Source organism: Colius striatus, chromosome 4, assembly GCF_028858725.1.
Source record: "Colius striatus isolate bColStr4 chromosome 4, bColStr4.1.hap1, whole genome shotgun sequence".
NCBI lineage: Eukaryota > Metazoa > Chordata > Aves > Coliiformes > Coliidae > Colius > Colius striatus.
This window is the reverse complement of record NC_084762.1, coordinates 21,880,351-22,024,529: the sequence shown is the minus strand read 5'-3', so window position 1 is coordinate 22,024,529 and position 144,179 is coordinate 21,880,351. Positions and strand designations below refer to the sequence as shown.

The following is a 144,179-nucleotide window of genomic DNA, read 5'->3' as shown; positions in this document are numbered from 1 at the left end:
ACTGGTGCATGGGGTTGTTCCTCCCCAGATGCAGGACTCTGCACTTGTCCTTGTTGAACTTCATGAGATTCCTCTCTGTCCAACTCTCAAGCCGATCAAGGTCCCACTGAATGGCAGCACAGCCTTCCGGGGAATCAGCCAGTCCTCCCAGTTTGGTGTTATCAGCCAACTTGCTGAGGGTACACTCTGTCCCCTCATCCAAGTCCTGATGAAGATGTTGAACAAGACTGGCCCCAGAACTGATCCCTGTGGAACTCCACTGGCCACAGGCCTCCAACTCGGTTTTGTGCCATTGATCACCACCCTCTGGGCTCTGTCATTCAGCCAGCTCTCGATCCACCTCACTCTCCACTCATCCAAGCCACACTGCCTGAGCTTTCTGATGAGGATGTTATGGGAGACAGGGTCAAAAGCCTTGCTGAAGTCAAGGTAGATGACATCCACTGCTCTCCCCTCATCTAGCCAACCGGTTATGCACTCATAGAAGGGTATCAGGTTGGTCAAACAGGATTTCCCCTTGGTGAAGCCATGTTGACTCCCCCTGATAACCATCTTATCCTTCATATGTTCAGTGATAACATTCAGGATGAGTTGTTTCATCATCTTTCCAGGGACAGAGGTGAGGCTGACCGGCCTGTAGTTTCCTGGGTCATCCTTCCTACCCTTTTTGAAGACTGGAGTGACATTGGCCTTTCTCCAGTCCTCAGGCACCTCACCTGTCCTCCATGATTGTTCAAAAATGATGGAGAGAGGCTTAGCAATCACATCAGCCAGCTCTCTCAGCGCTCTAGGATGGATCCCATCAGGACCCATTGACTTATGAGCCTTAAGCTTGGCCAAAAAGCCTTTAACCTCTTCCACCCAGGGCAAGTCCTCTTCTGTCCTGGCCATCCTATTATCCTTGCTGGACTGGTTGAATGAAATTATCCATCATGTACATCTAAGAGAGAGTAAAGTGTTACTATTTGTGAAAAAAAAAAAAAAAACAACCCAATGCTCCCAAACTCAAAGTTGAGACAAGATAATCCAGGTTTTGATATGCTGTCTTCTATGCAAAATGTTTAAAAAAGAAGTAGTATCTGGGATAGAGGAACCTCCACCTTCCTATTTTCTCATCAAATGGTCAGGATCATACCACTGCTGTACTGTTAGCAGGGAAACAAAAAAGTTTTGTGGGGTGTTCAGAATCAGTCTTTTTTTCTGCTTGTACGTTAAGGACAAATTTTAGTGTGAAGAAAAAGGAAGAGATATGATAGTGGAATTTATATATTTATTTATTTTACCTGGAAGAAAACACAGATAATTGCTTTCGTCTGATCTCAAAATAAGCCTTTCTCTCTGGAGAATGCAGGAAGAATTTCCTGTATTTTTCCACTAGTGCTGCCCGGCTCTGCTCAGTGCTTTTCTGTGGTGCTCCATTTAGCCCTGAGCCAAAGCCCTGCCTGTCTCTCTTCCAAGCCTTCTCAATGTAGAAATTAGGTGGCATAATTGAGAAAGAAGGCTTGTAAAGTTTTCTTTTATCAAGTTGATTATCTTTCATACTGAAGAGATGAGGTGAAATGGTTATCTTAAATTTAGATGATGTCTCCTGAAATATATCACTCCATCTGTGCTCCTCATCCATCTCTTTTACCCCTTGTCCTTCTCCCTGACAGTTCAGTCCTGATGTGAGCATAGTAATAACTTCAGTTTGAATTAACGAATAACTGTTCTTTCTGTTACCTGTCCAGACTCTCTGTTGATTTCTAACTTTTACTGAGCCTGGAAGTTCTTAAATTACAGAAAAGAGAAACATGAGGAGAACATGAAAACTGCAGTTCTCTGTTCTAAACAATGCCCAAATGCATGTTTTTCATTTCTTTATAGCACCATAGTGATAATAATAAAACTATTGCCAAAGTATAACTTGATACTGAAGAATGGTCATTATTGGCAGTACCCCACTGTGGTTTTTTGGGCATGGGAGGTATGAACATCCTTCATAAAAACATAAAATGTGAATAATGAAGGTATTTGCAGGTATGCACTCTCAAAAGAAAAGCATGGGTCCAAAAGCCCTGCCCATAACTTTTTTCCCTGAAAGTGATTAAATGCAGATGGCTACCACAAAACTGGGTTTCACAATAGCAATCATATAGAACCCTTCAGACAATTTGGGAAAGCTATTCACAGAATGTGACCTCTGGAATGTAGTTTTTCCAGGAAGATGTAACATATTATCAGGGAGTAAATTCCAGACTGAGTTATTTCTGGTAACAACTGAACAATGACAAAAATATTTACAACTAAGTTATAAAACAAAAACTCTCACATATTTGTCAAGGAGCTTATTTACAATTAATAATTTCTACAGACCTCATTAATTTCTACTTAGGAGAGAAATATAGACTTTGGAAATGATCCTTTACGTTCACTTACAAGACACATACAACTCCCATTAATTTTAAACAATGGGGTAGTAAACAGCAAAGACTAGCAAGACATGTAAACCCACAGAACTGCTGCCAGTGCCCTTGCACATACTTCAGCCTTTCACAAAAGTTCTCCATTTCTTCAGTTGGTCTCCATATGAACCAATAGCTCAGTCTCAGTGTAGATTTTTACCCTTGCCCAAAAAACTATAAAGCAAAGGTAAGTCAACAGTGTCACTCTACATCTCTTTATACAGGAGCACAAAACTCTGCAAGAGAAACATGAGAGAAAATTGTCAATACTTCACATGTTAAACTGTTCACTAAGAAAAAAGCTTCTGTTCTTGTCACTATATATTGTAAACCCTGTTGCAAATGGGAACATAAGGTTGAAAAGGACTTCCCTGTCCCAGGCCATACACCACCTTTCCATCTGCACCTTCAAATAAGGTTTTGCTTTTCCAAAGGGTACAGGTATCCTTTCTGGGCTGGCATGACCACTTGAGGTTAATTTGTTCTTGTGTCAGAGCTCTCCATTAGTTTAAACAAGCTCTCTTCTTTTTCTGGTGTGTATTTGCTAAATTGTCTACAAACAGCAATTGAATACTCTTGAAGCTTTTGTTTTGCTAAGCTAAACAAACCAGTAGGCTTTTAATACTTTTCCCAACACAAAAACAACACCACATCTTTTACTTAATGAACTTAATGACCTGTCCCTGCACCTGTTCCAGTATGAATTGATTCTTCTTGGAGGTAGATGACTAAACTACTAAATAACATCTCGTTGGTGCTTTACATAACAGCATTGATATGTCTATGCCCCTCCGGGCAGTTTGTGTTGAGATCACATTTCCCTTTCTTTAAAAGCAGGTCATGCTAGTGACTCAGAGTAATCTTGTGATTAACTAGCACACAACTAGCATACTTCCTTTCCTTTCTCTGTGTACGAAAACCAAGCATGGAGATTGCACAAGTCACATTCAAGCTGCCTCACCAATTTCTTCCTTCAGAACTTCCCTTACCTCCTATGCCAGCCTTAGCTCAGAAATGCAGCTCTGGAGGGACACTGGATATTCCACCCAAATTAAACCTTTGCCTGTGAGCACTTCCCAGTTGTTACCAACACACAGATCCTAATGAGTGCCATATCTACATTTTTCTCTTCCCTACACACTACTGTCTGATGCTTCCCTCGAAACAGGTATCCCACCAACCGTGCTCATCTTTCTTGTCAGAACAATGTACATATGTCAGTCTCTACACTCTGTTATCCATGTAGTTGGGATTGCAACTGCCTAAGGACCAGCTTTAGTTGCTTTTCCTCACACCAAGAAAAAGGACAAGTGCTTTACTCTGTACTGCTCTGCCCCCTTCCTACTACACTAAAATATACTGAAACAATATTATAAAGTCTTGCTAAGGTAATGTTAGTTACATGCTTCATTATTTTAGAGAAAATGTTTTTCAGTATCTAAAGATAGTCCTTGGGGTTTTATGTTATTTACTTAAGTGCCTGTTGAGCAACCTAACCTTAGCACAGATAAACAAAGTATTCCAGTGAAATTTTAGTGCAATAATCTATCTACTCTGAGAGAAAGTCATGCCTCAGAAACTTTCAATTAGAAAGCAGTAAAAAATGAATTTCAGTGTAGCTGACTATAAACTGTGAAGCTGATCCCAGTCTCCCATTTTACTGTAATTATTTCTACTGTTTCTTTTGACTGTAAGCATCCCAAAGGTGGGAGGTGAATCAGGGCCCTAGGTGTAACTGAAATGGACCTATCAGGCCAGTTGCAATGGCTTGGCTTGTGCTATACCTTCTCTCTCCAGAGGTCTCAGCCCCATGTAGTTTGCTGAGCACAACAGTCCTGTCAAGCTGAGAGTGCTCTGCACCATTTGCACTATTTCATGAAAGCTGCTCCTGTTTTTAATTCACCCTGGCACTGAGACACATCAGAAAGGACTCTGCTTACCCTTCCATAACCCAGCAGTGTGTCATTCAATATGACTGCTTAGACTGTGCCCAGAACTTGCGTCTTGGATGAGTATTTTCAGTTCTGTAAAAAGCACCCAGAAGCCACTGTTGTCTTTTCTCTCGGGAAAACTCACCACTTGAGTCAGTATCCAAAACAACAGAAGCCTGGGCTATTCTGTTTCCACTGGGTGAAAAACAGATTGAGTGCTTTGTTCTACAGCCTTCCTGGCAAGACACAAAACTCTTTAAATCGTACCCATTTCCAGACTGCAATGTCAAACCAGATGTGGGACCAGATTTACTGTAAAGGGCTCTTTCAGGGCCATGAATCTTCCAGCAAATATCTAATGTCCTAAGCACAATTTCAAGCAATTATTATAGTTCCACTTGTAAGCTCAGTGAGATTTCTCGTTTCAGATAGGTTTGACACAAGCTCAGTTGAAAGTCAGTAAATGGTTTTACTTTTGGTATCTGCTGATGCTTCAAGAAAGTTTCATTCCCTCAGCAGATAGATGAACTTTGTGCATTGAAATGAGGAGACTCAAGGCAGATCTATTTTAACAGTTTCAATGTCTATATTTGGGATTCTTTTAGTGTAGATTTTTGTTATGATGAAATTGGAAATGATCTTTAGGAGTGTGTGGTGGGGTCAGACTCAAACCCCTGTAACATAGATCTGTCTGAAACAAAAGTTATTTAGGAAAATCAAAGGAAGCTTTAAACATACCCATCTAATGCGCAGGCCATGGGGAGGGGACACAGTTTCTAATGGGGCTGAGAAATACACAAGCCAAAAGTAAATCCTGGCACGAAGGGACTCTGCAGGAAGACAAGAGAAAGAAGGTGTTAACAGGGTGCCAGAATACCTTATCAAAGACCACACTCCAGAGCTGGGACAAAAACCTCAAGACTTTTAGCTTTCATTCCACAGCCTTAACCAGCTATATCACCTTTGTCAACCACCACCTTACACTGGGGTGGCATAGCCAGCTCTTCCTGATTATTTGTCCTGCTTGCAAGCAGGTGAATTTATATCAAAGCAAATCTTGGAGGAAAAAGAAAAAGAAAAGATACAAATGAGTTACAACCAGAGGCTTCCTCTGTTAAGATTAATTCACTAAGAAGTGCTCCAGGAGAACAGGTCTAAACAGGACTCCTACCATGATGGCCATGTCAGAGACAGTGAAAGGAGCAACATAGTCAAGTCCTCAAGCCTGTTGCATCACTTCATGTAACATTTGTTTCATATCCCTTTTCACTATCTAAAAGCGATTTACATAAAACAATATTCTCCTGAGGAACTGGGGTGCAGATACATAGATAGCTCTGGGGACTGAAGCTCAGGCAAAACGTGTTGAGTCTAAACATTACAAGCCATTAATTACCTCAAAGGCAGCTATATACACATAGATTCATGGGGCTGTTGGACAACAATTTGGTAAGAGAAGTAACTTTAGAAAAAACAGAAAGAGATGATCACTGGACTTATAGAAAATTACTATCAATGACTAAGTAGGAGTACAAGCTTCTATTTGGGAAAACTGTAAAAGAGTAAATAATTAACAGACACCAGATTTTTCAGTGTTGAATGCAGTGGTGTTTATACCAGAAATCTCTCTGGGAGAAGGTTCTGTGACCCAAAACATAGTAGTAACAGATGTTTGTAATGTCGATGCAGTCTGAAATTCACAGAAACTGCCTGAAAGGAGGAGTCTGTTCTCTTGTGGTGTTTGATCAACACTTTGTTGGCATTTTTCAACAACTTGATGACAACCAGAAAGGATTGCTAAATTTTGGGTTGGGACAAGTAAGCCTGGAACTATTATTCAGTGAAAAATTTTGGAGAATAATGAGTTCACATATAGAAGGCTAAGCTGATGAATGTGTCCATTTCAAATAACAAGGCACACAGCTGTCATACCTGAAGAGAAGGAGCACCAGTCTTAACGTACAGTATCAGTTATTCACCTGAGGAAAATGAGAAGCTGGGAATGAAGATTTTTACTTCAAAGTGATGGGAAAACCCAAGTAATTATTTTGATGTTCTCAACACAATGCAACAAAAGCATTACAGTTAACCTTTCATTTCCAGATGAGAGCCCCAGATATGTTTAGCTGGACTTACTGTGAGATATCTATTATTTAACTTCACCAAGAGCATTTATCCACATCTCAGCTGGGATTTCTTATTTGAAATTACTAGAAAGAGTTTCAGTTTAAGTATGATGAGACTTCTGAGGACCAGGCAAACACTTCATCTTTCCATAGAAAACAACAATCTTCCCAGTGCAGCAGAAATTAATGTGAAAAGGTTCATATATGCTTACAAAAATATTGTTTTCACCAGTAAGAGGCATCATTTGTCAACGTGTCACCATTTGCCCTGAGGACTCTGCAGGTTAAGGGAAAAAATATTCGTACTTCAACAGAATAACAACTCCAGACAGTTCAGGTCTGATTTAGTCTAACTAGTCAGATTTTCTAGGGTTTCCAAATGCCTGAGGACCCTTTCTACCTTCTACTTACCCTGTTCTTTTGGAGTAATATGCTAACAGGGCTAACACATGGCTGCAACTCCTGTAAGGAAGCAGGCTTTCCAAACACGGCCCACAGAGGCACTCAGGTGTCTGCAGGCTCTGGTTCACTGCCCAAGGAGGAAAAACGTGCAAAAGCTGCAGGAGTCTTTGTTACTCAAGCTTGGTGCTTGCTCCTGCTTCAGCCACAGCAGCCCAGTGTAGCAAAGGATCGCAACCTAGAAAGCTCAGCTATTATGCTCTGTGGCCAAGTCAAAGCAGACACAAGCCCCTTGGTCATACCTAGAACCACTAACAGATATGTTACCCAGACTGCTACATCTGCAGAAGAGTTAACCTCTGCACCAGGTTAAAGCAGGCATTTTTGTGGGCCTGAACCTGAAGTCCTCAAAATACATTAGCAGATACTAGCACCTATGGTAGCTGGGAGCTACAGCCAGCTTGGCTCATGAAGCATAAAGGAAATACAGCTTCAGGAAGGATATCAGGGTGACCAACAGCTGGCTTTTAGTGAGCACAGAGCTTGGGTCCTCCTATCTCAGATGCAAAGACTAGATCTTGACAAAACATTCCGCAAACAATTTAACAGATGAGCAGCTGATCAGTCTAAAGATCAGAAGTATTTGACAATATTAAAAATGTGTTATGGGTGGAAAAAAGCTGGGACTAAACCAGGCAGTTTAGATAAAGATTAAAATGTAAATAGAACTTGCTTTTTAAGGTATTTGACCAATCACCATTAGTTGCTTATTCCTTTTGTATCAGAATAGACCTTGGAACAGACTGAGAGTTTTCTTTGTAGTTGTGAGGCATGTAGAAACTAATAAATTTACCTTTTGTACTACCTTGCCCCAGCAAGGGCTTCAGAAGTCATATTCACTGAGATGGAGAAGCTGAAGTGCAACAAATTAGCCTTCCTGACTTTCTCACCTCTCCTTCTCTTGCAAACTCCAGCCTTCTTGCTGGCAGCCCATCAGACCCTGGTGCTCGTACTTCTCCCATACCCATTACTTCTGACACCAGACATCTGGCTCAATTTTCCCACTCACTGACAGGGCTCTTTGGATCTTGTCTTGACAAATGAATTTGTGTAACTTCGTTTCTACTATGTCACATCATCAATTTATCTCTATCCATACCACTCTCTTTCCCTCCTCATGCAATGAGGGGAGTTGGGATACTCCTCAGTACTGACTCAGTTTCTTTGCCTTTCTCTTGAGTTAATTAGATTTTCCCCTGCTTGCTTGGCCAGGCTATTAGAAGGGTAGCATGACTGTGTGGCCCCTGCTTGACAGCTTGTTCCTTCAGGCCCTGCAAACAGCCACTGAAAAGCCTACTATCGGCATCACATTACATCTATTGTTTCTCTAGAAATTAAGAGTAACCATAACACCTGCAATGATGTCTCGTAGGACACAGGAGCTTCTCTCTCACTTCTTCCTCCAATAGATGTTCTTTGTTTTATGATTGATGGAGTTTTGCCATTGGAGAAAGGAGTAACAGACCTAATTGTACTTTCCTACTTTGTGTTTTTAAATGAGTAGCCAGGCCCTTGTTTCAGGTCCAAATCCCAGAAGGGGTGCACGCTAAACCTCCATCACTCCTGATCCCTTCCACAACAGGAAAGGAAACCTCTGTCTGCAGCACCTCACCATTCCTTTACTTTAAAGGAACTCAGTCTCTTGGCTTCTTAATCATTTGTGATCATGAGAGCAAGGGTCTTGAAGCCCAGATGCTTTTCTGCCAGTGACCATGATCCATCTAGGGGCTGAGCTTTAGGAGGCAGTAACCATCTCACCATACACTGCACTGCTGAGCTGTGGCATGGAAAGCTCAAAGTCTACAATTTGACTTTCCAGAGCTACAAAAGTACTTTTTTAGCACTGAATTGAGGTTAGCAATATCCTCAGGAATTGGGACTGCCAAGTAAATCATCATAATAAAATTAAATTATTACTTGACATAGCTCTATTGAATTTGGTGCTTACCAAATGTAGACAACCACTGAACACTCTTCCTGGGCTCTCTTACAACTCAGCCTAAATACCTGAGAGGTCCTGTCAAAAAAATAAGGCTTGCCAAGCAGAGAGGAAACTACTAAAACCGGAAGAAAAACATTTGTGGTTTCTCTCTTTTACAAGAAAGAGGGGACATGTAGTAAAAATGTACTCCTACACTCAAAGCTTCCCTAACAAGCTAACGGGCAGCAATGGTTTCCTTGGGCTATGTTAACCTTACTGAGGATGCAAGAAACCCAATGAGAAAGGTTGGCAGAGGGAGTTAGGAGCAACAAGGTAAGTGCCAACTGGCAAAACCCTTCTGTTGTCATTTCATTGCTGGTATTTTGGAAAGGTGTTGCTGTCTAGGTAGCTGAGCCTGAACCTACGAATCTATAAATATTCTAGTCCCTCTTCATTTATTTAAATTCAGTGAACCTCTTGATTTTTTTTTTTTCAACCCTAACAACTTGAACTCTGTGTTTATTAAAGGCTAAATTAATTGCCATTTTACTCACACTGTCTTTTTTGGGTGAAATATTTTCTGTGTGACAACCACCCATTGCAATTTAGCTCCTCTGACTACTTGGACATTGGTAAGTTCTTTAGTGAAGATGTATTACATGGGAAATCAGAGAGGTCTTGCCTGATTTTCAAAGGCAAATCAGGAAGTTGGTTGGCAGCAGTGAGTTTATTTGCAGAGTTACCACTCCTGTTTGAGAAAGGGCTAAAACCCATGTACCTGCTGTTTGTCAAGAGGAAACACATTATAAACCCTTCTGGAGAAAGCCCATCCTTACTCTGAGCAATGTATTACCAAAAAGAACATCAGCTCTTAGTTATATCACAGAGTATATTTATTAGACAGGAAGTTTCTAATTTCCTTTTTAGTGTTGAATGTACAGCAAAATCTGCTTCAGTCAGTCCTGCACACCTCAGGACATACTGGTAGTTCTCTAAACAGAGGTTTAGGATGTGAGAAAGCTGAAAGATAATTTTAAAATAGAATTTTAAGGCCAAAAGAGATCACTCTTTGCAAGTGCAGATTTCACCATAGGTCTGCCTCACTTATTCCTAGAATTTCTAGCTTACAGATTTTCACATGGCTGAATTTACAATACATTTTTGCTTTATTTATGCAATTCATAGTGATAGAGAAACATGAGTGATTTTCTAGTCTTTAGTGATGGGCAAGCTCTTTTCTAATGCTGGTGGCATTTAAGTAGTACAAAAATTTGGCAAGAAAGCATCGTGAACATTATTTGAATAATGACTACAAAGCTGTGTCAGTGATACATGTCCCTCTCTTTCACTTTCTGCAGCTGTTCACAACTGATCTGTGATTGTGTAGAGACCAAGCATGAATACTCAGAAAATATGACATGACAACTTGCACCAATCAATCCAGCCTCTTTGAGATACATCATTCAGGCTGTGATAGGATATAACAAAAGGATTTGGTTTTAATCACTCTGTGTGTTGTAAGCAGAAATTAATTGTTCTGTCCTCTTTTGGCCTATTTGAAGGAATCATTTCCTGGGCTAAAAAACACAATTGTGTAAAATGCTTGGTAAATTCAGATAAGTGATTTGCAACACCCTGGGAACTTTTAGAAGGACTACTGCTTGTACTGTACTGAATAGTTCCCCTGTAGTTCTGTTTTTGAGACCTGTCAATATTCATCCAGGAAGACAAGTCGAGGCTGAAGACACCTGTGTAGTGGCCAAACCTCACTAAAAGCTACCCTCAGCAACACCCCTGTAGGTTGCCAAAGTCCATATGTACCAGCTGCAGAAACAACAGCCCTAAGGCAGGAAATAACAGAGAGAAAATCCACCTCGGTGCTGAGACTTCCTCTGAAGCAGCGTTGCATCACAGGGTCAGTAACAAAAGTGATCTATACTAGTAAAAGTATCATATAAACAATAGACAAACCTTGACCAAGGATGGGCATGGGAATGTTGTGCTGAGGCTTAGAACATGAATTTTTTTGTCTGCTTCTCAGGAAAACAAGGCTGATCATAGCAATTTGTGTTTCATCAGACAAGCCACACTGCCTCTCAGAAAGAGCTTTGAGTCTCCTTCAGAGCCAGAGGCCCACGATGGTTTAAAGGGCTAGCCTGCACCTGGTAGCAGAGATAAACAAACACGTCATCATCTTTTGAAGGTTGGTGAGACACAGCAAATCACAGCAGAAGCATTCAAAATTCGGGCCTGTGATGTAAGAAGTGAGAGAAGCACAAATACTGAAGGATGAATCTGATATTTCAAGGAGGAAGGGGCAAGAAGAAGAGTTAAATAGTTTGGGGAAGGTATAGCACTCTTCGTTATCCTTTTAACAGTCCCCATGAACTCCTTCTGCCAGTTGTCCTGCTCACTCTTCTCCCAAAAGTACATTTTCTCCTTACCACTACATCATGCACTTTGATCTTCACGATTTCCCACACAGAGCACAAACCTGAAGGGGCTATTACACACAAAGGCAACTGGTGCACTAGTAGCTCTTAAAGCACTAAACTATACACCTAGCCAGTCCTCCTAAGTCCAAACTTATGAGCTCCTGGAGAATTTTCCACTAGTAATCAAGGTGGGATAACTGTTGATTCCATAACTATGGAATAGCTTTGATTGTAGGTCACAGGTGGGTTTTTTAGAAAACAAAATAATTTTCTGTAGCTTTCTCTCACCTAAATTTGCTCTTTCAGAGCAAAGCATTCTCTGAGTAGTCTACCACACAAGCTTAGTGGCAGGGATTTTATCAGAAGCAACACATTTAAAGCAAATATTGACATTTCAGAGAAATTTTCAAGTTGCCCTTTCAAGAATCTAAACTGGAAAAACAACTGCAAAATATTTTCAAGAACCAAAAAAGTGGAGAAACAATCTGAATTAATCAAATATTAACCAAAGAATGTCATGAAAGCCAAATACCTAAAACATTCTCAACAGTGTCTGGGTGTTCTGGTTTGAACTAGGATAGAGTTAATTCCCGTGAGGAACCAGGAAAGGGTACAGCCTGAACAGCTGATCTTCAATCAATTTTCAATAAATGATCTTCAATTAATCTTTGTTTTCCCTCTGATTTAAACTCAGTGGCTGTGGTCCACGTGGCAGGCCAGAAAAAAAGCTGAAAGTGCAACATGCCACATGATTGATCCACCCTATATTCTTGTTGGAGAGACTCTCAAGATACTGCATAGTCATCTTCCCTGAGGTAAGGATCAAGCATGGATCAAACTCAGATGTATATCTGTTTAATTACTGATAAAGATCCTCCTATCCTGTGCCTGAACTGCACTGAGCTCCCTGCCCAGCAAGGAAAGCATATGCTTGTTGCTTGCATGTTCCAGTTCTGTTTCATAGGAAGCCTAATCTTGGTTTCTGGACCTTACTTGTTAGAGAAATACTGCAACATCCATAAATTCATCATGTGCATGAAAAGTTCAGAAGTATTTTTGGGCCTTTAGGGATGCTTAAACCACAGCTGGTCTAACCTCTATGACATTTTCCCCTTCTCTAAGGTAGCTTCTAAACATATTGGCTTTCTCCTGAAGGTTGTTTGCTATTAAAGAGGGACCAAAGGACTCTTCTAGAGAGTCACAAGGAGTACTAGGGACTGAAACAGCTGAGGAGAGGATATTTGTGGTCATAGAAAGAATTCAAGAAGGAAAAAGGAATTTTATTTTAGGAAATCATCTGAACTTGAAGAAATGACCTCCATTACTGTGATTCATAGGTTTAGGGAGGCTAGCTGGGAAGCAGTAAGTCATTTCTCCACAAGCTTCATATAATGTGTTGAGGCACACGACCATACAATGGCCTGGTGCAGGAACTTGGCCATAGGGGAGTAGGTGGCTATGAAGACCCACACCCCTATGCTACTTTTTGCCCCTAGGCAACATGTAAACAAATCTTTTGCTAACACTTCACCTCCCTCCAAGTTGTGGTTTGCTCCACCAGTGCCATTTCTGTCTGAGCAGATGAACTCTCATTTGCCAAGACAGCACCTCTAAACGTCTCATGCAAGACATCTCATCAGGACTTTATTTTGCCTTATATTAATCGTATATGGCTTTCTAGAAATAAGACACCCTTGTGTAACAATAACACTGAGTGTTTCTACTCACCTTTCTGATTCAAAGTAGTACAAAAAATATTTTCTTTTTCTAAGCTCCAACCAAACAGACAATTGTTGAAGGAAAAGGAAAGAAAATGTCTAAGCATTTTTTTTCCAAAACAATAATTGGTGAGCTTTGACTCTTGAAGTCTGGTTTAATTATTAGACAAGTGATCTTGTGAGTTGCACCTCCTCAACACTCTGCTGAACTCTTCTTTTGAGCTTAAGTGCTCAGGGTGAGAAACATCATTGATGATGAAAATTCCCTATATGTATTTTGTAGGAGAAGCTGTGTTTCAGAAAGCTTGTCTGAAAATCAAACTTTCTCCTTCCTCTGGCATTAATAGTTTGATGTTTATAGAGATGAGTAGCAAATACACTGTTCCCAAACTAATTAAACAACAAATTTGAGGTGACAGAGAGCTAGGAGTCCTGTGGCTCCTTGCCCAGGCTTCAGAAAAAAAAACCATTCCAGATCACCTTGATCTGAAATTAAGGAGAAGGAGGAGATTTTATGGTCATTTAAGCCCTTACACAGGTACACAACTCTGAGCCCAGTTAGGTACATGGCCTACTTTAATGGTGATGAGAAAAGGGATCCTTTTTTGCCTTTAGCGAGCCAGACATTTTTCGGTTTATTTTATGGCTACAGATGACATAGCTGTCTAGAGGCGTGCTGGTGAGGAGAAGTGAGGAGGAAAAGAGCCAGTGTGGGGGTGGAGAGCTGCAGCTCTGCCCCTCCAATTGATGTGGTATCTTTTAAAGGTCATCCACTGGGACTCTACATCAATCAAACCTTTTTTGCAAAAACAACGGTGATCCCAATGAAGATTTATATAACACATTTGTGCTATAGCTTTGGTTCCTTTTTCTTAAATTACTTAAAGCAATATAATAACTTTTCCAGGCATATTGTAGGAGACTGCCAACATTTCAAACATTTCCTTGATGTAGGATGATCACAACTGAAAGGAATGTGAATTTTATCCAGCTGTCGGTAAGGTTTAGTTTTCCTTAATCCCTGAGACTAAATCATTGGATAGCTTTTAGCCTCCAAACTAAATGCTAATTGAGGCTTGCTGTCATTTAGGTTACTGCAAGATCTTCTAAACAAAGCACCAGGGGACCTTTGAGGAAGGGCCGGGACAGGGGATCCTCAGCACAAGCTGGTTGTGCAAGAGAGCTCATCAATACTCAGCAAAAATCAAAGTTTCTTTTCAGTTTCTTCATTAGAAGTGCTCTCCTAGTCAAACCTGTGAGCAGTGTAACCCAGACAGGATTCCCACAGACTGGAAAAAAGAAGAATGGTGGTTTGTGTCCCAGGGTGCTGTCATTTTGCTTTGTGCTGCACACACTTGGGTGATTGCCTCCCCTTCCCCTCAGTTTACCTCTCAAGAACTGTACAAAACAAAACTCAGAATCTTCCACCTCCCAGCAAAACTCATCAGCAGCTGGGTTTCATCTGCACAGGTAAATAAAACAAGCATTTCAGCTGTGATGACTGTCACTGAAATTAGCACTAAACATCCTGACGTGGCAGGGGAAACCAGGGATATTATAGTTCCATTCCTACTGAAATAACTTGGCATACCTCCAAGCACTCTGGTAGCTAAGTGCTGCACTACTCTCAGAGTGTCTGCTTCTCAGGCAGTTCCCCTGCAAAATAATCTACATCACTTGTCAACAGGAGCAGAGGACAGTTTCTGCCCCCTTTGTCAGGATCACAGATGCAAGGAGACAGGAATGGAAACATTAAGTACAAGCCCCTGCTTGCCCATTCAGTGGCAATGAACCCACACCAACATCAATGGAGGGCAATTGTTCTACCAAAGATGGGGGTCTGAGGGACTACCTCAGTCACCTCACGTCTCCACTGCTTCCCTCAAACAACATGAGGGATGATCAGAAGCATTCACAGTTCTCCACAACTAGTCCAGGAGAAAAGCATTTAAATGGTAATGCCAAGGCTTAACTTTAACTATTATTTTAGTCCTGAGTGTCAAAGTCTAATAATTTAGACTGACTATTTAAGTTCTGCTAGTGTTAGTGAAGAAATATCATTCCTCAGCCTCAAACAAATAGGGAAGAATTGAAATCCAAGAACCTCTGGAGGAATGCATTTCTCCCTTTCTAGAAGGACTGCAGATTTCTAGCTTGGGACTTGTCCTGGTTTAGCAAGGAGCTTGGTAACAGGGGGAGCGGGTTGCAGTGAAGACCCTCCCCCGGCTCCTAGGTTCAGACCCACCTCCGGCCCGGCTGGGCCAATCTGGCGCCTCTGCGATCACTATTTAGGGGACGGGAATTTGAAATGCGAGTCGGGAGGTGGAGAGTGATACAAGATGGAGGCCACCACGCGGACCCTTCAGCCAGAGAAGGAGGAAGGAACGAGAAGCAGTAGACCGGAGACCCCTCTGCAAGCCGTGGCGAGAATACAAGCTGTGCCCCTGAAACCTATGGAGATTCGTGGCAAGACTGAGAGCCACCAACAGCTCCGTGTGGGTGAGCCCGGACGGGCGGGGGACTGTGTGGGGAGATGGCCATGGCCCAGGCCGTGTTGGAGAGCCTGCACGCCGCAGAGCAGCCCCACACGAGAGGCAGAGAGGAGCTGCAGCCTTTGGAATAAGTGCGCATCGGAGCAGCCCGTGCAAGTCTGCCATGCTTGTGAGTTACCCCACGGACTTGCAGGGAGGACTGGTGTGGAGTTCACCCGTCCTGAGGAGGGACAAACGGCAGAAGCTCTCGGAAACCGACTGACTGAACCCCCCACTGCCTGCCCCCCCGAACCGTTCAGGGGGGGGCAAGGTAAAAACACCGGGATCAGGGCTCTGAACCCGGGAAGAGGGGAGGGGTGGCAAGAAGGTGTTCTTAAAAAGGCTGGTTGGACTCTCCATTGATGTATTACTCTGGGTTGTTTCATTTTGGTTATGTTTTGGTTGATTTTGCATTAAATTATTTTCTGTTTTCTTCCCCAAAACCGAGTAGCCTGGTCTGTTTTGTCCTGAACCTTAAGCGGCAATTAAGCCCTCCCTGCCCTCGAGCAATCCTCAGCCTCTTCGGTACTCGAGGCTAATCGTGGCCTTTGTTCCCTGATGGGCCTAAACCACGACAGGACTGCATAATAACTTTCTGCCACTTAAAATTAGGTCCGTGGTGTCTGGGTTTCTGTGCTGTGGATTCTTCCTTTCAAACAGCAAGTGTAACTCATTCCTCCTTTGCAAGGTAGTCACAAGGTTGAACACAACAGTGGGAGCACACGGTGCACTACCAGGTGCTGGATAAAAAATAAAAAGCCTGTACACAACCAACCACGAGCACTTCAGCAATTCATTCAAAACAGCAGCATCTAATTAACTGTTCTTTTTATTTGAGCTGTTTAGAGTTCCAACATCAGATTCTTCTATTCTGTACTAGGATTCAGCTAATAATGAATCCCGGTGAGCAATTTGCTTTAGGGAAGTATTGCCAATAAATACTAATGGACTTTTGATTTTTTGAAGCTATTCTAAATGCATGGCTCAACAATAATCAATAGTGAGTGACCACTACTTCTTAATGCAGCTCTCTATCACCACAATACTTCTGCCAAAATCCCACTAATCAAATAGTACAGGCTGGAGAGCAACCGATTACTGCAAGGGATGGAGAAGCCCCAGCAGACAGACCAGTAGCAATGAAAGCTAGCAGTGCACAGAGCTGCACTGGCAGGAGTACAGCCAGCAGATATGGGGAAGTGGTTATTCCCCTTCAATCTGTGCTCATTAGAGCCTATCTAAACACTGTGTCCGGTTTCTCACACTCTCACACCCCAATACAGGAAAATCACCAATAGCCTAGGGTGAATTTAATGTAGGGCCACTGCAAGGGTCACAGTTAGAGAACCTAATATGTGAAGAGAAGCTGAATGACCAGGGCTCACACAGCCTGGAGAAGCAATGACTTTTGAGTGATCTATCAGCAGCCCTACAGTACCTGCAAGAAGGTTATCATGAAGACTGAGACAGGCTTTCCAGAAGTGCATAGTGGGTGGACATGACACAAAAGTTGTACATTGAAACTCCTGACTTGACATAAGGAAAGTAATTTTCCCCATGAGGACAGCCAATTAGCAGAGCAGGCTGGCCAGAGGGACTACGACGTCTCCATCCTTGAAGGTTTTCAAGACCAACTGAGCAAAATTCTGAGCTGATCCTGTATTTGGCCCTGCCTTAAGCAGGAGGTTAGGCTAGGTGAGTTCAAGAGCTCTCTTTCCTACCTTCTGAAGTTCTCATACTGTAAATTGTCATTTGTTATTAAAGGTACAGAAACATTGTCAGTCATCACTGTATAGCTCTTGAGAGTACATAAGGCATTTAAACTGTAACAGCCCAAGGGTTTTTTTTCTCTCCAGTAGCATCACATTCATTTAGTTAAAGATCTTCTGAGGCAAGAAGTCAAAGATTATGATCATGATAATTATATGAGTGGTCAAAACTAAATGCTGATCTGCCGAGACCTGGTCTGGAGCCAAGTAAAGTAACTAAAATGTTTGACGGTACACATCAGCTGACTTGAGATACAGATTTACAAACCTGAACTCCTAATTGGCAAGTGAATTACTCGCTGTTAAAAGATGAGTCCACATACTTAGACAGAAATCTAAAATAGGTCAGCTTGATTAGTGCCAAAACTCATTTACTCACCCTTGACTACAAAGGGAGTCTGACTACTCCAGATGTAGCTGCATATAGTGCACACTGGTAAAGTTAGATGAGATTAATCCTACCCATACTGACTTCAGTGGTGGTGAGGTGGATTATGCTTCGAGCCCAGGCAGCACACTCAGATTCATCAATAAAACATACAAATTCCATGCAGAAATACATTTCTGGTGCATTTTCCCATTTGGAGATTTATTCCCACAATTTTGTGATTGTAACAGCTGTTTTGCTGAGATATCATGGGTGGAATAGTCTTAAGGACTGCAAGAAGAAACTGGGTGAAATTTCATAGAGAAAGACATAAGGAAAACAGAAGAGAAAAATACTTGACTACTAGCACAGCCTACATGTTATGAATGTACTGCAGGATCCAGTAACTTTTCATGGAAACTTCTTTTCAGGGCTTCAACTTTTTTCTGGGCTTCTTCTTCATCCCACAACAAAGGCAACACAAGCCTGTCCTCGTATGCTGCAGCAGTGGAAAAGGCTGGCGTCATCCTCTGTGTTACCTGGGAGACGCTTCCAGCAGATGGGGAACAAGCTGTCCATGGTGAGAAGGGCTGCAGGAAGCCTGAGGAAGTTGGATTAACACTAGTTTCACAGCCTGTTTCTGTTGACAGAAGGAGAAGACCACAGGGTGAAGCGAATCCAGATGCTGGATAATGGCATGAGAGGGGAGGGAGGTTGGAGGGTGAAGAGACAACACCAGCAGCAGCCTCTTCTGCTGGGAAAATGGCTGGGAGGCAGCAGCAGCCCCAGTGGGAGTGGGATGAAGGGTGACTGCTGCTCTCAGCAGCTATCAGCTTACACAGGCTGAGGCCCATTGTGGTGGAAATCCAGCAAGCTGAGGAGCTGAGCTTTGGTGAGGAAAGGTGGAGGAGGGTTTGACTGCTAAAAATATCCACAGTGGGGAAAACAACAAAAAAGACCTAGTGACCAAAAATGAAAGACAGTGTTGTTCCCACACCCCAAAAATATGTTTATCATTGTTAATAATATGATTAGGTTGGATATTATAATGAGGTTTCACTTCCTCTTCATTTCACTCATTTTCTTCAATCATCGGCATTTTTGCCTACACAAATAAAATAATGCCCAAACCAGAGTCTTTTCAGCATCCACCCTGCAGCAGTGTTCTCTGCAAAATTACTTCTTTGTCAACATCCTAGTGACATGCAGCACCACTGCAGTAAAATGATGGAACTGACAAAGGGGTCTCGGAGAAGCAATAGCTTGCATTAGGCAAAATGAAATCAGGAAAACAATAGACAAGCTTTCAAGTGCACAAGTCTGAATGAATACTACATGCCCAAATCTGAGAAGCATAGAATGGTAGGGGTTGGAAGGGACCTTTAGAGATCATCTAGTCCAACCCTCCTGTAGAAGCAAGTTCACCTAGATCAGGTCACAAATCTTACTTGTTTTCTTTTGGAAAATATGCCAGCCTACCAGAAATTGTGTACTGTCCCTATCAGCCTTTCCTCTATTTTCAGTGTTGTTTAGTTTCCAGCTCACACTGTTCATGTTTCCATTTTATTTTACTTTGTTTTATAATGGCTGATCACTCCATTCTTCCTATGTTTACTAAGCTGCATCCAGGCACCCAACACCTCTGCACATAATGAATTTCATGAGATAAGGAGTTAAAATGGGGGAGAGATGATCAAGAAAGACAACATGAGCCTTAAAGGTCCACCAACGTAGCCAAGATACTTGTCTTAAGGATTCAGAAACCCTTTGATACAGATTCGTCCCTCAGTACTCAGGTCTCATCTCTAGCTCTCTCCTTGCATATTTCCCCCCTCTCCTCCTGATGCTATGGAAGCAGACTCCCCAACACTTTCACTCTTAGTAAGTGGCAGCAATCACACAGGAAACAGTGTCTTGTGCTGCAGCCATAGCCACAGAAAATCACACACTGACCAGTCACACATCTAGAAATACCTGCCACCCAAAGAAAAGCATTACATTTACATCATTAGCCACTGCCTAACATGGCTCCCAACTCCCAAACACCTGGCAGATCAGGTCCACTTCAGACCCTCTTTTACCACTTTTGGAAAGTAGTTTTTCAATTCTGTGAAATTACTCCGAAAAAAAAAAAAAAAACCAACATGTAATTATCTTCTCTTTGAGCACTTCCAAGAAGTAAGGTGAGTTCCCCAACTGATTCAAATGAGGCAGCTCTGTGGAAAGCTGACACAATGTTTGGGAATGCCAAGCCAAGAAAGCAAACAGTTTATCAAAACAAGTTTATCTATATCTGTCCCATGAAGCAGAACAAATGTGGGCAATGACATTGCTATGAAAGGAACATAGAAAGCACACCAGTCCTTAAACCTGCTCTATTCTTTGGCTCTAGCATAGCTGTGAAAATGAACACATTAAAAAAAAAAAACCACTACATCAAAAAATGTTGATCATAGCAAAGGCCCGGTGTAGCCACAATCATATGAACGTCTCAAGTCCTTCTGTTTGTAAAATTTATGCCATTTGGGAAATTAATCTTAGCTACAAATGGATGTAAAAGTCTAGGTTCTTCCACCCTCCCAAGAAGTCAAAGTACATCAAACAAACATGAAATGTATTACTCCGCATTTGCAAAAAAAAAACCCAACTTTCTTTGCAGCATTTGTGATGGATGTAAGAGGAAGGCCTTAAAAATGAATCAAGCGGCTTTTTGAGTGTATTTGTTCTGCAGGTACTTATTCCTGGCCTGTGGCACCCTAAGCAGTGTTGTTCAGGTACAAACAGGTACACATAGAATAGATACTCACAGACACACATTTTACTGTAACCCACTGCATGCCCACACGTGACAGAAGCAGATGATTTATGAGAAAGCCAGTTAACTCCACATTGAGTAATGACCCTCTACATCCCTTTCATTCAACTCCTGTCTCCCTGTCTGAGCAATTAGTGATCCTCCCTCCTACTTTATCCTCACCACACGTCACACTGTCCAGAGTGTAATTACTTCATATAAATGACGTCACAAAGACAGGCATGCCTACTAGCCTACTGCTTTCAGTCTCCTAAGTCAGCAAAAAATAAGTTTTCAGGCTGCATACACATTCAAGTGCAGTGAAACACCTAACACTCAGGTTCCTACTGCACCTATACAGGAAGGCTGGTGATAGCAATTCTCACTTCACAGTATTTTCAGAAACTCCAGTAGTGCAGCCAGTACTTTCAGTCACTGCAGGTTCCTGCTTTCCCAAAACTAGGATTCAGATTCCACAAGAAGTTCATCCTGATGTAGTCCTTCCTACATGTATACACACAGTATAACTGTTACCTCTCAGTCTTTAATGTATTTATGCAGTTTGCCTAATGCTGTGCTCTATACTATTTATATTCTGATGATATATCAAATTAAAACAAAACAGTCTAAGTTGACATAAATATTCAGTGCCTCATGGGACAACAAAAGAGCCATCCTGGTATTTTCTTTTGTATTAAGAACTTTGTCCTTTCACTGCTACCTTGAAAGGCTCTCTTTAGCTCAAAAACCACAGAGAAAAAGTTTTACCTTTACACAATCCTGCCCACGGAACCCTAAAAATAAAGTGGTAGCCACAAGGTGAAAGGGATTATTCAATCCTTCTTTCATTCTTATTTGTGTGTTCAACAGATCTGAGATACTAACCCAAAGCCTGGCTTGCTTACCTTCACTTCAGGGAATTTAATAGCATTATTGTCCCTTAAAACTCCCACGTCGTCCTTGTAGACAATGACAATTCTGATGGGTTTTCTCATAGATTACAGCTCCTGAGCACAGGACACCCTTCCTCAAGGGAAAACAGCCATAAGTTAAGAAGACGGGGATACTCGCACTGCTTTAACACATACCAGAAAGGATATCAAGCTAGCAGGTGAACTAAGCTAAACACAGAGTACTGGATGGCTTGTTAGCTTAGTGGCAGCATCCTCAAGGAGCTTCTCACTTTGATGGCAAGCTGAAAGATGACTCTTGCTGCCTGCTTCACCCTTCCCACCCAAGATGCTCAGATCAAACCAAGTCTCTCTATATCACTGCCTGCAACAATCAAACATTTGAACATTTCCAGGCATTCAGTGTTTTTATGCCAAATGGCTAAAATGACAGGAGAGACATCAGTTCTATCTAAAGTCACTCAAAGCAGTACATTCACTTAGACTGACCTGCTTGAACTATAACAATCACAGCATTTTTATGACAACATTTGTGCCTCACACAAACACTTGTTTACCAGCACCTTATCTTTCTGAAAAATATTCAATCTTTACTTAGACTTCATGTTACAGGCAAGCCCCACACCCTGAGTTAAGTGGGTAGTTGCTGACCCTGAAAGAAGGCATTTTTAGTTGCCTGATTTCTAAACCGAATTTGTCTGCTTTCAATATCAAATCACCTCACTTTATCCAGAGACTGTTTCAGAGTTTTAATTATCTCTTTGCTTTCAGGTGATAGTAGAGGAACAGAAAATCTCATCTTCCACAAAACAAACTGATTTAGCTTCTGTTGCCTCCCTTTAGACAGCACAGTTCAGTCCATGCTCATGCTGTTCAGCCCTTCTCTGTTCTCTGCCATCTGTCAACATCCTTTTAAAAGCATAAACACCCAGAGTGGACTCAGTATTTCAGTAATGGTCTCATTAATGCTGTACACATGGAAATACCACCTTCTTGACCTTTACTCAGCAATCTGTTCTAATTGGAGACAGTAACATTTGCTTTCAGGTATATTGTATCACACAAAGAGCACATGTTTAGCCAATTTTCCATTATAACAACAAACCTGAGGAAGTCACTGGTTTCCAACACATGATCTCACAGTCAAATGACATGGCTCTAAAAGAACATTTTTGGTCTGTAAGTATCTTGAATTTGACTGAAAACTTAAATACACTTTTTTTTAAAAAAAAAAAAAAAACAGATTATCAGACAGTCCAGAAGATCCTGAGAACAGTTCTGTCCTTAATATATTTCTTTATCATTTCATCAATAAATGCATCATCATCATTGCTTTGTCTAACAAAATATGACATGTGCTCTCAAGTGAAAAAAAACAAGTGACTGAATAGCTCTGAGACTAAGAATGAGCCCTTTGGTATTTCTGTCAGCAACATCCATTATGAATGCCTCTTCAGAAAGTGCCATAATGCAATTAACTTACTATCTTCAATTAGTCAAATATTTATAGTTTTACTTAAAACATTTTGTGAAACAAAATCATATGACTTATAGAAAATTTCAAGAGTATATTTAAGTAGATATGAAAACCATTACCTCTACTGACCAAATAGGTGGCATCTTACAAAAATTACATTGCATTTATTTGACAAGGCAATCTTCATAACTACAACTACATTCCTCATGAGAATTTTATTACCTTCTTCTAACCCCTTCCTAACTTCAACTCCCTACCAACCTTCCTGTAATTTTCCCCAAAACTTAACAGATTATCACCTGCTCTTCAACAAATTGAATCATCCGTCCCATTTTTTCTGATTTGACTCAGCTGGCTGGTTTTGGCTTCAAAGTCTTGACAACTGACTTAATCATTTTCCTATCCTTAGTGCTAAAAGATGATAGAGTTATGGGTGCAGTAGATGAAAAGATATTTTTTTCTCAGACAGCTGTAGATAAAATAGTGATTTTTGTCCTGGTCATTCTGACCTCCCCTACACACCTCCTCTGGTGGGTTATGAATAAAATTTCTACATGCAAGTATGGTTGCTTTAACAACAAAAAAAAAATATAGAAAACATGGTTAAAACTCCCAAAACTTTCACCTTTGCTCTTCTCTTCATCAAAGAAGGAACCTGCTGTAACAAGTGCAGGTGAAATCTATCCCTTCTCACATCAACCTCCAACTGAATTTAATTGAAACAATGAAACTCCTTCACTTCAAACCACATCATTTATTAAGCTTTGCAAAACTAAGATAAACAAAGGCCAATTGGACAGATATCTTCACTAGTGCTGCAGTGCACATGACCAGTGAGAAGAGGATAATTCAATTGTCCTCCTTCAGCACCTGCTTTTCCCGAGGAGCAATGGGTTTACTCACAGCAAGGAAAGGTGGCAGAAGCATTAAAGAAAGTAAAAGCTTCCCTCTGTAAGCATTTCAGCTCTAGATTCTTCTGGTTCATTCAAGATAACCTCTCCGTGGCACACATTAGTCAAAGGGAGCAACTGAAGGTGGAAGGAAGGGATGATTGACCTTCAGGAGATGAGCATTTGTGTTTGGTATATCTCTGTGCATTGTCATAGAATCATTTTGGTTGGAAAAGACCTCTAAGATTATCAAGTCCAATCAGAAAGCTCCACTGCTATCATTAAACCATGTCCCTCAGCAACTCATCTACGCATCTTTTAAATATCTCCAGGGTTGGCAAATCCACCCCCTTCCTGGGCACCCCATTCCAACACTTAATAACCCTCTCAGTGAAAAAATTCTTCTCCAATCTAAACCTCCCCTGGTGCAACTTGAGGCCATTTCCTCTTGTCCTATCATTCATTGCTGGACAGAAGAGATCAATTCCCACTTTGCTTGAATCTCCTTTCAGATATTTGTGGAGAGTGATCATGTCTCTTCTCAGCCTCCCCTTCTCCAGGCTAAATACCCCCAGATCCCTCATCTACTCCTAATAAGACTTGTTCTCCAGACCCTTCACCAGCTCCAGCACCTCAGTGTCGTTCTTGTAGTGAGGGGCCCAGAACTGTACATAGGATTTGAGATCCAGTCTCACAAGTGCCCAGTAAAAGGGGACAATCACTTCCCTAGTACTGCTAGCCACACTATTTCTGATACAGGGCAGGATACCATTGGCCTTCCTGGCCACCTAGGAACAGTGCTGGCTCATGTTTAGCTGGCTGTCAATTAACACCTTTTTCTTTTCATCCTTTTCAATCAGACAGTTTTCCAGCCACTCTGCCCCAAGCCTGTAGCATTGCCTGGGGTTATTGTGACCCAAGTGCACTTGACCTTGTTGAATCTCATGCAGTTGGCCTCAGCTCATCAATCCAGCCTGTCCAGGTCCCTCTGAAGAGCCTTCCTGTCCTCAAGCAGATCTACACATCCACCTAGCCTCATATTGTCAGCAAACTTGCTGAGGGTGCACTCAATCCCTTCATTCATATAATTGATAAAGATATTAAACAAAACAGACCCCACCACCAAGCCCTGGGGACCACCACGTGCCTGGCCACCAACTGGATTTAACTCCATTCACCACCACTCTCTGGGCCCAGCCATCCAGATAGTTTTCCACCCAACACAGAATAGGTCCATCCAAGCCATGGGCAGCCAGTTTCTCCAGGAGAATGCTGTGGGAAGTGGTGTACAAGGCCTTACTGAAGTCCAGGAAGACCACTTCCACAGCCTTTCCCTCATCCACTAAGCAGATCATCTTGTCACAGAAGGAGATCAGATTGGTCAAACAGGACTTGCCCTTCATAAAGCCATGTTGACTGGGCTTGAACCCTGGATTGTCCTGTATCTGCCTCGCAATAGCCCTGAGGATAATCTGTTCCATATCCTTCCCTGGCACTGAGGGTAGGCTGACAATCCTGTAGTTCCCAGGATCCTCCTTCCAGCCCTTCTTGTAGATGGGGGTCACATTTGCCATCTTCCAGTCCACTGGGACCTTCCAGTGAACCAGCACTGCTGGTAGATGATAGTCATTACCCTGGATAAACCCAGCTTGTGCCATTTAAAGGAGTGATAAAGCTGGGATAATTGGGGGTTGTCTGTCTCTAAAATAAGAGTGACAAGAACAGTTCAGCCTGGGCCTAGTAAGATGGATTGATAAAGAGCAGTGTCTTAAATTCCAGGCTGGAATCTGCTACTGTTTCTAGTTACACAAATGGTAACACAATATCATCTATCAATTCACATAGCAGTTAGCACTGCTACCTCATACTAATTCACTGCTAAATTCCTGCACTGGGAGCTCAGGTGACCTTCCAAATCCAGGTAGAAGGTTTTAAGAACTGAATTATCACTTACATGGTGATGGGAAAGTAACTTACATTCTGAGCATCTGACTAATGTATTTTGTCTAACATTCCAACTGCTCCAAAATTATGTCCAATTTATCACTTCTGGCAAGAAATAAAATTAGTTGTGTGGCAACTTTAATGATTAAGGTTGAAAACAATGTGTGCAAACAATATATTGTCACCTATGTTGAAGCAGAAATAGCTGCTACACTGCACATCAACTTTCAAGGGTAAAAATCTAGAAAGCTGCACACAATTTTGTGTAGGAAGCATGAAGAGGAGAAAACACTGGCAAAACCTATGCTACAGGCACATCTCGGTTCAGAGAACAGATATCCACCATTTAAGGAATGACTTCCTTATGCAGCTTTGAAAATGAAACAAATATTTAGTGCTGGTTCTCAATTTACCAGCTTTCAAGTTTAAAACAACGTGAAACAGCCTTTGCAGCATGCAGCCATTCCATGCTCACTGGGTTTAGCTTATGGGACTACTCCTTCAAGGAGTGAGTCACTATGTTTTGTTGTCTGGCTCCAGAGTCAAGCCAGTAAAGACAAATCCAAGGTTTCCAGAGGCCCCAAGAGCACTTGATTTAAGCATCCTTTTCTTTCTGATGGCAATGCTTGAGACACTAGGTAAGAGTTAAGGATATCTTGGGATTAAACAGGCCGTACCAGGAGATGATTACATAAGATGATTAAGGGGCTTTTGGGAGGGAGCCTTGTACAAAATCTTGGTTCTCCACCTTTTTCTTCCTCTTCCTATCCCAAAATCTGCCCTGGCATTTGCCCCTTGATAAACACACTCACTCCCAGTAGGAAGGGCAGGAACAACTATAGCAATGGGAGAGCAGCTTGGGGCAGGGAAAACTTCCATTAAGCTATTTGACATAACTCATGTTTATCAAGAAGCAGCAGGCATGCTGACCTGCTGGAAGGGACCTCTCTTCAGTCAGCCTTTTTTTAACTCAGGAAAGGGTGAGGACCACTCATCTGAAGTGTCAAGGGAAGCTGGACAGAGCATTATTACATAAAGTTTCTTTCAACTCAGTTCGTGCTCTCATCTCGGGGCAAATCCTCTGGAACTTCCCCAGCAGCATTACTGTCATCCTTCCACCTTTGAAATACTCCTCCAAAAGTTTAAGTTGGAAATTTAAAAATCTCAATATGGACAAACAAGTAATAAAAAAAGTCCAAAATTGCAGTGATGTATGGATTTGCTCAGGCTCTGTTCATATCAAGTCCTAGGCTGCCACTGCTCTCATCATTGGCTCTTAAAACACAAAAGCAGCAGAATGCAGGGGGAATAAAAATGGTAAAACTCTGAAGGAGGGAAAAAGAAGGAAATAAAGCACCAAAGCAAAGGTACAGAGAGAAGAGTTCTTGAAATGAAGTCTTACAGGAGGTGGGAAAGCAAAGGAGTAGGTCAGTCTGTACCACTTCCCTCTCCATCACCAAACAAATCACCACTGCCAGGAGCTCATCCAGATTGTTCAGAGTACCATCTCCCAGTGGTGTCAGCAGCCCTACCGACCACACAGCATTACCGACGGTTGTGGGGCAAGCAGCAGGCAGGGAAAGTGAATTATTTCAGTCCCACTCATATTTATTTCTTTATTTAAATAAATACACTCAAATTTATTTATTTATTCATTATTTCAGTCCCACAGGATTCTTGGAAAAACCCTTAAACATGTTCAAATTGAGTGTTAATGGCCCAGAGCAACAGATACAAGAGCCTTTACTCCCACTCTTGAAATAACAGGGCTGTGTGGGGTCCTGAACATGCCAGGAGAATGGGATGTTACTTCCCCAGAAGAGGAGCAGAGGACATCCATTTTCTGGTCAGAGCTATGTCGCATACCACTAGACCAAGCCCTTAAGACCATATTCCGCCACACACAAACATAAATGTGAGGTAGGCTTATTGACCTGGCAAGAGAAATACTCTTACTTGACTATCAGACTCTCTAAGTGATTACAGATCTGCACAGCTGTGGGCAAGAGTAGTCCCAGCCCTGTGCTATACCATGCCCAGGGCTCTCATAAGCTGAATTCTTCTGGAGCAGTCCCAAGTCAAGGTCAGGAATTAGCTTCTCATACCATCTCCTAGAGGTGATATGCTCTGCAGTGGAGCTGCTGGAGCAAGAAATTCTCAAGAGTTGCTTTTGTTCATCAGAAAACTGTGAATATCAGGGTTATTTGCCTGGGCTGCTCAACTGCCTAACACGTCATGTTTCATTATGTTGTGGGCAGCCTTGTGTGTGTCTGCTGGTGAGCTGTAGGCCTGCGTGACACCTTGTGCCCACTTCCTCTTCTTTGCTGTGAGCTAACCTGCCTCCAAACCAGCAAAAACCAGTGGGCCTCCTATGGAACAGCACAGACCTTGCTACAAACAAGTGTTTTTCATTATTGGTGGAGATTAAGTAAAATTGTTTCCAGAACTTAGAATTAGAAAAAAAACCCCAAAATAAAACCTCTTATATAGATACAAAAAAATATGTCAGAGGCTTATTGAACTTTGAGAAGCATTTGCTGCCAAGTGGTATGCCCTTCTTTTTGTCTGCAAACCAAACATATACATCTAGGCTTGCATGATCATCTAACTGGTATGCTAGCAAGATATTTATCTGGGAATGTAACTCACTGTGATTGGGGGAAGAAAACAATCCACAAAAAACACAAAACAAAAAAAAAGGACACCTTAAAATGTCACAAGTGGTGTTTTCATCTTCATCCCAATGCTGAAAACAATTACCCTTTGGCAAACTTTCAAATTCTGATTATTTGATAGTGCCACAAGTAAGACAAGGGAAAAATCAAAATGAAAGGGAACGAACTGATATTCCTGAAGCAGAGCTGCATTGACATTGAGAGGAAAGCATACCCAAGATAACCTCCAACTATCATACACTCATCTCTTAACACAAAAATACATGAGATACTATTTATAAGGGCTTCAGATGAGCACTTGACAACTGACACTTAACTATGTACATTTAAATATATTTATTAAGTTATTCTCCCTTTCACATAAACACATCTGGCTTCAATAAAAATGGATGCTTGTGATTATTGCTTTTTGAATACAGGAGAGTCCAAACTAATCCTTTTCCCTGCAATTACCATCCTGAGAGATCTAACCATAGGTGACTTCATTAGCAATCACTCATTTCATGAGACATGTCACTAAAACTACTTCCACCTTGGATGCAAGTCCCTTCCACAAATGTTAGAGTTTTTCAGATAGTCCAACTAGATTTTTAATCTCATATAGAAAATCATTCACAGCAGTGGAGGGAAGTGGAACATTTCTACCAGCCTACGGATACAGAAGCATTTGGTCAAAGGCAGCTATTCCACTGCCATACAGTGTTTGGAAGATGAACTTTTCTGCTCAAGACCCTTGTCTACCTTGTATAACGTGTCTTGTCACTATGGCAGGTGTTTTTGTGCAAGGCATGAGTGGCAAACCTCTTGTCCAACAAAGTTACAGCTGAACAATCTGTTGACTTCAGATTTAGTGGAGATCCATTTGCCTAGTTTGTCCAGGACGCCCAGTTTAGTAGAGAACTAGAGAGCAGAGATTTGCATAAAACTAAACTGGAGAAGGCTGTGGTTCTCTTTGTTCTCTATAGTTCAGCTGCAATGCAAGGAAACCAATGTTTAATTCTGTTCCTGTCTCATTTGATCACCCATGCTTCAAATCTTGTGAGCGTACTTAACCACTTAGTTGTAAAGTTCTGCAGGAAAAGGTGGAGGGAGTACTCACTGGGTCTGCTTTCAGCTCTTCAGCATTAACTAGCTGCAAGTCTATCCTCTCAATTCATCAGTGTCCCAGTGTTCAGGCCAGAGTCATAGAGTCAGTCATCACTGACTGACAGTGCAAAGCCAGGAGAGCCTTGCTGAGGTTCCCAGTTCATCTCACATGGGTGAGAGAATGTCAGTACCAAATTTAAAAACTGATAATTAGTCAAATGACAAGATTAATCATTATCCTGCCAACTATGGTAATTTCTGCATTTCTTTATAGCTCTAATTTCATGCTTCTTCACTACAAAGTTCATATTGGATCAGACCATTACCCACCCCAGCATCTTACAACCAAATTATTTAACTAGCTAATTCATCTCCTGTTGTCATGGTTTAGGCTCAGCCAGGCACAAGGACTACACAGCTGCTCACTCACTCTTCCCCTAACCCTCAGAGTGGGCTGGGGAAGAGAAAAGGTACCGAGGGCCTCATGGACAGAGGGCTCACTCACCAATTATTGTCCTGGGCAAAACAGCCACTACTGCTTGACTTGGGGAATAAAAACAAAATTATTTTCGTCTACCACAAGTACAAAAGCAGAACAAACAGAAAACAACAGAGTGGGATGACATTGAAGCCCTTTCTAACCCCCTTCCTCCATCTCTCCCGTTTCCCCAGGTTCAGACACCTGATGCCAATGTCTTTACCTCCTCCTCTTCCCTCAGTGGTGCAGGGGAGCAGGGAATAGGGGTTGCCATCAATGTTTCCAATGGCTTCTGCTGCTTCTCTCCCCTCAAGGCAGGCGGACTCCTTGCTGGTCCTCCCTGCTCCAGCACAGGGTCCCTCACATACCAGGCAGCCCTGCACAGGCCTCTCTGACATGTGTTCATCCCAAGGTCTGCAGCTCCTCTCTGCCTCCATGGCTGCCTTCCCACCCAGTCTCTGGCCCTTCTAGCCACACTCACCCCTCCACTGTGGGGTCCTCACAGAGATGCTGGCAACCTTCAGACCTGCATGTGGGTTGCAGAGGGACAGCACAACATCTCACTATGGGCTGCAGGTAGCGCTCAGGTTTGGCACATCTCATCTCTTCCACTTCTCCCTCACTGACTTTAGGGTCTGCATGGTCATCTCCAGCTTGTCCCACTCCTTCCACCTCCTCCCACTCACTGGGCATTTCTCTTCTTAAATAGTGATGGCAGAGGCACCAGGTTGTCCTGGACTGACCAGAAGTGGGTCTGGCTCAGAGTCAGGGGAAATTCTGAGAAGCACTTACAGGGGCAGCACTGCAGCCCCCTCCCCCTAATACCAAAGAAACTCACCTGTCTCCAGACAAACACAACATGCCTGTCAAGTCTAAGTGACATTTCCAACTGCTAATTCAATAAGCTGATGCATTGTTGCCGGAAAAATAAGTTGCTATCTAAAGCTCATTATAACTTGTAAAAGTCGTCTTTGAAGCAATACAATTGCTTATGACTCCTCCAAGGCTATGATAAATTTTAAACTTGGATGCTCTGCTGTGGATTTGCTCATTTTTCTTATATGCTTTGTTTAAAGTATAGACTGAGGCATGTTTAAAGTATGGACGTAAGCACCAAGAAATACAAAGAAAGTCGGAGAAGACAAAATCAGGAACTGGGAAGAGGTAGTCATAATATGGGAAATAAATGGACCAGGACATCCCCAGGAGTTTAAGAACATAAAGCTTTTAAGGTGGAACAACTGACTGAGTTTCACTGATATCCCCCAACACATGACCTCTGAGTGGGGTGTCCCAGAGCTGGGGAAGAGGTCTGTGTAGCAACTATTTCACCTCTCATAATATAAAGCTACTGAGATAGATTAGGCAAGGTCACAAGCAATTTGCAGACCCTGTGAACTGAAAGCTGCTCCTTGACCCAACAAGAGCTGAGGAAACTTCAGTAGCCATTGCTACAACAAAAATACTTGAAGCATGGCTCTCAGCCACACACATCAGAGCCTGTCATACCCCTTCACTCCATTGGCCTCAGTGGGTGTTAGTGAGGCTGTAAACTGCCTTGAGAAGAGGGAAGCATGCTGTTTCTCTTGTCATCTCTGCCATGGTGACAGTAGCTTCTGGCAGAGGGGCTGAGCACACTAGCATGGCAACATCATCATCTGTTGCCACAACTAGACATGAGAGGAATTGGAAGCCTTGTCAGGATGCGGATGAATCTAAATTCAAGCATTCAATATTTGTCTTGTCTTCACTCAGAAATGCCTATTCATAACGGTTATCTGAAGGAAGTGAGTGGGAAAAGGCACTTCTTTCTAGCATCAGCTTTGAAGCAAAACAGAGATACTGACCTGTAACCTTTTCTTCTCCCTTTGACACAACATACAGGAAGCATAAGCCAGGGTATGGTTAGGTGCAAGATCACAGATGCAATTCTGGATTGTGCTGACTTTGACAACAGCAGTTTGTGATTATGACATCCTCATGGATCCTGTCTGTATGCCACAGCTGCCAGTCAAAGTGTTCCTATCCCCCTTACAAACACATTGGCTTGCACAGAGTAGAATATCATCCTCCTAACAGCTGCCCATTCATCTGATGTGGAAACACAAACAAGCTTCATCAACCTCCAGGAGCAAAAGGCTAGAAAAAGTAATCCCTCTTTTCATTGCCTCCCTCTTGCTCAACCCAAGCAAGGCAGTTGCCATCCTGCTGCCACCTGTCACCACAACTAAGCATCTTTATAGGCAGCAGCATACGTGCTGCCCACTAAGGGTTTTTTTTGTGAATTGATGAGGTTAAATAACACAGACAGCCTTCAAAACTGCTCTTTTTCTCAACAGAAGCTCCACTGCAAGAAAAGTCCAGTTGACTCAAGTAGCTTGTCTGCCATCACACGTACCACACAAAGCTGGTACTACAAGGTCTTGCATCAGCCTCTTAGATTGGACCTTTGCAGCCTTGCTGAGAAGTACAGGTTCCCCCCACACACACCACACAGACAGAATATGAGTTGGAAGAAAACTGAGCATGGGTTTTAGATCAGTATATATGTTTCAAATATGCAACATATATACATATGCACACACACATCAAACCTTGCCACATCTCAGTCTAGCACTCGTAGCATCAAAAAAGATCATAAATAAAAAGAATGCTACCACTACAAAACCAAGTAGTCTGAATCCAGACTGCACAATAACCTTCATAGCTGCACTTCTTAGCTCTAGTCTTCACCCATATGCCTTTTTATTCACATACTATTTTTTCTATAAATCCCTTGCCTCAGTGCCAAAACTTCAAGTATTAGTCCAGGGCCTTCTAGACTTGCTGCTGAAGTAGTGTCCGGAATTTGGCTGGGTTAGGGTCATTAATTTTCAGAAGTAGCTGGGAGAGCTATGGCCAGGCTATTCGTTCCCATGCTGACAACGTGCTCGGTATACAGCGGTGAGCTGCTGGGCACAAGAGCATAGAGACTGCAGCCATTCCATCAGTACTGAGCATCGAGCTCCAGGAAGTGAGCAGTGACATCGGGCAAAGGAAGAAGAAAAGGAATGACTACACTGATTTGATAAGGAGAAAAGTTTCACAACTTAAGCAACTTAACCTCAAGTTAAAGTCACACAGATGACTTACCACTAATTCATACCATTAGTATCATCAAAAAACACCAATCAAACACTATGAATAGGATGCTTCTAACATAATTTTCTTAATATTTTTCAATAAATATGCGGAAACAACAGAGTTTGTCTTATGAAGTGAGCTTTTTGGAGCAACACTTACACCAGTCTACTAGAGATAGTACAGTAACTTGTCATTATTCCATTTATGGTCCTTCTCCCAGAAGGTGAGGCAGACAGCATCCAGCAGGTTTGCAACCTGTTGCAGAGAAAGTGCAGCCCAGATCTCTACTTCAGTCCCTAAAGGGCAGTGACCTCTGGGTTAATACTCTTCAACCAGTTACCTTCCAGCTTACTTAACAGACTGAAAGATATTTATGATTTAAGTGTGGTGATTAAAGCTGCACCTCAGTAGCAGCCATCAGGTGAGGCCCATCCCACACAGCCACAACAGGAGTGGCTCTTGTCTCAGGAACTGGCACTATTTACAGGATCTGTGACTGTGGTTTGACCCCAAAGTCATCATCCCACCTGGTCAAAACCTGTCAGACGTGAATGCCTTCAAGTGGGATCCTTCAAGTGAGAAGCATTAGGCAATTCTCACTGCATATTACACAGGAATTCAGGTATATTCCCTGTAGTTTGAATTAAGTACACCTCTGCAATCTCTCAGCTCCTATGCACTTTCTGAACAGTGAAACCAAACCCCCATTAATCATGGTTTATGACTCAGCCACCTACCTCTGCTCTTTGCCAACTCTCCCTACTCTCCTGACTCCTACCTTCTAACACTTTGCTTTGCATTTCTGCATCTAGCCAGAAGAACTCTTCCAATCAGGTCCCTCATGAGCAGAGTAGATTAGACAGTTACTACCAGCCACAAGACTGACAGTTTTCTGGAGTACTGAAAATCCTGCCATCCAGAGTTGTCAAAAATAAGACCCTCCTGCGATGCAGGAAACTACCTACTCTCTTCCCAATGGCACCACAGATCTTTTGCCCAACTCTTGTACAAGTCAATTCAAATCCTCATACTGGTACTTGCTATCTCACTGTCACCTGGTCAGATCCCAAGAACTGTCTGTGTAGCTTATCCCTAAGGCTATTCTGCTAATTATATATTAATAACTTCCTGTAGCACTTCAATCAGCACAGAAAGGCATTTTTTAGTGTTAGGAGAGCAGATACATGAAAGATCGTATTTCAAAATACATTGGTGAAAAAATCATAAAGGAAATAAAAGGGGAATTCAGTGTTAAACAATAAATAATCTGTTTGTGAAGCAAAGGCACAGAGAGTTTGTTCATTATCGAGGAAGAGGGGGGAAAAATGTCTTATGTCAGATCAGGAAGGCTGTGGGTTGTACCTTTTTTTCTTTCCTGAGTGCTATGAAAGGGTACAAAGTAAATTCATGCAGTATATAAAGCATCAGTAATCCCTTTCAGTACAATGTTGTCCTTCTTTAGAGGAGAGAGGCTTAAGATTTTATGTTTGCCTTTCTTTCTTAAACACAAGTGACAAGAATTTCTTTAGCGTTTTTATTTAAAAAGAGATTTTATTTGGATTTGTCTTTCCAACATTTTTTTGGTACTATGATTTACCCTGGTAAACCACATGGATCATAGAAAGATAATTTGCTTTTGGTAATATTTGGCAAAACAAATGTTTCCCGAATACCTCAGACTGCACTACAGGAATGAATGTATTAATTGAAATGTAAAGGTAATAATGTGAAAACACTGTCAGAAACACCTTTTTTCCTTCTAAAATGCTATTTGGTTGTCTAAGCTATAAAGTCAAGTATTGTCTGAAAGCTCAAGTATCCTGCAGGCTTTGATTCATGGGATTTAGCACAAGGTTACCACTAATATGAACAAGTATTGCAACTCCCTTCAAGATTCTCTTAAGTGAGCAAAATAATAGATGAATGCTGTAGGCACTTCATAGGCAAGTTTCATGCCTCACTCTTGGGCACATGCCGACAGATGAAATAACATACCAACAAACTTGAGACTCTTACTTGATGCACTTAGCGAAAGGTCATCCTGTCTCATTCTGTTGTACAGATCCCTCAGCTGGTGACTCCTCCCAGCTATATGTTCCTGGGTTTCCTGGGCTGAGTAGGGACTAGCAAGTCACTAATGGATCTCAGAAAAGCAGGAGCATTTCTTGTACCAAATACCTGGCATGCCTTGCCATGCTTAAGAGTTACCACTTCAGAAATAGCTCAAACAACCTGAACTACACTCTCAATCCACAAGCAAAAGAACTGACACTGTCATTCCTGCAATGGCATAACTGCATAACAGCTATGGCCCTAAGATTCTCCACACTGAGTCAAACCCCAGCAGTGCCAGCACATCTCTCAGGTCACAGGAGAGTCAAGAGGGACAAGAAATCCTGAACGAGCTGTTTAAACCCATCACACCCCTGATCAGAGATAAGGCAGGTACAGACTGTCCTTCCTTAAAGTAGCACCTTGCAGAAGAAAAGTTGACTTGGTAGAAAGACACAAAGGGAAATAATGTTCCTGCTCTGAGAGGAAGGATGATGAGCAGCACATGGCTCACACCACTGTGGCTAGAGACAAGGAAGGAGAGAGCAAAGGTGATTGCTAAAGCTTCAACAAAACAGAGTCCAGAGATTTGAACTAAGTAGGGGCACTACCTGTAGTCCTGCACCAAGGCAGCATATATTGCTTCCATGAAGAATCCCCCTGAAGTTGTCTCTCACCTGGCCAAATTCTCCACATCATAGCAAGAGGATAGTGAAAACATTCTGAAGTTAAGGAGCCATTGTAATACCTCAGCAACCCCCCTGACAAGTTAAGTGGCGCTCTTCAAAACACTTGAGTGCTCCGTTTCCAGTGTTTCTTTCAGATTGACTCTCCTGGCCAATGTAAATGTTCCCAAAGCCAAGTAATTCTACTGAACTTCTAGTTCATGCTGTATGCTACATGCTAGAAGGATTACATTTTGCCTTCCTGCAGCCATACCCTGAGCCCAACTGAAACTTCACACCTTCCACACGTGGCATATTCCTTTAACTTATAGTTTTCTCACAAGCTTACTCATCTGTTTCCTGACAACTCCCATGGATTGTGAGGTTTGAAGTTCTTCTTCCATGCAGTTCAGGTCTGTCTGAAGATTTAGCACAGCGGAATTGGTTATCAATGGACAGCCACCTATATACTGGAATGCTTAGGAAGCAAATTCCATGCATGATAGCAGGTTTCGTTTCCCTTATCAGAATAAGAGCAGGGCCTCAGCAATGTTATGTTTGGGTTACTCAAGACAACAAGCAGGTTTATAAAACAAACCAAAGTGACTGTTGAAGGCACAAGTCATCATTTTAAAGCTAGATTAATGATCTTCAGTGTAGAGATCAACCCTTTATTTTATTTTTGCATAATACACATGGTGGTTTGGCTCTAGGCACTGTTTCAACATGAAGAGCAACAGAAGTTTGGGGTTTTTTTTAAAGGATAAACTAAAACTAAAAATATTGTATTTTCAATCCACAGTTGAGAGCTGGTTGTGCTTTGGTTTACCAGCTGCCTTTCTCTCAGAGCTTGCTCAGTAATACCCACAAGGTAGCTCATTTCACCCTGGATAAGGTATATTTTTCCTTTCAGTTCTCCAGCACAAAGCTGCAATATGAGGCTGCAGATCTGCAGATGAAGGAATTTTTTGGAATACGCATTCCAGAGTTATTAAACAACTCTGGATATCAGCCATCCTGCTAAATGCACTGGGAGCAGTAAAGTAAGGCCATGCAGCATGCATTAGTTTATGATACCTGGCAAAATTGCTTAGCCCTTAACAGGAACATTTAAAAAGGTCATCTGCTGATTAAAAACACATATTGCTGTCAGTGGCAAAGTTATTTAATCTTATTTTGGAGAGAATCAGTTTTTCCCTGAGATCAATCTTGTGCACATCACCAGGAGAGGCATACAGGGAAACCCTGCACAGCACAGAACTATTTGAATTGGCAGGATTGTAAGCAAATGGAAAGACATTTTCCTCCTTTGTTTATTGGTTTCATTGATCTTTTCTTTCAGAGGAGGAAAAAAAAAAGTGTTTGGGTCTATGAAAAAGTATTTGGAGGAAGGAAATCCTGCAAGTGAAAAGAAGTCCTACATTTGGGAACGCAAAAAATCAGCCAGGTTAACCACAATGCTGGATTTCTTATGGAGATAGCCATTGCCAATGCACAAAGCTCCTGTATTCCTTCACTTAACATACTGTATTTGGAAGCCAAAACCACTGGATAATGGTAAGTTTCACTTTCCACAAAGTCAAAAGCTGTTTTAATGGAAGTGTAACTGCCTTTCTTTTCAGTTCAGCAAGAAAGAGGCTGTCCAAACATCCACATTGTTCAGAAGTCAGGCAGAGCCCTCCTTGTCAGGCTTGGTTGCAACCAGTCTTAATGCCAAACCTGGCAAGAGCAGTCAGTATCCTGAGTTGGGATAACACTGCAAGTCATGGTAGTAAATGCAAGTTTACTAAACATATTGCCAGGAGAATTTTCTTTGTTGAAGAAGGGGGAAGGCTTGTCTCTAACAATGTCTGAGGGGATGGATACACCATCTAAGTATGAAGACATGATTGTCACTGTCCATCTCTCTATTAGAGGAGAACTTTTGAAAATTGCATTGGTCACTTCTCATATGTAAGGGAAATTTCTAGATGTCAATAGGAAAATGTCAGCATCTCCTATGGACAGCCTGAAATATTTTAGGATGTCTTATGTCCTGCTACTCTGAAACCTTTGCAAGTTCCCAACTTCATGCTCTCCACTTGCTGGTCCACAGCACTATAGTGGCCAAGTTTCTATGCAGAGGACAACATCACAGATAAGGCAAGCAGGCTCAGGGCTGAGCCAGTGAAAGATAAGGAGATAAGAATGTTGTTGACCTACATATTTAATTAGTTAGTTAGTTATTATTTATTTACTTGTTCTATCAGCCTAACATGCAAATATGTAGGCATGTCTGTGCATTACCACACTCCAGCATTTGATGTCTAGGTGGCCCTTGAGGCAAGAGTCATGTCATGCAGAGAGAGGAAAGCATACATCAACACTACCTCCATGCCACAATAATAATTTTGCAAGTAGGGGGACCAAATTGGAGGTGAACAACAAGTTTAACTTCCTCCTTAGCTTTCACCCCCAAAGAAGAGTCTTAGAAGCTACACAGGTGATAGGAAAGATAAGGCAGCACATTTATGAGGTAATTAAGTAAATCTTCCTGGCCTCCTAGTAATTAACCCATTTCTAATTATCCTTGAGTCTTCTTATCTTGCACGCGATGATTGAACACTTGTTTAAGGTGTTGCCAGAGTGCCTGTCATCAGTAGGACAAGGTTGCCAGTAAAAATTCACAGTAGAAAGCTGAAGACAGGCTTGCATATCTGTCTCTTGGTCTCTAGCACCATATTCACCCTAGAAAAAAACTATTCTAAAAGAAAATCACAGCACAAAGGCATCTGAAAGGGGTCTGCATGAAAGGAAAAAAAACCCAGAATCAATGATTTCATAAGCAACATAAAAAAAGAATCTTTTCCTTATTCCTGCTTTGAGAAAATAAATGTTTTCCAGCTTTGAACATCAAACAGTCCCAACATAAGGTTGTATTATGGGTTAGTTTGACAGGAGGAATGTCAAAGTTTTTTTTTGGAACCCCTTAACATCCCAGATCTAACCTGCATCTCTTCATATTTTTTCAGTTATTCTTTTAACAGAGGTCCTTTTGCAGAAGCCACATTAAGATAAGGTTTACTCCTTAGGGGTAGGGATTGGACTAGATGATCTCTAAAGGTCCCTTCTAAACCCTACCATTCTGTGGTAATTTTAACTTACTTCCTTGTCCTTCACCACATTTATTTTCCTCATCTTTTACTGTAAATGAAAGTCATGGGTCTTTACATTGCTTGTAACAAAGATAAGTGCACAAATAAACACCAAAACTGTGCCCTGTGTAAGACATGTCACTTATTTTTCTCCTTCTCATGATCTGTTTTATTGAGGCATAAATCAGGACTAAATGGCAACTTAGCATAGACAGGAATTTTATGGAGAGGGCTGCTTGGGCTGATCTGGAAAATGAGACATGCACTCACAGATGATGCATCTTGCTGGGTGCAAGATTCACAGGAGCTAGAGAACACTGTCTAGACTGAGATTTAACTTTCTAATTTAAATTAGGTGAAATAGAGCTGTGCTGGATGCAATTGCACAAAACCTTTCTGCATTGGATTAAAGAGGTTTTTGAAAAGCCCAGTCAAATTGAAGAAATCGTGTGGGCAGAATAAAGCATTGCCAAGTCACATGAAATAGACAAGATCTCAAAGGTAGCAAGTGACTCCATAGGTTTAGCGAGGTCTTAGCTACTCTTCCTTTCTTTCTTCCACTAAACAGAAACTTTTCCTTCTGTCCTCTTGCTAAGGCAGGTAGATGGATGCTTGTGGCAGACTGTGCTTTCTTCCAGTCAGCACTCTCAGTTGCAGACCCTGTGCATTTTTCTCTAGGAAAGTATAAATTGAGGTCAAATAAGAAACCTATTCTTGCTTGCGTCTAGAGTGTTCTCAAGTAAAGACAGCAGGATTCAGGTACAGGCTTTTTCTTACTCTCCGGAACTTACCAAAAGCACAGCCCTGCACGTGAGCCAAAGGTCCCAGCTAGAAGAGAGAAGGGAGGCATTAGACTGAGTAAGCCCTGAAGATACGTAGCTATCAGCATCACAGCCAGGCAGGATAAATTTCAGCCTTCTGGCCCTGAGAAATATAATTTGTACCTAACACTCTTGCCTTCCAAACACCAGCTAACTAATCTCTGCCCACACCTCTTAGTGCTTCCATAGTAATGAGGCAAACATTTTGCTCTCTGTGTGCAAGCCAACCCATTTGGCAAAGCCATACCTACACTTGGATTCAGAGGAGCCACATAACTAATTTGAATTGTCCTCTTAGCTGTTCATTTGGAGTTATATTGCACAAACAAGGCACAGCAGTTAGTTACAAGCTTAAACAAGTCTGAAGGCTCAGATGGCCCCCAGGTAAGTCATATTTGAATCAAGTACTTTCCTCTTAACGTTCAGTACTTTAAAGCACACGACATTAATATTTTATCTTTATGAATCTTCCACTCTCCAACACTGCCAGCTCATGAAACATTCTCTGGAGCACAAGGCTGAGAATACATGTTGGTTTCTACAGTGCCCTGCCAGCTCCCAGATTTTGCAAGAATCCCAACATTCAATTAATTCTTGTTTAGAGAAAGCTATGTATTTTTTTACTCAGTTCTCAGTGCTTTATTTACTTCTGCAGCTCAGGCAACAAAGCCTGGTTTGTGCAGGGAGCTGCAGCACAACATGCCCTTCCTGAGGATGTCCTCTCCCAATGTGTCATCAGGGATTTTTCACTGCACATCACTTTGCACTACAGTAAACTGACCTGCTCAGTGACACTTGTCCAGAAAATCATCCCCATTCCTTGACCTCCTGCACAAGATCATTGGCTTCCAGCTGAACATACACACTCTGCCTAATTATTAGGGTTTCCAAACAATAGTTAATCACAGATTTGGCATCATCAACAAGTTCTGAATCAGGCTTCCGTACTATTGTCTGACCAATGGTTGGCAAGAGGTCCCTTGTGGGGGGGAAGGGAAACTGGGGTTAATAATTGTATGAAAAATGACAAAAAAAAAGACTGGGAGGGCTAGAAGAAGCTCATGTGAAGAGGGGGAGAACTGACAAGAGAGCACTATTTTTCAACCACTATTTTGGTTTGTACTTTAAAGACGCAGTAAAATGTATTTATACTCAATTCCTTAGATTACAAGGAAAGCAAGTTGCCTTATGGGTTTTAAAAGTGGCCTCATCTGAGCAGCGGTTCTCCCAGACTGGATTTTTGGGATTATGTCTCACTCCATGAATAACACTTTCATTCACAGGGGCTAAAGTTTTCCATTTATAACAGTTTACCCCCAGTTGACGTAGACAGTGTATTTTCCTTTCCATTGAAATACAGGCAGAGGAAGGCCTGAAGTAGCAACTGCCTGAAACATACCCAGTTACAGCTATGGTTTATCTGAAGGAATGCTTCAAGGAAGCCTGGCTTTGGAAGCAGCTCCTGCATTTGCTGTTCTTCAATGCAGCAGTAAGGCCTCTAGGACAGCTCATGAGTGGGAAGTTCATTCCCTGACAATCCTCACATGATAGACTAGTTCTCAGGAGATGCTGACAGATAAAACAAAGTGCAGAAAAAAGACAAATCCCATTCTGTTTTATACCTGTATTCAACCCAGTAATTTCTAGACTGCAGCCAGATACAAGTTTAAAGACAACTTAGTCCTCTCTCCAAGTTTGAGAAAGTGCAAGGCACACCTCAAACTCTAGTCTACTGGAGAGGAACAAGAACCAGACATAGAGATTTAGCTGAAGTCCAGATTATGGATTAATACAGTCTTGACTAAATGGAGACACTATCACTGAGTACAAGGATGAGTGCAGAAGAGACCTACATAATCTGTTCAGCATCTGTTGAGTAACCTGGTATTTCAGGGCTGGGCTCTTCTGTCTTCCATGACTCCCAGTACAATGGTTTAATATTACCATGCCCAAATTAGGACAGCCTCTAGTCATGTTTCACTGTTGTGTAATGTTATTACAGTGTGTTTGTAGGTCACTAAGATTCAGGTAAGAAGCAGCCAAAGTAAACACTCTTGTGGCAATATATCATTTTTTCAATACATTCAATGCTCAGAACCAATGTTTTTGTAGTCAGAAGAGTCTGACACTAGAGGGAAGTTGGAAAGAAATCCTTTTTGCTTTTCTGGGATTTTGATCTTGCTGAAGCCATTAGCATTGGATAGCACAAAGGAAAAAAAGAACAAAACAAAACTTCTTCATTTCACAGTTTCTCTAACTGAACCCAAGCCAGAAATATTCAGATCATCATAAGACAGACAGATCTATAATACAACCATCAGAGAAAGAATCTAAACTGAGTGCAGACAGGAAGACCCCCCTGAAAGCCATTCATATGTGAGCAGGCATATACATGTTCATAGGGCCAGACACAAGACCCTCAGGCTGGGCTCAGGCTAAACATTTGCCTTTCAAAACAAAAACAAATTAAAGGCTTTGGGTTGCCTTAAATGAGCATAATTTTTTTCCTCTAGGAATTCTTCTGTTCTTCTTTTCGATTTCTTGAGGGCTTTTTTGTTAAATCAACAAACAGCAGCCTAGACATGAAGGAGTTCTCTGAAAATACCTTAAGACTTCATTTGCTTTAATCCTACAGTGAAAAGACCTAGCATCTACATAAATCCCATGAATACTTGCATTTCTATCGGCAGCATACAAATGCCAATAAAAAACAGAGATTCACCCATCTGTCTACAAACATACAGAATGATAGGGGTTGGAAGGGACCTCTAGAGATCATCTAGTCCAACACCCTGCTAAAGCAGGTCCATCTCAATCAGGTCACACAGAAACGTGTCCAGGTGGGTTTTGAAAACCTCCAGAGAAAGAGACTCCACACCCTCCCTGGGCAGCCTGTGCCAGGGCTCCCTCACCCTTAGAGTAAAGAAGTTCTTCCTTGTGTTTAAGTTAAGCTTCTTGTGTTTTAGCTTGTGCCCGTTACCCCTTGTCCTGTCACCAGGGCACTACAGAAAAAAAAAATAGAAAAAAGTGATCCCCATACTCCCAATGTCCACCCTTTACATGTTTGTAAGTGTTAAGGAGGTCCCCCCCTTAGTCTTCTTTTTTCTAGGCTAAACAGCCCCAGATTCTGTAGCCTTTCTTTGTAAAAAAGATGTTTCAGTACCCTCATCATCTTGATATCTCTCTTACAGACTCTCTGTAGAAGTTCCCTGTCCCTCTTGAGCTAGGAGTCCAGAACTGGACACAGGACTCGAGATGAGGCATCACCAGGGCAGAGTAGAGGGAGAGCAGAATCTCCCTTGACCTGCTGGCCACAATCTTCTTGATGCATCCCAGGATGCCATTGACCTTCTTGGCCACGAGCGCACATTGCTGGCTCATGGTTAGTTTGTTATCCACCAGGACTCCTAGGTCTCTGTCTGCAGAGCTGATCTCCAGCAAGTCAACCCAGCCTGTATTGGTGCGTGGGGTTGTTCCTTCCCAGATGCAGGACTCTGCCCTTGCCCTCGTTGAACCTCATGAGGTTCCTTTCTGCTCAACTCTCAAGCTCGTTGAGATCCCGCTGCATGGCAGCACAGCCTTCTGGGGAATCAGCCAGTCCTCCCAGTTTGGTGTTATCAGCCAACTTGATGAAGGTACGCTCTTTCCCCTCATCCAGGTCGTTGATGAAGATGTAGAGTTAAGAGTGGCCCCAGAACCAACCTCTGTGGAACCCCACTGGCCACAGGCTCAACTTGGTGACATTGATCATCACTCTTGGGGTTCTGTCATTCAGCCAGCTCTCAATCCATCTCACTATCCACTCATCCAACCCATCCTTCCTGAGCTTTCCTACAAGGATGTTATGAGAGATGGTGTCAAAAGCCTTGCTGAAGTCAATGTAGATGACGTCCACTGCTCTCCCCTCATCTAGACTGCCAGTTTATACTCTCACAGAAGGCTATTAGGTTGGTTAAGTAGAATTTCCCCTTGGTGAATCTATCTTGACTCCCCCAATAAATAACCTTTGTGTATTTAAAGATGACATCCAGGATGAGCTGCTCCATCACCTTTCCAGGATGGAGGGGAAGCTGACTGGCCTGTAGCTTTGAGAGTCCTCCTTCTTGCTCTTTTTGAAGTCTGGAATGACATTGGCATTCCTACAGTCCTCAGACACATCCTGTGTTCCATGCTTATTCAAAAATAATGGAGAGTGGATTAGCAATAACATCAGCCAGCTCCCTCAGCATTTGTGGATGCATCCCATCAGGACCCATGGATTTACGGGGATCCAGCTTGCCTAACAGGTCTCTAATCCAGTTCTCATCCACTAAGGGAAAGTCTTCCATTCTCCAGACTATATCTCACTCGTCTCCTGGGACTGGGCTTCCTGAAGGCTGGCCTTGACTGTTGTCGTGGTTTAGGCCCATCAGGGAACAAAGGCCACGATTAGCCTCGAGTACCGAAGAGGCTGAGGATTGCTCAAGGGCAGGGAGGGCTTAATTGCCGCTTAAGGTTCAGGACAAAACAGACCAGGCTACTCGGTTTGGGGAAGAAAACGGAAAAATAATTTAATGCAAAATCAACCAAAACATAACCAAAATGAAACAACCCAGAGTAATACATCAATGAAGAGTCCAACCAGCCTTTTTAAGAACACCTTCTTGCCACCCCTCCCCTCTTCCCGGGTTCAGAGCCCTGATCCGGGTGTTTTTACCTTGCCCCCCCCCGAACGGTTCGGGGGGGGCAGGCAGTGGGGGGTTCAGTTAGTCGGTTTCCGAGAGCTTCTGCCGTTTGTCCCTCCTCAGGACGGGTGAACTCCACACCAGTCTTCCCTGCAAGTCCGTGGGGTAACTCACAAGCATGGCAGACTTGCACGGGCTGCTCCGATGCGCACTTATTCCAAAGGCTGCAGCTCCTCTCTGCCTCTCGTGTGGGGCTGCTCTGCGGCGCGCAGGCTCTCCAGCACGGCCTGGGCCATGGCCGTCTCCCCACACAGTCCCTTGCCCGTCCGGGCTCACCCACACGGAGCTGTTGGTGGCTCTCAGTCTTGCCACGAATCTCCATAGGTTTCAGGGGCACAGCTTGTATTCTCGCCACGGCTTGCAGAAGGGTCTCTGGTCTACTGCTTCTCGTTCCTTCCTCCTTCTCTGGCTGAAGGGTCCACGTGGTGGCCTCCATCTTGTATCACTCTCCACCTCCCGACTCACATTTCAAATTCCCGTCCCCTAAATAGTGATTGCAGAGGCGCCAGATTGGCCCAGCCGGGCCGGAGGTGGGTCTGAACCTAGGAGCTGGGGGAGGGTCTTCACTGCAACCCGCTCCCCCTGTTACCAAGCCAAAAGCTGCTCCTTGCTAAACCAGGACAACTGTAAAGACTGAAGCAAAGAACACATTCAGTAGCTCTGCCTTCTCTGCATGCTCTGTCACCAGGAAACGCTCCTTGGTCAGCAGTGTCTGACATTCTCTCTAGTCTTTCTTTTACTGCTGATATACTTGATGAAGCCCTTCTTGTTTCCATTGCCAGATTTAATTTCAAAAGGGCTTTAGCTTTCTTTGTGTCACCCCTACATGCTCTGGCAAAGCTCCTACACACTTTCTAAGAAAGCAGGCCCTTTTTCCACCTTACACAGGCTTCTTTCTTCTCCTTGAGATACTCCAGCAGCTCCTTGCTCACCCACACAGGCCTTTGCCTCCTTATCCTGATTTTCTACTTGTGAGGATACACTGATTTTGGGCTTAGAGGAAGTGGCACTTGAAGATCAATTGGCTTTCTTGGGTACTCCTAGAATCCTATCCCATGAGATTTTCCAAGCAGGTGTTTGAAGAGGCCAAAGTCAGTTAGCCTAAAGCCCTGCAACTCTGCTTGGTGTCCTGCTTCTTCCACACAGGATGTTGAACTCCACCATCTCATAGTCACTGCAGCCAAGGTTGCCTCCAACCTTCAAATGCCCAATGAGACCCTCTTTACTTGTTAGCACAAGGTCCAGCAGCCCACCCCTCCTCATTGGTTCCTCAACTACCTGTGACAGGAAGTTGTCATAGACATTCTGTAGGAACCTCCTGAACTGTGTACACCTGGCTGAGTGCCTTTGCCAGCAGATATCAGGGAGGTTGAAGTCCCATATGAGGACCAGGTATTATCATTGTCAGGCAGCTCTCAGCTGATTGTAGAATGCCTCATCCACTTCCTCTTCCTGGTCAGGTGGCCTGTAGTAAACTCCTACAACAGTATCACCCACACTAACCCTGCCCCTTAAGTCTCATCCATAAGCGCTCAACTCATCCCTCATCCCCACCGAGGTAGAGCTCTATGCACACTAATTGCTCTCTCACATAGAAAACAACTCCATATCCTCGCCTCATTGGCCTGTTTTTCCTAAATAACATGTATCTACTTATGGCTGTGCTCCAGCCACATGAGCTGTATGTCTCTGTAATTGCAGTGAGGTCATGGCCCTCTACTGACATACACATCTCCGGTTCCTCTGGCTTATTCCCCAGGCTGTGTACATTGTTGTACAGGCAACACGGGGACTTACTTGAGCAGATTAGTTTTCCTGGATGGATGCAAGAGGATCCTCTCTCGTTTGACACTCTCTCAGGGTGGTCAGCCTTCTGCTTCTCATCTTGGTGCAGGGCTCAGGAGCACTCATCATTGCATTTCCTGCTGTGCCTTGTTTCCCTGTTAGATGTGATGGCACATGCTTTGACATTTTGCCCCCATTCCTCAAATCCTTCAGTTTAAAGCCCTCTTAATCAAGTTGGCCAACCTGTTCCCAAAGATACCAGTGCCTTTGTGAGATAGGAGTATGAGTAATAGTCATTGAAAAAAGTCCCGTTGTCATAAAACTGAAATCTTCTTGTCAAAACCAGCCTCTAAGCCATGAGTTAACTTGTGTAAATTTTCTATTTTTGTCTGCTCCCTTTCCTCTGGCGGGCAAGATGGTTAAAAAGGTAACTTGGGCTCCGCTACTCTTCATTTGTTCCCTCAGGGTTTTATAATCCTTCTTGATTTTGGTCACATTAAGACTCATTACATTGTTCATACCCAGGTGGAAGAGGAATAGTGGATAGTAGCCCATGTCCCTCTCAGCCACATCTTGGATCTTGGCTCCCAGCAGGCAACACCTCACAACTCCTTATCCAATTGATAAATAGGTCTCTCAATGCCTTTTAACAGTGAATTACCCACTATGAGCATCCATCATTTCTTTTTACTGTACCTACTCTCTGTTGCTGGTGGAGTGATTGCTGATGAGAGTTCCCATTCTGGACCTTGCTCATCCATGTCCACTACTGTTAATGCCTCATATTTAATTTTTATAGGGATGCTAGAGGGTTGGTAATGGAGCCCTGCTTTTTTGGGTCACCAGGGTCCAAGGCATTTCTTTTCCAGTGGTGGCAGGTAGATGACTTTGGAACCATCTGTCTATCTACATCTCAGTTCCTCTAATAGTATGGGGTCTACTGACAGTTATGTGCAACTCTTTGACCTGACGCTGCAGCTCCTGCACTTGTAGGCACCTATGACAGATACACACCTTTGTAGAAGATATATCTGAACGCCCCTGCAGTGTGCCTAAACTGAAGCATCCTTCCTACCCCGCTTCATCTGGGTAGATGCATCACGCATCCACCTTCTCCAGGGCATTCTCCTTGTGGACTCCAGCGTTATCTCTCATGTGAGTGCTGACCATCTTGGCAGAGTGAGACTTGAGGTGCTGTCTTGGGTTATGGTTCTCTGTGTGAGTTGGGGGGTCCTCCTTGTCCACACATGGCCGTTGGCTGTATCGCGCTCTGGGACACCGGTTGAACCCTGCCGCAGTTGCCTCTGCTGCTCCTGGCAGCGGGACATGCAAGAGAGAGCTGCCAGCTCCCAGCAGGTCTCCTCACTGCCCCTTCGCTTTCCTTGCTCCAGGAACTCCTTGCTCACCTCAGTCGGCCGCTCAGCTGCAAAAACGCAGCCTCGCTGCTGCTGCATTCCTTGCCGACTGAATGATGTTAATAGCTTCACTGTGTTGAAATTCTCCACAGTTGTCTTGGCGGGACAAATTGTGCTGGCTTTGCTCATTATGTCTGTTCATTTCCCAGGTTATTTTTAAGGAGACATATTATAATAGAATCATAGAATGGTAAGGGTTGGAAGAGACCTTTAGAGATCATCTAGTCCAACCCCCCTGCAGAAGCAGGTCAACCTAGATCAGGTCACATAGGAACATGTCCAGGCGGGTCTTGAAGACCTCCAAGGAAGGAGACTCCACAACCCCTCTGGGCAGCCTGTGCCACTGCTCCCTCACCCTCACAGTGAAATAGTTTTTTCTTCTTTTTTTCCTTCCCCTTTTTCAGTAATTCTTGACTTTTCCTTAAACTCATGATTATTTATTTGGCATGGGATTTTGTTGCAAGAGAACAGTCAAGTTGTGTGTGCATACATAATTTCCACTTTAGGAGAGCTGGGAATTTTAATTTATAGATGGCATAATAGATGGCACAAAAACTAACTTAAAGGTGTATCTTAAACCTAGAAAAGTTGAGAGGTGTTATCTATATACAGGTTTTGGGAAGTTAAGTAAATTGTAGTCATAAAGGACACTAAGAAGGGCTTCTTAAAGTATATCAGCAGCAAAAGGAAGATTAGGGAGAATATGAGCCCACTGCTGAATGAGGAAGGTGCCCTGGTGACGGAGAGGATGCAGAGAACGCAGACCTACTGAAAGCTTTCTTTGTTTCAGTCTTTACTCCTAAAGGCCAGTCCTAAGGGGGCCTAATCCCTTGAGGATAGAGAGAAAACCTGGAAGAAAGAGAATCTTCTCTTGGTGGAGAAGGATTGGTTTAGGGATTTACTGGGAGGCTGGATAACCACAAATCCATGGATCTTGATGGGATGCACCCATGAATGCTGAGAGAGTTGGTTGATGTTACTGCTAATAATATGAGAGGAACCTCATGAGGTTCAACAAGGGCAAGTGCAGAGTTCTGCACCTGGGGAGGAACAACCCCATGGCTGGGGAAGACCTGCTGGAGAGCAGCTTTGCAGAGAGAGATCTGGGCAAGTCTTTTTTCTATAGTGTCCTGGTGACAGGACAAGGGGTAACAGGCACAAGCTAAAACACAGGAAGCTTAACTTAAACACAAGGAAGAACTTCTTCACTCTAAAGGTGATGGAGCCCTGGCACAGACTGCCCAGGGAGGGTGTGGAGTCCCCTTCTCTGGAGGTTTTAAAAACCCACCTGGACACGTTCCTGTGTGACCTAATAGAGCTGAACCTGCTTGAGCAGGGAGGTTGGACTAGATGATCTTTAGATGTCCCTTCCAATCCCCATAATTCTGTGTGATATTCTGACTGACAGCTTTTGACAAATTTTGCACTGGACCCTGATCCCAACCTTGAACCTCTCTCTATTATGATGTCTGAAGGAACAGCTTGACTAAATGTAACTGGTCTGCTTAAGGACAGATAAGAAACATATAAGGTAACTTGTCTCAGATTCGCTGTATGAGAGCTTGGAGACAGACCTAGTTCTCTAATTTTCCCTCTAGATAACCAGAGCCTTTCCCAGACTTTGGCTGACTTTTTTCATGGTTGATCCCAAAGCCATTTGCAACTAGCAGAAAGGCACACTGTTTTCACTGGATTGCAGAACTTGCCTTGCAGTTAAGAGTACACTATACTTGTCCAGGCCATGCAGCAGACAGAGGCATATTTCCCTCCATCATACAAGCGATGGAGAATAGCAGAAACGTGGCCCATTCCTGCCCGCACACAGCTATGCGAACACTAGCTGATATGACACCTGGAAAAGGAACTGGTAGCTCCTTTCTTCCGTTAATGAAGTATTTCAGCTACAGCTATTGTTTATTGAAGGACCAAATAAGAGATGACTATGGCTTTTTTCCTACTTAACTGGTTATTTTCTACTTAATTAGTTAAACACAAATTGTTGGCAAATGGAGAAGAGCTTTTCTGGCTTATTAGCAATGATTTGTTTCCTGGCATTTAAGGGCAGATACAAGTTGACAATCTGTTCCCTCAGGCTATAGGCACTGCAAGGTGTGGACACACTATGTTTACAAGCTATTATCACAGCTTATCATTTGCTTTTTCAGCTCCAGGCATGTCAACAAGACTTAAAGAAGGGAACTTGTGTGAGGGAACATGAGATGAGTTTGGTTTGTCTGCTATCATCCAAAGATTACCAAAATTCTTTAACTCTCTCTTAATATAATATCAGCTATCCACCACAGAGAATCATTACTTGCTTTCAACAGAAGACCTCAGCAGCTTTGAACAGAAATGATCAAAAAGAAACTAAGTGGCTTTTATATGCTTCAAGTCTTTCAAGTGAAACTCAAAAGATAGCCCCAGCCCACATTTAATTATGCTGTGTCTTGCTGCTCCTGCTATTGTGTACCAGGCCAGACCCGTGGATGTACACCTGCAGTAACCAGGATGCAAGCTCTATCAGGCCCATCTTTCTGCATTAATATTGAAATGCATTCAAGATCCCACTCAAAATTTTCATCTGCTGCCTATTAAAAATGAGAGCAAGCTAATTAAAACATGCAGCAATTGTTCTATCAAGCAAATATCTTCAGAAATCTTTACTGTCTCCCAGAATGTAGTGGGAAATAGCGCAGAATCCCACTGCTGAAAATGTCTCAGATTTCTTTACGATCAGATTTCCCTGTTCTCTGACACTTTTAATGTGCTACTCAAATGACAGATGCCCTAGGTTCCCATTCTGCAAGGCACAGCATTACTGGCAGATCTCTTTTACAGTGTGCTTTTCAGCATCTGACAGAACTTCCCTACCCAGCCTGACAGCTGGAGTACACAGGATCCATCATAGTTAATACATCTAACTGTCCACTTAATCCATGTGCTTGTTTGGATGTAAAATCAGCTGCCTTGCTAAGATACAAATAACCTAGCAGTTTCTCCAAAGGAGAAGCTTATCCCTAATCTTCATTGGTAACATGTCAGTTCATGCCTCAAGTCTGAGAATCTACAGCTTTTGCAGTGGATTCTAACACGCATCTACCATAAAGCCAAATATCTGCTGGTATCTGGAGTACTACTGGGACACACAAACTTCACTAAAGCAGATTGATCCTCCTTCCAGACTTCTCCTAGTCCATCTGACCAATTGCTACCCTGAACTTTGCCATCCTCACTCCCCGTGACCCATGTATTAGATCATACCTTCATAAAGACCTGAGATGTTAAGTATGTATTTACCTATTTTTTTTTACCTTTTGTCCACAACAGAAAGTTTCAGGGAAAATGCTTTCAGAGAGATACTGAGTCCAGTTGCAAAAAGCTTTACATAGTACCATATCTAGCAGCTGAGGTTGTTAATGCCTGACATAGACTTTAATGTTTTAAATACAAAGCTTGATATTCTGCTGACCCTCCCTAGTGTCACATTACACTTCAGTATAATGTCTGATTGATGACACAAATTCAGATTAGATTTGCAACAGGTGATATGCAGAACATGTTTTCCAGCAAATCTATTTAGCCCAACTAAATCTCCCAGATTTTTCTTTCACATGACTATTTTCTATCCTGTACAAAGGTGAAGATCATGTACCATAATGAGATTTTCAACAAAGGCAAGTGCAAAGTTCTGCACCTGGGGAGAAAGAACTCCATGCACCAGTACAGGCTGGGGGTTGATCCTTTGGAGAACAGCTCTGCAGACAGAGACCTGGGAGTCCTTGTTGGAAACAAACTGAACACGAGCCAGCAATGTGCCCTCGTGGCCAAGAAGGCCAATGGCATCCTGGGATGCATCAAGAAGAGTATGGCCAGCAGGTCAAGGGAGGCTCTCCTCTCCCTCTACTCTGCCCTGGTGAGGCCTCATTTGGAGTCCTGTGTCCGGTTTTGGGCTCCTAGCTCAAGAGGGAAAGGGAACTTCTACAGAGAGTCCGTCAGAGAGATACTAAGATGATGAGGGGAATGGAACATCTTTCTTACGAGGAAAGGCTGCGGGAAATGGGGCTATTTAGTCTAGAGAAGAGGAGACTGAGGGAAGGCCTCATTCATACTTGCAAGTATTTGAAAGGTGGATGTCAAGAGGATGGGGCAACAGGTTTTTTTTGTGGTGTCCAGTGATAGGACTAGGAGTAATGGACAAAAACTGGAAAACAAAAAGTTCCATTTAAACTTAAGGAAAAACTTCTTTCCTGTAAGGGCGAGGGAGCCCTGGCACAGGCTGCCCAGGGAGGGTGTGGAGTCTCTTTCTCTGGAGGTTTTCAAAACCCACCTGGATGTGTTCCTTTATGATCTGACCTAGGTGGACCTGCTTTAGCAGGGGGTTGGACTAGATGATCTTTAGAGGTCAATTCCAACCCTTCCAATTCTATGATTCTATGATTCTTATGTGAGACATTTTGTATTATTTCTTAATAATAACCAGCACAAATAAATTTGTATTTCGCAAGCACATCTGATGTTTCACTCTACACAATTTAGTACCATTAACAAATGTGTTAGCACTCCCTCCTGTGTGAGCTTGTACAATGGTATGGCATTTTTATCTTGTTCAAGAGCATTACAATGAACTTGTAAATTCATATTTCATGACAGACAGTTTTTGTTCTTAAGCAGCAGGACTGCTGGCAGTATTGTGTATGTTGTTGTGTGCATTTTTTTGTGGTGTTTAGTGCTATATCATCTGCAAGATTTTATTTTAGATCATCTCTGAAAATGTGACTAGAGTCTCTAAGGGTGAGAATAGATTTTACAGTAGATGATTGCAACATAAAACTTCATGGGACCTCAAAATAGAATTTAATCTGTAGAGAAAGAATAAAGAATCAGCTGCAAATGCAGTAAGATTAATGTATTAATCATCTGCTGGCATGGCACGCTCTGGGAAAGAGGCTAATTAAAAGAGATTTGTCAAAAGTCATCAAGGATTTTCTTCTACTACGCAATGACAAGACATCTTGGTTTTCAGTGATTTTTTAAAGTTCTAAAAAATTGAAGTTGTACCAAGAAATTGAGTTCTCTAACTTCATCTACAGTGAAAATATGCTCTTGATACTAGTTCTTCAAGCATCTATGGCTTCAGGAAAGTTGGAAGAGCAACAAGTGGTGTTCTCTATACCCTAAATCCTCTTTCTGTAAACTCTCAGTGTATTGACTTCCATATAATCAGTGACATGAAGCTCTCCTGATTTTATCAGCTGAAGCATGTGATATGCAGGACTTGTTTCCCAATAAATTAAACAACCAAATGAGGGACATGAAATCCCAGCGTTGCCCTTCTGACAGCACCAGGTATTAATTTTGCTCAAAACACATGGTCTCAAGCTTTTTAAAAGAAAACTAGATAATGAGTCTGAGGGCACTTCATTTCCATCTCTGGTCCATTTGGAGATACTCCCATGTATTTCAGAAACAAGTGTTTCCTGTGACCATATTTACCTGCTATGAAGAAAACCTAGATCCTACCTTGCATGCACAGAAGGAAACTGTTCACTTATAAAACTTCTGTACCCACAATTAAAATGTATCTATCAACAAAGACAGATGCAGATATAAATGTTTTCAGAGGCAGGTGACTTTCAGGGTGCCACTTATAAGAAGAGACACAGATTTTGTCACTGAAGGGTGACCCTCCTATGAAAAGAGCTCAGGTGCTCCCTCAAGGCAGTCTCAGTCAATCCCAAGTGACAGTATCTGTGCAGGAAAGTTGTGGTCCCACACTTTGGACCATCACTGGACCTCCCACTTTGGCTTCAGACTAAAAGAAGCTGCATTGTCAGGGCCACTCCAGCCCACATTCGATCTGATGAGCAGCAAGGGGTTGTAAATTCAATTGCTAATCCATACAGAAAAAACAAATTGTCATGACAGAGCTTGCTGTTTGGAAAAGGAAGTGTTTTACATCCCCAAGACAGAAAGAACAGAAAGCCTTCCTTATAGAGGCAGCGAGAAACAAGACAAAGAATTCTTTTTCTTTGCAGAGTGACACACAAGAGGAGAGATACTTCATTGTTTGGTAATGCCCTGAGATAGCAAAAGTAGTTTTGTGCACAGATGTGGTTTGTGGGATGACTGATGATGTGTGTGAAAAGTGAATTAGTTAAGGATGATGATTGGAGAGGATCATCAGCCATGAGGTTCAGATTCAGGTCTGAAAAAGCATTTCAGAGCACAGGGTCTTGGGTCTTGCTCTAGGTCATTGCAGAGAAAATGGTCAGCTACACAGTTTAGCTTTGGAATCATCCTTGAATTTGTCTACGACCATGGCCTTGGCTTGGACCCATTAGAGGTAACAACTGTGAAAGAAAGCACAAAGGAAGAAGAAAAGATTAAAAAATGGCTTAAAATCCAGCAGCTCCTGGAAAAGAAAAATTTTTAAATTTTTAAATTTTACCATCTACTAGCTTCTAAATCTGATGTGTAGCACCCATTTTTGCTTTTAAAATATTGTCCCTGGCAGAATGGAGTCTGAAGAGAAAGTAGACTCTGGAAAAAGTGTGAAACTCTGGGGAGACACTTATTTACTAGCAGCTTCACAACCACCCTTGCACTTCCAATGAAATTTTATTTGTCAAAATTCAGTGCAACTTAGTGACAAGCCAAGTTTATTCTGCATGCTTTTTGGCTTAGAACCATCCTTTTCATCTCCTGTTCCCAAGCAGTGACTTTATTGAAGCTTGTAGTTAAAATGTCAGCCTCAATAATTTCTTATTTTAATATGAAAAAAGAGCTAAAGTTTTGAACTGGTGTTAATACTATATGTAATAAAACATGCTCCTCACCAAGAGTACTTCAAAGGAAAATGCATTCAGCTTTGGAACAAAACCCCATAACTGGCTGTGATTTTATGTGGACTCACCCCTGTGTGGGGCCAGGCCATCTAATAGGAGTCTGGAGTCAGCATCCTTCCAATGTAGGATGAAATCCATAGCTTCTGAAGAGGGGAGTGGATCTTGCTTTTTATTGTTGGTTTGTTTTGGTTTCTTTTAATACATGAGGCCTGGTTTTTGCACATAGTTTGTGTTACATTCCAGTGACGGGTAAAACATCTATTTTGACTTCTGATTAAATACTACTTTAAGTCCACTGAAAGTTTTTGCATATTTAGGTCTTAGGGTAGAGTTGTCAAAAGAAACAGTCACAGGTTTTGTTTAATTTTATGAAAGAAAAAAAAATAGTTCTCACAAACTGATCACACTTCCCTCATTGTTCATGGAAAGAGGAAAAAAAAAAAAAGAAAAAACCCCAGTGATTTATTTTAGACAGCCTGAATAGCTGCAGACAGAGAGCTGAAATATAGCAAGGAAATTGCCACCCTAAACAACTTCCTTTGAGCAATTTGATGATCATTTTTTTTTTCCCTGCCTGAGTCATGAGTCCTTGGAATGCACATAGCATTGATTTGCTTGGTAATTTGCACAAACAGCTTTTCCTGAGATCCTAAAGCCACTGTGTATTCCAGAGTGTAAATATTAACACAACACAGAGAAATGAAGTCCAATTGTTTGCCACGGTCCAGTTACCTAACTTTGTAAAAGGATACAAACAACTCTGGCTTCTCCCACGATCACAAAGCATATCCATCCTGCGACTAAAAGACACCCTCCTGCCCTTTGCTGAAACTTGACGGTTCTGTTTGAACTACCGAATTTCTCATGGAAGCATTATTGCTCTGGTATCAAGTATCTCCTGGCTGTGCATCACATGGTGTGACCGTATCTATCATAGGGGTATCATATTGTATCTTCTTCCTGATGGAAATGTTGTTTGTGCACTGAGCTCTTTTCTTTTGCTAAAGAGGTTTGTTTGCACCTAAGAACCCAGACCTCAGCCTGTAGACATTGAAGTTTTCTTTTTCTTTCAGCTCCAAACTACTTTGTGCCTAATACATGTTAAATACTGATCCTACAGCAGGCTTGTTCATGACACCAACACAAAATCCATGCCCAAGAGGAGGCAATGAGGACTATACCTCTCTTCTATCAAGAAGCTCAGTGACTAAATCTTATTTCTGGGACACCAGAAGTGAGAGCTCAAACCTGTCTTTGCCTGATGTGAAACAGATGCTTGACAATTGCTTCTCAAACTCCTAGGAGGCCACCTTAGCCACTGCATTAGATGTTATCCTGGAGTGGTTCATCCACTGCCTTACAAGGTGGATTTCCTCCACTCTGCTCCTTCACATAAACTGGAACAGAGATAACGCGGGCTACGTCAGTAACCTAGCAAGTTGGATGCTCACCTCGGATGTGGAAGCTGGGCATTGACCTGCCTTCCAGCAGACATCAATTACACAGAGACATCCACCAAGTCCCAGCAGGGAGTAAGAAACCCAGACCTTAGGACCCCTCTTATTTCAGACAGTTCCTCATCTTTCCTAGGGAAAAGTGGGCAGACCTCCTTCAAACACACATTCTCTAATACCTTGCCAGTCTCAGAGGCTGAGGGAGTGACCCACTGTGATTGGCATTACTCACAGCCTCCATCATGGGGATATACTGCCAGCATCTTCTCATCTCCATGTCTATTTCCTCCTACAGCAGCAAGTCCAATTTGAATTTAATCTTAGAAAACTAGGGCTGAAAGAAACCTCATGAGATCATCTAATATCACTTTTTGCCTAGAGGCAGGGTATGATATTCCTAGGCTAAAACAAATGTGTTTATCTAACATGCACATAAGAAAGGAGGGACCATAATTTCATTCAGATACCTGCTTCAGTACTTTATACTCCTAGTATTTATATTATTTTTCTTACAGTTAACTAATTAATCTTTGCTTCAAATTTGTTCTCTTCCTCTCTCACCATGTATGAGAGCAAATATTAGCTTAGTCTAGAAACACTGAAGTTGGATTTCAAAGTTAAATCTTCCCATTGAAGCTAGTAATTAGTAGACAATTTTCCAAAGCAAAAAAAAAGCCTGCTCTTAATTCTGTGTCACTGTGTATAGAGCCTCCTTTTGAGCTTTACTGGGGATGTGGCAGCTCTGTTTATTTTGAAGGGATGATTAAAGCAATCACTTGGTGATAGGTAGGGAAAGCCCAATGCTGGAGATTACAATGTAGCTTTCTAATTAGGTTGGAATGAAAATAGGTCTAAATCCATTAAGCACACCAAATATGTTTGCATAGCTGGTAATTGATAATAATTATGGTTCCCTGTAACCACAGTAAACACCTAGCTGTTATTTTGTAACCTAAGGCAAATGACTAAGGTATTTGTTTTACTTAAGCTGACAAAACTTGTAAAAGAGGCTACCAGTATGACATTCCACAGCAGGAGGAAAGCTGCCATTTTATCTGCTGGCTGGTAAAAAAAAAGAAAAAAGACAAAAAACTACAAATATTTCATAATGTTATCTTTCTGAATAACTGAGGAATTGCACACCTCATGTGCTTGGAGGATCCAAGGAATTAAATGTTAGTTGAACAGTCTAACTCAGTCCTATCTTAGCACAGAATACATAATAATGTACACCAGCAGTGACAGAAGAACAAGCTTATTCTTGAGACATCAATTGAAAAGTCTGACCCTCATTTGCTTACACAGAAGAAATCACATTAAAGCAATCAAGCTGAGTTTCAAAATACTTCAATACAGATACAAACTACACAATGAACATGTGCTATCAGCCAAAAAGTACCTGAAAAACCATTCTAGTTACCTAGGGAGCAAACAGGAAACAACATGTAGGCATTTTTCATCATAGATGATTGCTAAGTGCTGATCTTTTTTTGTTGGACTCAGTTATGTGGGAAAAGGAGAGCTACCAAACCCACAAATCTGGTTAAAATGCAGATAAATAAATTTGCAATAACATATATGTTGAAAGCATTACAGCAACCACATGTATTCCCTTGCAATTAATTCCAAGAGTCAGCTACCAATACAGCCAATGTAAAAGTGCAACAGGATAAAGTAGCACTTCAGGGACCTGCACAGATTGGTAAACTTCCCAAACTGATTCTTAAATCCATCAACAAAAATGACTACCTGTATGTGTTTGCACCTGTGGAGTGACAAGGGGTGTGACTGATTTGCTAACAAAATACAAGCTTAAGGCATAACATTCTATGTGTTTACACATATCTATCTCCTAGAAAACTTCACCATGTACATTAATGACCATTTATCTGAAACTAAGAAACCCACAGCTCTTGATTTCTTGATAATCAAGGCTGGTAGCTCATCCAGAGTCTATCCAAGTGAAAGAAAATTTCAAATTGCCTGTTAAGTCCTTGAAATAAAGCAATATCACCACGACAACCATCTCTTTGCAATGCAGAAATCCCCTTTGTAGCAGTTATGCTGCTGCAACATGACTTTGCATAGTGAAAATGTCAGGGACTTGTTGGGGCCTTTGCAAAAGGAAACTATCTCTCTGCACATAGGATTAGCCCCGCACACTTTAAGACGCAGCTTCTTTCTATACTTTTGATATTTGGGATTAAACACCGGCAACACATGTGGTTTTCAGGTCTAGGAGATATTTAGTTTATGGGCACTCTCAAAGCAAATTGTTCAGATTTCCAAAGATCTGGAAGATCCATCTGTATTTAAAAAATACTTTATTGCATTTCTGTGGATAATTTTCAGATATTATGGTGTCCTGCAAATGCTTCTAGATATCTCCTTTATGGTGGCCTTGATTTTAGACAAGGTTTTACTCACCATAGGCGTAGGTCCTTCACAATACCGCCTGGGAGAGCAAGAACTGTTCTGCTAAATAATTGGACAGAGCTTTAATCTTGTTTTGGTTATGTGAATCAATAAACTGCTTCAACTGTAAGCAAAGCTATGATGAATAATAAACATAAAGTTTCTAGTCTTCTAGAGAATGGTGTTTACAGTCATGGACACTGATAAAAAGATGGGCCTAGAAGAATAAGAGGTGCTAGCAGTCCAAGTGCTCTTTGGAATAAAAAGTAGGTCACAGGCTTACAAGTCTTTACATTCTTAAAAAAGAAAAAGAAACCCCCAGATATTACAGAAGTCTGACATTTAAAAAATGCAGAAAAACGTCTTTAAAATTGCAGAAAGCAAAGGGAATAAATCACTTTTACACAACACCTGCACTCTTTTCACAACCAGAAGTGGGATATTTCCTCAGACTTAAAAAACCCACAGTTTCACCCTTCTTTTGTGCATGAGAGAAAAATTAGAGAAATCAGGTAGAAATAACTCAAAACACAAGCATGTTGTTTTTCTTTCCAGAAAGTAAATAATTACACTGAAATAAAGGTCATCTGGCTATGTTTTAACATCTCTTCCAGCAAAATTTAAAACAATTTCATGTAGAAAAGCCTAAGTTGCTTTTTTCAGTCTACCTCAATATCATTACACAGATCTGATTTTGAACACACAGAAGTTAGTTGTCACTGTGTTACTCTCCTCTGATACACTGCAGTCAGTAGCTAGGCTCTCCTAAGGAGCTAGATGAATGCTATTTCTCATCCTAACTGCCTGCATTTTCAATATAAGGGGACAGTAATAAGAGATACAAAATTAATGGATACAGCATGGGGCAGAAGGAAAAGAGAACATATTGTTTTCTCTGTTATCTTAAAAGCTTCCTTCAACAGTGAAGTAGGAAGTAATTTCTATAAGGTTAATTTAACTCACAGAAAAATACCTTAAAATATAAAAGATTAAACAAGTTTGTGTCTTAACTAGTGGCCATTTATAAATCAGCATAAAGGAACAATATGAGATACATATATATTACCCAAATATATTTAGCAATTGGATGTGAGTGGTTCATATTCCAAGAAAAATGGAGGACTGCCACTCTAAAGACACTGAAGAGGCAAGGGGAAATACCCAAGTTCCTTAATACTAATTTATTGCTGGGTGAATTGCAATTCTAAAACAATTTTTCAAGAAGCACAAGAAGGTACGGAACAATGACTTTCATCAAACAAATCCTTAACTTTAAAGAAAACCTACAGAAGGAAAATACCGACCATCTTAATATTTCCAGATCTTCCTTGCTTTTCCTGTCCCCCACACTAACACATCTGTCTGTACTTAATTTTTTATTAGCATGGTCTGAAATTTTGCAGTAACATCTTCTGTATGTAATACGTTTCCTTCTGTTAGAAGGATGAGAATACACCCGAGATTCACCACCAACTACTGACTCTAAAGTCATGAGTGTGGTCTCAAGCCATAGCAGGAGTCCAATGAGCTGTTCAGGTCTGAAGCTCATACCCCTTTGGGAAGAAGCTTCAGAAGAACCTCTGCATTTGCTTTTCCCCATAATTTGGTATAAGGAACAGATGCCCCCACCTACAGTTTTTCCATGGTCCTGAGAGGTCTGCTAAGCCTGTCATAGTTGCAGAAACCAGCTCCCATGAGCACAGTGAGTCTCTTTGCAGACTCCAAAGCTGGAGGGCTTACACTAAACCTCTTAAGCACCGACAAGGACTTAGATTGGCAAGAAAAATGGAGGCATACAAGGATTCCTTGTATAGTGTAGCTTTATGGGTATCTAATCAAGCCAGGATGCAAAGTCTAGTTAGGTACCTGCCACAGAGGAGGAAAGAATTGAGATTTATTGTGGTGGCACCTTCAATACGAGCAGAAGCCAAAGAGTAAGTAAGCACTTAAGCAAGAATCATTGTGCTCCATGTCTCCATTTGCCCCTTTGTCCTTCTGGTTGTTGTCCTATTGTCCTACTATGTCTAGTGTGCAAATTAAAGCTGAGTGGGCTACCTGCAGTTCAGAAGACTGAAACAGCGGGTTTCACCGTTTTGTGAAGAATAATGGTGAAGTATTTGTCACAACTAGCGGTACACAGCAAGCTTTCTGAGACTCCATCTTGGTACTGCTCTATGTTATAACTACAGAACAGGAAAACCACATCCTTTCTGTACATGAGCATATGACCTAGAAACTCCTAGTAAGAGGTGTGATTTCACTGTAAATACCAGAAAGACACATTTTGTTGCTGCAGCTGGCAAAGACTGATGGTGTAGAGAGCAATGTATTGATGCAGAAGTTACTGAATAGGTAATGGATTTACAGGGCTTATGTTTTTAAGCACAGCACAAGTTAGTAGAAACAGAATTGAAAAGAGTAGTCTCCTCTCTATTGTATCTTTGTCTATGTGTGCACTCCATCAAATGAATACACTTTTCAGAAGTCCTGGGAAAAACTTACTGGCTACTTTGACCACTGAGAGGCTTGACTTCAATGAATCATTTTCTGTTCCTTGCTGGACCAGGGAAGAGACTATTTTGCATGTACAGGATAAAAGTGGTAGAGCTCATGTCTGCCTAAGCAAGCAGGTTGTAACAATTTCACAATGGATGCATTTTGACTTGGGTGAACCTTAGGGACCAGAAACTGGACTGGATATTCTAGTACGATTATTCTAACAACTAATTCTCTTCTGCTCCCAGAATTCCAGAACCAAAATTTTATGTGGAAACAGCTCAAACATATTTTGAAGATGTGATTATTATTTTATGTGTTTTCTGCTCTACATGTCTGTTTTCTGAAAGAAAAAATACATTTGTAGACAGGGGAGATGCAGGGCTCAAACTCCAGCCGAGCTTTGCTGAGCCAGGATATTCAGATATCTTGGCCATGATCACAACAAAAGTTTGGGGGCTGGATTCAAAAGGCTTGGGCACTCAACTTTCAACCATCCATGCAAGGGTGGGTATAATGCAATAGCTCCTATTGTATATCACTGTTTTCCTGGTGTTGCAGCTACATGTCAGCTGGGATAGCCTAACATAGACCTGTCCGTAGACTCCATGCTCAGGCAGGCAGTCCCAACCCTGGTGGACCCACTTTTACTTTTGGAACTCTAGCTCTCGAAAGTTCACATGCTTGAAGAAGTCAAACTTCCAAATTGCTTTGATTTTTGAGGAGAAGGATAAGAGCAAGAAGAATCGAGCTAGGTGCTATTTGTAGCATTACAACACAGCCAAGGATACAATGAGGGTGATTCTCTGAGCAATGTCCATGCTCCCATGTTAAGGAATGTTGTCACAGCTGAGGAGCCAATTTTCCCTGCCATTCAGCTGATGGCTGCCTGTACCTCAGCTGTTTGACTCTTCTTTCATAAGAAAATCACCAAGTGCCTTGGTTTTCCTTCCTGAAAACTACCGATGATGCTACTACTCTATCTCAAAGAACAGATAGCAGTTCAGAGATTGCCAACATGCCATACACACCAGGGAAAAAACCTGTAGTAGAAGATGCAGCAAATTTTCTTAAATGCAAGACACTATGTGATCGAATTAGTGTATTACATCTCTGCCATATATAGTCCTAGATCAATATGTATTTAAACAATGGAAGATGGAATAAACCAAAATTCAACCACAGCATGGACAATAAACTATTGTCAGACTATAATGTATGCAATTAGAGGGAAAGTGGGAAAAGCAGGCAGGAGGCCTCCATGAATGAGCAAAGATCTTCTGGGACAGCTCAGGGAGAAAGCAGCCAGAGAAAGTTTCTTGGGAAGAGTATAGGCTTGTTTCCAGAGCACGCAGGGGTGCAACCAGGAAGGCTAAAACCTTTTAGAATTAAATCTGGCCTGGAAAGTAAAGAAAAACAAGAAAGGGGTTTTTCAGGTACCTCAGTAGCAAAACAAAGATTTAAGGGAATGTGGGCCCACTGTTGAACACAGAGGGTGTCCTGGTGACAGAGGATGCAGAGAAGGCTGAACTACTGAATTGCCTTCTTTGCTTCAGTCTTTATAGCCAGGGCCAGCCCTTGGGAAACCAAGTCCAGCAAGGATAGTAGGATGGTCTGGACAGCAGAGGACTCGTCCTGGGTGCATAAGGAAAACATTAAAGACTTTTTGGGCAAGTTTAACAATCACAAGTCTATGGGTCCTGATGAGATGCATGCAAGAGTGCCAAGGGAGCTGGGTGATGTGGTTCCTAAGCTCCTCTCCATCATTTTTGAACAATCATGGAGGACAGATGAGTTGCCTGAGGACTGGAGAAAGGCCAATGTCATGCCAGTCTTCAAAGGACGACCCAGGAAACTACAGGCTGGTCAGCCTCCCCTCCATCACTGGAAAAGTGATGGAAAAACTCATCCTGAATGTCATCACTAAACATATGAAGGAAAAGATGGTTATTAGGGGGAGTCAACATGGCTTCACCAAGGAGAAATCCCGTTTGACAAACCTGACAGCCTTCTATGAGTGCATAACCGGCTGGCTAGATGAAGGGAGAGCAGCAGATGTCATCTACCTTGACTTCAGCAAGGCTTTTGACACTGTCTCCCACAACATCCTCATCAGAAAGCTCATGCAGTGTGGATTGGATGAGTGGACAGTGAGGTGGATCGAGAGCTGGCTGAATGACAGAGCCCAGAGGGTGTTGATCAATGGCACAGAACCGAGTTGGAGGCCTGTGGATCAGCTTTGGGGTCAGTCTTGTTCAACATCTTCATCAATGACTTGGATGAGGGGACAGAGTGTACCCTCAGCAAGTTGGCTGATGACACCAAACTGGGAGGACTGGCTGATTCCCCAGAAGGCTGTGCTGCCATGCAGTGGGATCTCGACCGGCTTGAGAGCTGGGCAGAGAGGAGCCTAATGAGGTTCAACAAGGACAAGTGCAGAGTCCTGCATCTGGGAAGGAACAACCCCATGCACCAGTACAGGCTGGGGGTCAAACTTCTGGAGAGCAGCTCTGCAGAGAGAGACCTGGGAGTCCTGGTTGATAAACTAATAAGCTAACCATGACCCAGCAATGTGCCCTTGTGGCCAAGAAGGCCAATGGCATCCTGGGATGCATCAAAAAGAGTGTGGCCAGCAGGTCAAGGGAGGTTCTTCTCCCCCTTTACTCTGCCCTGGTGAGGCCTCATCTGGAGTCCTGTGTCCAGTTCTGGGCTCCTCAGCTCAAGAGGGACAGGGAAGTGCTGGAGAGTCCAGTGCAGGGCCACCAGGATGATCAGGGGACTGCAGCATCTTCCTTATGAGAAAACGCTGCAGGAACTGGGGCTGTTTGGTCTGGAGAAGAGGAGACTGAGGAGGGATCTCATTAATATTTACAAATATCTAAATGGTGGATGTTAGGAAGTTGGGACATCCCTTTATTCTATTGTATCCAGCAACTGGACAAGGGGTAATGGGATGAAGCTGGAACGTAAAAAGTTCCATTTAAACATAAGTAAAAACTATTTCACTGTAAGGGTGACGGAGCAGTGGCACAGGCTGCCCAGGGAAGTTGTGGAGTCTCCTTCCTTGGAGGTCTTCAAGACCTGCCTGGACACGTTCCTTTATGACCTGATCTAGGTGGACTTGCTTTAGCAGGGGGTTGGACTAGATGATCTCTAAAGGTCCCTTCCAACCCCTACCATTCTATGATTCTATGATTCAATCCTTCCCTTATTTTCCTCTGCTAAAAGTAAATAGCTAAATGAACCAACTTCACCAATATTCCTCTCGTGTCAGTTGTGTCTGTGGTCCAAAAATGGGCTCATATTAGCATCTCAGCACTTGTTTTCTGACCTCATCTGGTCCAAATATTTTGCACTCTGCAATCAATTAATTTTTGAAATCTTGAAGGGGAATGGATCATAGAATTATAAATAGTAAGAAAAAAAATCAAGAGATGATTTTTCTAATGAAATGGAGCCATGATATGAGCAAAAAAATCCCTAAAGTATTTTGAAAATAAATCATTTATCAGCGTGATAAATAGCACAAATTGTAAATACGTAATGAATAGAGAATAAAAAAAAATCAGGCAGCTCATATTAGCTCTTTGGCTATGACCTTTGGAACTTGATAGTTACAAAAAGAGAAGTCCGTGATTAAAGAGGAGGTAGTTGGCTGCTTTGGAGACTAGGCTCAGTTTTAAGCTAACTCTTCCAATATTCTCAACAATTTTTTCTGTATCTAACCACATCATTCATGGTGAGCATTTAGAATTAATCTGTATGAAGTTAACTCTAGATAGTAAATCAGAATTATTACCCTACTCATACAAACACAACTGTCACCAACTGCAACAAGCATTATCAACTGGGCTGGTCCAAGAGTTAGTAATCACTAGTGAAACGTAGCAGCTTCAGTATAGCTTGTGGGTTCTCAACACCACCAAGATCTTGAATAAATCAAAGGCAGATGCAGTCTTTAGGATGTATGGCTAGCTTAATTAAGTAATTTTATCATATATATCCATAAAAATGGCATGCCTGATATACTGCAGATTATCTGGGTATATATTGTGTATTATCTGGGGACACATGCTTACACAATATACATCTGAAGTCTGAAACCATGACTATATAAACATGTCCAATGTATGTTTGCTTTATTTTCTGAGATGCAGAACAAACCTTGCAAGAGAAAATAACAAACACTAAAGCAGAGCTGAAAGCTGTCCAGAGCTTCAGGTGGAAAAATTCCTCTCTGCACCAGGTGTCTTTCAATGTGCAAATAAAAAGCTGAAAGTCTCAGATGCACTTTTTGCTTACCCAGATATTTGGCTGAAGAAGTGATAAAGAGCATAAAGGGACATAAATTCAAAAGTTTTTAAAGGAACTCTCTTCTTTTTCTGAAGAGTGAAATAATGAAATAACCAGTGTCAACCTCAAAGAAGATAATTAAGGTCAGCAAACAGAGCAGCCTCAAAACCTGAGAGAAGGGGATGAGGAGCACTTGCTACTCACCATATGAATGACAAAGAGAAAAGCAGACCTGACCTTTCAGAGAGACCTGGAAACAGTCCCAAGAGAACTGGTCATTAGAACAAAACAAAATACATAAAAAGGCATTAGGAAAACCTCACTCCAGAGGGAAGAGGAAGTGGTTTAAGGGGATTAGCTCCCAAAAACAAAGCTCTACTCTTCCTCAGACTTCGAGGAGTCCCAGAAATATTCTTGTATAGCATTGATGGGGCTGTGAAAACAGACAAATGTTGGCAATGACAAGTAATCGGAGGTGACATCTCTGGACCTTAACTAGCCAGCACACAATTGTCTCATTTTCATGGTGTGTCAAGTTAAATTTAGACTTTAGTGCTTTGTTTGTCTTGGGCTGTTATCTGCTTTCCAGAACAGAACACGGAAGAACATTTACAACTTTATAGTGACTTTGACAAAAATGTCAGCCCACAAAAACTAATGCTGAATCTTTTCCATCTTCTTTTCCATCAGTTTTGCCTTGGCACTCTAAGACTGGGATAGCTGACTAAGTCTTTTCTATCTTGAGATTAAAGAGATAATATCAGGGAGTCACAGTCACATTTGAGCCAGCTTTTCTAAGACTGGAATTATGCTCTCTCATTCTTTTACTGAAGTAACAGCCCCTTCATGCTGTGCAAACCCAACTGATCTCTAGTGAGATCAGATACTTTAAAAGCATTGATGCTTTTTTCTGAAGCTGACATTAAGAGTCTGATGTCTTGCTGCATCAAGGCAAAAAAACCCAGTCCTCTGAGCTTCAAAATTACTCAGAGATTTGGGCTTTAAAATGGGAAGGAATTTATGGACTAGATAAAGGGCTGAAGTTGTTGGAAATACCATAAAAATTCTCTCTGCTTGTGGTATTTTGGCATTTTTGTGTTCAGAAGATCAGGATACAGAATCACAAAATCACAGAATGGTAGAGGTTGGAAAGGACCTTTAGAGAACATCCAGTCCAACTCCCTGACAAAGCAGGTCCACCTAGATCAGGGGGCATAGGAATGTGTCCAGGTGGGTTTAGAAACCTCCTGAGAAAGAAACTCCACAACCTACCTGGGAAGCGTGTGTCAGGGCTCCCTCATTCTCACAACAAAGAAGATTTTCCTCATGTTTAAATGGAACTCTTTGTGTTACAGCTTTTTTCCATTACCCCTTGTCCTGTCACTTGATATAACAGAAAAACAGGGATGTCCCAACCTCCTGACATCCATCATTTAGATATTTGTAAATATTAATGAGATTGACCCACAGTTTTTCCTCAGACGTTTCAGTCCTCTCAGCATCTTGGTGGCCCTGCACTGGCCTCTCTCCAGAACTTCCCTGTCTCTCTTGAGCTGGAGAGCCCAGAACTGGACATAGCACTCCAGATGTGACCTCATCAGAAGTGGCAGAGGAGAGAGGGAGAACCTCCCTCCACCTGCTAGACACAATCTTCTTGATGCTGCCCAGAATGCCATTGGCCTTCTTGCCCACGAGGGCATGTTGCTGCTCATATTTAGTTGCTGCCCACCAGCACTCTCAGGTCCCTCTCCCAGAGCTGCTCTTCAGCAGGTCACCCCTAGCCTGTGCTTGTTATAGAGGGTTGTTCCTCCCCAGGTGCAGGACTCTTCCATTGCCCTTGGTGAACCTCAGGAGGTTTCTCTCTGCCCAGCTCTCAGCCTGTCCAGACCTCACTGAATGGCAGCACAGTCTCTGGTGAATCAGCCAGTCCTCCCAGTTTGGTGTCATCAGGAACTTGCTGAGGGTCACTCAGGTGGTTGATGAAAATGTTGGTACAGAGATGATCCAAAACTCAATCCAATATCCATAACTTTTAGAACTCATTGCATGGGATGCAAACTTTGTAGATAAGTTCAATGAAAGATGGACACAGAAGAAAAAAAAAAAAAGCTACAATGACTTCTCAATATCTTGAAAAAATGTAACTCTTCCAGAACAAAATTTTGTTGCACAAGAGGACAAAGACTCCACAAGGACCCAGTTAATTGAAGCATACACGTACAAATGAATAAGGAAAGGACTGAGCCTGTACTTAAATTTAGCACATGTTCGATTACTCTGGTGAACTCTCCCCAGCAGTCACTGCCCATTTGGAAATCCTTGTCAAGGAGGCAAAGAGGAATAAGCAGGGTTGTTAAGCATGTTAAAAATGTAGATAGATAGATTTTTAATGGCATATTTGTTAAGTTTTCTTCCACCCTGACTCTCCTCTGCCTGCTGTCTGGGTTTTGTATGTTGTTTTTAATGGTTAGCAACGCATCACAGTATGGCTGCTGTTTAAATATTTGCCTAAAATAAATGTAGTCTGTGCTTAAGAAAAGTGGTTTGGCACAAACCAGACATTTTCAAACATCCATTTACCAGATGGATCACTTTGTTCAATTACAAAGGAAAAAAAAAAAGATGGTGAAGGAGCTGAAAATCAATGGAATGTTCCTAAGCACATAGCATTGTTTACTATCTGCATGTCTCCTGGCATCCTCTGAAAAACTATCAGTAAGTTGCTCTAAAATGTTCCTTTCCTTTAAAGAAGTCCGCATTTTAAACAAAAAATAAAAAGACAGTAAATACAGTCTACAATAGCCTGATGGAAAAATGTGCTAAAGTATTTCTATAAATCAAATGTAGCAGTTTGGCATTAGCTCTGAGGCAATAAATTTAGTAAATTAGGACCAGATGATTTTAAAATAAAATCTTACATAACTTTCTCGCATGTTTTGGGTTTTAGGGGTTTTTTTTACTTAACATGAGTTTGTCTGTCTTCATAAAGTTATGTTGGCTACTACCAGAATGTCGTTTAGTCTAATTTTTTTTTATATTTATCAAGCACTGAATGCTTTAAATATCAAAGTTAGGAGGGGAATGGATATCTTGAAAGATATAAAAGGCTATAATCCGTACTGATCTACATAAAGTGTGGGGTGTTTCGTATCCCTAATGCCTCTGACTATTTCTCATTATTTTCTCATTATTTTTTTCACATAAATTCAAAGGAATGTCTCCATTCCTCCCCACATCTCCTACAAATGCCACTCAGTCTGACAGACTTTGCTTTCACCCATGTGCTTAGATCAGGAGTCAGCATTTGGGACCTTGCATTTCTTATGCTTTCCCACTTTTGAACTCTGAATCAGAAGATCCTTCTCTGAGAAATAAAGAAAACGAAACAGAAAGCTAGTCTAAGAAGCCTATTCCACCAGCTTTAGTCCAAATCTTTTGTTCCTATCTACACATATATATATACCTGAAACCTGCTCTCCCAGCACATTTTTGACCTTTACATTCCTGAGACAGTGTTTACACCACTAGGTAGTCAGCCAGACCACTGCTTATGTTCTTTGGGAGAGGTGATTGCATACAAATGGCCTTCATGGTCTTCTTTTTGGGCAAAGACTCATCCATATCGTGGTCTTTCACTAGACACAGCGAAGTTTGAAATAGCTACTGTGGACTCATCTCTCACTACAGTGCACTAGAATGCCTTACCTTTGGAAACATGACCAAAGTCCCTTTACAGTGCCTACTTAGTGTCTACAGAGACACAGTCAAGACACTCTGTCTCAAAAATTTAAAGGAGAGTCTCTCCAGTACTCCTTTGACACCTCCAGGGATTTCTAGCAATGGCTTCCAAACATACATTCTCCAGGACCTTATGGCACCACAAATGAGCTAAGCCCTTCCTCAAAAGCCCTGAGTACACATTGAGACAGACCTTTACAACTCACAGACAGAGCTAAACCACGGAGGTGAGGAGTCAATACTCATGCCAGCTCTTATGAGTCAAGCCCTCATCAGACTGCAGGAGAAAACATCATGAGTCAATAGGGATGCGAGGGAAAGGGCAGACAGAGAAGAGAATGGGTTGAAGGAGAGATCAGCAAATGGGTGCATGTAGCTTTTTTACCATGTGATCCAAGACCAGTGCTTGTATTAGCTGTGCAAGTGTTAGTAACCACACTGAAACAAGCAGAAGAATAATTGTAGTGGATACTCATGAGAGCCGAGTAATCTCCAAGTGGTGCCTCCCTCAGCAGAGACAGTCTACTCTGAGGAGCCAAGGCTCAGGATGCTATGTGGTGTAGGCTAAATCCTGGTCCCAGCAAAGTCAAGGGAAGTTTTGCCAATGGGAACATGCTCTGTCCTTTTCACCCTCTCTTTGGCTACCCCACTGCTGGAAGCAGTCAGAATTTGCAAATTACACCAATTGCAAAGCGAGGGAACAGAAGTCCCATGTTCCTTCTCTTCCAGTATTATTTCCTGAGAGTCCTTCAACACGCAGTAATGCAATGAGCTTTTATTTAAATGACATCGGGCTGAATTGCTTGTTAAAAATAACACAAGAGGAGGAAGGGTTTGGACATCAGTCATTTTTCTTTAATGAATGATTTTGTGAGAGTACGCCATAAACAGATTTAGATGGCAGCCAAGATAACCATTTTTGGCAGTTTTGTGGGGATATAAATTTACTCTGAGATAAGCGCTTAAACACCAACACCTAAAATAAGAAAAATAAGTCAGTGTGAGACAAAAACAACAGGCTTTGCAAGCAAAATGGACAGTTTGCTAATCCAGTCACAAGACAATTCCTTGGATGATGTGTAAAACGGACAGACAACTTCCAGTCAAGAGAGGTTATTTTTTAGGGTCAGTCTGGAGTTTTTGCAACATCAAAATAGTGTGCCTTTTGTAAATCAAGAGGAAGGGGAGAGTATTTAGACTAGGATTTCTTTAGTTACTTGCTCCCTGAGATGAGGTTAAGATGCAGATGGGGTTAAGATGGGGGGTTGGACTAGATGATCTCTAAAGGTCCCTTCCAACCCCTACCATTCTACGATTCTGTGATTCTATGCAAAAATACCCATGGGACTTTAAGTATTTTGATGCAGTATTTTAAATCAATCTAATAGCCTGATTGTAGATTGTAGATTGAAGTAAGGACTTCAGTGCACATCCCACTTTATTTAGTATCTTCATGTTTCTGTACAATCTGCTTCCACACCAATTCAGAAAAAAACACTGGCACTTGTGTTTGGAAGTGAGGCACTTCTCCCTGTCGACAGCAGGACTAGAAACACAAGAAGAGAGTTGGGAGAAGCAGGCAAGAAAAGTAGACAGGACAAGGGCACCAGAGACTGCAAAGAGCAGAGCCATGCTCTACCATGTTGAAGACAAAGTTTCTGGGGATGGGAATTGCTGCACATTATTCTGTGTGTGCATATGAGGATGTGAGAGAGATCACACCTGCTGAGAAAAAACGCACTGATGCTAGTCTGGAAAAATCTTATCTTTCTAGAAATCAAACACAAAGTCACAATAAAGTGAATCCTTTTACATTTCCTGCTTAATTGTCCACTCTCACACTCCTGTTTTCATGAAAGATCTGTTTTGCAGGTGGGTTAGGTGCTATTTGAGTCAGAACTTCATTCTCAGAAACCTAATATGCCAGATGCATATATTCAAAAGAGCCTGGGACGTTTTGTAACTGGAATCATAGTACTGTGGTGGGCTCATTGCGCTCCACACGCACACAAAAAAAAGACCCCCAACTGAAAACCAAAAAGAAAATAAAAACCTTAGTCAATTCACCCCTATTTTAACAATTGTAATACTTAATGGAATAAGGTAACGTGATACACATCTCTGCTCCACAGTTTCACCCAAACTGGGGAAAGTTCAAGTAGAAAGTTCAGGTAAAGATCTGAGCTTTTAGATGCCAGCACTATGACTTCTTACAACTGCATTGAAATCTAAACATGCCTAAGCTCTGTGCCCAAATTTCTCATCTGAAGCAATTTTGGTTCCAACTCAGGAGTCCTTTCATCTTAAATGAACTGTGATGTCTAAACATACATTTCCTCTTGAGCAACCTTCCTGTTTTACATTTATCATATTTCATTTGCACAATTGTGAACAAGAGAGAAGTGGTGGAGCTTTTTGCAGCCTCCATCGTTGCTCTATTTCTCAGCATTTACAAACAACATCTCCCCCCCCCCCTTTTTTTTTTGCATCAGTAGGTTGAATGGCATGCACACCACACATCTGGAAGCAAGCCTGTATTTTTTAACCCATGTATTAAAAATATTTAGTGCCAAAGGGGAAAATAAAGGACTGTATTCTTCCAGCATGACTGTTAGACTGGTTTGTTTGTTTGGGAAATGAATAAGTCTTTGACAGTACCTAGAAGGAATAGGCCAATGTGTGCTCCATCCTGACATTCTTTCCCTCTCCAGTCTTCTCCACATATCTTACATTCCTCTTGCCTTCCCAACACCACTGGTTTATGGGCAGGCAAGCACTAGGGACCTAGCTGCCACAGCCCTGCACTCATCTTGAAGCCATCAGCTTCTGCCATCTCTCCTACCTGATGCACCAGCTTTAGCTGCATGAGTGCAGGTGTCGAAGTGTGTGGAGCTCTTACTTGCCTCAGCTTTGCAAAGTGTGTGCAGGGCAGCTCAGCTGCCATTGCTGCTGTCTTCCACAAATTCTTTCCAATGCTGCTGAGAACAAGAAGTCCCCCTGACCCAGCTCTACACCAGCTGGACAGCTGGGGCACCTGCAGTGCTGCACAGGCCTCAAAAAGCTATTCTTTTTCCATTCTCATCTGTAGTTAGTACTCAGCTTTGAACCAAAGACAAATTTACTTCATTTCAGTTTTGCATTCTTGCTTTTCTCCATGGTGAGATGGGTCCCTCATACCATTTTAATAGTGAGTCCACCATCCCCCTTTCCCTTGTTCACTTCTCAAGAAGGTAGTTGCCTGCTTCTCATAACAAATTAAAATTATCTTCTTCCTTTGCTTTGTTCTTTAAAGAAAAAAAAAAAGACAATAAACCATAACAATCAAAACCCCCACACTTTTCAGGTTTTATTCATTGAGTCTGACTGGTGGCTTAGTGATAGCCAGTGCCTGAATATCTAAACTCCAACTGCTTTCTATGATTTCTCAAGCTAACAAAGGCTGTATTCATTTCCAAAATCTTTTGGGTGGGAGGACACCAGCATGTTTCTTTCTGGCTGGCATTTGAAGCAAAATAGAGAGGACAGAGGGAGCTACACGTATTCCCTTTATCTGAAGCAGAGTCACTAAACAGGGCCTTGATGGTTGCCTTATAATGTTAAAAGTGCGATTCCTAAAGAAACACTGCAAAAAATGCCGTTCCCAAGAATGTGAACACCTTTTTGTGCTTTATCATGAAAGGAGGTGGGATGCCTGGAAGATTAGTTAATACGTATTTAAGGAAATGTAGAATTCTAGAGCAAGGTACGTGAACCAGTTCTGTGGTTAAAAAGCATCTTAGGTAGAATGGCAAAGGAGAGTAAAATTTAAAAGGACAATTCAATTAACAATTTTACCCTTGCATTTAAACTTGACCACTTCAGTGATCACCACCTCTCCTGCTGCCAGGACAGACTTCTGTTACTGTTAAATGAAACTGCTTACTTGAAAAGATTTGCACCAGTGGTCAAAGAAAAACAGAGAAGATTTTGTTTTGGTTTGCTGAAATGTAAAATATTCCCTTCTTTGTGTGAAAATGAAATCTTTTGCTCATTATCTGCTAGTGAGGTGGGAGAGGGGGCCTTTCTGCAGGGACACATAAAAGAACTCTGCGTGTATCAGTGGTGAATTTTTGTTAACATTCTCTTCAGAAAACAGAAGCACTTCATCTTTTTAAACAGATTTGTCCAAGCAAGCAAATTCCACTGCTTCTGTGTATAAAACTATTCTGTACTGAAGAAATTCTATCCACTGCACACCTGCTGGACGAGTCTGGGTAGCATTATAGAGGTGGAAGGACCAAAGCTAATTCCCACAACTACTTTGCTCATAAAGTGCCACAGCACTATAATTAAATTAATTTTCTAAAATTAATGGTCAAGTATCACAGTAAAAGGGGACGTAGATGCCACACAACATTATCCAAAGGTTAGGGTAGGAAAAAAAAATACCAAGATAGCTCAGTTTCCCAAACACAGCTGTGAGGGAGACACTTTCATGTCTCTCTCAGGTTGCGTCATGGGGAAATGGGAGTAAGAGTAACCTTCGAGTAACCTTTCAGTGTAGGATATCTGCCTCCTTCTTCTTCTATCCATTATCATAGAGTGATAGCTGGCTGATTTGATTCAATGAGTATTCCATTCTCAGGAATGTTGTGTACTGAGGGATGTGACAGGCGAGCCTTGGAGCCTGACTGCAATCCTTTTGGCTGTCCTACCATTTCATCTCCTACCATCCCTCAAATACCCCAGCATCTCAACCCACAACCAGGAGGGCACCAGGAAGACAAAACCCGATGGTGTAGTGAGAAATAAAGCAAGAGATAAGCTCACCAAGAGGCGACAAGCAACAGGTTGCCCAAAATAATCAGGCAGTAATATTAATTGCCCTCAGCAAAAGCAAAGAACAAACAAAAGTTACTGATGCAAGTACAAGAACAAAACTCATTTGTTACTCCATCAGAATTACAGCAGCATAACATATGAGGTGGTGAATCAAGCTATTGCTGTGCTGTGAAGCAAAAAGACCCATTACATGAATTACCCTCCCAGGAACTTCAATAGAACCCTGTAGTTATAAATCCTGGCAGTATAGCTCAAGTTGCCTCCACAACACAGACATCAGTAATGCTAGGTCTTGGCTTCCTCATCACCATGTTCCATTGTATAACCAAGTTGATTTATCCAAGGCAATCAACTTAAAAACTCTCCTATACTGTGCCTGAAATACAATATTACACACTGGAGGGCCAGCAGTCAATGAGGTTATGAAGAAAAGCAAAGTGCTAGCATGAACCACAAACGTGTGTTTGACACAATCCCAACTTGCAGCAATGCATCAGGGTTAGAGGATCTTATTTACAAATCTCTCTTTCAAGGTATATCTAATTTCTGATATTCGTGATAAGATTGTGGGGAACTACCACATTGCCAGTTCTGCTAGAAGTGCTGCACTAACTGGCAGTATTTCACCCCTGGGGAAATTAAATCCCCCATCAAATCACAAAGAAAATCTAAGATGGTAAATGGAGTAGGTGAGAGAAGGGAGAGGAAGGGTGCATGAATAAAATGAATGGTAGGACTTCACTGAGGTGGTAGTGTGCAATGGCAATCTTTCACTGTAAAATACTAATTTTTGTATTTGCTTCTTCAGGATTATAAACTATAGCCATCAAAACTGACAGACTTTGTGTTTTCAGACCTAAAGCAACACTCCAGTGGCATCTAATGAAAAGTTTTTCATATGAGTTATGGAGACTGATAAATGTGAAATAATAAACACAAGGAACAACCCGACTAGAGTTTTATATTAACACATCTGTTACCTCATATTAAGATCAGTCAGGGACATTTTACATACATTAAAAGGAATGCAAGTTAAAACAAAAACAGAAGGTACAGCTTTTCAAATGTGCTTAGGTTTCAAAATCGGATTGTAAAGCATCCTGAAAAAGGGAAAACATCAATTACAAAAATAGTATCAGTGCTGGTGGGATGACTGGAAACCAGATGCATTCTGAATTTAAATACAGGTGAAGTCAGAAATATATAATATCTATAATATATAGAAGTATAATTATTTTGTCTCTGATACCCAATTATTAATACGGTTCTAGTATGGTGAATGAATTACCTTCATAATAAAGGTGCCACGTAAAGACATTTTACAGAGCATATTCAGAGAATGGGATTTGGATGCTAGTCCAATACCATACAAACACCTTAGCCACTGTATCCTCTGCACTTAGAAGAAATTTTCTCCCAGGAGAAGTCTGTATCCTGGAGGTATGAAGGTCAAGACCACACAAAATCAAAGGTCAAACTCTGTAGTTAAGAAACACTTTGCATTCTCCTCACAGTAGGCTGGTTATACCTAATTACTGAAAGTGGGGGCTTTTGTCTTAAATACAGTGTCTAAGGACAGTGCACACAAATGAGTTTTATTCTCTTGAAACTACTGAGATTTATTTTGCTGCAACACTTCAGAATTGCTGCCCCAAACTTAGTACATGTATCATATTAACTATTTCAAGTATCTTCTTCCAAAATCTGAAGGATCAATAGCAACAACAAAACCAGAAGGAAAAATAGAGGGAAAACTCCTACAAGGGGTTATGTCCTGTGAAGTTAAAGCACTGCATAGGGAGTCCAGTCACAGCAGTAAGCTCTCCACTGCAGAAAGCGACAGCTCATTTTTCTCAGTAATAACCAAGACATCTTTTGTTCTGACAGGGACTCATAGGGCACGTGCAGTCAGGACAACACCACAGAAAAAAAAATGCATTAATTTAGTACATTTTTATAGTACAATCATGTATTTTCTGCTGGAACTAGAGAATGGAGATTGTAGATAAAAGTAAGACATTCTATAGAAGCCATGAAGCCATTTTAGCAATATGATCTCTAGAGGGTTAGTCACATGACAATTTAAGGATATCACTATATTATGGAATGAAGTTATGTTTGTAATCTGGTAGAGAAAGATAATTCTTTGCTGTTTTTCCTTATGCCATTAGAAATAGTCTTGAGTCCATCTGTGACCTAGAAATGTTGGGTAAGATCCAACTTGAGATGAGAATTTATTTCTTATTAATCTAAAAAATAGGAGTACATCCCCCACAAAAAATTCATATTACGTGCACTATAGTAATTGTGCCTGATTAAGCGGGCTGACTTAAAAAGCATGACCACTCACACATTTCTTTTCCCTACTTTTTCCTGCTCCCAAGATACCAGAGTTAATTATTATTTCCCATGGTCACTCTTTATAATGGACACATTAAAGCCATCCTGGCCTCTGGTGCATAATCGGTGTTTAGATAGCAGCTTCTCCAAGCACAATGAACACTTGTTGTTTTGTCTTGAGAGGTTGTAGTTAAAAAGACCATCTCTTGCGGACAAACAAGAACAAAAATCGACTGCAAAGGCAAGAATGGCACAGCATTAAGTATTCAACTCCTCCAAAAGCTGCACAAGGAAAACGTGACCACGACAGGGATGGGTGAAAAACCTTTGGCACGAGGCAGGTTGGGCAGCACCCTGGAACCTCTGCACTGCCCAGCTGTGGGACTCCGGCAGGCCCTGGCCCTGTAGGCCTCACAGCAGGCCAGGCTGACAGAGGGGTTTTCGGTGTCTCGCCCCTTTGTCCGTTCAGAGCCGCTCACGCCAGGGCTGCCTCCGCCGACAGCTTCGGCGCCTTCAACCTTGATAGGCCCTGAAGTTCCGCAGCGCAGCAGGTACCGACAGGGGCGGTGGACAGAAGGCCTTTTGTTCCGAGCGCCTGTTTCGTGCCGAGAACTCGCGGCGGGAGTCGCCGTGCGACAGCCAGCACAGCCCCGGCCCGACGCTCCGCGTCCCTCAGCGCGCCCACCAAAACCACCCGGGCGGCGGGGGCCGGCAGGAGGCGGTGCTGGGGGCCGGCCCACCTTGGCCCGGGGCGCGGCCGGCGGAGGCGGGGCTATGCAAACGAGCGGGGAGTCGGGCGGCGCGGCGGCGGCGAGGATGCAGTGGCGGGCGGTGTAGCTGCCCGCTGGGCCCTTCAAACATCCGCAGCCATGAAGTACAAGGTGAGCCGTCTTGGGGCTGGGGTCGGGGCTGGTCGGAGGCGGTTAAAGGCGGTTAAAGGCTTATTGATTTGTCAGTGGCTTCCCGGGCCGCGGCTCGGACAGGAGGCGGGCGGCTTGAGGCTCCTTTCGGCAGTCTGCGCCTTTCCCCGGGCAAGCGAGTACAGCCGTGGGCTCCGGCGTGGGAGTCAAGCGTCCCCTCGCCTGCTGCTCCCTGCTGTCTGCAGGCACAGTACCCCAAGGGACGTCCGCGGGGAGGGGGAGGCAAGGGCGGCAAGCCGGCGGAGCCCCCCGGCTCTGTGGAGGTATTCGCTGAAAGGGGGAGAAAGGGCTTCCCCGCGTGCCCACCCGGGGGCTCGGCGCCTCCCGCTTAGGCCGGCGCTGGCAACTGGTGTGAGGCCGGTAGCTCGGGGGCGGCGGGTTTGTACGTGGTGCCTAGCATGGGCTGGGGGCAGATACCGCTGTTTCTATCCATGGTGTAATTCATCCGTTTTATAGCCCTTTTTTGTGAATGTCGCGTTATCACAGCACAGTTTTTCAGGGCGATCTGTTTGATGGGTTTGACAGGCAAGAAGGGAAAAACAAATTACAGCCACATACTTTAAAAAACGGGCAGCCTATCCTCCTTTCCCGTTATAAATAAAATAAGTGTTTTTTAGCTTAACCTTTTATCAGAGGTGCTTTCTTCAGAAGGCACAAGTGTGGAGGCTTTCGTCCTAATATTACTCTACTTAAAAATGTCTGAGCAAGGTACTGAACTATGCCCACAGGGCATTAGATTACTGTACAGACATACCATAGTCTTGTGTGATTGGAAAAAAAGGGAGGGAAGGAAAAAAACCCCACGACCCTGTTCCTCTGCCAAAAATAACTTAGCATCAATAAAAAGGTAATTTGGAAATGTCACACTTTATATACTTGGAGATGAACTTGCTTTGGAAGTGAAGTCTGTCTTCTTACTGAATTTAGGCAGTATAGTGTAAAAGGGCCCAGATGCTGTAACATTGTATAAAGCTTATAAACCATAAGTCAGTGAGATGTGCAGTGATATCTGGGTAAATATACATGGGAAAAGCATGAAAATCTATGTATCTCTGAACTCAGAGTTCTCTGAGAGAACTTTCAGGATCTCTCATACCCAAGCTGTGGGAAAGGTCAGAGTTAAGTTTGCAAAGCTGCTGCCAGTTTCTCCATCTCCATGGCTGTTAAGAAAAACCAAGAAAAACAAATTGTTTGAGATAGAGACGAAGATACTTCTTGACTTTGAAAATTTTTGTCTGGATCTGATGGCTTTTTTTTTTTAATTGTAATGTCAACTGACTGATCGGAAGTCTGAGATTAATTTGATCTCCTGTCTCTTTTTGCTCCTCCTCAAACTACTTGAGGTAGATTTTATACCCACTTAGAGAGGCTGTGTCTCCTACCACAAAATGTCAGGCACTTGGGGGCATAAGAGTAGTGCCACTGTTAGTCCGGAGCTCATGAACTGCTTTCCTGTTGCCCATGGCTAAGCAACTTTTGTATCCCAGTGACAAAATAACGGTCCTATGTAGCTATACAGCTTTGTGGCTGTAGCTGTACAGCTTTGTGGCTTCTCATGTCACCATCTATCCTTCCTCTGCTGTAAGGAGATCGTGTTTCATATGTAGCCCAGTGTCCCTACAAGAATAGGAACTGGTAAGGTGGTTCAAAAAGGGGAAGTCTTCCCAGCTCTGTAATGTTTCCTTTGCCCCGTCTGGTTGGAATAAACATTTTGGTTTGGGTTTCTGATTACGTAATTCTAGATGGAGAAAGCCAGACAAAGAAAGAGCAAGCCATTTAAAAAAAAAAAAAAAAAAAGAGGAAGAAAAAAAGAGAAGAGAAGAATGAGGGTTTTGGCCTCAAAAAATTTTTTTGTCAGACTAGGGTGTTTACTTTCCTTGAGAAATACAAAGTAGCTATTTATAGTGTTTACCTAGGACAAACATCCTTAGATCTATTTCATATCCCCGGAGGAACAAATAATGAAAATACCTGCTCATTCAGTCTTTAATTTTATTTCTGTATTTTCGTTCTGTCTTTTGTTTTACCTATAGGTAAACAGAAGTCCTGTAGTTTTTATTGTATACTGAAAATACAGAAACAGAGCATGCTCATGGCCTGCCTGGGGACATAGTAGCACTTCAAAGGCAGCTTAGCTTCCAGGTGCAGGGTTGGGTCTATACGTTAAGGTGTCTCATTCTTTGCTTTCATTATGATGAAGATAAGGCCTCATTTAATGAACTGAATAAGATGCTGATTATAGTTTAATTAGAGTATTAGCAGTTGGACAGAACAGGAACTGACTCATGTGTGAGACCCTGAATACTTCACTCTGTCACAATGGCTTCACTTTCAGTGTGACTAAACCCAGGTAATTTCTGGTTTAGAATTCCTTTCCACTGCTCTGGCTGCCCTTTTTCACTCATAAATGTTTCAAAAACTTGGTCCCTCTTTCACATAAGTTTCTTTTGTTGTCCATCCCACTCTTTCAACATAATGCTCATGTCTCAGTCCTATGAAGGCCTCTTGGGAAATCCCTATGGATTTAAGTAAGTTCAGAATTTGACCTTATATATGTCTCTATGCTTCTGTCTTTAGCACACTGTGTGAAATTCAGTGAAGATGTGACTGTTTAAAGCCAAAGACAAATTTGACCCTAGGTTAGGTCCTGTTCTACTATTTATGTACTAGTTAAAAATTGAAGAACACAAAAGTTATTCTAACTGAGCCATGGAAAGATATGCAATGTTAATCATAGCAAATGTTTATATGTTGGTAGTGAGCATTTCTTAGTCCTGCTTATCTAAGAGAAAGAAATTCCTATAGGGTACAGCTGTATTATGGCAACACCCCAGTTCTTCATTTGACAACAGCATATTTTTGTGCTAAATCTCCCATGTACCACAAAACTTCTTCCCATCAAGTTCTCACAAGATGCCATTTCAGTATTCTGTAATCCAGAAGATAGGATTAATCCTTTCTGAAAGCAAACCTGTATTTCAAGGATGAAACAAGTTAGTGCTAAAATGTGAGACAAATAACAGTGGATTACTATGATCAGAGAAGAAATGGATGGGAGAAGATATATCTTGCCAGCCATTTCAGTGCCTTTATCTTGAACAATAAAAGTGTGACAGAAGCAAGAGGGAGAAGACATTATCATAACAAGGCTTTTGTAGCTTGTTAGTTGTTCACAAGCAAGAGGGGGAAAGAGAAAGGGGGACCTATCTGTTTACTAAAAGATCCAAACAGTTACTGAAAGAGGAGAGGAAAAACAAGCGAAAAACTACATTCCTTACCTCCTGTAAGCCAAAAGGAATGACGTAGATGTAAAGTATGAGGTCTTGATTATCTATTTTTAGATAATTTGTTGGGCAAGGAAGGAACCTAAGTAAACAGGGTTTGAAATGCCTTCTATTTGTGCTGAGGCACAGTCCTGTAATATATAGACTCAATTACAATGCCTGCTTGCCAAGACAAACAAAATAGTGTCACTGGGAAGAAATACTATATTCCCAACCAGAAATGCTTGTGAAAAGCTGCTTGTAACCCTGGCAATGAAAGACTTTGTGTCAGGCCATGTAAAGGGAAAAGAACTGTCTGTACTTTACTAACCAAATCTTCTCTGTTTCATTTAGTCCTTACACTACTCTGTTTTCCTTTTTTTCTCTTTTTTTTTTTTTCTTTTGGTATCTCAGCAATCACAGCATGGCAATCAGAAGTAAATAGAAACTGTAAAAACTTGTAAAAGGTAGTTTAGAGGAACAAGCCAACAAAGGGGAAGACTGTCCAACTTTGTGCTATCTCTGTTGCAGTCTTGAATTTGCAATGGAAGTTTTGTGATTTTTCTCTCCCCTGTGCATGTACAGAGGGAGGTGGCAGAAGTCTAGCAGGGTCAAGCCTAAATTGGCAGTAGCACTAGTGAGATGTAGCAGTAGGACTGGTTCCTTCCCAAAGCTTGGAGGGCCAATGTAATTTTCAGATTCCCCCTCTTCCTCATTGTGGCCTACTCTCCTCTCTGTAGACTTGCATACTGCTATTAATAAGCCTCCGATTTTGGGTCACATTTGTATACTTAACAGAACTAACTGCTTCAATACCTCAGGATATTTGAGAAACTCCTATGATAGGATTTGTTTGCCCTCCCAGAGATGTGGTAAGATAGCCAGGAGCTCTTAATTCTGAGGTGCTGAGGCTTAGGGATGTTACGGGACTTGTTTCAAAGGAAGGTAAGCCATCAGAAAGCATTACAGCTAACAGCATGCAGGTTTTTTACGTGATGTCTGAACTTCTATGTTTGTATGTTAACAGCTGCTCCTGGATACTGTAGCTGTAAACGTATTTCATCAAGAAACTGATAGCTTCATCTGTCTCTGTGCAGTAGTTTCTAGTATCTGGTGACAAAGCAGAACTGCCAGATGAACAATGTTCCTTATATTTTTGATAGTTTCAATTCAGTTTGACCCTAGATAGTAAAAGAGGCATTGGATACTAATCTAAGGGTTTTACTCATGCTTTTAAGATCCTGCCAGGTATTGCAGTCACATTAGACTTGAGGTACTTTACTTTGAGGTGCCTTGACTCAACATTAGTCATTCCAAACAGTGCCATACTATGAAAAGAACTGATCAGAGGGGAACCTACCAGACCAGAGAGCAGGACAACTGCCTAATACTAAGACTTTATGAAATATCCTCTGCAAAGGGAAAATGAAAGTACATTCCAGAAGAGTTCTGCAGCCCTTCTGAGCTGATTACCACTGTTTTGCAAAATACAGGCTAGGCTTCGGAGGAGTCTCATGAAGTGTTATTGTGAACCCGTTGAGTATTGGAGCACAATTCCTAAGACCACATGCTAACTCACCTTTGGAATCTTATGATCTCAAGCACAGCAATAAGTGGTGTTAGAAAAGATTATACTTGCACTGATATCACTGAACATTGAACTCACTACGTGTGGTGGCTCACGAGAAGTCGATATGACTGTGCTCCATTCCAAACACCAGAGTCATTGCAGCAAGGCCAGGTGTGTCAAGTGACCAAAGTAAAAGTTCGAATGAGACAGTTCTCCCATGTCACATGCACCTCCATGCACCACTGCTCATAGGAGAGCTGCTGGTTACTTTGGCCAACTTCAGAAGTGGAAGGCAAGAAGCCCAGTTGTCTTCTCACAGAGAGCTTGCACTCAGGTAGTCTTCAGCCAAGTGCAAGGTCCTGCTCACACAGAAGTACAGGAGAAGAGAATGTTCCCTCAGTATATGGAAATAGGAAACAGCCTTGTGTCTCTGTGCATACAAAAAGTGTGAAAAGTAGAAAAATGTGGCTGAGGCGTAGGGGTTTCTCCTTGTCATATTGCCATTATCAAAGATGTCTGAGGCATGGGAATGACTTCAGCATACAATAGATGGGCTTAGGTCACTTAAGGGCCTAGATAAAGTTACTTGTGCTTATTTTATTTGGACTAGCTTATCACAGACATTTAAGTACTTAAATCCCATTCATACCAGCAGGAACTAGGAACCCACCTGTCTCCAACATCTAGAGTTTAATTTCATTTTTAAAGTGACATAGCACTTAAGAGGAGCATGCACTGGTGTCTGCCTTAACTGCAAACGTGGAGAATTCTTATCTTCTACTGTTCCCATTTCTGGCTGCACTTGATGGACACAAGTAGAGGAGCTTCTTGTGACATTAAACTGCACACGTCTCTAAAGAGCCCCACATTCAATGATACTTGAAATCATAAATGTGCAAGTCACTTTCCAGAATGCTTCTTTACATAATACGTGCTCTCTGAGCATCCATAAAAACAATGAACATGTACCTATTAAAACAACACTCTGACAGATGCATTATGAGAAGTCATCAGGAGGATTGTCAATCTTCTGGGACTGTGCCACAAAAAACCCCATTCATGGCATGTATTCAGCAGTATTTGTTAAGGTGGGCTACAGGAGAGGAAAGCTGTATTTGTAAATGGCTGCAGCTCTCAGTATCACTTCATAGCAGCTAAAAGTACAGCCTTTGAGTGGTCCTGCCTGTTTATCACAGGCTGTTCTTGGCAAGTGACCTCTTTTTCTTGCCTTTTTTTTTGGTCTAGACCTTACTTTTCCACAGCAGATTTGGATATAGCTCATGTTTGACAAGAAACAGGATTGCTAAAGCTATAGTTTGCAGTCCTAGAAGCACAAGTGCAAAGCATGACAAAAATGGTATATTTTTTTTTCTCTACAGGGATGAGGCCCATTCTTGCCTTTCTGTTTTTGTGTTTATTTTAAAAACACTTCATTCACAGCTAGAGTGGATTAGCCTGCCTGGAAAAGGAATAGTAATAAGAATGGATTTACTCTACTGGAATGCAGTTAGCACATCTGAAGCCCTTTCTTTAGCAGGCTTCACTCACAGTTAGCTTCAAAATTTTGTAGCAATAGCAATACTGTGAATTGTTTGGTAGCAAAAAATAATCTTAGAAAATGCTAAAGGATCCTAGGAGTAAATCTCAGTTCCTCCAATGAATGTCCTTGCTTTGTTGAAGGCAGGGGGAGGAAGATAGACCATGAAAATGCAGTGACTGTTTTACAAAGGAACTTTTTGTTCCAAAGGTGTAAGTACAAAACAACTGTAAGTCCACGCTTGCTGTTTAACATGCAGCTTGCAGTAGGTAGGGTCATGAGTGCCCTTGTCCTATGGACTTTACATTCAATTAAAATGCTTAGGGTAATAAACCAATTATACTGTTATAGAATGGTCTAGTTTACAAGCAGATACCTTTTTTTTTTTCCCCTCTCCTTGCTTATACTGGTTTACCTTGTTCACAGCCCAGATACTGCACAAACAATCTCTCCTGCGATCAAAAGTACAGTGAATGTTGTATTTCAATCTGCGACTAAGCATAGTAACTTTAACTGGTTCAAATGCACCCACATGCTTTTCCTGTCACTTCTCCAGGGATACACTTCCCTAACAAATGTCAGCTTGTCAAAAATCTGAGCTGTTCTGGGAGACCTGTTGACTTTTGGCCTCTTCCCTGGGGTATGGAGAAGACCCTGACTGTACCTGGCAAGCCCCATCTGCCAGCCAGACCCTGATACCCTGGCAGTGTGTCTGATTCACAGATAACTTGCTGCCTGTCCCCTCCATTGGCCTGCTGAAGGCTGGCAGGAGCCTGGAAACATGTATTCCCAAGCTTGATTTTCTTCAGTAAGTTAGACTCTCAATGAGTCCAAGTTGCAACCGCTGTGTAGTCAGTATCCCAGATGACGACGCTGAAGGGTGACTTTCCCTTCTATGGAGAATTTTTGGAGAGACTTGTGGGAAGAAGAACATGCCCCAGTTTAGCTAAGTTCTAGATTAAAAACAAACAAACATTTAAAAATTCAGTTTTTCCAAAGCTGAAGACCTCAGATAGAAATAAGTTGGTGACAGTACTGAGGTCCTATGGCTATAGTTTCTTGACAATTGAGTTGTGATTGTTCCCCCAGAGCTGCACTGAAAAGGGTTAAATTTGGAAGGAGAATATTGTTTTTTGGTTTTTTTTAAGGAAACTTTGTCTAGGAGAAGACTGCACGCAAATGCCAGAAAATGGAAAACTGAGAACTTAAAACATGTTTCAGGATTCTTTCTTTCCATAGTTTGTTTGGTTTTTTTTCCTTCTGCTCTGCTCCTTCAATTTTTAAGCATTTGACATACTATCTCCTTTCATTAAGTTTTTAATTGCTTGCCTGAGGGAAAGAGGTTAGGTTTTCCATCTGCTTTTTGATTTTGATGTACTGCTGTTTAATCACGGTGAGATCATATTTACTCTAAGGCTTTTGTTTGCATGCTTTATTTTTTCCCTTTTTTTCTCCCAACTCCCTCCACCCCCGTTGATGTCACGGAAGGCACACAGCCCTCAGACAGATTTGAAAGGGCCTTTTAAAGTCATGGGCTAGAATCACACTGGTCATGGCTGAATGACAGGGAAGGAAACTAGTTATGAGGCTAAAACATACAGAAAAACTTTGCAAGTTGGGTGTGGTGGAATTTCCCAAAATATTAATAGTTTTTCAAGGTAAGTCAGAGGATGTGGTTTGCATTCCCAGAAAGAGCAAAAAGAATGATATTTCATCACTCCTGTAAAACACCATGAAGGGCAAGGAAATAAGATCAAAATATATCATCAATGGATCACTGATCTGCTTCACTGTAAATATTACTATCACAAACTCTATCGGTCTTCTATGATAGCTCCAAAACAGGGTGGGTGGTCTGGCAAACACAGAAGCAGTGTGCATTTATATCAGGGATTTTTCCCAGCGAAAGAGCATTACCTCAGATATGCCCTTTTCTAGCTATGACCTGTTGCGTCTCACTGCACAGAGTCCAAACAGAAGGTTGCTATGTAGTAAAAGGGAGTTGCCACTTCTGTTAAACTCCCCCTACGTGTTCATGGAGCACTTCAGAGGTTTTGTGTGATTCAGACAGTGTTTGTGATACAATCCATCCATCCTTCACTACATCAGAAACAGAAAATGTGAATCAACTCCTTATTTAACATCTGACCTCAAATTATACTTTTATGGCTACCTTTGTAATGCCCAGGAAGCAGAGCAGCACCCTCACACCTCACATACCCATTAACTAAAATAAAACAAGCCATGCCAAAAACCAAAACTTATTCAAGAGACAAATATCATCTGAACAAACAAACAAAGCCTCCCTTCTTTCAGCAAATGTAGAGTTATTTTGTTGCTTTTAATAGTGCCAAAAAACTTTATTTCAAAATCACTTGTCCAGTTTGAAGTGTCAGGCACAGCAATAACCCGATTCACTTGTTGCAGAACAGTGAAGTATTTTGTTCACACAGACCAAAGCTTCAGTTGGGATCTCTTGCTCTCTTGCCTTCATTTTGACATTTTTCCTTTTTTACTTTCTCTCACACACACCTTTTCTACGTTCCCAATCCCTTCCTTTGGCTTCATGTGTCTGGATTTGCTCCCAGGTTGCAGGCTCGCTGCTGTACCTCAGTTTCACAAAGTACTTTGCCAAGTGCGTACAAAAAAAAATGGATACACAACTATCTCTTACTTGCTTCAAATGGAACAGCTATGCTGAAATAAATAATGGTGTCAGACCAGAGAGCCTTCAGTCTCTGCGTAAACTGATGGTACACATCGGCGTCTTGAGGAGCATGAAGTGCCTGGGCTTTAGTTGATCTGCTCACTGCCTGCTTGCACTCCTGCTGGGTAGAGCACTGGGCCTACAAAAGCTGATGGTGAGAGCGTGACAGCCAACTCTGAACAGTAAGGAGGAGACATTCCCGTTTTTGATCCTTAACTTTCTGTGTAACTACTCACGCTACAAAAAAACCCAAACCACCCAGACAGAACAAACTCTGAAATCCAGGCCTCTCAGTCCAGTCAGAGGGGTTGGGACAGCTCAGTGGAAGACTGAAGTAAGACACTTGTCTTTCTCCCCTACAGAGCCAAAGTTTTCCACATCACAGCCTCTAGGCAGCTTGGCATACTCTAGCATGGCTGGCAGCCCCTGTTCCAGAGATGCACAGGACCAGAGTGCAAGGGTACTTAGGGTGGATGAAGACTTGTCCTCCTTGAGGCTCTGCTCAGGCTGTTAACCTCATAGCTCTATCATTAGCTGTAAATCCAGCCTTCCAAATCTGTGCATGGAAACCTGCCTTAGTTTTCTGTCCAGCAGAATGGAATTATTTCCAATTATTACATCCAATTGTTTGAGCTAGCAATGCTTGACCAGAAAAGTATCTGTTGTAAAACAAAACTGGGGATTTTTGGTAGAAGAAAGCAAGAGAGTCCTTGACAAGGGGAACTCTGGGCTTTGCCTGTAAGAGTAAACGGAAACATTACTATGCTGAGCATTTGCAACCAGGCTCCCTCTTTTGTTCTTAGCTGTAAGGCAAGGAAGCTCACAGTTCCCACAGCCAGCTTGCAGTCTGAACTAGATGCTAAGGGCCTTTCAGAGTCCTTGTGTTGAAGCGGTGGTAACTGCAGCAACCCTTGGTAGTGCAGAGAGCTCTTTCACACATGCTGTGGTAGGACTTCCTGCCTTCTCTATGTAGCTATCAACCCAAGATAAAAAGTAAGTACCTTCACCCAGCTTGTTGCTGGTGGTGAACAGGTCTGCACACATGTGGGAACTGCTACAGCCCAGCGGCAAGGTGCCATTTCAGAGTCCATTAGCCATGTCAGTGCCCACAGGGACACATCTAAGAACATGCCAGTGCAGCTTTGTGTGTACCAAACACAGCCTTTGCTATTCACACTGCCGTCTTGCAGGTTTGAGGAGACCAGCAACAGACATTTTTCAACTTACTCAGTGACCTCTGTCAGCTTGTACCAAGGAGCCTTCATGAAAAGTTGCTCATTATAGATAGACCTGTTACAGACAGACTGTGCCCCCTTGTTTTCTTTCCCTGCAAACACAGGGCAATGAATCCTTTCTTTCAGGGGCAATGACAGTGAGAAATAGAAAGAGATAGGAGCTAAAAAGCACTAATGTTAAACTGTCCAATGACTCTTGCAGTGAAGCTCCTCTGTCAGAAGTTTACAACAGAGCACAAACTTCCCTCTCTTCTACCAGTACTGCTTGTAGTCAAACTTTCTCAGAAGAGAGCTCACTCTTCTACAGAGTTTTGAGATCAGTCTCACAGGCAAATCATTACTATTAGGCCTACTGCAACTCTGCAAGAGTACATAAATGCTTAAGCTTACTTTGGAAATTATTTCCTTTAAAGAAACCTAAAAGATTGAAGAATCTGTGTTAAAAATATTATGTGATTGGATAATTAAAAGCGATCCAGCCAAAGTCAAGCTATGGATTTATATACCAACACACTTCGGGTTATCTCCCCCTACTTTTCCTTCCTTTGTTCCTCCCTTCCTTCCTTTCTTCCAAAGCTAGCTAACCGTAGAAGAGAAGCTGTTTGCCATTTTAAGAAACAGTTTATTCAATAAGGAAAAAAAAAAAAAGAGTCCCACCCTTTTTCAGTTAAGAGCGTTGGTGATTTCCCTAGTTCTGTTTGCACGTAAACTTTGCACATTGAAAGCAATAATTAAAAACAAGAAAATGCAGAACAAAACAACACACTCCATCAGCCACACGCAGAACAGGGATCAGTATCCATGAGCCCACATGCTCTGCAACATCCTCATATTGCACCTCTGAGAGAAGCGACAGAAAATCTTACAGCTCATGGTTGGTTGAATATTTTCCTTGAGTGTTCATTCATTGCAGAACTGGTTGAGAGGTCAAGTCGGCAGCTCAGCACTAGGAGCTTGGCACCACAACACTTAGCCCTCAAAGAGCCCATTGTTTTTAATCTCATAGTGTGTCATTATTCCTATGTTTACTTCCATGGCTGTGGGCACCTAACACACTCTTGTTACCCGCATCACTAGATATGTTTACTCTAACAGAAAGAGTAGATGTTTCTAGTAACTCTTGCCTCTTCCCTCTTCTGCTACTCAGCCTCATCAACAAACTCACCTTTTCAGCCTTTGAACTACAAATTACAGAACTCTACTAGATCACTTTGCTGGAGGGAAGGCCAACCAAAATAGATCATATTCCTCAAAGAATTTTCATATCTTCATTCAGCTGCAGGCATGTTAACTATCAGTTGCCATCAGCTAAGGAGAGAGTAAACACCTTTGAGTGCTCTGTAACAGATGGCACTTGTGCATCTGAATTTGGCCTATAATTCCATCAGCATCTGAGAGGAAAAATAGTCTTTTTTTTTCTTCCCCTTCAAGTTCTACAAGTAGAGCAGCTGGCAGCTTTCAGGGCAGCATCTTTTGCTCACAGTGAGATTCTACTAGGACATGCTACTTAGGGCATTTACTAGGACTTGGACACAAAAGAGAAAAGTCTAACACATGCAGAGAGTACAAATTGTTAATTTGGGGGTTTTATCTAGTGGACTTGTAACTGGCATTAAAGGAAAATTCAGACATAAGTTTCAAATCCCAGGTTCACTTTAGCCAGAGAGAGCTTGAAAGCTTTACATTCATCTCAACCAATGTAGAAAGTTGGGACCATGGGCACTGTAATCTGCATTTGATCTAGGGAGTATCCATTTCAATTTTAGTTCTCTTAGAGTTTCTGACACAAGGCATCAAAAAAGTCTGACGAGCCTTTTCCTGCAACAGATTACAACTAAAATCTCCAGACAGCAGTCATTAGGGTCAAGCTCCCTTTCACCTTGATCTGCTGAAGAGGACAGCACTAACAGTAAACTGAGAAACTTGCACTTTCAGTATTTTACAGAAGATGCTTTCTACTGCACTCAAGAGTCCAGGTTGACTGGAATTTAAGCTTCCTGAGAACAAAACGTGGGGGAGTGGGGAGGTGGGTGTTGTTTTGCCTGTACAGAATGTTAACACAGTGGGAGCCTGACCCTGGCTTCAACTTCCAAACATCCAATTAGGCTTAAGGACAAAAAAGATGAGCTGAGTCTTTCCCATAAACCATCAGTTGTACAGAAACACTCATTAATTGAGATATGGCTGCTGTAACACAGAGGGCTTAGGAGTATTACATATAGACCATTGGTACTTTCAGATTTTAGGGAGAGCACCACTGCATATCATGTAGTTAATTTAACTGGACCAAAGGTGAACAACAGAAATTTCCATCCTGAATGTTATTACATTAAAGTGGTAGCTACTGTTATATTCTTTTTATGATTCACAACTGATTCCTATAGCAAATTCTTTTCTCCATCTAGGATCGGATCATTTCTCCTCTTCCATTACAGAACTTGAATTTTTTTTCTGAATCTGTTGCCTTCTTTTTTTTCTCTTTATAATAAAAACATAAAGGAACTTCCGTGTAACTTGCCAGTTGTGAAAGCAAGCTCCAAGTTTCTCATCAGCCCTTTGTCTGTTGCCAGTTTGTTTAGGAAATGGCAAAGGCTTTTTTAGCACTTAATCATATACAAAAAGGTCACTGCTGTGCCTTTGCCATCTCATATCAGATGTTACAGCTTGTTTGGCGCCTGTTTCTCAGGCAGGTGAGTGACAGTCCAGTTAATTCAATATAACCTCCCCAGTCTGTGAGCTGATGAGGCGAATGAGAGGGAGTGTTGCGAGATGTGGGCTAAATGTGTCCAAAAATTAATGGAATTTGTCAGATTGATCCAGATAAAACCCACAAGCGTCAAGGGGTGTCTTTGATCAGGACATCTTTCTATGTGTAGAAGAGTAGTAACTACCATCTCAATCACCACAGCAGGTTGAAGACACCTCTGTGGTTTTCTCAAGTTTTCCGGATTACCTTCTGGTCTGATTGCTGACTAATGAAAGTAACTGTGACGCTGTTCCATGATGCTCATGTTAAGAAATCCAGTAAAGGAAGAATAAAGTCAGGGAAATGCCAAAAACACAGTTTTGCTTAGCAAGAACAGTGCCTGTGATGCTCGCAACAAACAACAGGCTTCTTGTTTCTGGTCCCAGTGCTTATTTGGAGGAATATTTTGTCTGTTTCATTGTTCTGTCAGTCACTGACGCTGGTGGCGTGGCTCTGAGCTATTTAAAAGGCCTTGGAGAAATTGCTGTGGACCAAGTGGCAACCAGTTAGTATAATTCACATACTGCTATCTGAGTTAAGATTGACAAGAATCTAAAGCTGTTTGCAGAAAAGAATTACTTGAAGCACATCCAGAAAGTATGAGCATGCTGCAGGCCAGGTGGTAAGAAAGTCACTGGGACAGAGATAAGGAACAATTGCTTTAAAAAATAATTAAAAATCACGTGACAACTTTTAACTGCTCTAATTCTACCACCATTCCAGCTTTGTTCTGAGAATTGCCTTGCTGTAGAAACTGATCAGGTTTTTCTGATACCTCTAATCACCAAAGTATAAAAGAATAAGCAATTATTTAGCCTCCTTGTTTTGTGCCTCCTCTGCCCTCCCCTGCCCTGCGTCTTCCTCCTTCTTTAAACAACATCCTCTGCAAAGCCTACTTGAAATAATCAGTTGCACAGACTGAGCTAGTCATGTTGGGTTTCTCCTGTGAAAGACGCAACAGAAAGAAATGTAGAAAGACAAGAGATTAACTTGAACATTCATACTAGGCAGAAGCTTTTCTTTTCTGAGCTCCTTGGACTCAGCAGCCAGGTCAACACAGCAAGAGCACAGATGTAGTGTTCAAGAAGAGACCACTGTTTTTGACCATGCTAAAGAATAGTTTTACACTTCTGCCAAGGCATGGATGAAATTGCTCCCTGCTTTATCACTATTTGCATTGCCTAGTGTTGTGGACTGATGAGTAGATATATATCAAAGAGAATGGTGGGCCCCAATGCTGCTGTTTACATGTAAGTTCAAAATGGCACTTCTGCTTTTCCAAGCTCAAAGCTGAATTTATACTGACTTCACTAATGATGCCGATGAAAGGCAAAGACAATGTTTCTCATACATTTGAAAGGTGATCTCCCATTAAGAGAAAACTGATCTCATGTACCCTGTTTCAACACTGCATGTCTTGGGAAAAGCATATTCATCTACTTTCTGTGTGACACCTGAGCTTACCCTTTCTCCATTCACCAGTCAGCCTTTCATGCAACCTCCTGGCTGTATGCTATGGTTAAGACAAGTTGAACTGAGCAAGGTCAAATGGAAGTCTGCTCTCTTGAAGCAAAGATGATGGGGAAACGTTGTGTCAATAAGGGAAGATGTAACAAGTGGGAAATTAAAAAAAAAAGATTTTACATGTCTACAAAGAAAGATAAATATTATGAATAAAACCACTAAACTGTACTTGACACTTTCCCTTTAACAGAGGGAAGAAAAATCTTCCAGACAGCTGCATATCCTATCTTACAGGGTATTAGCACCATTTCAGTTTGTGCACTGCATCCAAATACTTCACATAGAATGCTCCAGATGCAAGGCTCCTATATTTTTTCCAAGTGCTCACAATTACTTTATAATAGTCTCTGCTGACTGCCTTCACTGAAAAGCAGGCAGGCATAGAACAGTTTCTGCCAGTGCACTTGGAAATACCACCACAGCCAAGAAATTAAATGTTCATGGCCTTTGTGAGGGGTCCAAGAGTGTCTATACAGACAGGCTGCCTACTTTCCACTGAATACCTAAGCTTGGCTGATTATTCAGAACTAGATGTGCCATACAGGCCTTCAAAGAGGGAAGGAAGCTGGTTCAGTCTGTGAGAGGAGATGGCTCTTGTTAATAACACACCTGTACCTCACAGACCACAATCTTACATCAACTCAGACTTGGCTTAAAACTTCTCATCAGAGGTACTGCTGGTAGCATACCCACAACAAAACAGAGGTCAAGGCAAGCTGCAAAGCCTGCCTGAAACACTAGGCAAGTGTTTGAGAGTAGTGTCCAGCAACAGGTCAAGGGGTAACGAACATAAGCTGGAACACAAAAAGTTCTACTTAAACACAAGAAAAGAACTTTTCCTGTGAAGGTAAGGGAACCCTGCCACACACTGCCCAGGGAGGTTGTCTCTGGAGGTTTTCAAAACCCCTCTGGACATATTCCTGTGTGACCTGATCTGGGTGAACATGCTTTAGCAGGGGTTGGACTGGATGATCTCTAGAGGTCCCTTCCAATCCCTACCATTCTGTGATTCTGTGAGTAGACCTGTGTGAAGTTCCTTATGTTGTTACTACTTCCCTTGACAGAATGCATATAAATATGCTCAAACCATGTAGACACAGGTCAAAGACACTCCTTGGCTGTCCTTAAATTTCTCCCAAGTTACTTATATAGGTACCTAAACTCCTAAGCTCTTTGACATAACGATAAGCCTAGATAAATTGTTACAGCTTTCCCCATGGCAAAGGTGTGACTCCAGCCAGGGTCACTGGACACATTTTTGAGTGATGTCTTCACCAGAGAGTGGGACTCTGAGGTTGGAGGTTTCTGTGGTGGTGGTTTTGAGGCAGTTTTATAAGCTTTTAACCTATGAAGCTAGTGCTATGATGAATTGCAGCACCAAGGAATTTTACAGAAAGAATGAGAAGGTACAGAGCTACATACCAATGTGACCATCATAGTTCAAAAACTATGACATTGTCAATTTGTATTTTAGGCTGTTTTTTCTCACCAGATAGTCTACGGATCCCTGACTTTAAGGAGCTTGCAGGTGGCAGCTAAGAAAATCCATCCCGCTGTCTTTATGCTAATGGGATTTGCACCTCTAGTGAAAACTCTTTTGGGACCCTGCAAATGTGAAAATGTCTGGAAACAACTACTCTGAATCACACGCCCAAGAGTCTTGTTCAAATTTTGTTTTAAATAACATCTAGCTGACTGTAGCAATACACATAGCACATTTCTAGGGAAACTGATGTCAAGAGATGAAGGTACAATCCCCCATTCACAGCAAGAACATTTCAACGTCAAGAGCAGAACTCACCAGACTTCTCGTCTGTTCAAGTGACTAGATCACATAAAGAGCCACTCTCTGACCTAGTAGTATTGGAAGTTCTCTCTAGCATTTTTGCTAGTTCTCACTAATGCATAAGCCTCTCATTTCCCCAACTTGGGACAGGGGAATCCTGTGCTGCGTAATTTTCCATGTTTGTTAGATTTTCTGCACACTTGTTTTTCAGATTGAGTTCCTACTTCTCTACACCTGGAATGTGCCTGAAGTTTTACAAAAATTCTAGCTCATGTTTGTTAATTTGTTTTTCTTGCCTTTCTTTCTCCACAGAATCTTATGGCAAGAGCCCTGTATGATAATGTCCCTGAATGTGCAGAAGAGCTGGCCTTCCGCAAAGGTGACATTTTGACAGTGATAGAACAGAACACCGAAGGTCTTGAAGGATGGTGGCTCTGCTCCTTACATGGCCGGCAAGGCATCGTGCCAGGCAACCGTGTGAAACTCCTTATAGGTCCAGTGGTACAGAAAGGTCCTTCTGGCCAGGATATGTCCAGTTCAGGATTGACACATCAGTCCTTCAACCAACAAAAGATCTATCAAGTGCCAAGCTCACATGCCTCAGCACGGGACCCAGTTTACCAAGTGCCACCTTCCCATCTGAACCAGGGAATTTACCAAATACCCACTGGTCACAGTCTACCAGGACAAGATGTTTACCAGGTGCCACCCTCAATGCAGAGATGTATTGATGGCCTAGCTCTGAATAACAAGGTGTGTGCATTTGCTTTCATGTTGTAGCTCCAAAGCAGGTCACTTGTGCTGACTGGTAGCGAAGTGTTTAATATCTAGTGGTATCCTGTGGACTTAAGATATAGGAAGGATAAATGTATAAATATAAAGTTACAGCCATACCGTTACTTCTGTGGGAGGAAAAGGACAGACCAGTACTTAAGGGCTTGCTTAATTCACAACTGAGATACACAGTAAAGCATTTTGGAGCTGTGCTACTGCAGCTGCTGAAGGCGAGGGGAAGTGTGCAGTAGTGTATCCTCACAGGCTCCCTAGGGAGGCTGAAGCACAACTGGCCCATGGCACTCTTGTATTACACTACAGTAAGATTAACTCTCCTACAAATTAATGAACAGTGACATCATTTGCCCAAGTAATTTCTGTTTAATTTAAAATGATGTACTGCCTTGCTGGAGGAATCTCAGTGGGTCTAAACTACAAAGAGAAAGCAGTGATAGATGAGACAAGGGCCGTACTTGGAAGAGTGAGGAAGCAAGGCCATGATGATAATGAGAGAAGTTTTAATACCAACTATAAAGTTTATAAGGGTGCACTTGATGTTTGTCTACAGCTGAATTTCTTCGCTAAAAGTGGTTGCATCATGGATATTGCAGTTCCAATTGCTGCAGCAGCTGAACACTCCCAAGGCCCCAGGGAGATGTGTTACATTATGTGGGTCCCCCCTTATTCCTGATGTTTCTCTCGGGCTTTTCCTATCTCCTGTCACTCCCTCAGGCTGAAAAGGGTTAAGAAAGGTAGCTGAAGGAGGAAGGAGATTCTCCTGGCCTTCCAGACCTCTTATTGCCAAGCCAAAGAGTCACTCCATTCCCAGCTCAATAGCTCCAGCTATGAGTATCCTCTTTACCTTTAGAGCTTAAAGCATAGTATTTATATCCAAGTTATGTGAGTAGATAATATCTCTGTCAGGAAGTTCCTGACTGGTTTAAACTTTCATCTCCTAATTTAGATTGGCAAGGCAATCTGTTTCAGCTTTTTCCCCAGCCTTATCCCCAACCTTTTTCATGAGGCCTTTGGAAGACATCTTCTAATGCTTTTATTTCCTTAAATGTAATTATTACAATTTTGGTCTCCTTGATAAGGATATATGGACTTTTTGGTTTTTTTTCCTTTTAAGCAAGAGAAAAACATCTGTGAAATCATTCCAGGTCAAGTTAAAATGAGGTTTTTTTGCTCAGCTTTTCCACAGTTACACTTTGTAGGTTGTGCAGGAAGAGAAAATTATGAAAGTGCACTTGCTTCATAGGTAGAGACAGGAGCTCTGTTGAACCAATTATATGGATTTTCTTGAAAAATATCACATCTTTTCTCTCTTTTCCTCCTTTCCCTGTATAGACTAGATACAGTGAAATCTTTTTCAGGGTGTTTTACCCATCCACAGTAGCATTTACATAATCTCCAAGGTGGTTAGTGAACACCTGGTAAATAGCCTATTGATGGGACAGCACAGAAGGGATCACATTTTCATGCATGAAACTTTACAGGGCTGTGCAGAGATGCCCCAGCTAGCCAGATGCACCATACTGCAAAGCTGCACTGAGATCTGTTTGGACGGCTGGGATATTACCTAGGAATAGGTGCTATGTATTCTTATTTTAGGACCTGAACTGCTTAAATAACCATTTGCTAAAGGCAAGTGTGTTTACCCTGCAAAGTGTAAACCTGAAAGGAAAAAATTCTCCAAAAGTCTCTTATCCCTCTTCCCACCCTTTCCAGCTCCAGCAGAACTAAATAGGACATTCTGCATAAACCTGGTTGCTACAGGGACTGAGTTAAAACTCCAGATAAATTAAAGCAAACATTTCAGTTTCTCAGTGTAAGTGCAAACTTCTTGTTGAGATACAAAAATCAGAGGCACTAAAGCACCTGTTTTGTTCTCAAGTTTCTGCCTTTAAATTTTTCAGCAAGCTTGAATATGCATTTTTGAGTTCCAGTCATCATCTTTAGATAATTTAGACCATTTATTTGGCTGACTTATAACTTGTTTCATTAAATCCTTGCAACCTATGAAAAGTTAACTGTGCTGCATAAAAACAAACGGCTGTGCTGCCAGGTGTAGAATAAAATAAGCATGCACATTTATGAAGCATTTTACCCTCAGCAAAGTAGGTACCAACTTGCTTAACACTCGGATAGAATAACTTTAATACTGACTTTTAATTTCTTTAGCTTAAGACCCCCAAGTCTCAGTATTCCCAGTGTATTAGTGGCAGGCTTGCTAAATGGCAAACTTCCCGGCAGTGTCCTGCTTTGATCAGAGGCAGACGTGAGTCTAGTACCATAGAATTCCTTGGTTCAAAGCTTAAAAAAAACCCATTGGGATTGAAACCGTGGCAGAAGAGAGAACGGTAGGGTTACTAGTTAGAGAAGAGTCAGAGGTTAAAGATACTCCATTCTTCATCACCCTAACCTTGCAAAACTGCTTTCTACTGTAGCAACTGCAAATATCTGCTAATGCCTTTGTGGAAGAAAAGCCTAATTATAAGTACTTTAGTACTTATCTCCTTTGTCAGAGGAAACAACCTGCCTTCCAAAACCTCCTCCTCTAGGAATCAGTAAAAACATTATTTAATATTAAGGAAGGCTGGAATCTTGAAGATTTTATGTCAGGAATCTTTGCTTTGACTTCCAAAATGAAGTATCTTTTTCTTCTAAATGTTGTGATAGCAGCCCCAGTGGCATGAGTGAGCCACTCTGCTTTTTTCCATCAGCAGAAACAACTGCCCTTTTTTGTCAGTTCTGAGGGTGTTGAAGAGTTTTTGCTATGAAGTCGTCCTGTACATAAACCTTCTCCCTTCCCATAGCAGTAGCTAGAGAAGGCCATGTCCCTCCAGACACCGTTCTAAGCAAGACTAGGAGCAGTTTCTATCCTTTCCATTTCTGCACACGTTTGCCTGTTTTCTGTGTGCAAGTGTGTGGTTTGGCTGACACACAAGTTTTACAGGCAAAGCTTAGGAGCTGCTGTCAGGCAGGAATTGTCTAGCCTCTGGCAACAGTAAATCAACAGCAGGCATGTTAAAGCTGTGCTGAGGTAATGCATCTGCTAGCCAGAAAGGCAAAGCAAGTCAAAAAAGGAGTCCTGAGGCAAGTAATTAAATGATGAATTGATTCTGGCCAAGCTTCTTGTTGACAATGGAGCTGTATGGGCTCCTTCTAGCAAATAAAAATACCACTTTCTGAAACTGCCTACGAATGACAGAGATAATGAGGGATGATCTAAAATTAGCCTTGGTTACCCTCAAGCTTTTTTAGCTGTGCTGCAAGTTTGGTCACAAAACGGTTACACCCTTACGTGTGAAGAGTGTCTGAGATGCGTAAAAATACAAAAGCTGTATCTTAGAATTTATTTCATCTTTTTGCACTCTGCCTTCAAATTTACTCTCCTTTGCTGCCTGTAACTTTCAGACAAACTTGACGTTCAGGAAACTTGGGTTTTATCCTTGCCATGTGACTTATTCTGCATAGTGGTGTTTTTGCACCTCAGTCTCATCTGCAAAATATGTAGAGTAATTGTGAGGGAATTAATTCTGTACAGGCTGCTTTGAGAACATCTTTTGGGAAAGGTGCTGTTAAAGCACAAAGTCTCTTTTGCATCTGTGATTAATCATTATCTCACACATGAGTTTTAGGCAAGGAAAAGGTACATGTAAAAAAAAGTCACTACCATAATTTAAACACTGTTTTCCTGGTTCAGTGTTTCCCCTATTACCTGTTGTGCTTTCCCTGCCATCCTGAGAAAGAGTGTTAGCCAAAAAAATTAAGGGAAATGTTTCCTTGTTGAAAAACAATTTTGACAAGTTTAAAAAGCTTTCTGTGGGAAACAGTAGCTTTCAGGAGAAGTTTTGATTAGGAGAAAATCATCACAAAACAGAATATGAGGCTGTTGTACCACAGCTGTTTTACCAGGGAAGACACTGAACTGCAGGGGTTACCAGCCCTGAACTACAGCTCCCACAAGGCATGGACTAACTCAGGCAATTAGGGATTAATGTGAGCTTGGAACACAGCACCTTTTTTTGTTTGCTGATCTGTTTGAACAGAACTTTACAGTTCAGGAAACACTCAGATTTATCCACCTTTTAAAAGTGGATAAAGCAAAACGGGGAAGGAACTCGTGTTCACATGGAACATCCCTGGCCTGTTTCCAAGTATAAACATGCTCTTGACGGATCAAGGGTTTCACACTCCACCATCCTGTGATCTCCACCTTTTTCAAGAGTTCACTGCCTTCAGCAGGAGGTTTGGGTAAACTACGACTAAGGGGAAGGATCTTAGTTTCCTGCTCTTTCTTTATGTGACAGTCACATTGGTTGAGTCCATGAGAAAGTGGAAACACCACCCCATAAGCAGCACCACCCCAACAGTTCTGGCGCAGACTTCAGTAGCAGAAACCAGTTAGCCATGTTATGACGTTTTTCCTTCCAATTAAGCAAGTTACTGTCGTAGCTGGAAGGAAACAAACAGCTGCGTATAATGTTTATTCAAGAAATAAGCCTGCCTTTACGTGATCATCTTTTTTCTTGCCTACTTTCACATTTAGGAAGCAAGAAGAGACATACATAGGGAGTTGTGTGGCAGATGTATTTTGGCAACAGCCTACAAAATACTAGATACACTCCCTTTCTTTTTGATGGCAAAATATATTTACATTCCAAGATAGAATGTCCTCATTTACCCTTACGCTGAAATACCACAGCTTCCTGTGATATGATTCACTTAAATGATCCAAACAATCATCTTATATACCCCCTTCTCTTCTACTTTCATGTTACAAATTTTACTTTGGGGATTTGTTTCCCTTGTAAGAAAATTTTGCTTCAGCATTAAAAGTGCAGGACACACAGCAAATTGCCCGAGTGCCACAGGAACGGTAACACATACCTCAGTGCTCAGGGTTATTTCACAAAGGATGCTCTAAAGGATGAGATTCTCTCAAATTAAATGGTAAAAACAGCACACAGCCTTTTCCTTAGACTCAGAGTTTTAGCTGTGACATTAATAGGAGAAAAGCTATTTACTGATAAAAAGCCTGTGCAATTAATCAGTCCTCAGTTATCTCTGTGAAAACCGCTGAGTGAAGAAACCCTCATCCACAATTCAGAATAAGTTAGTAACTGATGTGATCTATAGGGAAGTATTTTAAGAAAAAGACTGCATTTTATTAGGCTGAGCAAACATATGAGCTCAACGTTACTCCCTGTTTCTCCTTAAGCACAGAACTCTTTTTAATCTGTTCTATTTGTAGACCAGAGGCATGCATTTTTTTCCCTGTGGTATCAGAAAAAAAAAGGCCAGTCCTGCACTCTCATCCAACAACTGAGGTCCCCAGAAACAGATACAAGTGCAGGATGGCTGCCCAGGGAAGTTGAAGACCTCCAAGGAAGGAGACTCCACAAGACCTGCCTGACACTTTCCTGTGCAACCTGATCTAGGTGGACCTGCTTCTGCAAGGGAGTTGGACTAGATGATCTCTAAAGGTCCCTTTCAACCCCTACCATTCTGTGATTCTATGTTTCAGTGATTCCATGAATCCTTAGCTAAAAAAAAGCATAATAATTTTAAAAAAGCAAAAATGCAAACTTAGGGATACTTTCTTGGTGGTTAGAAACCTAACCAGATCTTTGGTAACATCTGAAAGTACAGCTAACATTAAGTTTGGGTGATATAAATTTATCAGTAAGTAATAAAACCTAAGCACAGCAGTGAAGCATCTTATAAAAAACACAAATGGGTAACTGATTATTCAAAAAACAATTCTCATCATAAGGAGGAAATGTGATTTCTGGAGATAGGAAATGGATAGATGAAGAGGGGTTGCTCAAAGTCAGAAAACATAGTTCTACTGAAATCTAAAGGCTTTGCAGGTGTTCAGTCATTTTGTGTTTGGTTTTAGAGGAAGACTAATTAACATCAGAATATCATCATTCCACATGGCTGGCATGAACTGTTTCCATTTTTCTTGTTTAAATAGCAGCAGTAATGTTGCCCCAGTTTTGGGGTTTTTTTTAAACAAAATAAATATAAATTCAGCTTCCACTCAAAATAGATTGTTAGAATGGAATCAAAGTGAAATTAATGTATTTAAGGTCTTGGGAGACAGGAACCTTCCATAAGACAGTACATCATTTATCCTTAAAAGACAACAACATATTCCCAGTGGTTCTTATCACAACTTTTTTGTATGCACAATCAGCCTTGACTTGAGGTCTTGCATAATTATTATATAGATGCAATAGACAGTTAAGGATGGAGTTTATATCTGTTTAAAAGATGTCTACACCTTCCATAAAGTTGCCAAAGCCAAGCTATGCTAATATAAACACCAGTCAATAGGAGCGCTTCTCTGTACAGGTGCCGTGAGAAACATGTACAGAAATGGAGCCAGAATATAGCTTGTGAGCCAGAGAACTTCTTCAAATCAAATTAAGTCATGTTCCTGGTTTCCTGCTTCTGTCAGAGATATGTAGTTGCCAGCCTAAATAGTTGTTTTTTCCCAAGTGTACCTCTGAGAACTCTCTTGTGGAATTCACACTCTTTGGCAGTGCTTCATCTCAACCATTTTTAGGCCACTAAATTGCGAAGTGCCTATTCACCAAAACAAACTAGTCGTAAGGAAATGTCTGTTCTGAGAAATGTCTTAAAGGAAGATAGGAAATATTTGAAGGGAAAGAAAAAGACATAGAAATACTCCCGCAATTCCCAAATAAAGCCTTCACCCTCTCCCTCCACTTCCAACTTTCCCTGGAGAAATTAAATATAGGAGGGCAGAAATAACAGAAGATGAAGCTTCTCAAAACTATTAAAACTAGTTGTTTTGACTGAACCAAACTGTTGTATTCTTTGTGAGCCCTTAAGATTTCATGTCATTCCTGTCAGTAAGACCACTCTCTGCCCTACCTGTCCCAGCACCTCATCATCTCAACCAAACCTGCCCTGAATATAAGTTTCTATCTTTGAGATGTGACAATTGTAGTATTATCAGCATAGAAACAAATGCATGTTTGCCAAATGGTTCTTCGTGTGCATGCCTATTCTCTCACCAGGACTGTAACACATCAGCTCATGAGCTCTCTTGGCCACCTCATGCAGAAATGATGATGTCACTGTAAAAATGAGTAATTGTCATGGGGATTAGCACTGGTAAATACACTTAGCAAGCGTATTAGACAAGTATCCTCTTTCACACTTCTCTTAAAAATGCTGGTAATTTAGTGGTAATGGGTACGTTTCATCTCTTATTCTCTTCCTCTCCAAAAAAAGAAATGCGACATCCTCAGAGGTGTTGGTTTGACATTTTTAATCACATTTTGTAAGCAAGAATGACTCCACCAGAGGTTAGGAAATATGCCTTCCTGGTCAGCTTTGCCATTCAAGGCCAGTTGGCACCAAGCCTGTGCCACTGAAGAAAGCATAAACATTGTTTTTAACATGACTGGCAGCAAGTCCTAGCGCTGATGCAAGCAAGAGTGGCATCAGATCACAAGAGCATTGTTTAGAAAAAAAAAGTAAACCGCAGTAAAATCTTATCAGTAACAAAATTGCTGAACATTTTTGTGCCTTGTACTGCTCTGTTCAATAAGGTCTGTAGAGAGTAAGACCTTTGTTATCTGCATTTAGTTTGTCATCACAAACACCAACAGCAAGCCCATTCAACACCATAATCCAAAGCTACAGCTGATACAAATCAGCAACATTCTGCTGCACTTAATACAGTCCTGTCATTTATGCTAATTGGAGCTTAGGTTGTTTATGTAACAACATAGATTAAACTAGTAAAAAAGAAAAAAATCAAAACAAAAACCACAACACGGCAACGAAAAGTTGTTTGGAAAGATAATACACCTGCACTTTAGATTTAGGAAAAATGGTGTAATGAAGCTGCTTTTGTGCGCTGGTTAATGGCAAGAGTCACACCAAAGTTGAGAAGTTAGGGTTAGGCCAGTTGTAAAGCAGTTGGCTACACCTGTACAATCAGCAGTTGTGGGTTTGAATCAAAGCCCACTCATGATTTCACATTTTTAAAATTTTAAATATATTTCACAACTGCTGCTCCACATCTTCAAGACTCACAACCCAAAACTTCTATAGATCTGGTTGAAATAATACAACCTCAAAAGCATAACAGCCACTTTCATTACTTCTTGGTATTTGCATTACAATACCATGGGAGCATTTCTTAAGACTAGACATCTACTAGTGAGGCACATCATAGCCACATTTCAAAGTTTCTGTTTAAATCTCTGAGCCTGCAAAGTTGAGCATTTTAAATTTAAACACACCAGGAATCAGTGACATCTGGAGACTCTATATTACATGATTTTAGCCCTGAGAACATGTACAGTTAAAGCAGAAAAGGAGATTTTCAGAGGTATAAGTCTTAGGCAACAAATGGACATAAAGTGTAGGTGTAAACAAGCAGGCATTTTGAAGTAAAAAAAAAAAAACAAACCACCAAGAGCCATAAGTCAGTTCAGTGTCAAGGTAGTACTTGTCATGATCTTTATCTTTACACATCTTGAATCTTACTTCTCAGAAAACTCACAGGTAAACACCCAATCAAAGGCAAGCAACGGTGCCATTATGTGGGCTGATACAGCATTTCTTTCCACCGCACAGCAGAGCTGATAACTCAGCCCAGGAAAGAAAATACAGTCAAGTTTGTCGATTTCCTCTTGCCTTGCAGAATTGCTGGGGCTTGTAGCACTACAAACAACTCATAGTTGCAGCCACAAGCCTAGTGCATTACAAAGAAATACCTCTGTAGGATTCCTCCCATGTTTTCCAGTTTATGAGCCTCAATCACAAGGCTTTCCAAGGGTTCAGCCTTGGAAGAAAATACTGTACAAGAGCATTTTATTGTGGCATAATGTTCATGCATTATTTAGATGAAAATCACAGAATCTTAAGGGTTGAAAGGGACCTTGAAAGATTGTCTAGCCCAACCCCCCTCCCCTGCCAGAGCAGGACCACCTAGAGTAGGTCACACAGGAACTCATCCAGATGGGTTTTGTATGTCCCCAGAGAAGGAGACTCCACAACCCATCGGGGCAGCCTGTGCCAGTGCTCCCTCACCCTCACAGTGAAGAAGTTTTTCCTTATGTTTCTTGGGAACCTCTTATGTTCCAGCTTCTACCCATTGTCCCTTGTCCTGTCATGAGACATCACTAAGAAGAGCCTGGCTCCATCCTCCTGACACCTGCCTTTTATGTATTTGTAGACATTAATGAGGTCACTCCTCAGTCTCCTCTTTTCAGAGATGAAGAGCCTCAGCTCCCTCAGACTTTCATCATAAGGGCAATACTCCATCATCTTGATGGCCTTGTGCTGAACTCTATCCAGCAGCATCCTGTCCTTCATAAACTGAGGGGCCCAGAACTGGACACATCCTGCTGTCCACCAGGATCCCCAGGTCCCTTTGCCCTACATTGCTCTGTAACAGTGTCAATACCGGTACATGGGGTTATTCTTTCCCACATGCAAGATGCTACACTTGCCAAGGTTGAATTTCATTAGAATTCTCTCCACCCAACTCTCCAGCCCGTCCAGGTCTCATTGAATGGCAACTCAGCCTTCTGGTGTGTCAGCCACTCTCCCCAGTTTAGGACTGTCAGCAAACTTGCTGACAGTGCCCTCTGTTCCTTCAGCAAGGTCATTAATGAATATATTGAACAGTACTGGTCCCAGCACCAACCCCTGAGGGACTCCAGTAGATACAGTCCTCCATCTGTCCCGTTGATAATAACTAATCCTAAAACCTATAGCAATTTACAAAACCAAACATTTATAAGAGAGTATCTTTACCCCATGCAACCTTTCCTCACTGACAGCTGGGAAACACATTGTGTATCATCGTATGTAGGAAATAAGGCCACTGCTTCACAAAAACATTTTTTGGCCTTGTTTTTTTACAGCAGACAATACTGAGTGATACAATAAGTGTTACTTCAGGAAATATGTTATCAGTCACTGGAAATCTTGATGCAGCTTACAAAAGATAGGAGAAGAAACACTATGTGCTTTCTGTACAAAGGACCACTTTAGCCAGCTATCCAGGCCCTTTCAAAACTCCAGATTACCTTTAGAGACTCTATTCTTTTATACAACCTTCTTGCAATTCAACTTAGCCACAGAACCTTTCCCAAGAAAAAAACATTTAAGGAGACACACCTAACTCCCTAAGTACATGCAGCCAAACAGACAAAAAATGACAAAAAGTGTCTTACTGCATCATTCAGTGACTCCTGCTGCAGTCTTCCCAAGAACTAGGAGTTTAAGAGAGTAGGGATTATATTTTTTTTTCCCTTACTCTGTTCTCTTTGGATATTTCATTTTCCTTACAAGCCTAGGAGAGCTCAGGTAGCTGTTCATACCCATGTGAGAGGCTTAGGAGAGGTATTTCAACAACTAGAGGTTTGTATTAAATTTACAGAAACAATTCACAATAGAAAGAAGCTGCTTTTTTTTTTTTTTACTTACATTTTTATTCATTTTTCCCACATCCAAGCTTTACACAACCCTCTTTTATGCACTACCATCTCCAGGACAGGCCTACTTCCCAGGATAAGCTATGGCTGATTTTAATAGATTCAGGACTGAAAGCTAAGAGTGGCAACAGTTGCTGGCATTGAGAGTGCCCTCAGCTGCAGAGAGTTACTCATGGGGTGAAGACAAGAGTATCATGAGAGAAAATACTTTTTAATACAGTTCTTCATCCAGATTTAAAATAAATGCATAAAATTCACCTCATGTGCCTCTTTTTTTTCCACTTCCAGAAAGCATTGATCTCTTTTAAAAGTAGTCAGCAGGCATCAGTAGATTCCTGGAATTAAGACACTGTGCTGGGAAATAGCAAGCTGCCCTTTTCAGCTCCACTGTTAGTTTGCATGGGGCAAGGTGTTGCAGAGGTGCAACATACCTCTGCTTCTGTTCTCTCACCTGTAAAACTTAGTGAAGCTTGTTTGCCATCAAGCTGCATAACAGATACTGCTGTTTGTGGGAACAGGTTGAATTCTGCTGCTGTAAATTCAGAGTTATTCTGTTGGCTTTGATAGGTTTGTTTGCCCTTTGTCTTTGTAAAACAATGTAAACTATAGTGTTGTGCATCAGCCATAAGCACAAGAGCTGCCTTCTTGTTGCCTTAGTGAGGAATGTTCCTCTGTTGCAGACTAACATCCATTTTAATCCTAGAAGAAATATGATGAGTGGGATTTTTCGTTATATTTAAGGGATTTAATGAACCACAGGACTGGATGTTTTGCTCAGTACATGCACAATCAGCTCTTTTTCTTGGTTAGGAACATGCCATTGGCGTGGAAAAGACCCAAGTAATTGCTTTTAGAAGAGTGTGGTCTTTAGCAAGAACAGAACAAACTTTCTGCTCAATTCTCTTTGTTTTGCAGCTGGAAGATTGAAGTAGGTTCCTTACATGTTTCACCAGAGCCAAAGCTGGTCCCTGTTAGTTGTACTGCATGGATTAAGTGTTTAACAATATTTTGAGAATGTTGATCTAGATAGTTGTGGGAACACAGTCTATTTCATGTCTTTCGTGTCATCAACAAACCTTGATTGTTGCTGGGTTTCTTAAAGTCACGTTTTCTGTCTTTTGTATAGCTTTTTCAGAAGCCTAAGAAGGAGCAAGCATAAAAGCCTCTGATGCATTTTTATTTCAAATATAAATGCCAACTGAAGTAGAGTGCATGCTGAGCACAGTCCTGCAAACAGCTTTGGTGCTATCTGCTATCCCTCATGTAGGCAGGCTGTACTCATGAATACTCAGAATCAGGCACTTGGTGTTTTAACCTCTCACTTCCTTTGACAACTGCTAGAAGTACCTGTAGCAGGGATTTGTTTCACCCAAGTAAAGGAGTGACCCTGCTTCACCACTACTTTGGGTTAATCAGGTCTGGGAAGGAGTGAAAGTGTCAAGATGCATGAATTAAAAGGTCCTGTAGCACTGAGTGAAACTGGCTTCTCTTGTCTGGCCAGTGTAGCTTTAGAGGAGTCACTTAGGGTTGTATCACAGCACAGTAGATAAAATCAGCAGCTTTGTGGTACTGTAAACCTCTCATGTAGAATCTGTAGTGTTAGACTGTTTTTTAAAAAAAGGAAAGGCCTCTAAGGATGTGCTACAAAAATAATCACAGCTGCATGAACTTCCTGTCTGCAGAGTGAAGGAGTGAGGATCTCTCTGTAAATACTGGACATGAGCACAACTTCTCTTCCACATATGCTCCAGGCTCCACAGTGTAAGGATATCATCAACTTTGCCACCAGTGCTACTTTTTACACAAGCAAAATATGTTTACCTGTAACAAGAAGAACAAGTGGTTTTGCTTGTGCACACTTAGCAACGTGGTTTAGGGGCAGACTTGGCAGAGTTAGGCTTACGGTTGGTCTCAATGATCTTAATGGTCTTTTCCAACCTTCTGTGATTCTGTGCCTTGTGAGTGGTGCTGCTCAGATTAGCTTCCTTTTTTTATTAGAGGCCTCTGGCTTGGAGTTTGCTCATGGAAATTCATTGTCTGAAAAAGGAGAGAGTGATAGTGTCTTGTATCCTGAATGAGTTTAGGCATGAGATTGTTAGGACAGTTATTGCTGAGTCTCTGTAAAGGTGCTTCTCTAAAGTGCTGTGCAAATCTTGGAGAGATAAGGCGCTATAAAGCATCTGCAAAGGTCCCATACATTGCCTGCACAGGCAGGACCGTAAGAAGCATCACACATCTGAGGCCAGGAGGAGATTTAGTCGACTTTTATTCCTGCTCTGGATTTAGGATAGAATTCAGCTTCTGGAGTAGACCAAAAATGAGCAAGGGTTTATAAAAATTTCGGACTGAGGGACCTGTCTTTTTGGAGCCTGCCTCTGCCTGCTGCTGCCTGCCACGTCTGGTTTTATTTGCTCTGGGATGGTCAAGCAGTTTCCCAGCATATTAGTCCACAGCCTAATGCCACAGTGTTCACAATAGCAGAAGGGTTGGTGGAGATGGGCTACCCAGGAAAGAGCCTTTTGTTTTTACTGTGCTTTGTTCTCTCGTTTTTAAGCACCTAGTGACTCATTATTGAGTCATAATTGATGCATTTGATGGGCAGCGTGTCAAATGATGGAGAGGGGAAGGGGAGGATGCAAAAAACCTACAGCAAACTTTGCTAGTCTGATGACTAGCTCTCACTGGCAGAAACAGCATGAGGAAGCAATTTTGATACAAATTAGAAATTTCTCAGGTAAAAAAATAATGCCAGTATTACATGAAAGAAGCCTGAGAGGGATAATGTCTGGAACAGTCATTATGGGAAGCTTCCAGTAAGTTAAGGAAGAACTTTCTTAAAAGTTCTGTCTTGTGGATACCTTTTACAACTCAGTAGGTAACTCTGTGAGGAACAGTCTGTCGCAAATTCAGTACATTTTTAGATTCTTTTAAAAAAAACTTCAATGTATGTAAGCCCTATTAACCCCCCACCCAATTCCTCAGGAGTTCTCTCATGGGCAGCAAGCTAACCCAACACTCTCGAGACCCTATTGCTTACAGTTTCAGTCCTCTCAATTCAAGGAAGAGCAGCTGCAAAACCCACTGTCTTCCTCTGCCTTCCAGTCAGGGATGTTCCTTCCTTGCTACCAGGTGCACTACCTTGGGCTGCTCACAGTGTTATCAGGCCCATACTGTGTTGTTTCACGGTACAGGGACAGAAACTACACAGCAATATATGGGCAGCAAGTGGAAAGAAGTAAAGCCTACATTGTTAATGTAGCAGAGAGGAAGTAGCAAGTTAGCATCAAGGACTTTCCTGCAGACCTCAGTCAAGCAAAACTCACTGTGAAATCTGGCCAGGACGCCAGGATCCCTTATAGCAAAAACTGTTAAAGAGCAGAAACTCTGTTGTACATCTTGCAGACATTTCTAAAGACAGCTAGGCAGCTCTGGTTCAGAATTCTCTCCAGCTGAGTACAAAGCTGCATCTTCTATGGTCCTATGTAATTTGCCATTTCATGCCTTTGGGTTACAGGATTATTAATTTCTGTTAGAGTGAAATAGCACCAGCAGGGGTTGTCAGCACTCCCTGTGTAAACCCAGCTCTTTCTTGAGGTTGGGTAATATTTCTCTTATACCATACTATACTGAAATTCAGCCATGCAGATGCTGTCCAAGACATGAGACATTTACTTTTCACCAGATTTTACTTGAAGTCATTATGGTAGTTAATGGTTTAAAAAATGTCAAAAGTAAATTCTAAGCTTTCTTTTTTTCGAGGCTGTTCTTCAAGAGTGGCCTAACATCTTCTGTCTTGTAGCTGCAAATCTAGACAAACCAAATGAAGACAGCAAATTGAATGTCCTCCTTTGGAAGGTTTAAGCATAGCCATTCTACGTAAAGAATTTCCAAAGCCACAACTCACACTCAGTCATCGAGGATGTTGCACTGTGGAGCACAGTAACAGGAGACTGGAGTAGGTGGAAAATACCTCCACAAGCAAAGGGGTAGACTCCCAGGGCCTGAACATAGTATTTTAAACCTCTGTCAGCAAGTGGGGAGGCTCAGTATCTCAGTAAGGTCAGTACGTATATAACCTCACTCTCAGAGCATGAGTAGTGCAACCATCACCTCATGTGATGCACAGACCTCATGTGGTCTGTGCTAACAGGCACTCCATGGGAATAAAGGACCAAGTGATCTAAGAACTGCTGGAGAATCTGTTTGGCAAATAGAATATAATGTAGCACTACAAAGCAGCCATGTCAGAACTGTTCTGGAAGGAAAAGATGGTGCTAACAGTCATTTTGTGGTGTTCAGCTCCCAGAAGTATATGTAGACTTATGTTACTAACATTGCTGTGTAAAGTGTGTATAGTATTGGATTGTTTATACGCTGTGCAGTGACAGAACATGCCAGGATACTCACGAGACTTATGTTTCCTCTTTTTCTTTTACCCCACAGGTAGTAACTCCAGTCAGATCAGGACAAAGTTACGTTTATGAACACCCTTCCAAATATCAGAAGGATACCTACGATATCCCCCCTGTTCGCTCTCTCCAAGGGGTAGGTACCAATACAACTGCCAACAGCATTGACAGGGCACAAAAGGTGATGAATTTCTACCAGAAGTTTATGAGCCAAGCAAGTTCTCTCATTTCAGAGAGAAACTATGTTTTAATTAGATGCTGTGGCTTATTGACAGAGTGCAGAAGTATTTCAAAGTTGTATTTGATGTTGACTAAGATTTGGCAGCACACCAAATGCAAAAGTCACATTTGTTTTCTGTGTTTTGTTGATCAAAGAGTATATCTTAACAGAACAAACTTGCTGCCTGGGAGCAACTGGTGTTTTCCCCTTAACTTTGTTGTTGCATAGTTGACAGTAATTTACTTGGTAAGGGTAGAATTACTGCCTAGATGAACAGCTACTATACAGGGAGTTGTTTTCACCACATATCTACTTTCCATGGCGCTGAACTTGAAGTATGTCTTTGTTCTGGGGAAGACCCTTAACATTCAGTCCCCAGGACCAGAGACATGTAGAGTAGATGCTTGAAGGACTTGTAACTCAACAACCCTGCATCTATCCAGGGCTTTGACTGAGCAGTTCCTCCTGGGAACAACACTGAAGCCCAATAGTACATAACAGATCAACAGCGAATGTCTGGGACTGTTGGGAAGTCTGTGTTAAGAGACACTGAGACAGTGGGTTTAGACCACACACAGAACCCACTCTAATCTAGGACATGCCACCGAGTGGGACACTTGAAACATCTGACAGCTGTACTCTGTGCTAGTAAGACAGCTCACGCTGCACTCAAAAGAGCAGATAGGCAATGCTGACAAGGCAGCCTTAGTTTCAGAGAATTTAGTGTACTACTACAAGCTTTTTCCTCACCTCTGATCTCTGCCAGTAAGGGTACGATTGGTTCTGGTCACATCAATATATTGCTGCTTCATTCACTTCAACAGGTATCTGTAATAGACTTGGCCTTGATTTAACCCTCAGGATGGAAGTCAGCAGTGGCTTCATCTCTCCAGTCTATTGCCCACACAATCACCCAGGGGGACTTAGCAAAGTGCATTTCCTCCTCACTATCCAAAAGGCAAATCTGACAAGCTCTCTCGTATGAAAAAAGTTAAAGACCTCTGATTATCTTTAGGCTGTTTGAGAGAAAACACCAAAACCAAGAAAACTCGAGATCAGAGCTTTCCCAAGGTGACTTGTTTCTTTAATCAATTTATTCTTTCTTTAGATATATGACATTCCCCCCACGTCGGTTAAGGGGCCTGCACTTCCAGTTCCCGTGGGAGAAGCTAAGGCTTTAGGAGTCTATGACATACCACCTGCCAAAGTGGTAAGTACTGCCCTGTTTCCACTAGATCCTGTATTTTCATGTCTGATGAAAGACATGTTTAAACAAGAGTTCATATATAATCCTGGAGGAAAAGGAGATTCAGTATTTTAAAGATTTCCTTAAGTTTTGAAACTGTTAAAACTGGTAAAGTGAAGCACCGCATCAAAATGATTAATGTTATGGAATGTAACTTGTTAATTAGACGCATCATCTCTGTGGCAGTGCGCTTCTTTTTGGCATTTTGCTGCTGTTGAGAATCTGCATCAAAATGAATGCTAAAAAGTGAGATATTAAAACTGACACTCAGTCAAACTCAGGAATAGTAGCTGACTCCATGAAAGTCAATTGGAGACCTTTCATCCCAGCATTTTATAGACTATGTGGAAGAAGTAAAATAGTTTGCTATTCTAGCCAAAGGTTTCACGTTTTGCTTTCTGTGATTCAGGTCTATGCTACAGCTCCATCTGCATGCCGAGATGATACAGGCCTGAGGGAAAATTTGCAGGACTTTTCATCTCCAGTGGGCTACAGTGTAAGACCAGAAGGAGTATATGATATTCCTCCTCCCATCACCAAAGCAACTGGGAAAGAACCCAATAAATTTTCTCCCGAGAGCTTTTCATTGACGGATGGAGTGCCACAGAAACAGAATGTTTATGACATCCCCATAAACCATCAAAACCATTTCCTTGGACAGCAAATAGCAGCTCAAAAAGATGTTTATGATACCCCAAGGGGAATTGCATTCCGAGGACAACAGACAGGAGTCAGCGAAAGTGTCACCTCAGAAGGAAGGGAAGGTGTGTATGATGTGCCACCACCAGTCCTCCAAGACACTAAAAGCGTACAGGATGTGACTGATGGCATAAATAGGTTGTCTTTTTCCAGCACAGGAAGCACAAGGAGTAACATGTCCACGTCTTCAACAACATCAAAAGAGTCTTCTTTCTCAGCATCGACTGCACAGGACAAAAGATTAATCCTTGATCCAGACACTGCATTAGAGAGGCTTTATCAGCTCCAGCAGATGGTGGAGACGGCAGTGAACAACCTCATGGCCTTCACTACAGCAGACTGGCGGTCTTATGGATATATGGAGAAACACATCAATGAGATTCACACTGCTGTGGATAAGGTAGGGCAGTCACTGTTGGAGTACCTCCAGTTTGCAAAAGGATCAGCAGCCAATGCTTCCTGCCTCTCCGAGTTCAGCCTCCTTAACAAAATGAGGAGGGAGGTGCAAAGGCTGGAGGACTCTCACCAGATCCTTACCCAAACCAGTCACGACTTGAACAGCTACAACTGGTCTTTGAATGTTCTAACCGTCAACAGGCTGCAGAATAAGTGTGATGACCTGGATCGGTTTGTTATGGTGGCAAGGACGGTCCCGGATGATGCCAAGCAGCTGACCACTACCATCAGTGTCAATGCAGAGGTGCTCTTCAAGCAGGCGTTGAGCAGCTCACGTTTCAGAAACACACCAGAGAATGTCATGAATGCTGACTATGTCTATGACAATCCTCATATGCAGCGTCATGGAGAAAAAGCACAGAGCCACTGCAGTTCCCTTCCTCCACTCATGAGTAAAGGGCAGCACCCTCACAATACAACTAGTGAGAGCTCGGAAAGGAGCTGGATGGATGACTACGATTATGTTCACCTGCAGGTAGGTCAGCCCAACACCTTGTTTTGTACAATGCCAAGCTAGGTCTTGTCTGTGGTTTTTGCAGAAGCTGTTTGCAGAAAAATAGCAAGCAGATTGCCACACTAACAACCTATTCAAGAGTAGTATTCAACAACCTGTTCACTGTGATTGCTTCCTCTCAGATAGATAGGACTGTTGCATACACCATGGTGTGGCCTTTTGCTCTGCCTTGCTATCCTTTCCTTCACTGTACTCTCAATGTGTGCTTCCAGTGAAAAAGCTAATACAAAACAGCCTGTCACTTGATCTGGGAGTTGCCATTTTTGATTTAACAGTGTCTTATTATGCAAAACAGGGGAAAGAAGAATTTGAAAGGCAACAGAAGGAGCTGCTGGAAAAAGAAAATATCATCAAGCAGAGCAAAATGGAACTGGAACACCATCAGGTATGTTTGGTCGGGTGCAGTAATTGCATGGCAAGGCAGCGTTCCTTGCGCATGAGGAGTACTGGTCAAATAAAGCAGGAGGGGCCCTTCCCTTAGCAGTTTGCAGCTGCTTAGCTGGGAGGTGGGAAATTTGCAGGAGAGCCAGCATATGCAGTTGAAAAGTCCCAGATGCCAGGTGGTGAGGATAGCAGATAGATATTGGGTCTTGGCTACACAGCGACTCCAAGTTAGTTTATTTCCAGGTGGGATTTGTGCCAGTCAGGCTCCACCATTAATGGATTTATCAGTGCAAAGGACAAGGCACTGTCACACTCCAAATGGGAATTTGCAGATTTTAGCACCTTCCTGGCCCTGTGCATCTGTGCCAGCTACTACTTATACCAAAGAAATCTTCAGTATTTACTGCAGAATAGATATTCTGAAGATCGGGGTCTCTGTCCTGCCCATTTCCTCATTGCCCTGTGTAATTGAGTGGAAGCACAGCCACAGCTCATAGTGTTTAGAGTGACAGCTCCTGTGACAGAAGTAAGCCTTTTACTTAAAATTTCCAGTCATCTCAGTTTAAGCGACTAAGAATTTTTTATACCGTGCACTATTGTGGTGGGCTCATTGCATATATCTCTGTCTCCAAAAGTTACCACAGTGGAGAACCAGATTTCTGCAGTGTCTCACAGTGAATCAGTCACAAAACAAGCTTGAGAACATGGCTTTCCTCACATGCAAATCCAGTGCCTTAGTAACTGGACCACACTGAATATCCATGCCGCCTGCACAGTGAACATCAACACCATTAACTTCAATACTGTGCTTAATGTCACTTCAAAAATGCTAAAAGTGTAAGTCTTACAAGATTAAGGCCTGTCACTTTGCCCTCATATTAATTCTTCAATATGTTGTTGACAGAAAATTGTACAAGCAGTGTGGAGGTGAGAGCTAAGAATTTTATCATCTCAAAATCCCACAGAGATGGCAGCTTTTCAAACATTGTGTAGGAGTTATTGCCACTTGGATCCATCTCTCACTCACGATTTCAGAACAGTCCAAATGAGCAACAGTCTGTAAATTCAGGAGACGTTTTTATGGGGGGGGGAGCAAATAACATATTTTAGATGTTTTCCTCTTCTGAACTCTGTATATTTGGATTTATGGTAATCAAAGCTTTTGATTAGCCCTCACTCTCCAAAATAAAGATCTTGCACAACATATATACTACTTTTTATTTAGCATAAGGCCAATCTAGGATACCCACAGAATCACAGAGGGGTAAGGGTTGAGGGGTTGGAGGGGATCTCTAGAGATCATCTAGAGCTCTAGAACCTGCTAAAGTAGATTCACGTAGATCAAGTCTCATATGAACATACTGAAGTGAGTTTTGAAAAAACCCAGAGAAGGAGACTCCACACTGTCCCTGGGCAGCCTGTGCCAGGGCTCCCTCACCTGAACAGGAAAGAAGTTTCTCCTCAAGTTCAAGTGGAACTCCCTGTGTTCCACTTTGTGCCAGCTACCCCTTGTCCTGTCATTGGACACTGCAGAAAAAGCACTTGCCTCATCCTCTTGACAGCCACCCTTTAGATACTTCTAAGCATTGATAAGGTCCCCTCTCAGTCTTCTCCAGGCTAAACAGTCCCAGGTCTTGTGGCCTTTCCTCATAAAAGAGATGTTCCAGTTCTTCCAGATGTTCCAGATGTTCCAGTACCCTCATCATCTTGGTAGCTCTGGACTCTCTCCAAAAGTTCTCTATGACCTGAACTGGACACAGTACTCCAGATGAGGCCTCACCAGGGCAGAGCAGAGGGAGAGAAGAACCTCCCTCGACCTTCTGGCCACAGTCTTCTTAATTTATCCCAGAATGCCATTGGCCTTCTTGGCCACAAGGGCACATTGCTGGCTCATGTTTATTGTCAACCAGCACTCCCAGGTCTCTCTCTGCAGAGTTGCTTTCCAGCAGGTCAACCTCCAGCCTGTACTGGTGCATGGGGTTGTTCCTTCCCAGGATGGGAAGGACTTTGCACTTGTCCTTGTTAAACCTCATGAGGTTCCTCTCTGCCCAGCTCTCAAGCCAGTTGAGATCTCACTGAATGGCAGCACAGCCTTCTGGTGAATCAGCCAGTCCTCCCAGTTTGGTGGCATCAGGGAACTTGCTGAGGGTACACTCTGTCCCCTCATCCAGGTCACTGATGAAGATGTTGAACAAGACTGGCTCCAGAACCAATCCCTGTGGAACTCCACTGGCCACAGGCCTCCTACTGGAGTTGGTGTTGTTGATTACCACCTTACCCAGACATGTCCTGAGGCATAACGTGAAACTGTGATACATAACAACGTCTTACAAGAGTATTCTTTGAAGAGAACCTTTTTATTTGCTTTTCAGATCAATCAGTTTCAACGTCTGGAGCAAGAGATCACAAAGCCAGTTGAAAATGACATCTCTAAATGGAAGCCTCCTCAAACTCTGCAGACTGCAAACAGCACTGCTACCTCCCGTGACAGCCAGCTGCTTTTATTCTACTTTGACCAATGCGAGACCCACTTCAACTCCCTCCTAAATGCTATCGACGCCCTTTTCAGTTGCGTCAATGCCTCCCAGCCCCCCCGAATCTTTGTGGCTCACAGCAAATTTGTCATTTTGAGTGCTCACAAATTGGTGTTCATTGGGGACATGCTCACAAGGCAAGTGACGACTCAGGACATACGCAACAAAGTGACTAACTCCAGCAACCAGCTGTGTGAACTGCTGAAGAGTGTTGTTCTGGCTACCAAGACGGCTGCCCTGCATTACCCCAACACAGCAGCCCTGCAGAAGATGGTGGACCAAGTTACGGAGCTGTCTCACCACGCACAGTTGTTCAAACTCTCACTGGTGCAAATGGCAACCTGATGAAACCTAGCAGAATCCAAATCCTGAGCAGCAAGAGAAGAGCAGACCAACTGGAGCAATTTTTTATGTAAAAGTTGCCATTTTAATTTGTGTAGATTTTCTTTTATAATGAAGCGTGTTGAGTACGTTCTTACGCTGTAGAGACTCTCATGAAATCAGGGATCTGGGAATATATCTGGCTCTGTATGATGTTTCTAATACACGTTTAGATTCATGCCCACCACATATATGTATATGTTGCTACGTTCCCTAAAATATCAATGAAGCACCTTAAAAACCATGCCTGTTTCCTTTCTGTGTGTGTTAGCTGGATGCTGCATTCTTCCTTGTTTCATTCCATCTTGGTTTTGGCACATGGACTTGGATTGCAAAACCTGCTTGTAGTGAACCATGAAGTGAGTGTAATGGTTCTCATAGAACTCCAGGTCCTTCTTAGAAATGAAAGTTAACTCTCTTCCTGGTCTTACTTTGCTTTGTACAGCATCCAGTCATTCTGATGAGTGTGTATGCACAACTGCAGCAAGCAGTGCATCAAGCAAGGCAGACAGTGTTTGGGAGAGAAGCAGTTTTTTGGTCACAAAAGAAACAGAACCTCCTAAGGAGGAAGGTGGACTCATTTACTATCTCATGGTATTCAAATGTTGCTGTTTCCAATAACTGCAACTTGGGACTTCAAAGCGTGGATGGATACCCAGCGATGTAAATTCATACACGTTTACCTTGGATGTCCTTGCGTTGACAATTAGGTTTGTCAGGCTCTAAAGCCTTAGTGTTTATGGACTTGAGGTTGTCCTGAGAGCATCTCAGGATCTATTGGGCTCATCTTTGAGGCTGCAGATGAGCAATGGCTCAAAATACCAGTTGCTTCCAGAGGGATTAACATGCAAATTATAATTTGCATTGAAAGAAGCTTAGTTCAAAATTACAGGTATTTAAACATCTCTATAACATATAAATATATTAATGAAGAAATAGCACTTATTTTTCTAGGATATATTCTTAGGAATTAATTGCATCTATTGCAGTTCTGACTTCCTTTCAACTATGGGGCGCTTTTTTGCAAATTCTGTTGCACAGGTGCTGGTCCTTCTGCGCTGCACTGTTGCCAAAAAAATGACCTCCTGTTTTAATGGGGCCATTTCATCAGTAAGTACACACAGTTCCACCCAGTAATTTTCAATTTAGACCCTTAAAATCAGTTAGTGGAGTGGTTGACTCCTTTAGAAACTTCATGTATGCTAGCTGCTCTGAAACACATTACCAGCTTCTTTCTCTTCAATGCCCTTTGTGAACCCCATAAAAAAAAGTCACAGAACACCAGTTGCCTGCCTGTGGTCCTCAGACTAAAAGCCGTGCTTCAAATAGAGCAATAGCTTGGGTAAAATCCAGGTGGTTCTGGCATTTTTAAAGCTACCATTTTTGCATAATTCAGGCTATTCCCTCATGGATGTGTTCTGAGCATTCGCATTAGCAAGCAGATCCCTGGTAAATCCAGTCATGAGATGGGGAACACCCAATAAAAAGGCACCTCTGCCGCACTTGTCACTTTCCCAGGGTGTATCTCAACATGTGCCTTACTGAAATGGGATTTGTTGTCTTGGATGACAAAGCCATTTCAACAGCATGTGAAATCTTGAGCCTTAATGTGTTGTCTCGGAGGGAGGACTGCTCTTGCACTGATGTCACTTCCAGAGTCTGCAGAAAGTCCCTGAAAGAGCAGCGGGAGCCAGCACAACCTCAGCTGCCCCGGGATCAGCTTTGGGGATTGGCTCTGGTGTAACATCCAGGAAGGGCAGTTCTCTTATTGTAACCGATAGCCAGTTGCCAGAAACCAGTCCACATGAACCTGTTTTGTACTATTGTTGAGGATTCTTTTGGATGTCTGTGTCCACTTTTTTTCCTCTGTATATTCTTGGAGAGAAAGTGTTTTGAAACTTAGTGGTTATGTTGATAGTTTGTACTTTGAAGAGGAGAACTTTCATTGCAAGCCTGTATTACAGTTTGTTATCTTGTAGAGAGACATTGTAAAATGATTAAATGGTTAGCTTTTTTATATTAAAAAAGGCAACAGTCTTATTTTTTCTTGTTTTCAGAGTCCTCTAAACATGTTAAAAGGAAATACTGGCTTTGAGAGTAGTAGCAAGCAGCATTCTGAAATGAGGGGTTCGCTTTCCCTTGTCTCACTGATCAGTGCTTATCGTTTGAAGTGAGAAATTAAGGGTGTGTCATGGTTTAAACCTGGCTGGGCAAGGTGTAAGAGGAAGGGTCAGAGTTTTGCTGCCTGTCCAGAAGAATCAAGTTGAAGCCTATACCCAGCTCAGGTATCCAAGGCATCAGGTCCAAAATACAGCTATTGGCTTTGTGCCACAAGCAGCAGCAGCCACCACCTCAACACACAACAGGCTCCCAAAGTTACACATAGCCCAAACAAAAATCGTGATTCCTTGATTCCATGCACACTCCTGACGATGGGGTACCAGCTTCTGTCAGCCAAGGCAGGGATGTAAAATTCAGGTTGCTGTCTGGCAGTGTTGTCTCTCTTGAGATCAAGGGGGATTTTTTTTCCCCCTTATTCCCTGTAGTTTCCCTTAATTACAGAAAAAAAAATATCAGAGCTCTTTCCTTGATGCAAGGCTGCATGAAACCAAACCCAAGAGGCCCCTTTAGTTTCCTACTTTGCTAGTTTTATCTTGCTCTGCAGTGCAGCCAGGGGCACTCAAACCATTGCCAAACAGGAAGGTGCAGTAACAATATCCCAGGAGCTTCTGCTATTTATACAAAGGCAGACTTAAGCATGGTTAAATGAAGATTACGATGGAAAACAAGCAGAAAAAATCTAAAAGAGGAGAGCAGAGAGGAAGGGGGAGAAAAGAAGAAAAAGCCTGCTCTGGCTTTGGATTATCTTGCAGAAAGGAATCAAAGTATATCTTAAAACTTTTTTCTGTGCAAGTAGAAGGCTTCAGGGCATTTCTCTATGCAGGCATTCAAGCCTGCCTTTATCCCCAGTGCTGCCCAAAGAGAAAAAGCCACATCGGTGAGTGACCATGAACTTGAAAAAATAAGCTTGTACTGTTTTTTTCACCCTGTTGTTTTGTTTTTATGAAGAATGGTAGGAGCAGCCCACCCAAAAGCCTTTTATCTCAGGAGTTGAGTTGAGCTGGAAACAGGTACCTATAATTAACTTGCATTCCAGAAGGGGAGAAATTAACTTACTTGGCTTTTCTTTGTGCCACATTTCAAAGAGAAATTAATTTTTGATAAATGGAAATGAGCATGTGCATTCTGCAGTGCTTGACCTGCAGTTATTTTCAGGCCTCACTGCCCAAGACATGGCTTTCATTTTCCCCACTCGCAAATTAACTTAAGGAGAGAGCACAGCCCTGCTGGCAACTTGTATCACATTGACAGGAATTGCTACGATGACCAAAAGGATGTTCCCAGAGCAGAGCTCCATCCAAGGAGTAAAGCTGCTGAGGACACCAAGAGAGACAAATGCTCTCTCCTGTCCTCTCCATGGGAATGGTGATGCTCAGAAGAACCCCAAGAGACTAAGCCATATGATTAAATCTAGGGTGAGATAAACCTTCTCCAGGCTCCAACAATTAGGTCTCATCTTCAAGGGCAGCTGAGACAAGTAGTTCAGCTGCAAATGACCTTATCAGAGGCTCCTAATTTTTGAGGATGAATCCTACCCACAGACCCTTACACCTACCTCCTGAAATTTGGTGTGGCCACATGCACAGTTCATATTGTAACCTGAACCCTAAAATGCCTTAGAAACTTGTAGACTTCCCCTGGCCTGTGAAGCCTGAAGCTGGTATCAATGCCATCAAAGTGTTGGTCCTGAGGGCTGAGCAAGACAGGGCAGTCCTGGAGCCTGAGCCTCTAAATGTCGCAACCTACATCCAAGCTGGATCCCCCCAGTACTGCCCCCTCCCCCTGCACTCTGGCAGCCTCCAGGCTTTGGGATCAGACTTGACTCAAGTCCCATTGATCAAAATGTGCTGTGTGCCAGATGGAGGGAAAGCTGGATACACAGCTCACACCTCTCTGCCTCCATCCCCCCAGCAGTTCGTACCAGCTCTGGGTTTGTAGCAGCAGAGTCCAGGTAGTTCCAGAGGGCTTGTTTAGGAGCTCACAGCTACTGGTCTGAAGGCATTCCTGGGCTGGGTTGCTCTTCCTCATACTAGGGCAGGGAAGCACAGAGGTCCGTAGAGGAAGATCAAGCAGATGTTCTTAGGGGCACAGAGATGGTCGCTTAGGTGATGTTCCTCTCCCCTTCGGTAAGCAGTCCTGCATACATCCCTGCCTTGCTGGAAAAGTGTTATACACAGTTTCAAATACTCATTCCCAGGGAGAGCATATGCCAGATGTAGAGCTGCACATCTTCAGTGGGTGTCTTTTGGCGTGGGAAGGGCTGAATTGTCAAGAAAGACTAAAGGAGCTTCAAACAACTGAACGGCATTTAACTTTGGAGTGTGGGTTTCAAGAGTATTTTCTGACAAAGAGAGTTTGCTTTCTTCCCCTGGTTAGAAACGTTCTGTTAAGGATCTTTTTCATTCTCCCCTCGTGCATACACTTTGTGCCATTTTTGTCTGGGGTTTTTCCTCATATGGGGATGAGGACAACAGAACTGCAAACAGTATGTACCTTATGTACATCCAAATGAATGAGTTTTCACTTCTACAGTGTTTTGCACATTTTTGTTTTTTCTCTCCACTATATTTAGGGACAAACTCTCAATGAGCTCATTCTCAATACTTTATCTAACAACATGGGCAAAGCCTTGTATTAGCAAGGATGAGCCGCAGGGACAGCTGCCAGCCCAGATAGGTGTTTCAGCTCATTAGCAGCTAACCAGACAGCAGCTAACATCAGAAGATGTTCCTGTACCAGAAACCAGCAGTACTGCTACTGGAGAAAACAGAAGCATCCACTTGTGAGGCCAGCATGAGATATCAGACCATCACCATGCAACCCAAACATTGACTTTTTCCAGCAGGTGACTCTGCCTCAGGCTGTGCTAGCACAGGGGGAAACCCCACGATTCCCATGCTTCCTATGGAGCCATGGTATCTCATCAGCCACTGATCAGAAGGGCTCTGCTGTGGATAACTTTGGCTGCTCAGAGTCCCATAACAAGGCAGTAGCACAGAAGCCTGTGGCATCTCTTCCACCAGAAACCAAAATCTTTGGAGCAACCCATCCAACTCATTTCACAAAGGCTAACTTAGATTAGCAGAAAATGCTAATCTCTGCTTCCATGCAAGATAACAGAGAATAAAGTCTCTGAGCTCAGTTTCCTGTCCTTTAAAAGAGACAACTAAGTAGAAAATTAGTTTCCTACCTGAATGTACCCATGGCTTCTCAGGAGGAACTTGTCCAACAAGCAGCCAGGAGGGCACTTCAGCATTCCTCAGCAATGCTTCACTTCCACAGACATAAAGATGACAACAGAAGCCTTCTGCACAGAAAAGCCACAACTGTGGCCCCATCGCCATCTGAGATGCATCTACTTTTAAAGGTCATTCAGTGCATGCAGCAGCAAGTCCTCCAGGCCTCATTTGTCTCTAGCCCTTGCACTTTAGGTAAAGAATGCAATTTTTTTTTAAAAAAAGGCTTTTTCAGCCCTTCTTTTTGCACAAGTAGGAGCTACTTCGCTTTTCACAGGATCCTTATGCAGGTGAAATCAACTACATGGAGGGTGGAAGAGTGCAACAGCCGCTGACTGCAGCACAGAGCCCCAAAGCAGAGCCCAGCTCTGGCCTGTACTGGCCTTGCTCAGTATGCAAGCATGCCAGGCCCTGGGCACAGGCGAGCAGGAAAGGCCACAGCCTGCTGCAACCTCCACTGAACACTGCTGGTGTCTGGCTGGGCACTTGCAGCACTGAAGATGACAGCTATTTGTAAAAGGAGAGATTTTTCATTTCATTCTGGACTTTGGAGACTTTTTAGTTGAGGGGATATATGTGTGCAACATTCTGCTGGTTTTATTCTCTGAGCACCTCTACCTATCAGCCCACCAACATTCAGCAAGGGAAGAACTGCCCTGTTGGGTCAGGCCGTGGTGCACAGAGCTCCATATTCTAAAAGGGTGTGGTGGTTTAGCCAGGTGCCCACCAAACTGTAATATCACTCCCCCTCCTAAACTGGACAGGAGAGAGAGAAATATAACGAACGGCTTGTGAGTTGAGGATGGAGAAATCACCCAGCCATTAGTGCCACAGGCAAAACAGACTTAGGGAGAAAAAGGTTTGATTTATTAATGAACTGTAAGAACAAGACGAGAAATAAAACCAAATCTTAAAACACATCTCCCACCCCTCCCTCTTCCTAGGACTCTGCTTCCTTCCCCCACAGCAGTGCAGGGGATGGGGGTTACAGTCAGTTCATTACAGATGGACTTTGCTGCTGCTTCTTCTCAGAGGAGGCCTGTTCACACTTCCCATTGCTACACTGTGGGGTCCTTCCCACGGGAGACAGCCTCTCATGAACTTCTCTATGTGGGTCCTTCCCATGGGCTGCAGCTCCTCACAAACTGCTCCAGCATGAGGCCTCCCACAGGGGCAGCTCCTCACACCCTGCCCCAACGTGGGTCATCCACCGGGAGAACAGTCCTTCAGGTACTGGCTGCTCCAGCCTGAGTCCCTCACAGGATCACAAGTCCTGACAGCAAACCTGCCCTGGCGTGGGCTCTTCTCTCCCCACGGGCTCCCAGGTCCTGCCTGGAACTTGCTCCAGGATGAACTGCTTATAGACTCACAGCCTCCTTCAGGCATCCACCCGCTCTGACGTGGGGTCCTCCATAGGCTGTGAGTGGATCTCTGCTTCCCAATGGCCTCCATGGCTGCAGGGGCACATCTGCCTCACCATGGGCTGCACCACAGGTCACAGGGGAATCTTTCTTCCAGGGCCTAAGCACCTTCCTCCCGCTTCTTCTCCTTGTGTCCTGGGTTAGGTGGGGACAGGGTTAACTCTCCCAGCCGCCGCCAGGGGGCATGGCCAGGCTGTGCCATACCGTGGGACGTCTCGCTGAGCCTCTCAGAGCAGCGGCCAGGCCGTGGCGGCAAGGGCGGGAGCTGTGGCTGCCGTCGGGCTGCGGGTGGGGAGCAGCGAGTAACTCTGTGGTTATTGTTCAGCCAGGGCTAAACCACCACACCTTGCTGTCTGGGGAGATGTTTTCACATTCTCCCACCCTGTTGCTGCTGCAGTTTTGCAACTGCGCAACTTCTTCTCAAATTCATTACTCACAGAGACATTACCTCCATCACTACTTGGCCAGGCCTGGGTCAGGTGCAGGGCTCATATTAGAATTGACAGGCATGAGCCTTATCAGCTACAGGGCAAGCTTCCGGCAGATCTTTGTTTAAAAGAAGCCACCTCTGTACCCCCAACCCCTCACTGCCAAAAACCTGGCCTTGGCAAAACCACTGCACAGGGGCAGATGGGTACATTCAGGGTAAGCTCACTCTCCCCAGTGCTTGGACCAGGGATGTTAGGAAATACAGCTCTGCCTGTACCACTCACTATCTGATGAACTTGGGATTTGGCTATGGATGTCCCCATTACCCTGTATCTCTGTTCCCAAAAGTACCTGCCTGACATCCTGTGGCAGCAGGTTGCAGGTTTTCAGTACATGCTGTATGAAGTGCTTTTGTTCATCTGCATGGAGGACATCTCAAGAAACCTGTTCTTGAAGCCACCACAGAAACACTTGGCATTCCTAGAAAAAAACCCAAAACACTGCTCCTGTCATGTTCCTGTACCTTGAAACAGTGTCCTCAGTCTGTGGTGTCCTCTTCCCAGAGCAGGAAGCACATACAGAACCCCACCAGCCCCACACTCTCCTCCTCTCAGCACATTTTATTCCTTGCACTTGCCCTGAGGTAGGCTTGCTCAGCTATACCTCACAATTACTATTGAAGCATCCTCCAGTCCTGAGTGGAGCTAGTTGCCCTAAGTGTTGATGACAAGCATATCTCATCCAACAGGAACTTAAGAGGAAGATCTTGGGAGAGGGGAAGAAAATCTAGCATGATTGTTGTATTCCCTGATGTGATGGATGGATGGATCCTGGCTAGTCAGGCTCAAGGCAGAGTCCAGGCAAGGAAAAAAGAGTGTGTTTTAAGACTTAAACAATGCACATGCAAGGGGCTGGCTCCAGACCGCAGGGCAGAGGGTTCTTCCTCCTGTCCAAACCCCAGCAGGGTGCACAGGTAGCCACAGCTACAGTAGTCCAGTGCTGAAGACGATGGGAGACAAGCCCACCCTGTAGTGCAACAAGTCTCAACTTTATTTGCAAAGATACAGCTCTTTTATAGATACAATAATCAGGCTCATACATATTGCAAAAGCTGAGCTCATCATTGGTTCCCAATTACGTACAACCCCCCCCCCCCCCCCCATTTCAACATACTTCGGATGCTTGTGGCTGCTCAACCCAAACCAGGCTCCTGATTTTCTCATCCTGTTATCATACCACTCTCTTGCTCTCACGGCCTTGAGCAGGAGTCCAACAGCTTATCGCTTAGTGCTCACTGCCTAACCAGCTGCATTCTATCATGTCCTCTTTTCTCTAGCCAAGTCTCCACAAAACTCCCCACAGTCCAGCACAAAGGGTAAGCAAATCTTTTCTAGTGGTGGTCCCATGCTTCCAGCAGCCCATCTCCTTCCCATGGAGCTGCCTGCTGCCAGACAGAGCATCAGTGTATCATAGAACAGTTCATCTTGGAAGGGATCTTGAAGATAATCTCATTACAACCATCCAACCATGGGCAGAGACATCTACCACTAGCCCAGGCTGCTTGCAGCCCCATACAACCTGTTCTTGAACACTTCCAGGGATGGGGCATCCACAGCCTCTCAGGGCAACCTCTTCCAGTGCCCCACCACCTTCACAGGGATGAACTTCATCATTTCACCTCTGCAGTGAAACTATGAGAAGTATGAGGATGCATAGCTGTGAATTGGTTGTGAAGAGATCTGGATGGCAGGCAGGTTACCCTTGCACTTACACTGTGGAGTAAAAAAACCCCCAAAACCACAAAACCAGCTCATTTCTTAAGCTGCTGTTCAAAATGTTACAGTATATTTATAACCTTGAGACCTGCAGAAGTGCTGCTGTGGTGTGCTTTGGGTTTTTTTTCCTTAAGCACAGTGAGACATAAAAAAAAGATGCCTCGGCACTTGTGAGACCTTTCTTCTTGAGGCAGGTAATTTTTGAGGTGGCTCTCCTTTACAAAGGAAAGTGCTTCCTCCTATGCTCCTGAGCAATGCCAGAGTGCCAGCAGACACGAGGCTCCACATCCCACATAAGAACCAGGCTCAGTCCCTGCAAGAAGCTGCCCTTGTACTTCCCAATCCCACTAAACACCAGCAGAATTACTAAAAACAGCGACAGAAAACGCTGAGGAGCTAAACAGCTTTTGCCTTGCTCAATGTTTCCCCTGGAGGTGGGCCTCCACTCGCAAAGTTTGACGGCCCGTGCCATCTAGTGGTGAAAAGCCAGGGCCGAAGCTCCCGTTGTAACCCAACTTCAATACCAAAACTCTCCGGGGTTTCAGATTGGATGTGCACTGCAAGCAATTCACCCATTTAAGCATCCAGGCCAGGGTCTGCTATCTGTGCCATGACTCTGGCATTCAGGAGAAATGTGAGGACATCCTGGAAGCAAGCACAAGGAAAAGTGAAATCAAGTCTGCTCTCAGTATCAGAATCATAGAATGGTTTGTGTTGGACAGGACCTTAAAGACCATCTTGTTCCAACCCTCTGCCATGGGCAGGGATACCTTCTACTAGCCCAGGTTGCTCCAAGCCCCATTCAACCTGATCTTGGACATTTCTAGGGATGGGGCATCCACCTGTGCCAGTGCCTCACCACCCTCACAGTTTGAGGTAATGAAGCCTTTGGAAAGTACAAAAACTAAGGCTGCAATAAGCATCATTGCTAGTGCTTAAATGCTGCATGTGCTAAATATACCTTGTGATTTGGAAGAATAAAGAGGCTATCACAGAAAGTCAGGAGATTTCCAAAGTGACATTGCCACCTCCCTGCCCTGTGCCCTGTGCACACCCACTCTGCTGGTCTGGAGAGAGAGTGAGCGGTTGCCCACACAGCAGCACCTGTGCCTTTCCAAATGTGCTCCCACCATACCAGCACCAGAGGTGGGCCAGACCAGTTCTGTTCCTGGAAACACAAGGTGTGCCACGATTAGAAGCCATAGATGTGGTGCTGTCCAACCACAAAGCCAAGAGGTCTTTTAGGGGTTACCAGCACTGGAGAGCACAATGGATGCTGCGGACACGGCAGGCCTGAGATGACCCTCTGGTCTCTTAGGGCTGCCTGTTCATGCCCTGCAGACACCAGCACCTGGCACCAAGCTCACATCACCCGGCTATGTCTCCTGTTTCTTCTAGGATGTTCCCAAAGCAGGGTCTTACAGAACTTGAGGGGAGAAACTCTTTACATTCTTAGAAACTGAAACCTCATGTAGGAAACAACATGTGTGTAAGAAAGGTGTTTTAATGCATTCTGCCATGGAAGGAGTGTTGCCTGACATTTTTAGAAAAGGCTAACAGCTGATCATCTGGCACTGAAATGCTGATGTAAGACACAGGAACTGCAATTAGCTCAAAGTAAGCAAGAAGTTATCAGAAAGACAGAAGGCTCCTGATTAGATCCTTACATAAGAAGGAGCAGAGCACTCTGCTAGGAAGTTCCAGACTGCCTGAAATAAAAATTCAGTGTCAGTATAGTTCCAGCAGTTCAACCTTGCACACAGTAGCAGCAAACCTTGCTTCAAGTCAGAGCTAGCATTATTTATGAACAAAGGCATTTGATGATAGGAAGCTTTCAACTTCAACAAGAGGTTAAAATATTCTAGAGCAGATCCAACACAGAGCAAACTATCCTCCTCTGCAACAGTTCAGAGAAGGACGCAAGTTATACGCAATGTCAAAACTCTGAGGTCATCTGCACAGAAGACTAAAAGCTTTAATAGAGGTGAGGTGGATGTCAGCTGCATCAATTGTACAGTATACACCAACCCAGGCACAAGAGATTCACAGACACAGCCTCTCAAGCCACATCTGCCCAGCACAGTATGCTTTCTCACCCTTCCTTCTCACATAGCAGTATTCAGGAGCCCCTGGAGCAGCACAACCAGAGCAAGCAGCAGAGGCAGGTACATCACAAATGGTACATATGCAAGGCTTTGACGGTGACTCCGAAGTGACCATGTGATGGCCCCATCCCATCTTCCCCTATATATTAGGGTCTCTCTGGAACACTTGTGCTACCCTTTTCCCTTTGTGGCAGCTGCAAAGCCCTGCAAGCAGAAACACGGGAAAACAAACCCCCAAGATGTATTTCATCTTGGCTTGAGTTCCACTATAAGAGGTCTCTCCTGTCTTTCAGAGACTTGTCCCCAGATTGCCCTAGCTGGATCCTTCTAAAGGTGCCTGCACCACAAGAGGTCATGGGCATTCACACTGCTTAGTTCTTCACTCCATGATGCTCCCCTGTCCACCGATAGGTCCATGCCTGAAGCTGAGTATTCCAGGGATGTGACATCCACCAACTCTCTGGGCAACCTGTTCCAGTGCTTCACCATGCTTACAGTTCTTCCTTCTCTCTAAGCTGAAGCTCCCCTTTCGGTTTAAAGCCATTACCCCTGGGCCTGTCAGGACAGACCCTTGTATAGGCCCTCTCTACCATTCTTGTAGGCCATTTAGGAACTGAAAGACTGCTATAAGGTCTCCCCGTAGCCTTCTCTTCCCCAGGCTGGACAACCTGAACTCTTTCAGCCCATCTTCATGGGAGAGGTGCTCCAGTCCTCTGATCAACACCTTCATTAATTATTAACTATTATTATGTATTCATTATGTATTAGTTACAAACACCTTCAAGGCTAACAGAGACACTCAGAAGTTAAGAGCTTCTGTTCTACATGAAGAATACGGCCAATCATGTCTTGGAGGTGTAATGTAAAACCCAGCACATTTACACTGCCAACTTCCAGTCTAATCCCAGGTAACAAATCTTCATATATGTCTTACCCAAGCACTGCTTGTGTTTTACAACAATGGTCTATTCTGATTGCGTAGGATCAAGGCCACAGGACAGCCCTGACAGCAGGTGAGTGCCATTAGGGAAGGAGCCATGGGGGAAGGAGCAGTATCAATTAAACCGCCTGTGGTGGAACTTTGGGCAGAGCTGTCCAATGGCATATTTATTCATTCCACTGGAATAGACCATGAAGTGTTTCCGTGGGGTCAGTACCAAAGTTAAAAAGCAAGCATGTGTTTTACAAGCATCTGACACTGGCAGCCCACCCACTTGTCTTTCCCACTTACATTACCTCCCGTCAAATACACTCACACAACTCTTGTTGTGGTCAAAAGACCCAAGTGCCAGAGTTATATCATGCCACAGCATTTTACTCTCCTCTGTTAGTAGCCCCTTTTTACAAGCAACAAGAATAGCAAACCAGCTCATTCTCTCAAGATTAAAGTGATTTTACCTGTTGAGGCTTTTTTCAAAGTCTTCTTTTACCTCTCCCAGAATTCAATTTATGCATTTTGCCTAACTGAAGCAATGAGAAATGAAACATGTTCTCATTTCCTTCTACTGTACAACTTTATTTCCAAAAGAACAACTTCCTACTTCACCATCTTAGTTTTTCTAAAAGTAAGTCTACAATCAATCTTAAAAGTATCAAGAACAAAGAAGAGATAAGGATATTTGGATTTTGGCAGGTTTTTTGTTTGCTTTGGGGTTTTTAATTGCTAAAATGAAATGACAGCTTTCAAGGAGAAGGCAGAAAAAACCAACGGCTCTAAAGGCATACATGAACCTGCACCTTAAAGTGAAGCCATCTGTAGGTATTCCACCAGACTTTGACTTTTGACAAGTCTTCTTTGGTAGTGTTGCATGCCCCAACAAAAAGTCTCTTTTTATAGGCAAAATTTCATTCAAAAAAAGTCATAAATCCACTCAGATCAAACATTTATGTCAAGTTTGGTTACTTTATTTCTTTGTGTAGTCAGTTAAAAGAACAGTTAATGAAAACAGATGACCAAGGAAGCTTTTGGTACAGTATCTGAAGAAGTGGATGACCACATTGAACACAATCTTTCTGCTGGTCATTCCCAAACCAAACAGAACTACGGTACACAGGTCTAGTGTAGTGTAAAACCTGATATTAAGCAGCAAGTTACTCACAAGTGGCAGCACAGTACATGGCATCGACTGCATATGGCTACAGCAGCAGTGCTTAAGTGGGTGAGCTGCATAGAATTAGCCTCATGGGCAAACAAATCACCACAACAGCCACCTTAATGGCTCCCTAACAGGTCTGAATTATGCAACTGAGCAAGAACAAAAATGTTTACACCACTCAAATTTCAGCAATAGCTTTTTTCCCACCAGTCTACACTGTATTTGTTCCAGTCTTCATTGCAGTAACCGTTTTCAATTAACTGTCACGTACAATATCAGTAATTACTGCTTATTCAAAGTTACACAGTCCCTGCAACAAAGGTGATATGACTACACTTAAAATAAGAACCCAAAATACATTCAAGAGAATGGCTGCAACGATAAGGCAAGAAACAGTTTTAGAAACAGGTCCTACTAAACAAGACCAACCTATCACCTTGGTAAGGTTTCAGACTTGAATGGGTCCATTTGAAGTTAAATGTTTACTCACCAGTAACACTTCAATACATTGGTAAAAATATTCAAAGACGTGAGTTTATCAGACTGCCAGCAATCACAACCCAGGTCTTATCACAAGTACGCTTTCACATGTAAGAGTTTTGCCTTTACAGGTGTGCAAAGTGCCTTCTACAAAGGTTTTACGACAGATTCTTTCAGGAAAAATAATTGCACATTGACAAAAAGACGTCAGCATTCCAAAATTCTTCCAAACTGCATAATATAAACCTTTGGCCTGCTACTACTTAAAGCTATACACTAGGCAAATAGCATTATTGGCAGCTATCTCACAGCAACATTAAAAAATAGCATCAGTTGTTTACAAAAGAAAACAAAACCTAAAATAACTTTGGGTAGGGAGTGAAATGTACACCTATAAACATCAAGGAACCTAGAAGGAAGTTGTTTGGCTAGAGTAGATGAGCTAACCAGAGCTCCTACGTCCATCTTATTACATGTTATTTCATCAGTGTCAGCATTCAAACCCATGTGGATATTTCCTTCATTATCTTGCTCCAGAGTCTTGATTCTTGCACCTTTAGAACCACCCTGGCTAGCTAAGCATATTGCTGTAACTTCACAGTTCTTCAGAGCTACTAGAAGCAGTAGTTCTAACAGTGTTAACTGTTACTGATCTCAGCTGAGGATACTGCAAGCATCAGCCTTTTGCCATCCTCTGTGCACTACAATCTAGGTAAAAGTGAAGCGCAGAACAGCATCAATAGCCTACATCAGTACAAATAAACCCCAACTTTATTTGTAAGCCTCTATTAGCAAAGCTCAAAAGATGCTAAAGATGTTTCAAGAAAAATGTGCCAGTACTTGCTAAACTGAAAGCCTCATCACGTGACAAAGACCCAGAGACACAATAATATTGTGACATTAAGTTGTGTAAGGCAAACAACTGAAAGCAGCAGGGAACAGAATCCAATTGCTTTTGCTGTTTGAACCCATGGGAATACTACTAATTAAAAAACCCCACATCACTACACATTCCCTTCTAAGCATATAGGCTAGAGGAAGGAGACTTATCAATATTTCTACATGTGTTTGACGGATATGTGCAAAGTACTGCCTAATCATGCTTGAAAGTATAATCCTGTAACACAAAGCATTCTTTTATGTACAGGCTAGTGAATAAAACAGAGACTTTTAGATTCCAAAGAAAGTCAGGGTTGATCTTTCATATTCTAATATTGAAACATTCAAATCATTTCATGAAGTGAATGCTCCATTAGCTTTTGAATGGTATTCACAGATGACAAATTAAAACATGAAGGCACTAAACAGTGCTCTTTTCCAGATATAGGCCTGCTTGATGAAACAGGAAATGCTGCTGCTTTTAGCCAAATAATTGAACCAAAACACAAGCCTGGAAATCATAGGTTTAAGCTTCTTAACATTTTTAAGTACAAGACCAATTTTGTAGTCCCGTTTAAGTTTTTGTACAAGGAATAATGATCCAAACACCATCACGTATCCAAGCTTTTGAGAGAAAACAGAAGCTGTTCATGACACGACCTGTTGGTAGTTCTCTCATATACACATTAGAAATGGTACATGCTTGTTTCTTCTCTCATGCATCAATCTTCAAAGTTGCTAGATAAACAGAAGCGTAGCTCTTCATTCTGAAGTGCAATGTCAGAACAGCCGTGTAACTCAAACAGGAGGAACCACTTATCACCTTAAAACATCTTCCAGCAAACATGAGGTACCAAATTGATTGCTATAACACGATCCAAGTGTTAACAGTGACGTCTACCAATTTGGTCAAAATGCCCTAACTGGTTCCAAGAAAGAAGTTTTGTCAGGTACCGTATACCTGATATACAAGTGCACAAAGCAAACTAGAGAAGTGCTTAGTATCCAAAACCCAAAGATGACACTTCAGAACACGAAACAGTGAGCACATAACCTAAGCATCTTCTCCCATCCAACACAAGTTGGACTTGGAGTAAAAGGTTCCAGAAAAACATACAGAAAGCTAGCAGGACTGTTAAACCTGTAACCCTTCTTATGCCAAAACCAAGAAAACAGATCTTATCCACGATGCCTTTTTTTTTAAAGGAGATACTAAAAACCTCCAACTCATGTGCATCTAATATAAAGTATAGAAAATCAATAAGAACATAACAAATCTCACTTTAGAATACTTTCTAAAGCAGAATATTCTTTCAATCCTTTTTCAAGTTCACATGCATTCTCAAGGTGGAAGAAAAAATATATAATGATATATAGCTAAGTCAATAAAACTCAATTTTGCTATATGCAGTTACAGTGCTGTAAAGAAAAAGATAATTTAGAAACCATTTCAAGTCTGAAATGCCTAGTATGTTCAGACTAATGCAAAGGCTAAGCCTGTGGTCCAAGACCTGCCCGTGTGCAGAGATAGGAACTACAGCAGCTGAGCATTTTTAATGGAGACTTCTCTCCACCGCTTCTTTCCTCCAATATCCTATGACTTACTGCTGAAGTCCTCCCTGAACCTCTACCAAAGCAGCCTACATTGGTAGTTCAGAAGTAGAGGTCCACAGGTACTAATATTACCTTTTAGGTCATTTTTTCACTAAGATCAAACCACTGAACGACACAGTGCAGAGGTGCTTAACTATTCATAGTTAGTATGAAGTTCAACAGAGCGCTTTAAGTTGTGTCTTCTGCGGGTGCCCTTCGCTGTCGAGCAGCTTTCTGTCTACCTCTCTGCGGCGAGGGTGGAGTCTCCTGTTCAGCTTCAGTCTCTGAAGGCTCGTTGTCTCCCTCTTGGGACCCCGTGTCACCTATCAATTCTCTCAGGAATTTGAATTTAGATAGAAACAACTGCCAGACCACGTACCAGCCTGCAGGAGAAAGAAAAAAGGTACTGCTTAGTCACTGCATACAAAATGACAGTCAGCTCTCAGGCAAAGTACACCAGAAATGTGAGAAAAAAAACTGATCAGCTCCCATTTTTTAACTGCCAACTCTCAATCCCAGCACTTTCCCAACACACTTCCTCTTTTCTACAGTCCTGTAAATACCAATTCTATTTGATAAAGTTTGTCCTCATCTGGAAGCAAACATTTAAGCCTACACACTCTGAATTGTGCTGCCACAGCAAGCAGTAGATGTGAGATCACATCTGCACAAAGGTGTTAACTGTCAGGAGAAAAGGAATTTCTGTGGTTATATCTACAACAAGGACTCAAGATTCTTTACAAAAGCACTGTGAAGAGGCAGCAGTAGTTTCTGCTCTCACTCAAACACATCATTCTGAAAATCACATTCAAAAACCTGTTTTGCATAATCACTATTAAGAACTCTTGTGGAGACCTTGAAATTAATACCATGTTTTACCATAAATCCTATTTTGACAGGCAGGTCTTCCTGATGTCCACTGAAAGGCCACATCCCCCAAATTCAACGTATTCCTTCACCATGCCCAAATCCCATTAAATTAACATTCTCTGGTAAATTTATATTCTGTTCCATCACTAAAATGCCCTGGGTCCAAAAGCTATGCAAGTAAAGAGCTGAGCTGGTCACATTTCTTGAAAAGATATTTAAGATCTATCTCCTTCTCTACAAGTGTTTCTATAACAAGTAGACAAGGAACTTTAAAAAAGCAGATCTACTTATATCAAAACCTAAGTGAGAAATCTTCCCTTTAAAAGGTCTCCCTTATCTAAGCATTCAGGTCAAAAGAGACTGGAGTTTTTACTCATCTGAGCACTAGTGCTGCCCCTTTCCCTCTAGTCAAGTCAAGTTTTCCATCAGCCAGTCAAGTTTTCCATCAGCCATAGAACAGGAATGCAGCTTCTGTGAAATACATAGTTTAGTAGCATAAAGTTTAAACAGCTATTTGAAAACATATGCTATATAAGCATCATTCGCAACACTAAAAAACCATCTGTCTTGCAGAGAGTTATGAACTAATACTCCCATTCTCCATTCAGATGTGGCTAGTTATTCAAACCTACACGGCTGACCTATGCAAACATTCAGAGCCCTGTTTTACAGAGATAGTGAAACCCATCCTCACTATTCCAAAGTTGTCAGCAGAAACAGTCCTCTAAGCGTGGACAACAGGGACATGTTAGGGAAGACAAAGACTAATAAATGGCACTTGTGTAACCACAGCACAACTATTTTTCTTCCACTTCTGTAATCAGTCATGCTGATAAAAGCAGGCCACTGCTCAAGAGGAAACAAGATCCCTCCCTTCCTCTCCATCCTGGAATACTTTTCACATCCTGCAGACTTTTTAATTTCCAGGAGTAGCTCCCATGGCAGTAATTATGACTCTCTCAGGACAGGATCATAATTACATCCTGGGCTCAGCTTCAGTGACCACACCTCCCCACGTCCAGCTGGAAGCCCTCCTGAGCTACTGAGGTGGTCACTGACCCAGGCTTGTGAGTGAAAGCTACTTCCTCCCTATTGAACCACCTCACTAACCCGTTTAATAGTACCATACATTTTGTGAAAACAACCCTATACCAGCAAGAAAGCACTAATGGTCGAATCTCTGCCCACAAGCATGGCTGGGCCCAGTCATGCAGCTATGAGGGGAGCTATGAGACTTTGACAGCCTCTTAAGTGGCTATTAACACCATGCCACATTATTGGACGTCACAGCCACATCTGCATTGTTGGGTGTTATGGGATTAACCTCTTCGAATCTCCAGGGCACTTCCATCAGCTCCCACCTACAGGAAGTGGAGGTGGTGAGTGAAGGGGAGAAACATTCCTGACCCTTAGTTCCTTGGCACAGTTGGCAGAGGTGCAGGTCCAGGTTGATTCATCCAGAAGAGGCAAGCATGGCCATATTCATCAGGGCAGGACAACCAGCTGTGACCAGTGCTCATCGGTGATCCTGACAATCTCAGCTGCTCGGCTCCTTGGGACACTGAACTCTGGAGTGGGACTGTCTTCCACATCAGGTGCTCTGCTTGATGGCCCTTGCTACCTTATATTCTTGTATTCTTGTCAATACCCTGGTTTTCTCCGAGTTCTGTACTAGTGGCAATTGTTATAATTTGTAGCTACAAAATAAATCTACCCACTCTTGAAAGCCGGAAGTGACATAGAATTTCGTTCCATCTCTATGACAGGTCGCATTACCATCTACACAAGTCACGAATCTGGCTGTTACTCAGATGAACGGGCCACCTTCACTTAATCTGGAAAAGAGACAGCTTGTTCGCCTTTCCAAATAACCTTTTATGATCTAAATGAATTCCTAAAGCCTAAACCAAGTATTTCCTTTTCCATTAATACCTAAACCTTTAAATGACTTATGTTTAATTTGAATGTGATGTCCCCCAAGATCTCCCAGCCTATACCAGAGAAATTTAGGTATAAAATCAAAAGGTAATCAAAGCAGAAAGATTTCTTCCTTTCCTTTGCTCTAGTTACAGTGCCAGCCTGGGCAGAAAGTTCAAAACACTGGTTAAGAGAAACTATCTCCATAAACAATACCAATTAAATATACCATTAAACAAAACCACACACTTGGACCCTGGAGGCAGATTCATAGCACTCAGTTACTTCTGAAACAGAAGACAATGCGTTTTCTATTCATTTCTCAGCCTCTTACTAGCATTGCAAAATGCTAACACCCGATGTCATGCCATGCAGAAGAACTGTAAGTTACTCAATAGCATATTTTTAAAAGAGGAAGAAAAAAAAGTAATTTAAAATAAAGGAAAAAAAGACATTTCCACACGTTCTTGTCTTTACACAGCTCAGTTTAGCTTCACAGCACTTTTGCTGTAGAGCTCTTCCTGGACAGGTAACTGACACCAGCTGTTTGCATCTCAAATGCTTCCACTTCATTCAGGTAAGTTGCTTTCAAAGAAGAAACAAAATGTTTTATTTGAATTGGTATTCCCATCCTTGCTTTCTTTTCTTTAGCCATTTGATTTACCTTTTCAAATCATCCTTAGGCTTGATTGAAACTGTGGAAGTCAAGCAGCACACCCACAGCACGTCTTAGAGCAACCATTAATTGGTGAAAGAAGTTGCCCCTCCAGCAAATCAGTTGAATCCAACAGTACATCACTGCAATGTGAAGCTGGGGCTCTGGCTCTTGGTGTAGCAGATATCCAAGTCCAGAGTGAGTCAAGAAATCCCTCCCTGTCTACCACAGACAATGCTTTCCACTTTGGCAAAACAACAGCTCCAAGCCCTGCAGAGTTTAGTACTCAATGGAAGCTGGGAGCCACCGTCTCACTTAAAATGCAACTAGCAGGTGTCATTCAAAACCATTTAAGTCACATTTATCATTGTGCCATCACATGTTATGCCAATCCCTCTTATAAATCATGAAGCAATATGTTTGCGAAGATGGGTCCACAAGCCAAAGCCTCTTCTGACTCACAGACACATTCATAGACAGAACTACCTGATGCAATATCAGGTAGTCCAACAGATTTTGTGATTTGACTATGCTTCATTAAAGCTACCTTTTCTGTTACTTCCCACACCAGCTCCTAGTTCTTTGTGAAGGAGAAAGAAACAAAGTGATCTGACTGTAGCACTACTCCTCCTGAGAGGTACCAGTCTCAGGTCACTCACCTCATGCTGGCTGTACACTGAGGGTTTTCTTTAATGGAGTACATTTTCCTACTACAGTTGAATCAGGAAGAACAAAGGGAAAAAAAAGCCCTGGGCTAATATGGTGTGCTTGGGTAAAGCAACCTGGTTTTTCTTATGTGAAATACCAATGAAACTACAAAAGGAGGGAAGGTGATGTGGTAAGAGCACAGGACAAGACTCTGAAGCTCTGGCTTCTATTTCTGACCCTACTAGAGGCTTCCTGTGCAGCCTGGCAAGATCATTTTACCTCCGTGTTCCCATCATTTTGAAAATAGGATGCTATTACACCAGCATACGTAGACTAATTTACAACTGCAGTATCACAAAGGTGAGTGTTGCCTGTATTCAGATGCTGAAGCATCCATCACGGCAAATCTTCAGTGGCTACAGATGAAAAAAAAAAAAAAGGAGCACAAAGCTCTAGATGCTAAACTTGAGATGTGAAGAGAACAGGAGTCTACTCAGAGCTCTGTGACAGACATCTGTGACCACAGACAAGTCACATCAATGCCAAGCCATTTTTAAGATGTAAATAATATACCACCCCAGAGAACAGCTTTGCTATGGAGAAGATGGGGCTAAAGGAAGCATGGACTACTTTGATACTGGAATAACAGAAGACATCAAGCAACATGAGGCTTGGTTCTGCGCCATTCCTTAAACCTGGCCCTGTTTAGTGCAACCCTACCACATACTGCTTGCTGACTGATCGAGGAAACTTGCTCTCTTCCCATCTCCCATTTGTAACAGCTTCAAAACATAACTTCAAATTAAAAGGTATTTTATCTTTATTGGTGGTCTAATCAAGCATGACTTCCCTTATCTTTTGAGGTATTTTACCAGATTCACTAATTTAAGGCAGTTACAAAACTGTTTAAACAAAGCATTAAATACAAACTATTCAGGTAGTATTTAAAGCTCACAGGCTTTTCCCCATCTGCAACTGGATCTAGACTTGGGAAGCAAACCACACATTCATTTCAGCACTTTGAGTTACAGGACTTTTATTTTAAGGTCATCTCTCCCAAACCACATCTCATTAGCCTTTCCTGCCAAGTGAGATGAACACTTCCATTTGTTCCACCAAGAGCACTTTTGCAATTGCACACAGCTCCTTGTGTTATTACATTGAGAAAATAAAACAATTACACAGAGGTATGCAGAACTAGAGTTCACCTGGCTGGCATTTTACCTTATCATTTATATACCTTTACCCTTGACTACAGATGAGTTCCTCTCATCTAGAGGAACATGGAATACACAAAAGCAGCAATGAGAGCACCACAGAATCAGAAAACATGGGAATAAAACCAGTGGAAGCAAAGTATCTTAGTTTAATTTTTAAAAGAGGAACATAATTGCCATGTTTACAGTCCTCCAATGGTTTCTATGTCGGATGTGATCAGTTTACAAAGAGATGTTTAGCTGCAGGCCTTCCGTGCTTCAAATTCAGATTAACACTACAAGTCACAGTTGCAAGCATCCAGAAGTGTTTAAAAGAAATCAGGTCATTTATTCAAAGTACTTTTATAGACCTAAAAGTCTAATCCAAGCATAAACACTCGCTTTTCATGTGGCTGAAGAAATGGTCCAATTAACTTCTGATAATTTACGCTCTGAATTTTGTCTTTTAACTTTAGAAAAAAATGATTAAATTATTCCCCCACCCACGTTATTTAAGTTTTATAGCACTTATTTCTTATTTGTGACAAGAAGCAGAAATCTACATGATGCTAGTATGTCTCCTCAATACTTAAGTCTCTTGTTCTCTGCAAGCATTGACACCACGAGTCCTTTTATAAACCACTCAAAATCCAAGTTACAGCCTTTTAGGCTCTTCCTGTAGGTAAGAAGGTAGATAATAAACTGTCTGTAACTGCTACAGATAAACAGTTAATGTACTCTGCTTTTTCTGTTAATGGCCTTGACACTTTTCCTTGACTATTGTCCATTAATAATCCTAGCATCAAACCCAGATATTAATTAATAAATGCTATATGATGGAAAAAAACCCCTTTACCATCAATACTGTAAATCACCATAAAATCCTATTTATTAAGTCACTTCTAACAGGGTAATAGTTCAAACATCCCCCTCCCCAAAAAGCAACAAACATGTCAACTTCTTGTATTCAGTACTTTTGAAATCTAGGTGACTTTTAGCAATGATTTTATAGGCTCTGATACTCTTGAAAGTAAAATATAATGAAGGACTCAAAGTAAAGTATTAATTGAACCCAAGTTGAATGTATAACACAGAACTCTCTAAGTGGTTTATAAAAAGACTTAGAAATAATTAATAACTGACTCTAAACTGCTGTTCTCTTTAAGCAAGAAAGCACTCAAGAGATGCTTAAGTTGGCAGGCAAAGTTAAAGACAACCTAAGCATGTCAATTCCATTTGTCACATACAGACTAAAGCAGAAAGACCTGGAGAGAGTGATCCTGGTGTCAAATTTTTAACAGCATGTTGCAAAATCATTTTGATCTGTCAAGCAAGAGAGTAAGCAAAGTATGCACACTCTGAAAACATAAAAGCCCTGGCAAGTACCACCTTTCATCTTCTGAAAGAGGAAAAGTGGCCATACAATACCTAATGGGCACATAGAAACTTGAACAAATATCCAGTTGGATCATCATTTAGTCTGTAACCACAGACAGTACAGGATCCACTGAAAAAGAGCACAAGAGCAGGAAAGTATATGAGGTGAACCTCCATACACCCTTGTAGCCCCAGTTACTTGTATTTTGAAGTTTCCTTTTCTATTTGTACTTTGGCTTAAAGATGTTGACTTTTCTTCTCATAACTTAAATTCATAAAGTTCCAGCATTTAAAATATTCTCTATGAGCTTGCATTTTTTTCCCTTAGGCTTGTTGCTTGATCATTTAACTTTATGTACTCCAAATCCTCTCTAATGAGAACATTTTGCAACCATTCCCAGTTCACTTTTTTCATTCTGTTCAAGTTTATGACCAGAAGTCTTCCTCCAGTCATCTATTTTCCAGACTAGACATATCTAACCTATTTTGAGCTTCTTCATGCAGAAATCATTACTTAGCTCTCATCATCCAATCCTTTTAAAAGAGAACTAGAATTTAACTTTTTTTTTGGCTAAAGTAACACACTAACAAGAAAATACATTGTCTGAGACATAGGCACATGGTAGATTCTTGTAGCAATATAATGACATTTCCTATCCTATTTTAAATTTCAGATATTTGATCTGCCTATTTGCTTGCTACAAAGCATTACATGGATATTTTGGAGAAACTATTGCAATGACTCCAGCTAATCCTTTATTTGGGACACTAACAGCTCAGTTTGAAGCTATTACATTTCCCCACATAAATTATGCATCCGTGTATTTCACACTTTTTACGTGCACCACTCCATACACGTTAATATTGAATTTCACCTCCCATTTAACTATCCAGTCCCTTGATATTGCAGAATCTTTTCACAATGCTTTGCTATTTTGACTATGACTAACAATTCTTAACTGCCCGTTGACTCTTCATTTTGCTCCCTGGGTTCTCAAATACCACTTTTAAAAAGCAAATGGCAGGTGGATTTGTCTCACAAGAATCTCACCATAGGCTATAGCACAGTTTGCATTTGGTGGGGGTTTGGTTCAGCACATTGATGACACCCACACACACTATGCTGCTGATTCCTTCCAAGAACTCAAACAGACCTGCGAGGTGTGCCTCCCATTGAAATAACCATTCCCTCTGCATCCAAAAAAACCCCAAAGCAAGCCTTGAATTCACAAAAGAAAAACAAACAAAAAAAAAAACTCCTAGGAGCTGGTCACAATCTATTCTAGTGAACAGATGTCAAAAGCTGAGAAATACCAGGAGGAAGTTTACTTGCTTCCATTCACTGCTACTTCAGACCCATGCACGAGCTGCACTGAATGACTTCTGAGTAGCTCGTTCACTCAAAAAGCTGGCATCTTCAGATTAGCCACAGAATCAAGCTCTGCAAGCAGTTCAAGGCTCAAAATGATACGGAAACAAAGCGAAGGCGGCGCTGTGAACTCACCCGCTCGCCCACATCCTGGGGCATGCGGCCCTTTCATTTCCTCAATCAATCTGAGCAAAGAGGAACGACCAGAGATTGAGAAGCGGGGGCGGGGGGGGGGGGGGGGGGGAGGGGAGGGAACAAGTACACTGCAGGCCGGAGACAGGCCAACGCCCCGCACCTCCTCACGCCCCCGCCGAGGGGAACGGCCGCGACTCACCGCACAGCATGAAGAGCAGCACGCAGGCCAGTGTGGCCACGATCACCACCAAGGTCAGCCCGATGCTCTGCCACATGGCGCCGGCCGCCTCACTCCGCCGGGGGGGCCTTCCTCGAAGATGCCTCCCAACTGCGGCAGCCCAGTCCCACCGGCAGTCGCCAGAGCCCGCTCAGCCCGACGGGGGCTGAGGTGCGGGCAGAGGCCCGCCGGTGGTTACGAGGTGGTTACGACCATGCCTCGCATCGCTGCCCGCCGCGCCCAGGAAAGGGCAGAAGCAGCTTCGCGGCTCAGCCGCGAGCCCGACGGTGGCTGGGGGAAGGGGAGGGGAGCCAGACCGAGCCGGCGCAAACACCGGCACTCTCTCCCGCCGTCGCTCACCAGCGCAGCGGCAGGGGCGGGGCGGCCCCTCGAGCGCGGCGTGGGGATGCGGGTCGGGGCGCGGTGCCTGCTGGAAGCTGTAGTTCATCTCCCTCCCCAGCGGCCGGAGCGGGTGGGTGCGCTCGCTGCCGGGGACAGCAAGTCCCGGCGTGCCCCGCGGATCCCACTCGCGGCGCGAGGCGGTGCCTCGCCCCGCGGAGGCTGAGCGATGGCTGGCTGGCCAGATTGCTTCCCGTGCGGTGATTTACTGTAAGGATGGGGCGACAGCTCTGTTTCCGCCTCTTCCCGTTGCTGCCCTCGCTTCCCTCATTTGACCGATAAGGGGCAGCAGGGCTGCCAGGCCTTAGCCAAGGCAGTGCTTTTACATCTGTGCTACCTTGTGTGGTTCGAATTCCACATGACCTTGGCTCTTGCCCTCTGTTGACAGTGTAGCGAAACATCAAAGCCGGTTTTTCCCACTTGGAGAAATCTGAGGAAATAATCTCTTCCAGGAATCGAGAGATAAGTGCGAGGCAATCTTGTGTCTGTTACAGACTTTGCCTTTAGCACTGGAATAAGATTATAACTTTGTAGTGTAAGCACTCTGGTTAATGTTTCTAAAACTACTGAACGTCTGTGTTTAAATCTACAACTACAGAAGCCTGATTTCCTGTGGAGATGTCACCCTTGCAATGTCAGAGAAAGCTCATGCAGTTCTCCTTTGTGTTTCTTTTATGGGTTATTTAAAAGTCTCGCCTTTGAAGAGAAGATAAAAGTTCTTAGTTTTCCAACTTATTGAGAGTGACGTGGTTCCTGCTCTCTAGATACTTGTAAACGAAAATTACCTACACAATGCAGTCCCACATTTACGTTCTTAAATTTGATATCACTTCACCAAACCATACCAGAGTTCTCTTTCCGTCCCTAGCCTCTGCCAACGTTCCTAGCCCTGTTTAATACTCTGCCTAACCCACTCACAGTGTATTTTGCCAAGATCATTTAATTTGAACTGTATTTTCTGTTATTTCTGTTAAATATCACTCTATTTCTAGTCTAGGCAATTGTTCTACACACTTAAGCAAGGTTTCTTCTGTCTTGCAAACAAACTGCAAACTGGCAATGGTTACTACTGTATTAACTTTTGAAAAAGAAATTTAAGCTCTCTCCTACAGTGTTCTGATTATCTGATTTTTTTTTTTTTTACTTATCTGCAGTTAGAGTAAGTTCTCTGGCTATGGCATTATCATTTTTTCTCTCCTGTAAAACAGCTGTCCCATTTTAGGGCTATTGATATATTCCAAATACATCACCCTGTGGTTCCAAACTGGTTTCCTAATAGTAGTTGATTAATTCACATCACAACCCCAAGTGTCACAGAACGATTCACCATTCATAACGGAAGAAAGAATTATCTTGGAATGGTATTCTGAAGTGATAAATAGATACAATCCACATATACAAATCATGAATATTTGTGAAGATACATTTATACACACGTGGATCATATGCTCATGAGCAAATAGACATTATACCATCCAAGGCAATATACTAGGAAATAGAGATGAGAGCAGCAATTAGATCTTTCCTATTACACTGCGTAGGTAGAGGGCCTTGTAATCAATGTATGTTCAGTTTGGGAAACTCTATTTGTCACTTTCTCTAGAACATAAAGAAAGTGTCTCTCTAGCTTATCCAGCAAGCTGGTAACCATGTTGTAGAAGACCATCAGATCAGTTAGGCGTGATTTCTCACTTGTGAGTCTATGTTGACTACTCACCTTCTTGACCCTCATGTGTTTGAGACAATTTCCAGAAGGATTTTTCTCCACGAACTTTCCTTGAACTCAGGTGAAGCTCACTAGCCTGTAGTTCTCCAAATCTTCCTTTCTACCCTTCTTGAAGATAATAGAGTTACTTGGTCTCTTCCTGCCTTGAGAAACCTCTCCCAGTCACCAATGTATTTCAGAGGTAATTGAGAGTGGTCTCACAGTGACATCAGCTAGATCCCTCAGCACCCGCAGATACAACCACTAAGGCCCTGTGAACTTAGATATTTCCAGTTTGATTAAGTGTGTCCTAAACTGGTTATTCTCCACTGAAGGTAAGTCTTCCTTGTTCCAGACTCCCTCTAGTCTTGGTGGCCCGAGACTGCTGAAGACCAGTTTGGATGAATTATTGAAGTTGTCCTTGGGACAGACAACAAGGAAGTCAAAAACACTATCTAGCATAATAGCTGAACCACTTAAATAGGAGGTAGAAGCTCAAACCCACGAACATAGGTAAGGGGTAACTGTGGGTGTTACACTCTAACCAAGCCAAGCCATGGGTTACACTTCCTCCTCCAACCATTTGGTGAAAAGTCTTGTTATCCTATATACACAGATTTCCAGCTGAATGAAAAAACCTAAACATAATATTAAATGTATTTTATGTAACACTTTTCTTCAGACAGAAATTAAATTATATATCTGTCCCACTAGATATCATTTCATGTGCTAATTGGCCAGAAATCTGTACTAATACCAACGATGATGCAGCTGGGATCACTGAGCTGCAATGGGGGTATTGTTATTTTTCTGAAACCCGTGAAATCACACAAAGGAAAAAGAGATTAGGTTTGGACAGATGAGGTATTCTAATCACTGAAGTTCAGAAGTAAGGTTGTTTATACAAATCTAAGCTTGTTCTGTCCAGTTTCTTATGGGTTTATGTGTGATATGGAGTTACAGAATTGAAGATGGCTCGACTATTCCTTGAAGATGGCAAAACTTCATAATGTCATGGTCTTTTATTCATTGTCTTACAAGAGCTCCTCACTGCATACTATCAATATTCTATATTTAATACTTCCTCCTATGATGCTCAACACTGATCAAACTTTTCACGTCTTCTCTCGCAGTGTGTGCAACCACGTACGTGTTGAGATATGTTTTCAGAGTGGAAGGAAGAGGGTGGCCAGGTCAGCAAGCAGCACATGGTCTGCAGCACCAGACAAGCATTAAGATGGGCTCTACCAAACTGCGCCAGACCACATGGCAGCTCAAAGCTGAAGTGTTTGATGCGCTTCTGCAAAGCAACAAGGCCACACAATGCTGCAAATAAGCAAGCTCAAATCTAGTGACAGGGAAGAGGGATGGGGATATCGAGAGTACAGGCCTTATTTTCAGGGTGTGAGAGACTAACCAGTTGTTTCACAGCAGACAGTTAACTAGTGTTTGTGTTTGCATAGCAAGACAAGGCAAGGGATGTCTCTCCTTCACCAGGAAGAGGACTGAGGCTGAAATACCCATCTGAAATACCAGCTGATGTTGGCATGCTCCTTTTGGCCTCCTTTTCAGTTGATATATGGGGAAAATACCATGTTTCTCTTCCATGTAATTTATTTGCAGAACAGCTTTCATGGATACCAGATGCACCTGGAATTGCTCAACACTTTGACAAATCTACATTCATTTGACTTGAGGAAGGCAGAAAACATTGACAAGCTGTAGAAAAAAAGATATTTAAATGATCTACCATAACCATGATACCAGAAATCAGAGATTTCTTGTTTATAGACCCCAAATCCCTATCCTCATTTGCTATTTCATACAAACATGATTTGGACTTTGAAGTGAGGAGTGAATAATGAGAGAATTGTAAACAAGGGGTTAAAAGTATGTAAAAGTGCCAATATCTGCTTATCTGTTCTGCAGACACCTGTGAGCAGGAGGCCTTCAAAATCATTTTAAGAAGCAGCTGAGGGGAGTGAGCCTCATGGCAGCAAGATGGTTATATTTTAGCTGTAAATCCTGAGACCAAGCAAACAACTTAAAAACAGCTTCAGGAAGGCCACTGTGCC

At 42.3% G+C, this 144,179-nt stretch overlaps 2 protein-coding genes and 1 long non-coding RNA gene across 4 annotated transcripts; 2 read left to right on the top strand and 1 right to left on the bottom strand.

Annotated features, from left to right (window-relative positions):
• Positions 1-12,091: 12,091 nt before the first annotated feature.
• Positions 12,092-14,185, top strand: LOC133625305 (uncharacterized). Its single transcript, XR_009818615.1, has 3 exons — positions 12,092-12,131; positions 13,942-14,031; positions 14,125-14,185. It is a non-coding gene; the product is annotated as an uncharacterized LOC133625305 (long non-coding RNA).
• Positions 14,186-76,869: 62,684 nt separating this feature from the next.
• On the top strand, positions 76,870-117,508 carry NEDD9 (neural precursor cell expressed, developmentally down-regulated 9). 2 transcript variants are annotated; one of them, XM_061995722.1, is made up of 8 exons: positions 76,870-76,958; positions 93,678-94,118; positions 109,082-109,183; positions 110,376-110,477; positions 110,923-111,277; positions 111,371-112,143; positions 112,478-112,567; positions 114,939-117,508. In XM_061995722.1, the coding sequence occupies exons 1-8, from the start codon at positions 76,947-76,949 to the stop codon at positions 115,443-115,445; spliced, it is 2,382 nt and encodes a 793-aa protein (XP_061851706.1). In that variant the 5' UTR covers positions 76,870-76,946; the 3' UTR covers positions 115,446-117,508. The 2 variants fall into 2 exon arrangements, with proteins under 2 accessions (XP_061851706.1, XP_061851704.1); XM_061995720.1 differs by having other exon boundaries at positions 110,923-112,143.
• Positions 117,509-128,451: 10,943 nt separating this feature from the next.
• On the bottom strand, positions 128,452-140,383 carry SMIM13 (small integral membrane protein 13). Its single transcript, XM_061995804.1, has 2 exons — positions 139,983-140,383; positions 128,452-131,999 (listed from the first exon to the last, which is right to left on the bottom strand). The coding sequence occupies exons 1-2, from the start codon at positions 140,056-140,058 to the stop codon at positions 131,806-131,808; spliced, it is 270 nt and encodes an 89-aa protein (XP_061851788.1). The 5' UTR covers positions 140,059-140,383; the 3' UTR covers positions 128,452-131,805.
• Positions 140,384-144,179: the final 3,796 nt, after the last annotated feature.

Coding starts and splice junctions, on each gene's coding strand:
- SMIM13 (XM_061995804.1), bottom strand. CDS start 140,058: ATGTGGCAGAGCATCGGGCTGACCTTGGTGGTGATCGTGGCCACACTG. Junction 132,000..139,982: donor GCTGCTCTTCATGCTGTGCG/GTGAGTCGCGGC, acceptor TTTCTCCTGCAG/GCTGGTACGTGGTCTGGCAG.
- NEDD9 (XM_061995720.1), top strand. Junction 94,119..109,081: donor GCCTAGCTCTGAATAACAAG/GTGTGTGCATTT, acceptor TTTACCCCACAG/GTAGTAACTCCAGTCAGATC. Junction 109,184..110,375: donor CTGTTCGCTCTCTCCAAGGG/GTAGGTACCAAT, acceptor TTCTTTCTTTAG/ATATATGACATTCCCCCCAC.